Source organism: Chlorocebus sabaeus, chromosome 8 (genome assembly GCF_047675955.1).
Source record: "Chlorocebus sabaeus isolate Y175 chromosome 8, mChlSab1.0.hap1, whole genome shotgun sequence".
Classification (NCBI taxonomy): Eukaryota; Metazoa; Chordata; class Mammalia; order Primates; family Cercopithecidae; genus Chlorocebus; species Chlorocebus sabaeus.
The window spans coordinates 19584253-19711025 of NC_132911.1; the positions used below are offsets into that span (position 1 = coordinate 19584253).

The following is a 126773-nucleotide window of genomic DNA, read 5'->3' on the forward strand; positions in this document are numbered from 1 at the left end:
AGGCTCATTCAAAACATCCTGGACTTATTGAAATAATGGATGTTCTATTACTCGTGGGGTATTTTGCATTTATTTTGATTTTAAAATATTTCATTAACATGTTATTAATCTTGATTACTGAGTTTTTTTGGGCACTCCTGGACATGCGGTAGCCCACTCAAGTGTCCCACTTGTTTTATCCTAATCCCCACCTTCAATCTGGTAAAAGTCTGTGAGATCCCCGTTTCAATTCCATTTCCTCCAATGAGCTTTACCAGAGCTCCCTAAATGAACTAGATCTCTCCCTGTCTTCTACTTCCACAGCACGCTGCTTGGGTCACAGTCTTGGTCTTAACTACTCTGCCCTTTAACAGGTAATTTATGTAGGTCTTACTCTCTTACCAGCCTGAAGCTCCTGTAAAGCAGAATTCACACCTTTTCTTTTCTTCTCTTCTCTTTTTTTGAGATAGAGTCTTGCTCTGTTGCCCAGGCTGGAGTGCAGTGACACAATCTCAGCTCACTGCAACCTCCACCTCCTGGATTCAAATGATTCTCATGCCTCAGCCTCCCAAGTAGATGGGATTACAGGTGAGTATCACCATGCCTAGCTAATTTTTGAATTTTTAGTAGAGACAGGGATTCACCATGTTGTCCAGGCTGGTCTCAAACTCCTGGCCTCATGTGACCCGCCTGTCTTGACCTCCCAATGTGCTGGGATTACAGGAATGAGCCACCGCGCCCAGCCCCACATTTTTCATTTCTATATTCCTTGCTGTATTTAACACAGTGCTCTGCACATGTAATTTTTTAATGACAAATCTTGGCTTGATTAAATGACAACTCTAAGCCCCTTTCCTGGAATCTCACTCAGATGTTATTTACTGTAAAGCAGGACTTAATATAAGTTATTCTATTGCGACTGTGGAGAACTTCACTCCTGAAGCTCTAAGGATACGAGTTTCATTATACAGAGGCCAAGGCATAGTCCACTGAAACCTCCCTGATGATTTCCTAATCTCCTTCAGTGTCTCTTACAAATGGGCCTCCTCGCATTTTCCCTGATTAGATCAATGCGGGTTTCTCCCACAGTGAGGGCTGCCTAAATTCTTTACTCTCCCTGCTATAGAACTAGAACTAGACATTGGGTCAAATGCTCTAAATGTTTTTCATATTTGTGAGTATACTTGACTGTTTTCCATCAATCTACCTCTCACTCTCCAGGCAAAGCTTCTCGAATGGGGGAAGCTGCTGCTCCCCCAGATTGCTGGAGAAGAAAGGGAGTTCCTGATCTTTCTTATAGGCTCACTGAGTTTCTGGTCTGGAGATTCACTATACTTCAGAAATGTCTCTAGAGAAGATAATTCAGGATCCTCAAGACCCAATGGCTCCTGATGATAAAAGCCTTTGGGTCTACCGACATTTTTCCTAAGTAATCAAAGATACGTCTGCATGCATTTACTGGCATACTTTTCCACACTCAAAGCAAGTTGCTATGTGTTAGTATTAAAGCAACTCATAACAGTAAAAACAAATTTCTGCACCAAGAGAATGAATCGGCAGCTGAGAAAGTCAACGTGAAGAGGCCTCAGTAATGTATCTACCCCCTTGAAGGTTAAATATTCCTAAGACTCTAGGAGGAAAGAGGAAAGAAAGTGGGGCCTGTTCTCTCCTCCAGAATGTAAGGTTTTTCCAGGCTACTTTGAGAAGTCTCAATTACTCCAGGCTATAGAAGAATAAAATCGGAGATGAGTTCCCTGAAATCAAGGACACTGCCTTATCTAAGGGTGCTGGGAGCCCAGCAAACTTGCTGGGGACAGTTTGAAGGATCCTCTTAAGCTCTGAAACCAGGTTGCTGCTGCCTACTACAGACCACCCACAGCCAATGTCCTTGTCTGAGTGACACAGCTTCCCAGTGACCACCACCGATCCAGCCACCAAGTATGCAGCCCAACCTATGGAGCTGAGCCCAGAAGTGACTCAAGAAAAACAAGCCACAACCCAGAACTGAAACACAACAGCCTTTTCCCTTAACATCATACTTGCTCTATTCAACCTCCGCCATGGCCAATTCAATAGATTCACAGAAAATATCGCCAGGATGCCTTGGTTCTCAACACCAAGTTTGGAAAGCTGGATTTACACGCTCCAGCTGAGCAAGCCCGATCGGTGATTTTGTTGGGCTCATTCCTCGCTTGGCCTCTTCAAGCATAGATAGGCCCTGCAAAAAGTCTCTAGGAATTGTTTTCTCAATATTCTCAAATCCACTTTTCCTATATCCTATCAATGGGCATGGAGTGAGAGTGATACTGGCATGTGGAATTTCACAAGGCAGGATGTGCCAGCTTCAAGGCTACTGAGCTTTAAGTATATACTTGCTATGGTTTGGATTTGTATCCCCACCTAAATCTCATGTGGAATTGTAATCCCCAAAGTTGGAAGAGGGGTCTGGTGGGAGATGATTGGATCATGGGGGCAGATTTCCCCTTTCCTGTTCTCATGATAGTGAGTGAGTTCTCATGAGATCCGGTTGTTTAAAAGTGTGTAGCACCTCCCCCTTCTCTCTTTTCCTCCTTCTCTGCCGTGTAAGACATGCCTGCTTCACCTTCACCTTCCACCATGATTGTAAGTTTCCTGAGGCCTCCCCAGCCATGCTTCCTGTATAGCCTACAATAGAGTGAGCCAATTCAACCTCTTTCTTTATAAATTACCCAGTCTCAGCCTTTTCTTTATAACAGTGCAAGAATGGACTAATACAACAACACTGAAACATACGTGCCAGCCAGTATTCGCCCTGTCCTGTTCTCGACATGGTGACCTACCAGTATCACTCTTTCCAAGCCCATTTCCACTGCTCCTTCATGTTCTTCTTTGCCTCTTGAGTAAACATGTCAAATCTATCCATTCATATCCCCATGTATTCACTTGCTTATCCAACATTTTCTGAGCACCTTCTGTGTCCAAGCCACTGGCCAGGTGCTATGGGGGTTGGGGGGCTCAGAGATGACTCTCAGAGCAGCGGAGAGCCCTGCTAACTCACCTCCCTCCCCATCTGCTCCCTGCATTGCCAGCATTTTGGAAGCTCAGACCTCCCCATACCCTTAGCCCTAGCCACCATTACCTGGATGAACCAAAATCAAATTCTTCAATAGGGAAAGATTTAGAGATCTTGTCCTCATAGAAAAGGTAAAAGCAATGTTCCTAAAATCAACAGTATGGTGTTTCAATTAGAAAAATAAAAGTTCAGGTTAGTCAAATATTGCTGGGTACCAGGAAATCTGTGCAGGCAGAGAAATTGTCTGTCGGGCCTGTGCCAAGATAATCTTCTGTCCAGTCTTCTGGGAGGTCAGGGCAGGCCAATGCACTGACTCACCAGGGAGGGCTTTCTAAGAAAGAAGTCTGGCCAGGAATCTTCTAGTGGGAAATATGCTGTTTTTCTCGTGCCTGGTCTCGCTGACTCCCTCCTATACCTGTTGAATGAGGGAGTTCATCCTCGTGGTGTTTGAGAGCTCAAGCTGTCCAGCATTGTAGTAAACATCAGGCAAATAGCAGTAAACAGAGCCTCCCTGTCCCAGCTGGGAGGAGCCCAGACATTGATGAGCACAGCGGCGAGCCACAGACACATAGAAAAACAAAAACAAGCACCCGGTACAGTGCTCATGCCTGTAATCCCAGCACTTTGGGGGGCCGAGGCGGGCAGATCACCTGAGGTCAGGAGTTCAAAACCAGCCTGACCAACATGGTGAAACCCCATCTTTACTAAAACTACAAAAAATAGCCAGGCGTGGTGGCAGGAGCCTGTAATCCCAGCTACTCAAGATGGTGAGGCAGGAGAATCTCTTGAACCTGGGAGGCAGAAGTTGCAGTGAGCTGAGATCGCACCATTGCACTCCAGCCTGGGCGACAACAGCAAAACTCTGTCTTAAAAAAACAAATAAACAACAACAACAAAAAAAAGAAAAACAAGCAAACAGAAGCAGGGCTGGCCATAACCTCTGGAAAGAAGAACTCTTGTGGTCAGTAATCTCCTCTTGGGCATGAGCGTGAAAATAAGGACTCTTGAATTTGCTTGCCACATCAGAGGCACATTGTAGGGGGGCTTTTACATGTGTATGTCATCCAGCCTCAGGGCAGCCCCTTGATGATAGATTGTGTTACCCTCATTTTCTCCAGGGGAAAACTGAGGCTCAGAGGTCGTCTTGCCTACGGTGACTATTGGCAGGACTGAGGTTGGTACCCAGGTCGGTCTGACTCCTCTGTGCAGGCTTTCCCAGAAATCAAAGCCTCACGTGACCCTCTCCTCTAAGGCATGGCAGAATCCAGCTGTCTGTTCAGGCAACGGGAAGGAGGCGGTGGCCCACCTGGTGGATTTCAGGGGTGCTGCCACCTGGAAAGTGTCCCTCAAGGCTCACCAGCAGTGCCTGGAACTCAGACCAAAATCACTCTCTTGGGTGTTTAAAATGTAAATATGTTTACCTGTATTCAGTCTCATCCTGTTTATTGTTTGCTTCTCTTCAGTCTACAAAGCATTCAACACTCACCATTCTAAAAATAATAAAACTGGGCTGGGTGCGGTGGCTCATGCCTGTAATCCCAGGACTTTGGGAGGCCGAGGCAGGTGAATCCCCTAAGGTCCGGAGTTGGAGACCAGCCTGTCCAACATAAAGAAACCCTGTCTCACTAAAAATACAAAATTAGCCAGGCATGGTGGTGCATGCCTGTAATCCCAGCTACTCAGGAGGCTGAGGCAAGATAATTGCTTGAACCCGGAAGGCAGAGGTTGCGATGAGTCAAGATGGCGCCATTGCATTCCAGCCTGGACAACAAGAGTGAAACTTTGTTTCAAAATAAATAAATAAAAAAATAATAAAAATAATAATAATAAAACTGGCTAGGCATGATGGCTTATGCCTGTAATCTCAGAACTTTGGGAGGCTGAGGCAGGAGGATTGCTTGAGCCCAGGAGTTCAAGACCAGCCTGAACAACATAGCAAGATCCCATCTCTACAGAAAGTAAATAAATAAATAAATAAATTAGCTGGGCATGGTTTTACTATAGTCCCAGCTACTGGGGAGGCTGAGGTGGAAAGATCGCCTGAGTCCAGGAGTTCGAGGCAGCCGTGAGCTATGGTTGCACCACTGCTCTCCAACCTGGGCAACACAGCAAGACCTTGTCTCTTAAATAATAATAACAATAATAAAACTGAAAACGTTTTCACACCTCTGCCTGCCCCTCTATTTATAACCTTATCTTTAATGTTCCAGCTCTTTGGAAAAGTGGGATCACAGCACCACTGCATTTTCTTATCCCCCTATAACAAGTTCTGGAGTTGCTAAAACAATGTATTCCTAAGGTGACTAGTAGGTGACTCCTATTTGTCATCTGTAATGGTATCTTTCAGTCTTCTGCTTACATGACCTTTCTGTGGCATTCAGTATCTACAGGTCACCACTTCCTTGAACAGTCTTCTTTCCCACCTTCTGACAAACTCATTTGTTCTGATTTATGGCACTCCGATGATTCTCCATCTTCTTTGCCTGCATGCTAGATTGATCTCCAATTTGCAATCCATCCCTTCTTCCGTTCCTCCCTCTCTACCTCCCTCTCAGCCAAAGATCTCTCTTTAGAAACCATCACCGACGGTAGAGGTACGAATCTCTATGCTTTGACACCTCCTTCTGTTCCTCACTCTCCACATTCATTTTTACAAAGTCTTTTTTTTTTTTTTTTTTTTTTGAGATGGAGTCTCACTCTGTCACCCAGGCTGGAGTGCGGTGGCATGATCTCGGCTCACTGCAACCTCCACCTCCAGGGTTCAAGCGATTCTCATGCCTCAGCCTCCCAAGTAGCTGGGACTATAGGAACCTGCCACTATGCTTGGCTAATTTTTGTATTTTTAGTAGAGACGGGGTTTCCCCATGTGAGTCCGGCTGGCCTCGAACTCCTGACCTCAAGTGATTCACCCATCTTGGCCTCCCAAACTGCTGGCATGAGCCACTAAGCTCAGCCACGAAGTCTTACAAATTCTGCGTTTTTAAATTCATCCTGCCGCCTCCATTATCACTGTTCATACCCGCTTTTAGGTCACTTTTAAGGAGAAGGCTCCTAGCTGGTTTTCCTGCGACAGTATTTCCCCAATCTCCACATGGCTGTCAAACAGATCTTTTAGAAGAACAAATACAGCAAATACAGCCACGTTAAGACATAAATGCAGGTCTGTCTGACTTCTCTTTACTTACTGTAAGTTCAGGTCTGAATGCCCCCTGGCTGGTGTGTAAGCCTCTTTTTACAGGAATCCGACTGTGCTTTGCCAGACCTGCCTACAGCTGCCACTGCCATTGTCTGCCCTTAGTACACCTGCCACTCCTCCCTGTCTTTACTGCTTAACTCCCGCTTAGAAGAAGCTACTCTTGTCTACGCTTCAAGGTCTAGCTCAAATGTCACCTCCTCTGACCAGTTTCTCTCTTCTACCCTTACTCCCTTCCCCCAAGATGGCAGAAGGCTGGGTAGGTCGCTTTGTGCCCCCACCTCACTTGAGTCCTCCCACTTCCCAAAGCCCCTCTATTATAAGGAGGTGCTGGGCAGGCAGAGCCAGGTTTTATCCGACTTTGTTTTTCTGGTAGAGTAACTGAAACATCATAGGTGCATAATGAATGATCATGATGACCATGGAAATAAAGGAATGAGTGAGTGAGCTACTGAGTTACAATCATTCTTTCAAGGACTTTCAGAAAGGAGGGAGGGAGAGAGACAGGGGCGCGGATAGAAGGTAGTTTACTGGGTCACCAGCCAGAGTTCAATGAAGGACCAAGTCAGTTTCATTGGACAGAAGCAGGCTGGTGGCTTAGAACCAGAGAGCTGCCTTGAGAACCCCAGGAGAGGTGAGAAGCCCTGGTGAGCAGAACACAGATGAGACAGAGTGAGGGGTGCTTTGGGTTCCGTGTGGCCTGTGCATTCCAAACTGAAAGGGGGAAGAAAATTGACCAGAATACACCACTTCACAATTTTTCCTTGAGCCTCTTTGTAGAGTAACAGTTTTCCACGCTTGTAGAAAACTCCCTATACTTAGAAAGCTAGATGCCTCTGAGAAGAGGAGTCAGATTTCACTAGTGTGATAAGGGCTCCTCCTGGTGGATCTACATAAAATGAGAAAATAATCTCATTATTATTATTGTTACTATTATTATTATTATTATTATTATTATTTTGAGACAGGATCTCACTCTGTCATCCAGGTTGGAGTACAGTGGTGTAATCAGCCTCAACCTCCCAGGCTCAAGCGATCCTCCCACCTCAGCCTCCCGAGTAGCTGGAACTACAGGCACATACCACCACACCTGGCTAATTTTTAAAATATTTTGTAGAGACAGGGTCTCACTACATTGCGCAGGGTGGTCTCAAACTCCTGGGCTAAAGCAATCCTCCAGTCTTGGTCTCTCAAAGTGCTCAGACTACAGACATGAGCCACCGTGCCTGGCCTAAGAATCTTTCCTATTTCTCTTCCTCTTGTCCAGTTATTGAATTTTCTCTATTTTTGTAGCTGTGTTAGTTTTCTCTCACTACCATAACAAATTATGACAAACATAGTGGCCGAAGGCAACACACAATTATGATCTTACTGTTCTGTAGATTAGAAGTCCAAAACCAGTCTTACTGGGCTGAAATCGAGGGGCTGGCAGGGACGTGTTCCTTCTGAAAGCGAGGGCTCTGGGGAGAGCTCGTTTCTTTGCCTTTCCAGCCCCCAGAGGCCACTGCATGCCTTGGCTCATGGCTCCTCTCCTCACCTGCAAAGCCAGCACAACGGCGAATCTTCCTGGCCCTTCTCCAGCAGTCGTGTTGTCCCCTGACCGCGACCTCAGCTGGGGAAGCTTCTCCTCTTTGAAGGATTCGTTTGATTGATTGGACTTGCAGGAACACCTCAAGATCATCTTCTTATCTCAAGATTCTTAACCTGAATCACATCTGCAAACCCCTTTTGCCATATAGGGATCATATTCACAGGTTCTGGGGATTGGGTTGGGGACATTTTTGTTGAATCACCATTCCGCTATCACTGATTGCCACATTCCAAGTGCCAGAGTAAATAATGAATAGTATGTTCCCTCCCTCATGGAGCTCTCACTCTATCAAGGGAAATGGACTTGGAAACAGCCTTGGCATCATGCACCTTATATAAGGCAGAGACACGGTGGGAGCACTGAGGGGGAAATGCTATCTATGTTAGTTCTCTCACTGCTATAAAGAAATATCTGAGGCTGGGCCCAGTGGCTCACACCTGTAATCCCAGCACTTCAGGAGGTTGAGGCAGGTGGATTAATTGAGGTCGGGAGTTCGAGACCAGCCTCACCAACATGGCGAAACCCCATCTCTACTTAAAATACAAAAAGTAGCCGGATGTGGTGGCACACCTCTGTAATCCCAGCTACTCAGGAGGCTGAGGCAGGAGAATCGCTTGAACCTGGGAGGCGGAGGTTGCAGTGAGCAGAGATCATGTCACTGCACTCCAGCCTGAGAAAGAGTGACACTCTGTCTCAAAAAGAAAAAAAAAAAAGGAAAAAGAAATATCCGAGACTGCGTGATTTATAAGAAAATAGGTTTAATTGGCTCATGGTTCTGCAGGCTGGACAGAAAGCATAGTGGCTTCTGCCTTTAAGGAGACCTCAGGAAACACAGTCACGGCAGAAGGCAAAGGCGAGGCAGGCACATCTCCCATGTCCAGAGCAGGGTGAAAGGTCTCGTGAGAACCCACTCACTATGGTGACGAAGGACGATGATGCTAACCACTCCCATGATCCAACCACCTCCCACCAGGACCCACCTCCAACATGGGGGATTACAACTGAACATGAGATTTGGGTGGGAATACAGAGCCAAACCATATCACTAGCTCTGCCTGGAGACCTCAGAGACAGATTCCCAGCGGGGAGGCTTCCTCAGCCCAGAGATGAATTAAGAACAACATTGACGGGATGCTGCTGTGGCTTCAATGTCCCCCGCCAAACTCACGTTGAAACTTCATCCCCAATGTGGCAGTATTGAAAAGTAGGGTCCTTGAAGAGGTGATGGGATCACAAAAGCTCTGCCCTCAGGAGTAGATTAATCCATTCATAGACTAACGGGTTAATGGATCAGTGGGGTATAAAGAGAAACTAAGACCTGAGCTAGCATATTAGTTCACTCAGTCCCTCCACGTGTGACACCCTGCACCACCTCAGGACACTATCTAGTCCCCACCAGCAAGAAGCCTCTCACCAGATGAGGCCCCTTGGATTTCTCAGCCTCCAGAGCAGTCAGAAATAAATTCTTATAAATCACCTACTTTCAGGCATTCTGCTATAAGCAGCAGAAAACAAACGAATACGCGTGCCTCATCTACAACTAGAGCCTACTCCACCCGCCACGTATAGACTGTTTTACTACTTGGCTTCCAGGACGGAGGGAACGGTATGAAAAGAACACAGATGCATAACTACGTACAGAAATGGTTCCCAAGGGGGCTGGGAGCTGTGTCAAATGTAGCTTTAAATGTTTCTAAATGATTTTTATCCTCAGAAAACTTGGTTCAAATGCAATCTTACCTGGATGTACAACAAGTCAAACAAATGAAAATAATGATTACCCTGGGGCTTCGCTGACGGGGTGTGAAGGAGGCTTTGGCTGCTGGAAGTGTGGGGGATCCCAGAGACCCTCTGAGGCAGTGGTTCCCAGTGTTCTGTCTTTGCTTTTCAAGCAGCATAAGCATTCCTTTAAACAAGATTTTAGGTGAACATGTGAAGCAGGGTAACCCCAAACTCTGGCCACCTATCTCCAGGGACAGTCTAGAGCTCTGGGGGCCTGGGTGAGCATCCCCGACCTAGACCAACCAAAGATCTTAACCAGACCCAGAGAGCAGCCACAGCTAGTATGGGCAGGGTGACAGAGAGGACAACCTGTCACCTGCATGCTTCCCCACACTGAGGCTCCGGCACGCATGAGAGAGAGCCCCGAGACACGCTATGCATCATATAACTATCTTGAAACAAAAGAGACGCAGAGAACTTATTCCAGATGTCAATGTTAAAGAGACGTAGAGAACTTATTCCAGATGTCACTGTTAAACAAACTATGGTGGCAGTTTCTGCCCATCAGATTCCCGTACGTAGAGACTAATGAAATTCCCCAACCGGAAACTCTAGAGAAGTTCAAGATCCCCACCATCCCGGAAGGGTGAAAGCTGCACTGGAGTCCTGTTAGGAGCAGGAGGAGCCCTCAGCCCTCGGGGCCCAGGGCTGTGGAGAGGACAGGGTGCCCCGCTGGCTGTTTCACCACAGCACACCCTGGGTTTCCAGGAACAGGCAGGGAGCTAAAGATGATGAAGTTCAGGGCCTCAAAACTACAAGCTATTCCTCAAAGACCAAGCCTCACATGCCTCTGGGTCCAGAGGTGCAAAGGCGGGGCTGTGGTTGAAGGGTTTCTAAGGCAGTCTATCTCTTGCCCACCTCAAAAATCCTACCTGGGCAGGCACCTCTGGGTCTTACACAGTGTGGGGCATCTATCATTCATTGTCAGTGGAGAGTCATGCAGATGCTAGAAATCAAAAGCGTTTTTATTTATTTTTAATTTTTAATTTTTGTGAGGTGGATTTTTGATCTTGTCGCCCAGGCTGGAGTGCAATGGTGTGATCTCGGCTCACGGCAACCTCTGCCTCTCGGGTTCAAGCCATTCTCCTGCCTCAGCCCCCCAAGCAGCTGGGAGTACAGGTGCCTGCCACCATGACTGGCTAATTTTTGAGTATTTTTAGTAGAGAAGGGGTTTCACCATGTCAGTCAGGCTGGTCTTGAACTCCTGACCTCAGGTGATCCACCTGCCTCGGCCTCCCAGAGTGCTGGGATTTCAGGCGTGAGCCACCACGCTCCGCCAAAAGAGTTTATTGACCAGGGCAGGACGATGGATGTAAGAATGCAGGTCAGACTCAAATAACAGCCTTACCTCTTTTACTTAGATATCCAGATGTTCTTTTTAGCAAATTAAATTTTCTAATGTGCTTTTACTTTGTAAAAGTAAAACTACTTTGATATTCTGAGTATAAATGCACTGTGCTACATTTAAATGCATCCAACACACATAATTTTAAAATGTTTTATGAGAAATTCTGAACCTCCAATAGACAACGACCCTTCTCCTACAAACTACAGTTATTCCAAAGGCATTTCACTCTGTCTTCCACATGCAAGAGCTTGTAGCAGGAAAAAAAAAAAGAGAGAGACAAATGAAAAAGAGAGAAAGAAAAAAGAAAAGAGAGAGAAGGAAGGGACGGAGGGAGAGGAGGGGAGGGTAGGAGAGGGGAGGGGAGGGAAGGGGAGGGGAGGGAAGGAGATGGGATGGGGAGGGAGAGGAGGGGAGGGTAGGAGAGGGGAGGGGAGGGGATGGGATGGGAAAGGAGGGAGGGAGGGAGAGGAGGGGAGGGGAGGGGAGAGGAGGGGATGGGATGTGAGGGAGCGAGGGAGGGAGAGAGGGAGGGAGAGAGGGAGGGAAGAGAGGAAAGGAGGGAGGGAAAAGAGGGAAGGAAGGAGGGAGGGAAAAGAGGGAGAGAAGGAGGGAGGGAAAAGAGGAAGGGAAAGAGGGAGGGAGGGAGGGAGGGAGGGAAGGGAGGAAGGAAGATATGTATGTGTATATGTTTATCTATGTCTATGTCTAGACGGGTCAGCACAAATATTGAATTCACATTATATACTGTGACCTGCAACAGATACTGAGGATGCCAACATGGATATGAGACCAGTAATTAGCCTGGAAGAGCACAGAGTATACTGAGGGAGATGGTTTGTTACAATACAACTGCTACGTTAGGTTCTCCTGCTACAGCAGAGGGAAGAGCCCAGTGTTCTGGGGATGCTCTACACCTCCCATCTAAGCTGGGTTTAATAGCTTAGCGGTAAATATCTGTGGTCCATTTGATTGAAGGATTCGAGCTACAACTATAGTAGCCTTTGTAGGAGAAAGAAGCACCATAGGGAGCACCTAAAACCCACAGCAGACACTGATGTTCTCTGTTCTATCATCTCAGACTCCGTCTGAATTCTGCACCAGGATAAGCAGAAAACCAGCAAAATAGTTGTCATCTTCCATGAAGTCTTCCTAGATTTATGCCACATGACTCCCCGTCTGCATCCCCAGAACACTGAGCTCCTCCCTCTGTTCTAGCAGGAGAACATAATGTAGCAGTTGTATTTGAGCTAGATCTTGAAGGACGACCGCAAGCGTTCTGTCTAGTGTAAGGGAAACTCATTTCAGACTGCAGAAACAGTGTGAGCTGGGGTGTGGAGGGTGAGGAGGGATGGCAGCTGGTCCAGGCAAACGACAGAACCAGGGAGAACAGCGGGCACTGCTACTGCATCACCCTCCTTGGCAGCAGCTTGGCCCTGACTGTGGAGGGGCAGGCCAGCTCAGGGGCATCTGAGCCAGTGCTGAACATTCCCTCATCGACCTGGCTACCAAACCTTCTTCTGAAAATGAGAAGTAACTTGTTAACTGTCAGAGCTTTCTCACAAACGAATGGGCTTCGGGAGTAGTAGTGAGGTCCCTGTGAGAGGAGGTATGTAAGCAAAAGTGATAGGATAGGCCTTTTTTTTCCAGGCTGTAACAAAAGGGAGGTTTGGGACTGGAGAAGGTTGGCCTAACAGACCCCCCCTCAGGTTTCTTCCAGAGCTAAGAGGCCATGATTCCCTTTGAAAGCAGAAGTTCCTGCTCTCCTATGGGGAATGGAAAAACATGTCCAGAGAGGTTAAGTGACTTACTCCAGGGTACACAGAAAGTTATCTGAATCATTCTCCAAACATTTCTTTCTTTTTTTTTTTTTTTTTTTTTTTTTTTTGAGACGGAGTCTCGCTCTGTCGCCCAGGCTGGAGGGCAGTGGTGCGATCTCAGCTCACTGCAAGCTCCGCCTCCTGGGTTCACGCCATTCTCCTGCCTCAGCCTCCTAAGTAACTGGGACTACAGATGCCCACCACCACGCCCAGCTAATTTTTTTTTGTATTTTTAGTAAAGACGGGGTTTCACCGTGTTAGCCAGGATGGCCTCGATCTCCTGACCCTGTGATCCACCCCCCTCAGCCTCCCAAAGTGCTGGGATTACAGGCACGAGCCACCGCACCTGGCCCAAACATTTCACTTTCTACAATCTGATCTCAAGTGGACCTTTAGACAGCTGAGAACAGATGCTGGCTCTTGTCTCTCTGCATCCTCTTTACCAACTTTGCAAGCATCAGACAGCAGCTGGACCACACATAGATATGCCTCATGTATGCAGCTTCAGTTCTGCCAAGAGGGCCATGCCCAAATGTGAGAATAATATGTTTATGTGGACCTTGAACAAGACACTGTGAGTTGAGTCCTGACTTCACAACTGCAAGCAGGAGGCTTCCCTCTGCAAGCGGCACTTGTTGTGACTAATTGAGGGGTTTGTAGTGAACATGTCCCTTTGCCTCCTGCAGGTCCTGGCATCCTAAAGCAAACCTTGGATCTGTCAACACCAGTGATACTGAGAAGCAGATATTCTTTTCACTCTGTTCTCCTTCCCAGCATCCATCACGCCTCTGGGCTACAATCCTACCTCCAGAAGTCCCAGCTCAATTCACAAAGATGTTCTGGAAAGGAAGGCAATCTTCCCAAAGTTCTTGAGAGCCTGGGACATGCCATTTGTACAGAACTCTACAGTATGCAACATGGCTTCACAAAGGTCACTCCATTCGGACCCAGGGCTCTGGCACAGGTGTCATCCAAACCTTCTCCTGCACACACGCAGCAAAGCGAGGCCCAGGGGTGACACCCTCTTGAAGTCACGGAGAGAATAAGTGAAGCAGCAAGAAATCGCAGCTCAGTTTTCTGACCCTGAGGCCTGGGTTCTCTTCTGCATACAGCAGATGGCCTGTTGAGCAAGGTTTGGGTATTCCTTGACAAGGGGTGCGCAGGGCTGGGATCCAGGATGAGTTGAAGTGGGCTGAGTACTTTACAGGGCTCGCAGCTCCAGCCAGGATGCAAGCAGGCCACAGGCACAGAAATCAGTCTTTAGAGCTCGCTGGGGTCACACATGGGTGCTGGGCTGAGGTGGTGGCTTGTGGTTGTGAGTGCTGGAGATCACTGTTCAATGCAGGCCAGGTCTCATCCAGGCAGGAGGACCAGGCACTAACTGGCCTGCTCTGCCCTCGATCTGGTGCCTGTGCATCTGCCCAGCAGACACAGCTCAGAGGCCACCAGGGCTGAGCTGTGGCCCCGGGGCCACCCTCTGTGAGGCTGTCAGGAAGACAGAAAGGGCCACAGGGCAGCTACAGGGACAATGAGTGGCTTGCTGGTGAGGGACAGTAGAAGGCCGAAACCAAGAGAATGGACAAGAGCTTACAACCCCCAAAACAGATGGTGCCTTGTAGCAGACAGACACTGAGAACCCACTGCCGGGGCTCTGAAAGGGGAGGAGGCCTGCCAGGATTACCATTGGGTCCCACATGGGCCTCCCTGCTCCCCGTTCATCCTGTGTGACAGCCACACCAGTCTTGCAGACCTGTCTTTCTTCCTTTGGTTTGGGTGCCTTAGGAAACATTTCATAGACCCTGGCCCGAAGGCCACCTGCTTCTAGAATGCAGCCCACCCCATCCTCCCAGCCTCGCTGCCTCCTCCCGAACCAGCTCCTCACTCACTGCCCCACCTCCTGGCCTTTGATCACTGCGGCCCCTCACTCCGAATGACTCCACCTGTCATCCGGTCATTTGATTCCCTCCCATCCTTGAGGACCCACTTTTTGGGACTGCAGTTGTCTATAAAGACCTCCCTGGCCCCTCACTCTGAGCATCACTCTCTCTAATCACTTCAGGTCTTGCCTGGCCCCACCACATACTGTGCTTCTCCTGCACTGCCTGCCTAGGTCCTCCCAGCCTCTAGAGGATGGGCTGGCCATGCCTTGTCTACACCTCCCATGTAAGCTGGGTTTAATAGCTTAGCGGTAAATATCTGTGGTCCATTTGATTGATGGATTCGACGTACAACTATAGTAGCCTTTGTAGCAGAAAGAAGCACCACAGGGAGCACCTAAAACCCACAGCAGACACTGATGTTCTCTGTTCTATCGTCTCAGGCTCCATCTGAATTCTGCACCATGATAGGCAGAAAACCAGCAAAATAGTTGTCTTGCCACTCACTCCACAGGTGCAGTGACCTGCAGACTAGCAGTCATAACTGGCGTATTGTCTGGTTTTCGCAGTTACGAGCACATACTTCCCCTCCTTTGGTCCTTGCAGCAATCCTGGGGAAGGCAGGGCAAATACAGTTACCAAGTCTTACTACACTCCATGAAATAAGATTCAGAGAGGAGAAGACATCTTCCCAGGGCCTCCCAGGGCGGGCAAAATCCAAACCACGTCTTTGATTTTGAAGCCAGACCTCCATCCAGTATGACATGGTTATTCTAGAAAATGAACATGGCAGAACTAATTATTTTTCAGGTGTTTAGTACCCATGACGTGTGTCCAGTGCCCATAATGCCTAATCTCTGACTCTCATGTCTTTTAATGGTCTTCCATGCCCAACATTAAACCTCATTTCAGGTCTGATCAACGAGGAAAAGTTAGGTTTTGTAATGGAATGAAAGTGATGTGGAGGAATTGAATCAACTGTGAGATAACATTTCACACAGGATTTGCAGGGCATAACTGTATTTCATCAACAGAGTTACTCAAGTCATTCATTTGAACGCAGAATTTTTTCTTTAATTCAGTCCTATGCCAAGGAAAGCCCTGCCAGTTTCTGATTCTCAAAGAACGTAGAAGGCACGTTCTCCCTTTCTCTGCAGCCTTTCAGTGATGCTATTTGCAATGCTTCTTTTGTTTCTGAAGAGGCAGACAGAGGCCCAAGCCTGGTGCCACCAGGGAACTGAAGTTTTATCTGACGTGGTGGAAACTTCCCAGGGATCTCCACAGCCCAGCCCAAACTCTGTCTCTCTTTTAGTACTGAGCACTGATCTGAGGAGTCCCATGAGAAAATGTCAATATTCAAAAGTCTTAGAAAACAGGAAGTAAACAGATTTGCCAGTCAGAAGTGAGTAAAACATTCCACTGGTCCACCTAAGGAACTCTGGCTGATTCCAGTTTAGTGTTTCTCTCTCAGGTCCTAATAAAAGGTAAAAGCAGGATATGCAGAATCCTAGAATAGTTGGGCTGGTAAAGACCAACCTCCTTGTTTCATAGATGAGGATGCTACACCCAAATTAGGGAAATGACAGCTAGTGAGTACTCTCAGTGGGATTCCCTCTCCAAGTTCCAATCAACCAAGATTTTCCAAGCTCATGTATTGTGGAAAGTTCTGAGGAGGGCAAGAGAAGTGTGTGGCACAGAGGTACCCTTGACCACACAGTCTGGCCTGGGGAGATACCATTCCTACACCCTGAATAGTAAGAATGACACTGGCAGTGGCTATGGCTATCTGGGCAAGTGACTCTGGGGTCTTTTTTTGTTTTTTGTTTTAGGAGGCAGAGTCTCACTCTGTTGGCCAGGTTGGAGTGCAATAGTACCATCATAGTTCACTGTAGCCTCTAACTCCTGTGCTTAAGTGATCCTCCTGCCTCAGCCTCCTGAGGAACCAGAAGTACAGGCACATGATACCACACAGTATTTGTTATTATTTTTGGTTTTTTCTTTACAGAATCCCATATAGATTTGATTAGTACCAGCCAGATGGTAGGCAATGCTTGTTGCACTGAAGTCAGTCATTACAAAGTTGTCACTTTGAGGTAAATCATTGACACATCCAGTAAGCTACTTTTTAGGATTATCCTGTGGGGGAGGGGGAAGAGACCCTGAAGAAAACAGAATTTTCACCCACTTATTTTGAGAGCTGGGAGAAGTTCAGAGGCAAGACAGAGCGAGAGGCAACCACCCTTGGCTCAGGAAGGCTGGAGTTGGAAAGGAAAACAAGAATGTAGACAAAGGAAAAGCAGGGAAGGGAGAAGAGAAAGCAGAAAATAAACTGTATAAGTCCGTTTTCACACTGCTGTAAAGATATACCAAAGACTGGATGATTCATGAAGAAAAGAGGTTTAATTGATCCAGAGTTCTGCATGGCTGGGAGGGCCTCAGGAAACTTACAGTCATGGCAGAAGACGAAGGTGAAGCAAGGATCCTCTTCACACGGCAGCAGGAGAGAGAAGAGTGAGCGAAGGAGGAAGTTGCCAAACACTTGTAAAACCATCAGGTCTCATGAGAACTCCCTCAAATCATGAGACCAGCATGGGGGAAACGGCCCCCTGATCCAATCACCTCCCACCAGGTTCCTCCCTCAAAACTTGGGGATTCCAATTCAACATAAAATGTGGGTGGGGACACAGAGCCTAACCATATCATAAACTTTACTTAAAATGTGTAAAGGTGTTACTTAAAATGTGTAAGCCAGTGTGTGTAAGGCCCTATTACTTTCTTTAATAGAAAGTAAAGTGCATCAAGTCTCAAGTCTCAGAATTTGGTCCAGGCAGATCCAATCTACCAGTTTGGTGTCTGAGCAATTTAGTGTGGACTCTACTGCCCTCTTCTGGAAATTCTGGGAATTGGTCTTGTGGTTGTTAAGTCAGTCACAAATACTAGAAATCTGAGGCCATTTCATCGTGAAAGTTGAGACAGAATTCGGCAGGTGGCTCAGGAGGAAGGAGAATCAAGGTGGAAGAAGGTGAAGGTAACATAGCACATTTCTTAAAATATGCAGAAAAGTTTCTACAGCCCATTCAAACATTAGTAATAAAATTCACTGTTGCAAAAAAAAAAAAAGAAAGAAAAGCCTTGTATTGAGTTTTGTTCATGAGCAAAAGGTGTTGAAAGATTGATTAGTTAAGGAAAGGCCTCAGACTTTGGAGTCAGACCCACCTGAGTTCAAATCTAGGCTCTGCTGCTTCTTGCGTAAGTGACTATGTGACCTCAAGCTGATTATTTAACCTCTCAGGCTGTTCTCAGCTGTAAAATGGGGACCACAATGCCCACCCCAAGGGGAGGAAGTGAAATGATGCATTTAAGAGAACCAACATGTCATAGACTCCCCTTCAAGAAATTCAGGTAGAGAAAAGTATATAATCCTGATGAGAAAAATGAGGAGAGACCCACGTAAGCGGAGAAGCACTTATTAAGGTCCGGAATAGGCAAAAGTAATTGATGAGGAGAGAAGTCAGAACAGTGGTTACCTCTGGAGGTGGGTGGGTGTTGACAGAGGAGGGATGGAAGGAGCTTTCTGGAGTGCTGGGAGTGCTCTCTATTTTGTTCTGAGTGGTAGTTACACAAACACATACATTTGCCAAGCACACACTTAAAATTTGTGCACTTTACATACACAACCTTTAAAAAGAGGGGAGAGGAGGAGAAAGAAGAAGAAGGAGGAGGAAGAGGAGAAGAAAAAAAAACAAAAAGCCTTTTTTTTTTCTTTTTTTTTTTGAGATGCTGGAGTGCAGTGACACAATCTTGGCTCACTTCAACCTCCGCCTCCTGAGTTCAAGCGATTCTTCTGCCTCAGCCTCCTGAGTAGCTGGGACTACAGGCATCAGCCTCCATGCTCAGCTAATTTTTGTATTTTTAGTGGAGACGGGGTTTCACCATGTTGGCCAGGCCTGTCTCCAACTCCTGATCTCAGGTGATCCACCCACCTCAGCCTCCCAAAGTGCTGGGATTACAGACGTGAGCCACCATGCTCGGCCAAGAGAAAGGCTGAAAACAGTGTTGGGGAGGGGGAAATCCTAGAACTTGAGTCAGGATAGTTATCTCAGCTTTTTAAAATCTGCCCCATCTCTTCTACCTGTTCATTACACGACCTGTATTTGTTCTGAAAATTATGGGAGGAGACATCTACATGCAGATTATGAAGAATTTCCGCTGCCACAGCTATGAGCAGATAGCGTGAAGGCGAACTCACCTGTGATTCAGCCCAGATGAAGGCAAAGCCTGTGAGACGTGAATAAGTGGACATGATTTCCAGAAGAAACCCCTTGGCTCAGGGTGGCAGGGGCTGGAGGCCAGGACGGACTGCGTGGCAGTGGCTGGAGGCCACGAGGGGCTGAGAAGCAGGGGCTGGAGGCCAGGACGGGCTGAGAGGCAGGGGCTGGAGGCCAGGACGGACTGAGAGGCAGGGGCTGGAGGCCAGGACGGACTCAGAGGCAGCGGCTGGAGGCCAGGACGGGCTGAGAGGCAGGGGCTGGAGGCCAGGACGGGCTGAGAGGCAGGGGCTGGAGGCCAGGACGGGCTGAGAGGCAGGGGCTGGAGGCCAGGACGGGCTGAGAGGCAGCGGCTGGAGGCCAGGACGGGCTGAGTGGCAGGGGCTGGAGGCCAGGATGGGCTGAGTGGCAGGGGCTGGAGGCCAGGATGGGCTGAGTGGCAGGGGCTCGAGGCCAGGACGGACTGAGAGGCAGCCAGAGTCGAGTTGAGGGGTGCATAGGTTTTGCTACCATGATTTCTGGAAAGTGTTTCAGGTGTAGGGCGTCAACAAGAGCGGAAATTCCCACATCAGCTCCCACACCTTTGCATACCAAGAGTACTACACATGCCACAAGCAGTTCAGCCAGGGCTCTGCCCCAGCTACTTGCTAAGAAGAGTTGTCATGCCAGATAGAGAAGGAGAACCCTTCACTTCAGCCTCTTCCTGCAAGCATGACAAACACACACAGGCCCACAGGCCCATAGGCCAAACTCTCTTCCACAGTGAAGGAGCTCAAAACCGGCTCCTTCCAATGTCCTTATGAGCAAATTAAAACTCTGAGGAACTTCCCCCCATTTTCCTTCAAATGAGCTGGAAAGATTTGAAGAAAGACTCTTGTAAGCTCTAGTAACTACTGTATGAAAAGATTTAAAAGGAAATAACTTGGGGAAGTAAACAATAGCCCATGAAAGATAGAAATGCTTTTTAGACATTGTTGGAAGGAAAATGTTGGGTGAAAACTGATAAGAACATTAGCAAAAGTAAGCTGTCTGAATACCAAATTACACACAAGGAGATGCCAATAAAAATAGTCAACTTTTACCACAGAATGCAAGACAGAGGAATTGAAGGTGATGTAAGGTATGGGGCTGGGGGAAATAAAGGCAGATTCATGAGAAAAAAGAAAAAGTGTAGGGAAGGACACCTCAGTCCCATCCGCCACGCCCTGAAGTCAGCCAATAGCCCCGTCACCATGCAGGTGGAAGGGTTTATTATGTGGAAAACTTGAAGCAGAGAGGGTACAAAGTGAGGACTCACCATGGAGGCAGGGGAGCGGCACCACACTTCACACCATGAGAGTGACCCGGCTGAGAGTGACCCGGCTGAGAGTCTGCTCCCCACCCCGGGCCCCCATTAGCCACTTTGTTCCAAGAAGGTTGACTCTACCCATCCTCACCACCAGGAGGAAGAGTCTCCACTGGAGGAATTACCAGAAAAGTCCTACAGACGCTGATATTGGGGAGTTCTCCAACGCAAGAGCCAATGCCTACCAGTCACCCTAAGAGCTCACAACCCCAGTCTTGCATGTAGACTTCCAGAAGCTTTACAATGCATGCAAGATATTTGAAGACCGTCTCCGAGTGAAAGAGCTCAAAACAAGCAAAGATTGGAACTGAGGGCTGGGCACGGTGGCTCACGCCTGTAATCCCAGCACTTTGAGAGACCGAGGCGGGTGGGTCATGAAGTCAGGAGTTCAAGACCAGCCTGGCCAACATGGTGAAACCCCATCTGTACCAAAAAAATACAAAAATTAGCCAGGCGTGGTGGCGGGCACTTGTAATCCCAGCTACTCAGGAGGCTGAGGCAGAGAATTGCTTGAATCCAGAGGCAGAGGTTGCGGTGAGCCAAGATCGCACCACTGCACTCCAGCCTGGGCGACAGAGCCAGACTTCATCTCAAAAAAAAAAAAAAAGATTGGAAATGAAGAAACATAAATGCATGGAGAAAAAATAGCTTGACCCACCCTCAGAGAGAGAAAAAATATCTCAACCATAAAATGAGATTAGGAGAACATGAGGAAATTCCGAGAGCTCTTATAAATTAAATTACGATAGCTGAAAAAAAAAATCTGAAGAACAGTTGAATGTAGAATTGAGAAAGTCTCTTAGAAGTGGAATAAAATAAGTTAAAATGATTGAATAGTAGGAAAGGGGAAGATTAATCAATCAATCCAACATCCAACCAATAGGATTTCTGAAAGAAAGCAAAGATGTAGCACAATCAAAGATAATAGTACAATAAAATTACCAGAACAGACAACATGAGTTTCCAGATTGAGAGGGCCCACTGGGTGTGCAGCACAATGAATGAAAAAGACCCCAACAAATACTGATTATTGTGGAATTTCTGAAGACCTGGAATAAGATCCCAGTAGCTAAAAGCAACCTCAGATCTCACTCAAAACATGGAGAATCAAATGGCACAGGGCTTCTCAACAGCAATGCTGAGACCGTGTCCAAAGAACAAGCACTGGAAATATGAGGGGAAATAATATTCAGCTCAGAATTCTGCACCCAGGCAATTATCAATCAAGTAGGACATTTTCACACACATATGATGTCTCAGATTATATGCCGCCCTTGCACCCATCGGAGGAATTATTGGAGGATATACTCCACCAGAAGACGAAAATGCACCAAGAACAAGAAACCAATTTCAGGAAACTGGCGTCCAGTTTAGGAGAACCACACAAGAAAAACCAACCCAAAGCCCATGGAGGTGGCTTTGAGAATGAATCCAAAGGACACAGGGCTGGAAACAAATAAGGCCAATAGATGACCTGCTATGCTCAGAAACGAATAGTCAAGAGGCTTCATAAAACAGTTAGTGGACTTGGGAAGAATGGGTGAGAGCAATCTGGAAAATGAAGTAAACAAAGCAACTCCAGAAACAGCAAAGTAGACATCATCAGCTTCACTAACAACAAAATGTAGAGCAAAGTGGTGAAATCAGACGCCATCCCTGGTTCTGCAGCAAGCATTGCTAATAAGGTCATTATAATGCAAATACTTAAGTGACTAAATAATGAAATAATTAAGTTTGAAGGTTGAAGGACAGGAAAGATACTCAATCTCCACCTATTATTAAAGAAAGACAATAGGTATGACCAAAAAAAAAAAAGGCAAATCAAGAAAGAACCGAGTAAGCAGACTTTGTAGATGTAAAAAAGTAAAAATAATAAAATAGATAAGAGTGTGAAAGTGGAGGACAGGATTCGGGAGTGGGAAAAGATGACAGAAAAGCCTGCTGTTTTCTGTCATATACTTGAGGTATTATTACTTTTTAACGATGTGACTTTAAAACTTAGTAGACAGTTACATTAAGACATGAGATAGTAGCAGAAAGAGAAAGGCTGACAGATAGATGACTAGAACTGAATTGAGAATCCAGAAATAAATGTTTACATTTATAGTCAATTGACTTTCAGAAATGATGCAAGTAAATGCAATGGGGAAAGAATCGTCTTTTCAGTAAGTGGGCAACTGGATATCTATGCATAAAGAATGAAATTGGGTCTCTTCCTCCCACCATATACAAAAACTAATACAAATGGATCAAATATGAAAATGTAAGAGCTAAACCTAAAAACTCTTAGAGGAAAGCATAAGTGTACATCTTCATGACCATGGGGTAGGCAACGGGTTGTTAGATGTCATGCCAGAAGCATAAGCAGTAAGAAAAAATAGACACACGGAGGACTTCATCAAAACTAAAACCATGTGTGCTCCAAAGGACACCATCAAGAAAGCAAAAAGACAACACACAAAATGGGAGAAAATATTTGCAGACCACATATCTGATAAAGAATTTGTATGTAGAATATATATTTTTAAATTCTTACAATTCAATAATAAAAAGATAACTTTTTTTTTTTTTTCAGATGGAGTCTCATTCTGTCACCCAGGCTGAAGTGCAGTGGCACAATCTCAGCTCACTGCAACCTCCGCCTCCCAGGTTCAAGGGATTCTCCCGCCTCAGCCTCCTGAGTAGCAGGGACTGCAGGCACACGCCACCACGCCTGGCTAATATTTCTATTATTAGTAGAGATGGAGTTTCACCCTGTTGGCCAGGCTGGTCTTGAATTCCTGACCTTGTGATCCATCCGCCTCTGCCTTCCAAAGTGCTGGGATTACAGGCGCGAGCCACTGAGCCCGGCCAAGACAACCACTTTTTAAAAAATGGACAAAGGCTCTGAATAGACATTTCCATAAAGAAAATATATACATGGTCAATAAGTACATGAAAAGATGCTCAACATTATTGATCATCAGAAAAATTCAAATCAAAACCACAAGCGACCGTTTCGCACCCCCCAGGATAGGTATAATTAAAAAGACAGACAATAACAAATGTTGGCAAGGATGTGGAGAAATTGGAACTTTCATCCACCGCCTGTGGAAATATAAAATGGTGCAGCTACTTTGGAAAACAGTCTGGCAGTTCCTCAGAGTTTTAACATCAAGTTATCATAGCACCCAACAGTTTTAGTCCTAGGTATATACCCAGGAGAAATGAGAACACGTGCCCACACAAAAACTTGTACATAGATATTTAAAGCACCGTTATTCATAATAGCCCAAAGGTGAACACGACCCAAATGTCCATGAGCTGATGAATGAAATAAGATGAATAAATGAGATGTAATATATTCATATAATGGAACATTATTTAGTAATAAAAAGAAATGAAGTACTGATACATACCACAACACAGATGAACCTTTAAGTTTTTTTATGTTTACTTAATCCCAGGTGTGATAGTATACAGATAAACCTTGAAAACATGCTTAGTGAAACAAGCCAGTCTCAAAAGACCACATATTGTATGATTCCATTTATATCAAGCATCCAGAATAGGCAGATCTATAGAGAGAGAAAGATTAATGGTTACCTGGGACTGGAGGGTGATGTTGAAAGAAAATTCAGGGATAGTTAATGGGCACAGAATTTCTTTCTGGGCTGATGAAAATATAAAATTTATAGCGGTGATGGTTGCACAGTCCTGTGACTATACTTACAGCCACTGAATAGTACACTTCAAATGGATGAATTGTATGGCATGTGAATTGTATCTCAATAAAGCTGTCATCAAAAAATGGCTTTTGGTTGGTGGCAGTGGTTCATTCCTATAATCCCATTACTTTGGGAGGCCAAGATGGAAGAATCTCTTGAGCGCAGGAGTTCAAGACCAGCCTGGGCAACATAGTGAGACCCATCTCATCTGTTTCCTCTTCTGTGGGATAAGATAATTGAATTCACTGATAAAAGAAAGTAGCACTTAAACAGGAATTTTTTTTTTTTTTTTTTTTTTTTTTTTGGCAGAGTCTCGCTCTGTTGCCAAGGCTGGAGTTCAGCGGTGTGATCCTGGCTCCCAGCCACCTCCATCTCCCAGGTTCAAGTGATTCTCCTGCCTCAGCCTCCTGAGTTACTGGTGTGTGCCACCACACGCAGCTGATTCTTTTGTATTTTTAGTAGAGATGGGGTTTCTCCATGTTGGCCAGGCTGGTCTCAAACTCCTGACCTTAGGTGATCTGCCCTCCCCAGCCTCCCAAAGTGTTGGGATTACAGGTGTGAGCCACCACACCTGGCCTTAAGTAGGGTTTTATGGTTGATAAAATATGTTCTTTCTCTATTTCTTATTACCTCATTCATCTTAATTACACTCCTGTTACAACCGGGTCATTGTTATTCTCATGTTACAAATAAGAAAGTTTTCACCGTCACATTGTTTCTATGTGGTGGAGATGCCCCAGAGGGCTTTGCTTTGCAACACTGTAACACTGCTCCCCCACCTGCTCCCTGTCATTCCATGAATATCATGGCAGATCTACTTTGAGCACCAGGCCACCTGCACATTGAGTCACACCTGAACACATAAAACTTCCTGCTTTCCTGTGATGATTTGTTCAGCAACCTGTTGTGACCTGCACCCTGATCAGCTGCCCCTCAGTACACCCTAATTCTACCTAATAGGTATAATTGCTGGCTGGGTGCGGTGGCTCACGCTTGTAATCCCAGCACTTTGGGGGGCCAAGGCGGGTGGATTGCCTGAGCTCAGGCATTTGAGACCAGCCTGGCCAGCATGGTGAAACCCTGTCTCTATTAAAAATACAAAAAAATCAGCCAGGCATGGTGGCACATGCCTTGTAATCCAACTACCCCTTGGGACACTGATGCCGGAGAATTGCTTGAACGTGAGAGGCAGATGTTGCAGTGAGCCGAGATCGTGCCACTGCATCCCAGCCTGGACGACAGAGCAAGACCCTGTCTCAAAAAAAAAAAAAAAAAAAAAGAAAGAAAGAAAGAAAGAATAGAAGAAAAATTGTCAGTTACTGACCTAGGGTCAGTAGTCAAAATAAGCAGAGTACGATCCCCAAAATGCACTCTTCTCCCTTGTGATTTCCAGAGACCACATAATGACTCAATTTGGATGACAAATCCTAAAAGACCTTGACCACGCTCATGCCTCTAACACTGTACTCTTCATTCTCCAGAAGAAGAAAGAAAAAAGGGGAAGAAGAAGCGGGGAGGAGGAGAGGAGGACAAAGGGGAGGAGGAGAAGTCGGGGGAGGAGGAGAGGGAGTGGGAGGGAGAGGAAGAGGAGGGAAAGGGAGGGGGAGAGTGAGTGGGAGGGAGAGGAGGAGGAGAGAAAGGGACGGGGAGGGGGAAGGGAGGGAGAGGAAGAGGAGGGAAAGGGAGGGGGAAGGGAGGGAGAGGAAGAGGAGGGAAAGGGAGGGGAAGGGGGAGGGAGAGGAAGAGGAGGGACAGAGGGGGGAGGAGAGGAGAGGGGAGGAGGAAGGACAGGGAGGGGGAGGAGAGGGGAGGAGGAGGAAGAAGATAAGGAGAGGACAACAAGGAGGGCAAGGAGGAGTGGAGGGGAACACAACACACTTTACTTCTAATAATTTCTTGATAGTAACAAATGGAAACCTGACATGACGTTTGTGTTTCTGGGGTGATGCTGGCTCTCAGCTTTGTGTGACCGCTCAGCTTTGTCTTTGGTTCCTCGTTCAGGTCCTGCTCCTGGGCTCACAGAAGGCCATCCCAAAATGGGCCAGTGGCTGATGGAGCCCCAGAAAGCCAGAGCTATAGAAGTGGATGCCAAAGCCCAGAGACGTGAAATGACTTGTCCCAGGTCACACAGCTAGTTAATGTCATAACTAGGCTAGGCCGTCAGGATTAGGTCTGTTTATTCCTCATCTGATCCTCCCTCAACCACCTTGTGACTTGACCATTTCTCTCTTCAGCCCCTCCCAGCAACAGCAGAGAGCACTGTGTACCAAAGGCACCATGCTCCAATCCTGCCTTGCTGCAGAGAACGTTATCCTGTCCCATACACGAAATTGTAGCGGTGAGCTCAGCAGAACTGAATTGTGTACCGCAGCAGCTGTGGGGTGTCAAAGCCTGCAGAGAATCGGCCACACATCCAGGGAAGGTGTGTGGAAGGGCTGCACCACCCTTTCTTCAAATAAGCCTCAGAGGACTGACTCCTACAACCATTACAGAGCTGCCTCCAGAAATATGGAGCTATGTTACTAGTAAATTTATTTTAAGGCTGGGCAACAAAGCAAAACCCTGTCTCTACAAAAAATAATAATAATTTAAAAAATAAATAAATAAACTGGGTGTGATGGCATGCGCCTGTAGTCCCAGCTAGTCTCAGAAGGCTGAGGTGGGAGATTGTTTGAGCCCAGGAGGTGGAGGCTGCAGTGAGCCATGACTGCACCATTGCACCCCAGTCTGGGTGACAGAGCGAGACCCTGTCTCTAAAATTTTTTTAAAAAATGATTCTAGGTAGCTTAGGCTTTATCTTGGAAAAATCAATTCCATACATAAGACAACACAGTGGGCGGGGGGGAAATATTTCCTAATATTCACCCTAGAGGTAGCCCTCTAGTGATTTTAGAGTTCTTCCGGTGGTGTTCTGAGACTGTGGACATCACAACTGGGCCTTCTTAAAGGTGTAGGCTACTTTAATAATATCCCCTTGAATTTGGTTCGTTCCCCGTAAGAACTTTCCTGTCACTTGCCACACTGCTGTTTCTGCCATCCATTCATCATCCCGTGCGCTCTCTGCATTTCTGCTTAATTTAAGGTGCTGTAGCTGCCACTGTAGTGTGGAGCTGCCATACTTCTCCTGCTTTTGCACTTGGGAAAGGATGTGTCTTCTGATTTGTTTCTAATGCTCTGATAAACTCCAACGTTTTCCTAGCTTATTGAGCACCATGGCTCATCAGTTGCACTGTCTTCTTTGCTACATGGTAGTTGGTGGCAGAAAGCCCATCTTTCTGTAAAGACTTTTATAGTCTCTGCACCTCCTCCCTCTCACGAGGGAAAAATGCATCTCTTCAACTGTCCCACAGTGGAGTGGAGTACCATTCTATGATACTTTCATAGAAAACTTCTGGTGGCTCATCCTTGCTGGGTGGCATTTTCATTGTTAGAAGAAATTCATCTGACCTGTGAATATGGGAAATTGACCATGCATTCTCTTCTTTACATTAGTGGCCTTCTTTATAAGGCCACTAATAAAGGCTAATTCCATCTCCTATTTTTGTGGAATTCTCCTTTTCATACTCTTCCATATAAGGGCTACATTTATGATCTTTAACGTACCTCTGGTCTATAATTTTAAAAAGTATCCTGACTTACTTTATAGTGTTAGGTGTTGACTGTTTTTTGTTTTTGTTTTTTTTGTTTTTTGTTTTGTTTTGTTTTGTTTTTGAGACAGGATCCCTCTCTGTTGCCCAGGCTGGAATGCAGTCACACCATCATGGCCCAGTGTAGCCTCCACCTCCCAGGCTCAAGTGATTCCCCTGCCTCAGCCCTTTGAGAAGCTGAGACTACAGGAACACACCATTATGCCTGGCTAATTTTTCAATTTTTTGTAGAGAAGGAGTTTCACCATGCTGCCCAGGCTGGTCTCGAACTCCTGGGTTCAAGTGATCCTCTTGCCTCGGCCTCCCAAAGTGCTGGGATTACGGGCATGAGCCACTGTGCCCGGCCTGGTGTTTACCCTTGTCAAGAATTGTTTTAAAAGTCTCAAATTGTATCCACTGGCTTCCCTTCATCCACATCTTTGCATATTGTTCAAACAATGTTAGCTGGCAAGCCAGGAATCAGTTTCTCTGAAAAAAAAATTGTTCCCATTGTTTAAATGCATTCATTTCTATAACAAGCCCAGTCTTTATTATAAACCCTGCCCCAGGTGAATGTCACAGTCAGCAGGCTGTCATTGCCAGAGCTCCGCATCCCGCCCCACCCCACTCCCACCTGTGTAAGGCATCCCAATAGTCCTTCACTCACTCTGCATGTGTACTTACAGTTTATATATTTTGACAAACAATTTTCTAATTTCACCTTTGGGCTCCTTCAAAATCTGAGAAAGATGTCATCCTGACCGAAGATGATTATAATGCATCTGGTTTTGGAAATCAGGTGAGTCTAGTTAATGCTAGCCCCCTAAAAACATGTCTGTAAGTCAGGTATCTACCGTGTGCATGATAAAGATTCATTGAGAGGTTCAGCTTGAATGTGCTCTGGTGATTCAGGGTTTGTATTGGAGCCAGCAGACTCCTACGGAGCAGTGCAAAAATCAGAGCCAGGTGTCATTCCAGATAAAGTCTGAAAACCCCAATCTGATATCCAGGCATCCCAAAGCCTGTCTCTGTGGGTCTCTCCATCCTGCTTCTACCTCTATCTCTGCCATTATTTCCCACCCAGCCTGTGAACATCCCACCTCGTTGTACTTGAACACAGAATGTATACTAACTTGCAGCATTAATCATTTTTTATACTGTCATGCCCTGTTTGTCCAAATAGATGGGGAGTTACTTCGGTGAGTGCCATGTCTCCCACCTCTTTGAAATCCCATCACCCAATCAGTGTTTCAAAAAGGTAGCAAAGTGTGATCATATTTATAGTATTTGCTGTATTTGCCCACGTACTCTTGTGCTATAAAACGACATCTGGTTTATCAGGTCTGAATTAGGCAATAATGTATTTATTAGCAAGTATGAACAATGTCTCATTACACTCCTCCTATTAGGAAATCTACAGTTGGGAGGTATTTCAAGGCAGTTTCTTTTTACTTCTTCCCATGAAATGATGGGTCTAATCAATTATTTTTTCTGTCTGTCTTCTACTTTTGTTTCTAAGAGTCTAAGAAGTTCAGAAAACGTAGGAACACACAGGGAGGTCAGGAGAATGTCGATAACTCCAACAGAAGAGAAATGGGCTCCTCCTCTGTCCCAATGATAATGAAAATAGAAGATGCTTTTCACTGAGGGTAAAGCCCTTTTAGCAGCTGTAGATTTAGCCACAGAAAAATCGCTCACTTTATTAAAGAAAAATGCAAAAAAAAAAAAAAAAAAAAAAAACCTCTTCAAGCTGGCACTTGTCAGCAGGACAATGCTGAGAACATTTTCTCAACTCAGCTGGGATACCCCAGGAAGGAACATATTGAGGAACAGAGGGTAACACTCTTCCAATCTGTTGGGACTACGCCAGAGAAAATCAGGCAACAGATAAACGAGGCTTGTCAGTCACCCCACTGGTTTCAGGGGCACATTGCTCACTACCGCCTCCACGCAATGAGTCACCCCTTGCAGAACCCGTCACAGCTCAGGTTTAATCAACCTCACAGCAGCGGGAAGGTGCATCACTCTGTCTTGCCATCAAAGTTGGGCCACTGCAGCACCAAGGCGTAGAGGGAGAGCTACAGGTTACATAGGTGAGAAGAGTATCGGGGACAGTGTCCATGGGAGGGGAGGAAAGAAGATTCCCAGGAAGAGGTATGTGAAGCCCACTGAGCCGTGCGCTCAGCCATAGTGATCTGGTCCCAGGGAAAGAGGTGGTCACTGAGGCGTCATGAATTCAGGGAGCACTTTCTGCAGCTACTCCTCATGGTCAGGCTCATCATCACTGTCCTCCCCCAGGGGAAATTCCTTCGTGGGCTTCTGGGTTGCGTACGTTCGGGTCTCCATGGGGCAGTCCTGACTCAGAATAGCCTGCAGAGAGAGGCAAGAAAAGAAGCCACTGCACATCTTTTTTTTTTTTTTTTCCCCCACCAGTCTCCCCATTCTGTTCTCCCACTAGTTCATCCAAGTCTGGCATTGCTAAGTACCCAAGAAACATGCACAAGACCCCCTGCCTGTGCATGCACCAGCCTCCCGAGGTACCCAATATATCAACCCTTGTCAGGACAAATATCTCATACGCTTTTAACTGAATCTAATGGTGGTAGTGGAAGTTACAGCAGGAAGACAAACGGAATCAACACCGTTCCCTATCACACCTTCCTGTCTTCTTTTGTTCCCTTGAGCAGCCTCTGTCGCCATCCCAAACCCATCAGGCCCTCAGGATGTCTGCGCTGCAGTAAGAGGAAAGTGCTTTATTAAAGAAAATCCTGTGGTGTGGATCTCTTCCCTGGGATTTTTGTACTTTTAAAAAGGTGACCTGCTGACCAACATGGAGAAACTCCATCTCTACTAAAAATACAAAAAATTAGCCAGACATGGTGGTACATGCCTGTAATCCCAGCTACTTGGGAGGCCAAGGCAGGAGAATTGCTTGAACCTGGGAGGCGGTGGTTGTGGTGAGCCAAGATCACGCCATTACACTCTGGCCTGGGCAACAAGAGTGAAACTCCGTCTCAAAAAAAAAAAAAAAAAAAAAAAAAAGACCTGATAAGGATAACTGTGCACTAGACTGAGAGGATGAATGGATGTGCCAATGGAATTCTGCCCACTTATGAGGGAGATAACTTGGTAATTCACATCTTGCTAGTAACTAGCAAGTTTGGAACAGTAACTACAGGATGTCTTTGATGGTCTTCTGCCCCCATTTCCCTTCTCTACTGAAGACCCTTCCTGATAGCCCCAGAAGGAGAGGAAGTGGTGACTTAGAGAAGGGAAATTAAGGAAGTGCACAAAAGAAATACGAAGATGAAAGGGGATTGGGAAACATGGCAAAGCAGAGAGAATATCAATAGAGCATTAGAGGGAGGAAATAACAGCCCAGGATGAAAGGGAATGAGAGGGATGATGGAAAGAAACAGAAGTGAATTTTTTTTTTTTTTTCCCAGCAGTCGGCGCTCCTTACAAGCTTCTCTTCCTTGGCTGGGGGGCTCCGCAGGTAGTAGCAGAGTGGAGCATAGACGATGTTGACGACCCCAGTGATGACCATGAGCCAGGGGAAACCGATGGCCTGTACAATGGCACCCCCGGTGGATGGACCTGGGAGGGATACATCAAAGTCACAAGTGTCTATGGAGCCTCCATATGGAGCATCCTCCACGTAAAATGCTATGCTAGGGGCAGTGGGTGACCCAGAGGATGTCTCAGGGTCACAGATCTCCAGAACCCTAGGAGGATAGCTTCCTGGCTGCACTTGCAGCTGGAAAACAGTAGATAGGGGAAAGTGAGACACCAGGTCTTGCCAACATACCTATAGCAAAGCCCATGCAAAAAGCCACATCAGCGATGGCGTAGACACTCCCATACACCGAGGTGTGGCGTAGATCCACCAGGTGCCCCATGATGGGCATCATAGAGGAATCCACCATGCCTGTGGCCAGAGCAAACAGGACACAGTCAGCACCACCCATAGTCAGTACCATCCCTCCTGTACCTCCATTTAGTCCACTCTCTTTGCCTGTTGTCTTCTGCCTCGGACCAACACCTATTCCAGGTGGGAATTACGAGCTCATCTCTCTACACCCCTGCCAGCTGCCCTCCTCTTCCTTCTGCCTCTCCACCTACCTCCTCTGATGAGAAAAGGGGGAGGAAAGGCAACAGACCCAAAGCCAACATTCAGGGGCTTCTCGTTTTCTTCAAGGGTACTTCTTACCTATGGCAAGGCCAAGCCCTGCATTGGGGCCAATGAGACCAAAAATATTGTGAGCCAGAGGAACCTGCAAGAGGAAGGAGGAGGAGTCATCAGGACTCCAGAGGGGTCAGGTGGGAGCAAGGTTCAAAGAGTTTTCACATGAAATGCATTTATTCAGAGTGCACTATTGGCCGCATACATCATCCTCCTGCACTCTCATACTTCCTCACTGAAAAGAATCCATACCTCCTTTTTAAGGATGTGAAAACTTGACCAGTGCCATTGTGTTTATTGCTCTATCCAAAGTTACAGATCTAATGAACGGCAAGATCAAGTTTGGACCTCAGACTTGACTCCACTGTGCTCTAATGAGGGTCTTCCTCTGTCGCATGGATACCTTCTCCCCTACCTCTACCCCCTCCACCTAAACATACGCTCCTGGCCTCATTCTTCATGGAATAAAGTTGCCTCTGTTTTCCATTATGGACATCACCAAAATGTTTTATTTAGACTTCTAACTTGGTAACTGTTGGAGAAAGAAGACAGAGAAGAGACCCCAAAAACCAGTTAGCTGTAAGTTAGAGAGGGCGGGTGGTGTGGCTTGAGTGCCATGTCAGAAAGCTTGTGAGACTCATTCCTGTTGCCCTCCCAATCCCCCAACAAAAACCCTTTCTTCCCTCTTTTGCAGGTTCCTCCTCTCCCTTTCTGGGCACCTGTCATTCAAACCTGCTACCCCAGGACACTCACCCCTCAAGGGTTTAGCATACTATTTAGATGTTACTGGCTGATAGCAATTTTTTGGGTTCATGCCTCAAGAAATGTTTATAATTTATCGATAGTACTGGCTGAGATTCACTATGGACTCACCACGTGCCAGACACTGTGGTTTATGTGGATTACCTCGACAACCCTGTGGACACTATCAGAACCCTCTCTACACAGATGAGGATGCTGAGCACACAGAGATGAGGCAACCTGCTCAAAGTCACATGCATAGAAAGTGGCAAACCTGCCATGGAACCCGGATCCCATGCTCCTGCTCAGGACCTCCAGCTAGTCTTGAGCACAGTGTACAGTGCCTTGTAGCCCTGTTCTTCTCCCCCTCAAGCCTAGGAGATTTGTGTGTTTCTCATCCCCACTGGGGAGAGGAGGAAATGAAGGCTTTGAGAGTTTGAGGGGGACTCTTGGAAATGGAAAAGTCCTTCTTTCTTTCTTCTTCCATCAAGCCTCTGGTGCCAGAGACTGGAGCATAGGTGATGGTTCCCTGGGGACTTATGAGGATCTCTCAGGGTGGGATGAGTAAATGAAGTCACAAAATGCACCATTTTGCCATTCCCAGAAGTGGACACCAACGTGTATCACTTCATATGCCCACACATACAGCCTCAGACCTCTGGCTCCAGCTGCCCTACAGCCCTCTCCCTCTCCTTTCCCACTTCCTCTCAATGGAAAGCCACTGCAGCTGGTGGTATCTCCCCCAGGGCTAAATTCCTGCCTACTCAGAAACACTCTTTCTGACAGTCCTTGCCAAGCCAACTCTGCTCATTTTAAAGGAAAGTAGTCTTTAAATGTCTGGGTCTCTCTCTCTCTCTCTCTTTCTCTTCCCTTCCCCTCTCCCAGGTCTTCTTATACTTACACAGAGCAAGCTGGTACCTACTGCCAGCATCCCGATTAGGGAACACAGCCACCTGGAAGAAAAGGGCCATCATCAAACACCGACAGGGGAGAGCTCCCCTCCACCTGTACCCCATCACCACCATGCTGACCTGTTCCACCAGCCCTAATCCCAGCAACCCCTTAGGACCTGAGGACAGCACCCCACATGACCAGTTTGTACCCAAGTGAGCTCTCTCCCTGCCCTTTCCTTGTCCCGCGCTGGCTCCACACCTTTTTCTATAGGCAGAGGAGGTGCCATGGGACACAGTCTTCCTTCCCTTACAGGAGGAATCAGCTGACTCAGAAGGCACTTGGTCCTTGGAAAGAGCCCTCAAACTTAACTCTTGCTGTTGCCCAGTTCAGACCGCCTCCTAACTGTCCATATTTTATTTGGTCCTTGAGGTCCGTCTCAAAAACCACAGAAAGTACCAAACTTCTTTCTTTCTCTGATGTCCTATGGCAGTGCTTCTAAAATCTTGGTGCTGAACTCCAAAGATAAAATTAAAGCTGTCCTTATTGTGGTGGAGGGACAGAATCTAGACTCATACCTCTTGGCCCCCAACCTTCCTCCTCAGTGGCCTCTGGGGTGCCTCTGTAGAACTCCATAGGGTTCCATGGAACATAATTTGAAAACTACTTTCCCAAAGTACTGCATTTTTAATAGCTGTTCTCTGATGTGGTTATTTTATCTCTTCAACTGGACAGCAAATGGATGGAAAGTAAGGGGTGCCCCTCATGTATCCACTGCCTCTTCCATACCAATCAGCTCAGAGCTCAGGACTATCCATTCTCCATACCACCCTCACCACCCACCACCCACCCACCCTCCCGGTAGGAAGTTTTTATCAGTGTGTACTTGTCCTAAACCTTCAACCATGGGGAAGCTGTTCATCATTCCAAGACCAGGGACAGGCGCTCTCCCATCTTACATTTCTATTGTTTGTCCCAGATCTCCAGGCTACATACCGACCCATCTTGTTGGCCAACACACCAAAGAGGTTGGTGCCAATGAGGTAGGACACGCTGGCAGGCAAGAAAGCTAGACCTGTGGAAGGACACAGATCCTTACCTTATTACATGCCCAGTTTATTCTAAAATGCCTTGTCTCCTATGACACAGTGAAGTCCAACCCTGTAACCTTCCAAGATCCCCAAACCACTTTGTTTTATGATTTGGGGATCTTTGTGCAAACCCACAGTAGTTGCCATAGGACTCCCACACCTCTCCTTTCTTCAGGAGCAGGGTTTTGTGTAGCCTCAATCCTTTTTTTTTTTTTTTTTTTTTTTTTTTTGAGACAGGGTCTCACTCTCTCACCCAGGCTGGAGTGCAGTGGTATAATCTCAGCCCACTGTAGCCTCGACCTCCTGGGCTCAAGGGATCCTCCCAGCTCAGCCTCCCAAGTGGCTGGGACTACAGGTGAACACCATCACACTTTTTTTGTTGTACAGATGGAATCTCATCATGTTTCCCAGGCTGGTCGTGAACTCCTGCCTGCCTCGGCCTCCCAAAGTGCTGGGATTAGAGATGTGAGCCACCGCACCTGGCCTAGCTTCAGTACACTTAATGTGCTTCCAGCTCCCCACTTAGATTCCTAATGAATGGCCCTGATGAGCCATTCTCAGGTATAAAATACCCTTGATTATCAGCATGAGAGTGTGAGCTTCAGAGGTGGCATGTTTGGGTGCCACATACCCATACATAATTCCTGGGAAGTTAATTTCTGCCTTGCTATTCACCTGCCCTTCTATTGCTCTGAGAGGGATCTTGGATTAATTACTAAACCTTTCCGAGCCTTGGTTTCCATATCTGGAAAAAGTAAAGCTACAATTATATCATACCAGGTTACAGTGTGGAGCAAATTAGGTAATGAGTGTAAAAATATTTTATAAATTGAAGTCCTGACCACATGGCTTTTTGTGACAGTAGAGGGAAGTGTTCTGGAAACATGGGCTTTGGAGACACACAAAGCTCCAAATTTTGCATTCAAATCATGGCTTGACAACTTGTTAGCTCTGTGACCTTGGACAATTTACTCACCCTCTCTGAGTCTCATCCATCCATTCATTCATTCATTTTAACAAACTTTTACCATGTGTCAGGTACTCTGGGGTCTGGGAATACAGCAGTGAATAAGACAAACAAAATTCTACCTCTCAGCTAGCTTATACTCCAAGGGAGGGAGACATACAATAAACAAGTAAACAAATATACATGAAAGAGAATTTTGAAAAGTGTTATGTGCAGGAAATTGAATGTGGTGATAGGGCAGAGCGACTCAGAAGGGCTACCTGGGTTTTCAGGGTTGGGGAAGGCTTCTCCGGGGAAGTGACATTCCAGCTGAGACCTTAATAACCAAAAGAGAGCATTGCAAGCAGAAAATAAAAAGCACCCAATGCAAATTAAAAGGTCTTAAAGAAATCATTTAGTTCGCTCTATAAGTAGAAAGGATATCTCTGTGGCTGAAACATAAGAGGAAAGTGGAGGGTGACAAAATGAAGGTCCTAGAAATGAATCTGGAATTTATTCCAAGAGCAATGGAAGCTTTGGAAGGAAATGACATAATTGGATTTATATTTTCTAAAGTCCCTTAGAAGAATGGGTTCATGGGACAAGAGTGGAAGGCAGACTATTTGCTGAATCTAAGAGAAAAGTGATCGTGCGTCAGATTAGAAGTCATGGAGGAGAGAAGTGAATAAAATGGGAGGTTTCAGAGGTAGAGTTGGTGACATTTTCTGTTGGATTGGGTACAGATGTAGCTGGAGTGATGAGAGGAAGTGAGAAATCAGGGATAACCTAGGTTTTTATGTTAATCAATTGGGTAGCTGGAGATAGGGAAGACTGGTGGAAAAGCAAGAGCATGGGGGGAACATGAGAGGTTTGAAGTGACTGTTAGATATCCAAGCGGAGCTGTAGGCAGTAAGACATACAAATCTAGAGCTCCAAGGAGAGAGAAATTTGAGACATTGGTTTACACATGGTTCTTAAAGTCAAGCGAATGGATGGGATTGCCTATGAAAGAATAAATAAAGAATAGAGATCCAAGGACTGGGCCTTGGGGGACTCCTATCTTTAAACGTTAGCACAGAAGGCAGAGATAGCACAGGTGATGAGGAGTAGCCAATGAAGTAGGTGAGGGGAGATGGAATGGATAAGAGGAGTCTGGCCTTTGATCAGGGCTGGGATGCTCCAACCATAATTAGAGAGAAGGCTGTGAAGGCGTGAAGTACCTCCTAGATACTAATGCTGCAGACTTTCACTTCCTCTCCCAAGTATTAGAGCAAGTTGTATCTCCAAAGGGGATCTAAGGAAGCTCTACATTGCATCCTTAGGCACCAAGGCTATGAACCCAGGGAGTCTTGCCCCTGGTTTCCCTCCCAATTTAGGTATACAGCTCTCAACATGGGCAGTTACATGGGACCCGTTCTCCACCACCCTTGCCAGGGCCCCAAGTTTGTAAATGGCTAGGAGGATTGCTCTGCCATTGTGTAAGATGCTCTCCTCCCCCAATTTCTACCCAGCTTACCCACCCCATGCAATACAATCTCTAAGCCTTGGCTCCTTGACCAGGGCCTTAGAACTGATGACCCAGTACTTTAATAACTGGAACTGGGCCTGCAACAACATAATAGATCAGGATGAAAGAGAATTGAGTGTATATGTAGGGATGGCCCAAATGCATTCAATGTGTAGCGGCAACTGCTTTGTTAACAGAAGAAAGCAGAAAAATAACTTTTAGAGGAAACCTCATTGTGAGCACACCTCACCAGTTCATACCTATCCTAAGTCCAAAAAAAAAAAAGGTAGCTTACTAACTTAAATATTTTAAAGTATGGGGCTATTCTGTTTTTAAAAAGATGATTTAACATTAACCACTGGAAATTCCCTTAACCCAGCAGATTTCCTAACAGGGGATTTAAATCTTAATTACCATACAAAGGTCCGACCAGACCTAGGAGGTACTCCCTTCAGGATAGGAGGATAGATGGTTCCTCCTGGGCGATTGAGGGGAAAAACCATAACAAGTATTCAGTAATTGATAAGGAAACTCTTGGGCGATTGAGAGAAAAAACCATAATGGGTATTCAGTAATTGATAAGGAAACTCTTGTAGAAGTAGTTAGGAAAATTGCCTAATAATTGGTCTGCTCAAAGGTTCTAGCTGTTTGCACTCAGCCACGCCTTAAAGTACTTAAAAAACCAGCAAGTCTATCTTTTTCTCCTCACTTTCCTTCTTGTAGGAAAAAGGCACATAGGATAAACAGGATCCATCTCTCATATTTCATACCCAAAAGGACTTCATCCAGGGCAACCAAAAGTTTAAGATCGATAATTAGGGCATATTCCTACAAAGGAAAAGAAGGACAAAGGCCCTAGTGGGCAAAAACTATCTTAATCCTGACTCAAAAGGTTACCTACACCCTCTCTGAAATGAATTTATATAAGACCTGTTGTTTATGGGAATGCATCTTGATGGGGAACTGGGTTGCCCAGCCCAGCGCTAGAACTCATCTCTGAGCGCAAAGCCAATGTTGGGCACGCTGGTAAAGGACCACTAGAATCTGGCAACCCAGACCCCCTTCTTTGTGTTCAAGAAACGTTTGAAAACAGGTGCAGGACTGCTACATGGGTGAGAGTAACTAATCCGACAAGCAGAGGTCCATGGGTGGTTACGAACCCTGGAAAGGAACAAGCATTAGGACCACAGAGGATGCTCCAGGACTAATGCTTATTGGAAAATGACTAGGGGTGCTGGCATCCCTTTGTTCTTTTCTCAGATGGGAAACATTTCCCCCCAAGGCAAAAACGCCCCTAAGATGTATTCTGGATAGATCTAATGTTACTGCAAGATCAGACACTAACCCCAAATGAGAGAAGCACTACCATAATTGCAGCCCGAGAGTTTGGCAATCTCTGGTATCTCAGTCAGGTCAATGATAGGATGACAACAGAGGAATGAGAACCATTCCCCACAGGCCAGCAGGCAGTTCCCAGTGTAGACCCTCATTGGGACGCAGAATCAGAACATGAAGATTGGTGCCGCAGACATTTGCTAACTTGCGTGCTAGAAGGACTAAGTAAAACTAGGAAGAAGCCTATAAATTGATCAGTGATGCCCACTATAACACAGGGAAAGGAAGAAAATCCTACTGCCTTTCCGGAGAGACTAAGGGAGGCATTGAGGAAGCATACCTCTCTGTCACCTGACTCTATTGAAGGCCAACTAATCTTAAAGAAAAACTTTATCACTCAGTCAGCTGCAGACATTAGAAACAAACTTCAAAAGTCCACCTTAGACCTGGAGCAAAACTTAGAAACCCTATTGAACTTGACAACCTTGGTTTTTTATAATACAGATCAGGAGGAGCAGGCGGAACAGGACAAACGGGATAAAAAGAAGGCCACCGCTTTAGTCATGGCCCTCAGGCAAGCAGACTTTGGAGGTTCTGGAAAAGGGAAAAGCTGGGCAAATCGAATGCCTAATAGGGCTTGCTTCCAGTGCAGTCTACAAGGACACTTTAAAAAAGATTGTCCGAACAGAAATAAGCCACACCCTCGTCCATGCCTCTTATGTCAAGGTAATCACTGGAAGGCCCACTGCCCCAGGGGACAAAGGTCCTCTGAGTCAGAAGCCACTAACCAGGTGATCCAGCAGCAGGACTGAGGGTGCCCAGGGCAAGCGCCAGCCCATGCCATCACCCTCACAGAGCCCCGGGTATGTTGACCATTGAGGGCCAGGAGGTTAACTGTCTGCTGGACACTGGTGAAGCCTTCTTAGTCTTACTTTCCTGTCCCGGACAACTGTCCTTCAGATCTGTCAGTATCCAAGAGGTCCTAGGACAGGCCGTCACTAGCTACTTGTCTCAGCCACTGAGGAGTGACTGGGGAACTTTACTCTTTTCACATGCCTTTCTAATTATGCCTGAAAGCCCCACTCCCTTGTTAGGGAGAGACATTCTAGCACAAGCAGGGGCCATTATACACATGAACATAGGAGAAGGAACACACGTTTGTTGTCCCCTGCTTGAGGAAGGAATTAATCCTGAAGTCTGGGCAACAGGACAATATGGACGAGTGAAGAATGCTAAAGTTAAACTAAAGGATTCTGCCTCCTTTCCCTACCAAAGGCAGTACCTCCTTAGACCTGAGTCCCAACAAGGACTCCAAAAGATTATTAAGGACCTAAAAGTCCAAGGCCTAGTAAAACCATGCAATAGTCCCTGCAATACTCCAATCTTAGGAGTACAGAAACCCAATGGACAGTGGAGGTTAGTGCAAGATCTCAGGATTATCAATGAGGCTGTTGTCCCTCTATACCCAGCTGTGCCTAACCCTTATACTCTGCTTTCCCGAATACCAGAGGAAGCAGAGTGGTTAACAGTCCTGGACCTTAAGGAAGCCTTTTTCTACATCCCTGTACATCCTGACTCTCAATTCTTGTTTGCCTTTGAAGACCCTCCATACCCATACTTGCCTGGTAAGCCCATTTAATACCACCCTCACTGGGCTCCAAGAAACCCTGGTCAAAATCCTACTAACTATTGGATATGCCTCCCCCTGCACTTTAGGCCATACATTTCAATTCCTGTATCTTTAACCTCCTTGTTAAGTTTGTCTCTTCTAGAATCGAAGCTGTGAAACTACAAATGGTTCTTCAAATGAAGCCCCAGATGCAGTCCGTGACTAAGATCTACCGCGGACCCCTGGACCGGCCTGCTAGCCCATGCTCCGATGCTGATGACATCAAAAGCATCCCTCCTAAGGAAATCTCAACTGCATGACCCCAGTACGCCCCAATTCAGCAGGAAGCAGTTAGAGCAGTCGTTGGTCAACCTCCCCAACAGCACTTGGGTTTTTCCGTTCAGAGAGGGGAGACTGAGAGACAGGACTTGCTAGATTTCCTAGGCTGGCTAAGAATTTCTAGCTGGGGAAAGTGACTGCAGCCACCTTTAAACACGGGGCTTGTAACTCAGCTCACACCCGACCAATCAGATAGTAAAGAGAGCTCACTAAAATACCAATTAGGCTAAAAGCAGGAGATAAAGAAATAATGAAATCATCTATCACCTGAGAGTACAAGGGGAGGGACAATGATCGGGATACAAACCCAGGCATTCCAGCTATCAGTGGCAACCCCCTTTGGGTCCCCTCCCATTATACGGGAGCTCTGTTTTCACTCTATGAAGTCTTACAACTGCAAAAAAAAAAAAAAAAAAAAAAAAAAAAAAAAGAAAAAAAAAAAAAGAAAAAAAAAAAAAGAAAAGAAAAAGAAAAAAAGAAAGAAAGAAAAGAAAAAAAAGAAAAGAAAAAGAAAAAAAGAAAGAAAGAAAAGAAAAAAAGAGAAATCTCTGAAATACGGGGATAATCATAATTTTTACTGGCCACAACAGACAGGCCAGTTGTGAGGTTTAAATGAAATAGTGCATATCAAGCATTTTGCATAGTGCCTGTTGCAGAGTAAGGGCCCTAAAAGCACTGGTCTTGATTATTATCATCATAACTGGTGAGTGACAGTGTTAGGGCTTGAGTCCAGGCCTTCGCACTCTAACTCCAGGTGTTTCCACTACGCCATATCCCCAGTGTGGTAGCACAGATGGCTCCGGTATAAGGGACTGCTTGAGATCAGCAGAGTGAGTTTCTCTGGATCTCACCAGCCCTTTTAATCCTTCTCTGTACCTAGAAAAAACAATGCAGCCTAACAAAAAATAGCATGGCAATTACAATTAAATTAAAAGTCAACAATCGACCAGTTATTGGCTGACAACTTGTTTGCTTTTAATATTCTCTTCTATGGAGTAGAAGTAAGCACACCTTAGTGTATTTGTGTAGGCTATCTGGACAGGTGGCAATCTGTTACAAACTGTACCCGTTCGTTTATATTTAATTGCTTAAAAAAATTAAAACTACTCAATTGTTTATCTAGTATGTGGAAGTAAGCACCTCTAGGAAGCCTACAGCCTCCTGGGTACAGCTCCTTGACATCATTTTAAATGGTGTGAAATTTCCTGAGTTAGATTTTTCTCAATCCATGTTGCTTGTTCTTTAGGATCTGATTATAGTTTACATTTTAGCAGTATTTTGTGCAAAATAGGTGCTCCAGAATGTCTATCTATGGATACACATCTGTTTTTAACAGTGAATCTTTAAGGGATGAGGGATTACACATTTTGTGACTACCAAAATGGTTTAAACTAAAATAATTATTAAAATTGTACAAATAATTTTTTATTTATTGACAGTATCCTGTATTCCACACACTGGGCTAATCCATTTAGGATCCCAGATCAAAATGACCCTAAAAAATATCTACATTTTTATAAATTAAAAAACTGGCGTTTATCTTAGTCTGTTTTATTTTTGCTGCTGTAACGTATTACCACAGATTGGGTAATTCGTAAAGAAAAAAGATGTATTTGGATCACAGTGCTGGAAGCTGGGAAGTGCCAGGGCATGGCACCAGCATCTGCTTGGCCATCTGGTGAAGGACCTCTTGTTGGGTCATCATATGGCCGAAGGGTATCACATGGAGAAAGGGCATTTGAGAGAGAAAGGAAAAGGGGGCCAAACTCCCCCCTTTTGTAACTAACCCACTCCTGTGATAATTGTTTTTTATCTACTCATAAAGGTGGTGCCCCTAGGGCTTCATTGCCTACTAACGGTTCCACCTCTCAACACTGTTGCATTGGGGATTAAGTTTTCAACACACAAATTTTGGAGGACATAGCATTCTACCCCTGGCCTCCAAAATTCGTGTCCTTCTCACAATGCAAAATGCATTCGTTCCATCCCAATAGTTTAAGAAGTCTTAAGTGGTTCCAGTATAAACTCAAAAGTCCGAAATCTAGAGTCTTGTCTAAATTAGATATGGGTGAGATTCAAGGTATGATTAATCCTGAGGCAAATTCCCTCCAGCTGTGAGCCTGTGAAATCAAAACAAATTATACTTGGCCCTTTGTATTTGCAGGTTTCACATCCTTGGATTCAACCAACCTCAGATCAGAAATGTTGAGGAAAAAAAATAAAAATAAAAATACAACGATAAGAATAATACAAACAAGAAAAAATACAGTATACCAACTATTTACATGGCATGATAGAGATGATTATAGTACATGGAAGGATGTGTGTAGATTATATGCAAATACGATGCCATTTTATGTAAGGGACTTGAACATCCTTGGAGTTTGGTAGCCATTAGGAGTCCTGGAACCAATCTCTTATGGATACCAAGGGATAATTTATCTACTTTCAAAAACAATGGTGGGACAAGGATAGAACAGACATTCCCATTTCAAAAGCAAGCAATGGGGAAGAATAAAGGGGGAACAGGTCCCATCAAAGTCCAAAACCCAAAATGGAAAACAATATTAAGTCTTAAAGCTGAAGAATAATCGCCTTTGACTCCATGTCCAAAATCCTGGGCACACTGGAGTGGAGGTTGGACCCCCAAGGCATCAGGCAGCCCCACCCCTGTGGTCTTTCTGGGCTCAGTCCACCCAGCAGCCATCATGGGTTGGAGTCTTATGCTTGCAGGCCACCAGGCTGGTGCCCCTACAGTTCTGTGATCTTGGAAGTGGCTGTCCATGACATCTTTTGAAATTTAGGTGGAAGAAGTCATGCACCCATAGCTCTTGCATTCTGTGCAAGGGCAAAATTTGTGCCACACAGACACCACCAAGGCTTACCACTTGCACCCTTCAGAGTGGGAGGCCAGGCCACTTCTGGGCCCACTTGAGCCATGGCTGGCACAGTTGAGGGGCACTGCACTGAAACGCAGAGAGCAGAGTCCCAAGGTGGTCCTGGGCAGTGAGCCCATGGAGGATGCCCCAGGCTTATTCCCAAACCATTCTGCCCTCCTAGATCTCTGTACCAGTAATGGGAGGCACAGTTCCAAAGATCTCTAAAATGCCTTTGAGGTCTTTCTCCCACAGTCTTAATAAACGGTGCCTGGATCCCTTTTATCCATACTGATTGCTTTAGGTTGCTTGGCCACACTCTTGGTGTGCTCTCCTAAAGATGCCTTTTCCTTCTTTCCAAGGCCAGGCAGCAAATTTTCCAAGTCTTTCTGTTTTGCTTCTCTTTTAATCATAAATTTCACCTTTAAGTCATTTATTTGCTCTCACATGTCACTATATATGCAGTTAAAACAGCCACACACAGCCTGAAGCTTTGCTGCTTAGATATTTCTTCTGCCAGATATCCTAGTTTATTGCCTCTAAGTTCTTCATTCCATAAAGTCCTAAGCTATGGATACAAGTCCCCCAAGTTTTTTCTAACTGTATAACTGTATAACAAGGATGGCCTTTACTCTAGTGTCCAATACCTTGTTCCTCATTTCTATCTGAGACCTTGTCAGAACGACCTTTACTGTCCATATTTCTATCAACTTTCTGGTCACAACCTCTTAACCAATGTCTAAAAAGATTCAATCTTTCTCTGTAGCTCTCCTCTTCTTCTGAGCCCTCACCAGAATCACCCTTAATGCCTTAACCACAGCAATACAGGCTCTTTCTAGCCTGCTCCTCCAAATTATTGTGGCCTCTACCAATTTCCCTGTTCCAAAGCTGCTTCCATATTTTCAAGTATTTGTTACAGCAGCAGCCCTGTTTCTCAGTACCCATTTTCTGTCTTAGTTCATTTTATGCCTCTATAATATAACAGAACACCAGAGTGTGTGATTTATAAAGAAAAGAGATTTATTTGGCTCAGGGTTCTGGAGGCTGAGATGTTCAAGGGCAAGCCTCCAGTGTCTATTTGGCCACCTGGGGAGTGCCTGGTTGCTGGATCACAACATGGCTAAAGGGGATCACATGTAGAGACAGCACCCACAAGAGAGAGGTGAAGGGTACTGAACTTACCTTTTATTATAACAAACTCAATCCCATGATAATGGTCTTCACCCCTTCATGAGGGTGCTCCCATGACCTCATCATCTCTCAAAGGTCCCACCTCTCAAGACTGTTGCACTGGGGATTCAGTTTCCAACATATAAATTTTGGGGGACACATTCAGACCACATCAGAGGTCAAAGAGGTTAAATAACTTATCCAAGGTCACAGTCAGGAAGTGGCGTGGTCAGGATTCAAACACGGGTGGATCTGGGCTATTTCCTCCCCTTGGTGAAGCTACCTAGCATACCGTGGGCCACACAGCAAGCACTCAGAGGCAGACTACACATTACTTTCAAAAGCATGAACTCCTTTGTTCCTCCCAACACCCTCGAGGGGTGCTCTTCATGTACAGCAGCAATTTTCTAGGTGTGATCACTGACCAGGTACATCAGCATCACCTGGAAACTTACTAGGGATGAAAACTTGTTTTGACTGAATTGCTCACTGTCTCCCAGCGATCAGAGTTTTAACAAGCTCTCTAGGTGATTCTGATGTAGTTGTTGGATAACCTTTGATGTCAGACTTTACAGACCATGTAGCATTGAGGAAGCTGTAAAAGATGGTGGTAACTGAGTGACTGGTAACTGAGTAATTGGTAACTGGCAACTGAGGCTGGTGCTAGGCTGCTGGGGAGGAGCTACTCTGTGTTGCGGCTGCTCACCGGTATCGAGAACCTGAGAGGCCAGAGCCTCAGGGCAGGGGATGCATTATCTGCATTGAACACCGACTAACTCAATTAATCGTCATGGTCAAAAGCACTTGCAACCCACAAAAATTCAATTTGGCACTAAGAGTGCAGCTGGGAGTCTTGCTTAGAATTGTCCCCCCCAAAATTAGATTTAGTGCTTTTTATTGCATGCTGAACTATATCAGGTTCTTATCAGCTTCCCTTCTGGCCCCGTAAGCCTCTCCTCCTGGCAGTGATGGAGCAATTTGCACGTAGCCTTCCCCATCCTCTTTCCTCAGGGTTCCTGGGAAGGGCTAGAGCCTGCTCCCCAAGCTCCTCTCTAAGTCTCTGCATGAACGAAGGAAGCTGGAACCCTCTCTCCTGGGCCCATAGGTTTTCGTAAGTGAGGGCTACATAAGCACCTTTATACAGGTAAAAAAATGAATAAATAAATAACCAAACGATAGTCTTGAGGATGAGGAGCTGAAGGGAGAAAAATATGGATGGTAATGGTGCACACGAATATTGTACATGGAACAAAGCATTTTCACCTCGTATGTCATTTATTCATCCTATTTCCCTTGAACTAGATAGTATTTTGATGCTCATTTTAGCAATGAGAAAAGTGATGCTCAGAGAGTTTAAAGTCTTTGCACAAGTTTTCATAGAAAATCAAAGGAGCTGAAACCAAAACCTGAATCTTTGGACTGGAAATCATTAATCATTCTACTACAGAACTAGGTATTTGACCTCTCCATAGCCCCTTTCATCCTCTCCCACCCTCCCCTTTCTCAGACTGCTTCTTTGAGGGACTGCACACCCACTTGGGCTTGATTCATGGGTGTGGACATGGGAGGTCATTCTACAAAGGAAGCACATTGTCCCCATGTAACACTGAGCAAAACGACTCATGGCACCCACCTCCTCCTGCCAGGCCCTGAGTGGGGGCTGAGGGCACTTACCCAGCTGCCACTTGGGGGAGCACATGGTCTGCATCATCCAGATGGGCAGTGTGGGCTCCAGGATGGCCACTCCCATGTTGGCAAAGCAGATGGACCCTGGGGAGACTGTTCTGTGAGCAACCGTGGCTGCCTGAAGCCCAGACACTCCCCGCCCAATGGGAGGTCATCGCCAGCTTACCTGCAGCCACCAGGATGTAAGGGTCTTTGAGAAGCATAAAGAGTGGAGTCCCCTTGGCACTCTGAGAACATGGATGACAAAAAATGTCCATTTGTACAGTGCATACATCTCTCCTATTTTCACAGAATCTGAGAAGATGCAATTAGGGGCTTAGAGACCATCTACAGCAGCTCCTTAACTGCAGAGAACAGGAATCCCAGCGCAGGGAGAGAAAGTGACTTGTTTGATACCACAGAGGGACCTGGAGGCAGGGCCCCTCCTGTGCCCAAGGTAGGCACTGTAGTAGTCAGAGATAGAGAAGCAATATATTCCAGCTGTGATTCCTGCCTTCACGTGACCATCAACAAGGTCAGAGTGAATTGGTAGCAAGGTCACGGTTGGACAATAGGTGTCTGGACTCCTGGTTTCCAGCAGATCTCCCTGGTACTAATGTTTGTCCTGGGAGAACCACAGGCAGAGCACCGAATCCCAAAAGCAAGCACAGAAGCCATAACTCAGAAAGCCTCTCAAGCTTTCTGAATTCGTTCTGATCATTTTAAGCCACACTGGACTAAGGTAGAAGCAGAGTTAAAATGCAGCCTAAACATGCAGGACCCACTCTCATCATGACACGCTCTCATCTAAACTTGGTCACCCCACCCTCCTTCCATGCATCCCAGCAGTCCCTCAGCCATCGTTATTGTCTTTGCCTGAACTACACGTCCTTCACTTCTCCACAGTTCCAAGTTCTACCCACTCTTTAAAGTCAAGCTTAAGTGACTCCTTCTTTTCCAGAGTGCTCCCTGACTCAGTAGCTGGGGCTTCTCTCTCTTTCAAACATCCTGAACACTATGTCCTAATTCTTCGTGGTGTTTACTACATTCTGTCTTGTAATAAATTTGATCATTTTGGTATGATAACCGTCTCTGCACACACACAATAGTGGATTGAGAAATTTAGAGATTCTAAAACTAAAAACATCATTCTCTCACCCCATTATTATTCAAACTAAAGAAACTGATGTAAATCATTAAAATATATATTTAAAAGTCCAATAAACCCTTTGACCCAACATTCCCACTTCTAGGAATTGACTCTAAAGATTAATGCTAACATTATAAAAATGCACACATGTAAATTACAGCAATATTTGTAACTACAAAATACTGAAAACTACCTAAACACAGGAGATGGAATAAAATATGGTGCACACACAATTGTGTACCATTGTGTACACATACACAATTGTGTGTGTGTGTGTGTGTATCACACAGGTGTAAAATAATGAGGAAAGATTCTATGAATTAGTAGAGTAATTTTCAGGACATATTATTGAGAAAAAAAGGAGAATGCAAAAAATAATACACAGTGTGCTGCCTTTCATGTAAGAGAAAAGGGAAAAATAAGAAAACACATAAACTATTTATTATGAGGAAAAAACACAAAGACACAGTAAAGACAACCCAGAAGGCATTAAGGCATTGGTTACCTACGCGTGGTAGCGGTGGGGGAGGGGAAGGGTTAGAAAGACTGGAGGGATTGACGATTTCTGACTATACCTTTTTGAATAATTTTGACTTTTAGGTGGTAATGTTTTATATATTCAAAAAATAAAACTATTTCAGTGTTTTGGGATGAATTGAGCCCCACCTTGGTCAAATTAGTATGTTGAAGTCCTAACCCCTAATATGACTGTGTTTGGAGACAGCACCTTTAGGGAGGTAATTAAGGTTAAATGAGGTCATAAGAGTGGGAGCTCAACCTGAAAAACTGTTGTCCTTATCAAAAGAGGAAGGGACATCAGGGCTCTCTTTCTCTGTGCATACACACTGAGTAAAGGTCATGTGAAGACACCTGAGAAGGTGGCTGTCTGCAAGCCACGAAGAGAGGCCTCACCAGAAACCAACCCTCAATAGTACCTTGACCGTGGACGTTCAACCTCCAGAGTCATGAGAAAATAAATATGTGTTGTTTAAGTTACCCAATCTGTAGTATTTTGTTCTGGCAGCTAGAACAGGTTAATATAATTAGCCAGAATGGAGAAAAAAAAACTAAAACTAAATGCCAAAAAAAAAAAAAAAAAAAGACACCCACAAATGGATGCAAATGAATTTCAAATGCATTATGCATTATATAATCACACTAAAGGTGGAAAAAAGAACCAAAGCAAGTACGGTAATTTCTAGATGTAGTATTTGGCTATATTCACTAAGTCTAAGGGAGAAAGATCTGAAAAAATCTTGAATATTTCTTGGTAGGTTTGTTTTTTGTAATAGCATGGGTAAGTATACAATTATACAAATAGGTAATTGTTTTTATCTATTTGTATAATAGGTATTTACCTATTTGTATAATAGGGGGAGACAAATTTCTTACTTTGAAAGAAGGAGAATACTTGTATGGAGTGGGGCAAGCAGGGAAAAATCCCGCGGAGTTGGGCTGGAAGTGGAGGTCTCAGTACGAGCTCGTGTGTGTGTATTAGCTCTGTCATTAAGATGGCAGGGAAACAAAGTGACCCCAATGGCAAAGAGCACATCGAGTGCCCATAGTTTGGTTTCTTCTTTTTCTTTTTTTTCTTTTTTTTTGAGACAGAGTCTTGCTCTGTCACCCAGGCTGGAGTGCAGTGGCGTGATCTTGGCTCACTGCAAGCTCCTCCTCCCGGGTTCTCACCATTCTCCTGCCTCAGCCTCCCGAGTAGCAGGGACCACAGGCACCCACCACCACGCCTGGCTCATTTTAAAAATATTTTTAGTAGAGATGGTGTTTCACTGTGTTAGCCAGGATGGTCTCGATCTCCCGACCTCATGATCTGCCTGCCTCGGCCTCCCAAAGTGCTGGGATTACAGGTGTGAGCCGCTGTGCCTGGCCCCATAGTTTGGTTTCTAAACGCCATCCATACTAATAAGAACCTGGACTCCTTGGCAAAATGATTTCAGGGCTGAGGCAGGGAAAGTACAAGATGAACGTAGGACGTATTTTTGTATCAAAAAGTAAAACATTACTCAAAAAACAATGAAGTTATGTTAAAATGACACAGCAACCAGTTAATGGGCTTTGACTTGTCAAATCTAAGACAATTTGAGTCTCAAAACAATTAAGGACTGGAGGCCAGGAGTTCAAAGCCAGTCTGGGCAACACAGGGAGACTCCATCTCTATAAAAAGTTAAGAATAAGCTGGGTGTGGTGGCATGCTTGTGTAGTCTCAGCTACTCAAGAGGCTGAGGCAAGAGGGTCACTTGAACCCAAGAGTTGGAGGCTATAGTGAGCCATGATCACACCTCTACACTCCAGCCTCAGTCACAGAAAGAGGCCCTGTCTCCAAAAAAAAATTAAATAAGTAAATAAATAAGGAGAGTGATGAGCTACAAAAATAGGACTCCATGATTCTACACTGATAATAATCAGATAAATTATTTTTTGAAGGTTTTTCTGAACATAATCACATGTACATAAAATTATCATATACCTATTTAGGTATTAATATTTATAAATATATATGTATAAAGGCAATAAGAAAGGAATGTCTATTCTTTTTATGTTTTTTAGAGGTTTTTTTGGAGACAGAGTCTTACTTTGTCACCCAGGCTGGAGTGCAGTGGCTTACTGCAACCTCCGCCTCCCAGGTTCAAGGGATTCTCCTGCCTTAGCCTCCTGAGTAGCTGGGATTACAGGTGCGCAACACCATGCCCAGTTAATTTTTTTTTTTTTGTACTTTTAGTAGAGACAGAGTTTTGCCATGTTGGCCAGGCTGGTCTCAAACTCCTGGTCTCAAGTGATCCGCCTGCCTTGGAGGAATGGCTAGTCCTTACAGCAAAGTGCCAACCGATGATTTGGACGAATTGGTAACCTAGAAAAACCAGTATTTTGTAAACGTTATAGTAAAGGCTAGGTCAGTCAAGAATCATCAATGGATAACAAATATAGGCAGAAAGGAAATTTAAGGAGGAGTAGGAGACTTGTCTCCCACAAGTTATTTATTAGTTACAAGGTGAAGAAGTAATAACTACACAAGACACCCAGACGACACCTTGACCCAGTGATCAAAATGGACATCACCACTGAGAGGTGATGGGCATTAAATACCTCCAGACATGACCCTCAGAAGGCCACGGTATCATGAAGAAACATCAGACAAACCAAAATTAGGAATGCCCTATAGATAACTATAGTCTTCACAAATGTCAGTGTCATGAAAGATAAAGGCTGAGAACTTTTCCAGATTAAAAGAGGCTAGAGAGGTGTGATGCACAAATGTCTTATGCAGTCCTGGACTGGACCGTGAACTAGAGAAAAAAAAACTTCCATGGAAGACATTATCGGGATAATTGACACAATCAGAGTAGGCACTGTAAATCAGACTAAAGTATTATATCGATGTTAAATTTCCTGAATTTGATAGCTCTATTGTCATTACATAAGGAAATAATCCTATTCTTAGGGAAGATGCTCTAAAGTATCCAGGGGTAACGGAATGATACAATCAATCTACTGTCAACTGGCTTAAAAAATTAGTAATAATAATAATGTATATTTGTTAGAAAGAGAGAGAATGGGCCAGGTGCAGTGGTTCATGCCTATAATCTCAGCCCTTTGGGAGACCGAGGCGGGTGGATCACTTGAGGTCAGGAATTCAAGACCAGCCTAGCCAACATGGTGAAATCCCGTCTCTACTAAAAATACAAAAATTAGCTGGGTGTGGTGGCGCATGCTTGTAATCCCAGCTACTTGGGAGGCTGAGGCAGGAGAATCACTTGAACCCAGGAGGTGGAGGTTGCAGTGGGCCCAGATTGTGCCACTGTACTACAGCCTGGGTGACACAGCAAGACTCTGTCTCAGAAAAGTAGATATTTGTGGGTACCTCACTTTCCTGGAATCTCAAGCTGGATTTACTTGCTGAATAATTCACCATGGCTGCACAGCTAATAATAAACAACGGCTGAATCACCTGGATGAGTGTCCCTATGCCTTGGCCAGGGCTGGAGGGGTGCCTATTCCAGGCCTGGGAAGCATATTCCAGGCCTGGGAACCTGTGCAGAGGGTATTTGGTGCTCCTTGCCCTGAGAAGTCCTGGATGGGTGGTGGTTATGACCTCCCTCCCATGGACCCAGACACCCTACTCCTAAAGCCAGTTTGAAAAGAGCAGCAGCATCTCAGCAGACTGCGGGAGGCTCCTAGTCTCTCTGGGGGAATTGGCACTCTAAAAGTATTGATTATGTCATAGTTTCTAATTCTTTCAGATGTTTCTCTGTTTACCCTCGATTTCATCATCTGTAGAGTGAGGCTAAAAATTGTAGTTATTTCATGGAATGTATAAGATGCAGCATAGATGGCGCACGAAGCAGAGCTCCTGGTGCATGAAAAGCCCTGAAGAATGATGAGGTGTGTCACGACTTCTGGAATACCTTGACGAATTGTGGAATGCAAAGTCAAGGCCTTTAGATCAAACTTTTTTACACTTGATGCACTTTCTTACTTTTTTTCCTTCGTGGTGGGATATGGATGTTCCAGAGCCATTTTTGGCTTAGAGTCAAACAAGTACCAACTCTGATACTTATTAACTGTGACAGAATGACAGGGATGTTCACAGAGGATATCTTTTATTGGAGAAGAGGCTGTCTAGGTAGCTCCCACAGCCTTCATCTCTGAGATGATGTTACAGCTCCAGATACTCAGTCCCCAATGTCATTATCTCCTAGCTATAATTTTATGTGTGTGTGTGTGTATATCTATGGAAATCTCCAGATATACATGAATATATATGTATACATACTCTATATGTGTGTGGAGTATATATACACTCCATATATATGTGGAGTGTGTATACATATAAATATACTCCATATCTATATTCATATATATCTGAAGATCTCCATATATAATATATATAACATATATAATATACACATATATATTATATATTATATGTATATGTTATAAAAGCCTTGTGAAGAATCAAAGAAGCCATACATATATATTCTGTATGGCTTCTTTGATTCTTCACAAGGCTTTTCAACCATCTTTGTCCAAAATCAAGCCAAATACCTCACTATTCCCCACACTACGCGAAATGTAGCCCTATCCTAGAATCCAAACACAGTTCTCACCTTCCCTGACTCTATGCCTCTTTACTTTTCTTCTGATGACTTGACAGGCATGCCTGGGTTTTTGCATTCAGCCATCCTGCATATCTGTTAGCAATGGAGCTTTGTGTCTGCTTACCTCAGGAGAGACTTTGGAAGGCTGTAGGATGCAAAGCTGGAGTGCTAAGAAAGAAAGAAGGCGAGACAGTTCAGCGTGTCTACTGAATAGCCGGGGGTTCCAATAGCAGCGGTAGTGCTACCACCCTATTATGTACAAATTTAACTCCCCGAGTTTCTTCTCCCTTTTCTACAATGGGGCTGTCCTTGATTCATCAAAACATGTCCACACCACCCATTCTTAGTCAAGACGGACACCACAACATAACACATTCCCAACCTGACCTGGGCTGTGTCCTGCTGGAGGCTCTGATGGTGACTTACCTCCATCCAGTAGTGCCAGGAAGGCCAGGATGAGGAAAGGTGCAGACTTCCCAACAAACTCATACATTACACTTCCAAAGGGAGCTCCCACTGGAGAGGCAAAGCACATACAGATTCCAGGGGTGAGGGTGAGTCCTATCCAGTGAGAACTGTCCACATTTACCCCGTGAGCATTTGCAGAAGGGCTGCTAGGGGCTAAGCTCCACCAGAGGCTCTGGGAATTCAGAGATGGAGACATGATCCCTCTCTCCAACAAGCCCACTTTCTAGTGGATGAAATGTATGTGTGTGGGAGTGTGTGTGGGTGTGTGTGTGTAGGGAGGGACCCAAATAATTAAAGCATGGTGAAAGTTTGACAGAAAATGTTGCATACAATGAATGCACAGTCGATGTCTCAGGAAGTCCAGGCAGCCACGAGGGCTTTGCCAAGTGCAAAGTATCTGGAGGGGAAGAAGCTTGTGTGAAGAACACAGAGGTGTCAGAAAAGAGTGTGTAGTTAGAGAAAGAAAAGAGAAAGTGGGTGTTAGGAGAGTATGAATATTTGAGAGGAGAAAAGTAGAGCCTTGAATATGCAGGAACCTTGTATACACAGATGAGTCATCTACTTGGCTTTGCAGCCTGTGAAGAAACATCAGGAGAGAAATACCACCTACTCTGGGCTCAGGAAGATTCTTCAGGTGGCATCTTGGTGGAAGGAGGGAGTACACAAGAAGGGGGCTGCTGCCAAATTCTAACCCAGAAGTGACAAGGAGCCAGGAGTGGCTGTTGAGGATCTAACAAGCTTGTTCATTTGGGAGTTCACTTGGGACATGATAAAGGACCTCAAGATGCACAGGTTTTAGATTGAGCATTTGGTTTGATGGATACTAACAAATAACAGGGATTCTGTTTCCTGTGCTTCCCATGGGGCTAGAGGGTGGGGCGTAGGCCAGGGAAGAGATTTCAGGTGTTTTCTTTTCGATGCGCTTGTGAGCTCCTAGAAGGCAGGAACTATGCCTGGGGCTTCCCACCCTACAGTTCTGGCACTGTACTTGGCATGTAATAAGTGAAAGTATGTAAGTTATCAGTAAAGTAGTATGAGGGACAAGTCTCAAAGAAAGGGTAATTTTATCATTTGGAGCTTGGGTTTCCAAGGCCAGAAAATTGGAGTCTGTATCCCGGCTCCGGCGTTTCCTGGCTGTGTGATCTTGGATGTTTATTTCGCCATTCTTATTTTCATCTCTATGATGGGGAAAATCAATCCTCCTTTTATTCCTGGTGGTGAGGAATAAAAGAGATTATGCCCGTAACGGATTTAGCAGAGCATCTGGCAACAGCCATGCTCTGGTGGTGTGTGCATGGGAACCGAGACGAGGCAGTGGCCTGTAATGCGGGGAGGCTCACTTCCTCCAACAGGCTGAGCTTCCAGACCTTTCCCTGACCCTCATGTGTTTCCCAGCTTCTTAAGGAGAAGGAACTTTTACATTTTCTCAGTGATATTTCTGAAGGAGTTGAAATAGGATGAGGCCAACGAGGGAAGGAAAATACTCGTCTTCCACACCTCGGGAACACCTGCTTCCTGGAATCCCACCCTCCCGAACCCAGAGCTCCAGCTGGTGCCACTTACCCAGCAGCCCCAGGGCCAGGCCCCCTAGAGCAATTCCCATGGCTCGTCCTCTCTCATGGTCATCGGTGTAGACACTGGCCAGCATCCCAAGACCTGTGCAGAGAGTGGCAGATGCAACTGACCCCCAGGGGCTTCTATCCACCTCTCAGAGCCCTTGGTCCCACCCTGTTATCTCTTCAGTGACAATCTTAGCTAGAGTTTTGGTTTGAGGGGTTTTACAAAACTTAACCCATAGTATTTTCCAAGTACTGCCCTCCCTAGGCCCCCAGGCCCCCACATTGTCCACTCTTGTTCAGAATATTATTGAAAGTGCAAGGCCTCTGGGAAGGATAACACAGAAAATCCATTGTCTGATTATACCATGTTTCATAGCATTTTCTTATTTCCGAGCACGTTTCCCTAAACGAGTGATTACAGAGCAGGTCAGGGAAAGGAAAACCTAGGCACACAGAGACCATTCTATTTAACAGGGATGCCCAGGAAAGAGCGGAAAAGCACTGGGGACCTGGAAAAGAGTGTAGGCTAGTGCTGTACGGCAGCTGGACTCTCAGGCCTTCACAGTCATGGGTAAAATGGCATAAAATACCAACTTCATAGGATTGCATTAGATATTGTATTCACCAGTACTGTGAAAACTGTGCTGGTATTACCGGTAGTATTAACATGATTACTCCTATAAAGTACTAAGAGGGGGACAGACAAAGGACCATTGAGTGTCACTAAATAAAAGCCTGCCCTTCTTCATGGTTTTACTGGAGGCTTGTTCTGACCTGAGCTAGCTGCATCTGAATATTAGCAGAGGAAGTTACGTCAGGCTCAGGGATCTATGGACCCTGTCAGAAATTCTATAATTCCTTTTTTTTTTTTTTTTTTTTTTTTTGAGTAAGGGTCTAGCTGTCACCCAGGCTGAAGTGCAGAGGCACAATCATGGCTCACTGCAGCCTTGACCACCCAGGCTCAAGCCATCCTCCCACTTTAGCCTCCCAAGTAGCTGGGACCACAGGTGCACACCACCATGCCTGGCTAACTTATTCTCTTTTTTTTAAATAGAGATAGGGCTCTTACTATGTTGCCCAGGTTGCCTAGGTTTGTCTCAAACCCCTAGAATCAAGCTATCCTCCTGCCTTGGCCTCCCAAAGTGCAGCAGTTATAGGTGTGAACCACTGTGCCCAGCCCAATTCCCTTATTTCTGAATCACAATTTCTACCTATCCAGATGATATTTTCCTTAATTTCTCCATATAAATATAGGATCTGAGGTAGTAAGAGATGTGTGTGTGTGTGTGAGTATGTGTGTGTGTGTGCATGCGTGCATGTGTGTGTGCATGATGAAGTTGCCAGTGTTACCTGCAACAGATGAAAATGAAGATCCAATGCCTTGAAGGGTTCGGGCCACAAAGAGTAGAGTGTAGGTCCCAGAGAAAGCAAACACTGGGCAAAGAGAATAGCAAGATAACTGCATTAGCAAATTGCCTTTGCTTCCCTGGCTGCCAGAGAACATGCCCATGATACTGCAGATATGAGTCATGACGCATATGTTTTTAATAAAGCATGATGACTGTTCCCTGTTTTTTGAGTTGTCTTTTCAATCTCCTACTCCTCCATCAGAACCACTTTTTAAATGCAAGAAAACTGAGAAACCACAGAAGTATAAACCAAGTCACCACACAGCAGATGGAAGGCTGAGTCTCTACATCTCTTGCCAAGAACCCAACATTCTGTCCACTGAGTGAGGGATGTCCATGAAGCTCAGTGTCCTGGGCTGGAAACTGGTCCTTAGACCATACTCCTGGATTCTCCATGTGCAACACCCAGATCCGGTCTTTACTATTGCTGGGTCCTACAGGGTCATCTGGAGTACAGTGACAGTACGGGGGTGCTTCGAGGATTATGGGAATTGGGTAGAAAATAATATATTGTGATACAATCAGATCCTTCTTTTTATCTTATATTGAATGATATTTTAACCAGACAAAATCAGCATTTATTAAATTATACTGAATACACAGCTCTTCTAGACTCTGTAGCAAATGCAAAATAAAAATAACGTCTAGTTATTGCCCTTGCAGAGGGTCAGTCTGTTGAGGATGAACACCCATGAAACTGAGAACCAACAGGAATATGTTACCAAAGCTAAATCAGAGGGTGCTGCTGGTCAGGGTAGTCAAGTCCAGACATGTCTCACCTCCAATTCCAGAATAATGTCTCCTAGAGTAAGAATAATCTCCTCAAAGTGTCCGAATCAGAATAATTGTAATCCCTTTGCCCATTCATTACAGATGTCTTTGGTTGTCTTTTTAATCTTCTCCCATTAACTTCCCGACAGACATGATCACACTGAACTTCTCCTTGTTTCCCAAAGATGTACATTCTTGGTGTCTCTCCTTCCCTGGCCACTAGCATCTTTTCTCGGGCTTTGTTATCTCCAATCTTTTCTGTCTACCCTTCCAATGTCCTTTGAGAACAGAGTGGCCCACTTATCTTGGTCTGCCCAGAACTTCCTTGTTTTTAAAACTGAAACTCAAAATACCACCACAAAAACAGAAAGTCTGACATCCTGGGAAGCCCCTCGCTATAGTGTGGATATGGGTTGTTTGTCCTCACCAAATCTCATGTTGAAATTCGATCCCCAGTGTTGGAGACGGGGCCCTGTGGAAAGTGTTTGGGTTATGCGGGCGGATCCCTCATGAATAGTTTAATGTCCTTCATTAGGTGGTGAGTGAGTTCTCATTCTACAGTTCTCTCAAGAGCTTGTGGTTTAAAAAAGGCAGGCACCTCCCTCTCCTCTCTTTTGCTTCCTCTCTCATCTCTGCACAGCCAGCTCCCCTTCACCTTCCACCATGAGTGGAAGCTTCCCGAGGCCCACACCAGAAGCAGATGCTGGCGCCATGTTTCCTGTAGAGCCTGCAGAACCATGAGCCCACAGACCTCTTGCTAATATAAATGACCCAGCCTCAGGTATTCCTTTACAGCAATGCTAAATGGACTAAGACACCCCTCAATTCCAGGCAAACCAGGAGAGTTGGTCATTCTATTTAGGAAGACCAAAGCAGTTTTTTTTTCACTTTGGACCCTTTACATGGGCCACCATTTCACTCCTGATTACATTTGGCATGGCTCCTAGTTGGCGGATGGAGAGGTTAAGGGTAGTAATGGTCATCAACATTCTCTTTTAAGTATTTTTTTGAAACATTGGACAATGCTACAAGGATACCCTAAACATCAAAAGTATTTTCTTTTGGTTAGAATTAGGCCAACTCCATATAGTCACACAGCTATCCTATGGAAATAATAATTATTTAACATATACAGTTTGGTATAAGTTAAATAATAATTATTTAACATACATAGTTTACTTTAAAAGTAAAGCTTTTAAAACATGAGTTCTTGGCAGAGAATCAGGCAAGCATATCCTGCTAAAACGTCTTAGATCCGCTAGCACACCGCATTGTCTTACTTCTCAGTGCGTGTCTCACGTCTCCCCAGGCAACCATCATACACTTCTGATACCTGGAATCATGTCTTTTCATTCTTTACGTGACTATAATCCTCTGGGCATTATACATGCACCGCATAAAACTGTATGGAATAAATCTTGAGCCTCATTTGATGAAATAGGGCATCTTATTTTTAAATTTGCTGCCTAGCATAGGCTGAGCTTCTAGAAGTTCCATGAACAGTGCTAACTTGAATTTCTGCATTTTCTTCAAGTCCACTAAAATTTCACCAACAAGATGCAGTTCTCAGAGAGAACCTCACACCTCAAGTTCTTGCACTTTGCAGCCTTCCAGCCCAGAATGCAACAAATTCTTGTTAAAATTGGGTTGATAGGAATCAAGTCCTATGCTGGGAAAGAAGAGAAGCTGAGGAAGAGGAAGAGAGAAAGTAGATAAGAAACGGAAAGGTAATAAAAACTCGAGGGAGAAGGAGGTATGTTGTTGGAGAGCAGAGGATCAGCAGGGCCATCGGGAACGAAGGCTGGATCCATAGGCTGCCTTAACCTGCAAACGCTAACCCCTTTTCATTCCTTCTTCCTTTACTTCTCAGCATCAATTTCCAGACTTGCTTTTCGCACGTACTGTGTTTATTCCATCTCCATTTTATTAGAAACATTTAGCTGATCCTGGATAGACTGTTTGTCTTTCTCTTTCTTATTTCTTTAGAAAATTTGCTTTTCTAAGCTTAACCTTTAAAGCCCTTAACTGAAAAGGAGTAGGCTTTTTGGAATTTTCCAGATGTTATTGTCCAATTTCTGTTTTTTTTGTTAGTTGCCCTTTACCATGGCATATCGAAATAATACCATTGCTTCTTGTAGATGGAAAGTTTGTATTAAACTTGCTCGAGGGATTACTGATACATACATAACACACACACACACACACACACACACACCCCATAGCATACATATTCAAACAGCTTTCATTACGTCCAGCTGAAGTGAATAAAATATCTGTTCTTGTATAGCAGAATAGACCAATTCCAACTAGACTGAATTGTCACTACGGTTATAGTCCACATACCAAAAAGAGCAGAGCATTTAAATCAATATCGCAGTCTGCTTAGTCAGATGCCTAATTACTTTCTAGGCTACCCTGCTATCTACACCACATTCACTTGATAAAATCAAAGGTAATCAGTGAAGGGAAGAAAAGAGGAACAAAATTACTTACTAACTGTGGAGAGAAACATGATAACAAAGCCAGCAAACATGGGGATGTGATATCCAATCCTAAAAGGGAATTGAAAAAAAAAGATACAATTCCAATAAGCACTCATATATTTGGACTACATTTTTAAATGTAAGTGGGAGCAGAAATGCAGCTATTTGGGTGTATGGTAAAACAGGCCTCTGAATGTAGCGTGGAGATGAAACAGTGGATGAGTACGAGCAAATAAACAAACATGCAAATATGACCATATGTTAGGGCCAAAATTCTCATTTCCAGAAAGGATAGCCTAGGTAGAGTATATAGGTAGAGTGTATATCTCCTGAAAATATCAGAATAATCCTAAATACAGCTCATGGGAAGCCAGTGCTCTAGATTACAACAGGACTGTCCCGTTCATACCCTTTTCCCATTCCAGCCACGCTCCAGGTCACTGATACAACATCACAGCACACTGCTGTTCATCGTTCTCTTCTTGGTACTCAATACTCAATATATCACTAAGAAAATCTGATCCCATGACATTTCATCAGTAACAAGTTATTCTTTGCATAACGAGCTTTCCAAATAGCTGACTCCCCTGGGGAACCAGACAAGTGAGTATTTCTTCTTTTTCCCTTCCAACCCCCTTTGTATACTTTTCTAGTCCTCCTACTCCTGTGTACCCTGCAGGGCCCTACACCCAGTGAGATACCTGTTGGTGAGAGGGCCCACGAAAGGGTTGACCAGAAGTTGCATCACAGCCTTTGAAGCAAACAGAACCCCAACCCGGGTATTCTCTTCCTCCAAGAATTCTGTGCCTTGCAAGCAGTTGTTTTTAGGAGCTGAGATGGCTTCAGTGGCCGGAGGTGGGATGCTGCTGGCGGTGTCATTCGTCCATGCTATGCCACTGGGCACGCTTTCTTCAACAGCCATGGTGGTGTTGTCGAAGAAGGAGAAGACGGTGGAAAAGGGAGGAGAGGCGAGGGCATGTGGGGAACTTCCGGCAGGGCCGAGGTGCAGAGAAGAGTTGACTTCTTTGAATTCCATGTCATATAGGAAGGTGGGCACAATTGGTACTGAAAGTCAGAGGACAGGTTATGGGGGCTAAGGACAGATGTCATCTTACCACTGAAAGCCAAGGGGCTAAGGACAGATGTCAATTCTACTGAAAGTCAAGGAAGACAGGTGATGGGAACTAAGGGCAAATGTCATCTTGCCACTACTAGGTTCAGGGGCACTATGACGAGGTTCAGCCTTATGCCCAAGGCTGGTGTCTGGAGTGGCATGGTTTAAAACCTACTAAAAGACTGTGCCTACCCAAGTTATCCTGTTAGCTAAAGTAGCTAAATTCTGACCTTATATAATTAGTTCTCATTCTTCATGGTTTCCACATTGGCTAACTCTTCTACTCACTTAGATTGACATGGAACCCTCCAAACCAACACACACTGAGCTACCACAACATTTCGCAGACATGTCCAGCTCTCACACAGACCTGGCCAGAGGAGGGGACGGTAGGAGGCAGGGCAGGCTGGTCAGAGGAGCCTCAGCTCTGGGACCCCTGGACAGGGCTTGAATCCCAACTCTGGCACCTGTTAGTGGAAAGGCCTTGGGCAAGTCACTTAACACTTCTGAACTTCTTTTTCTCTTTTACAAAGAAAATAGGATTTACCGTGATGTTTAAGATTTAAGATTATAATTGTGTGTGTGTGTGTGTGTGTGTGTGTGTGTGTGTGTGTGTTTCCCCTGGGAGCAATGATTCAGTATTCACGAATTCAGTGTTTGCAGTGACTTTACAGAGCATAACTATAACTACAGAACTATGAATAATGAGAAGTGATTGTATTGGATTAACAACTTGTCTCAGAAAGATCCTTATTTAAAAACATATATTTTGGCCAGGCGCGGTGGCTCACGCCTGTAATCCCAGCACTTTAGGAGGCCGAGGCGGGTGGATCACGAGGTCAGGAGATCGAGACCATCCTGGCTAACACGGTGAAACCCCGTCTCTACTAAAAATACAAAACAAAAAATGAACTGGGCGTGGTGGCGGGCGCCTGTAGTCCAGCTACTCGGGAGGCTGAGCCAGGAGAATGGCGTGAGCCCAGGAGGCGGAGCTTGCAGTGAGCCAAGATCGCACCATTGCACTCCAGCCTGGGTAACAGAGCGAGACTCCGTCTCAAAATAAAATAAAATAAAATAAAAACCATATATTTTACCCGAGAGGAGAAACCTTTTAGTACCCATTTATACATGGGTATAACTTAATGTAATGATTAGGAGAGTAACAACTAAAAAAAAGCAGGATTCCAAAGGAAAGAACCACATGGAAGGTAAGGTCTTGATAAGAAATCGGATATCCAAATAAAATATGCTATTTTTATAGAGCAGAGGCCGGAAAGGCACCGCTGTGAGAAGATGCTGACTGCCCCAGAGGCACCTGGAGTCATTAGCCCCTTGAGGAGGCAGTCTGGGGAGGAAGAAAAGCACAGCCAGTTCTGGCTCCAGGCCATCCTCTTCTCCAGTCAGGCCCTCTCTGGACCTCCTTCTTTTTGAACCTCCTGAGTCTTTTAGCTATGTTTGACAAGTTTCATACTCCATTTTCTGTAGGTTTTTTTTTTTCCCCCATACCCAACAACCTCTGTGTGTTTTTGAGCATAAAAAGGAAAATTCTCAGATGGATTCGCTGTTGAACTCAAGCAGGGTGTACGCTGCCTGCTGGGGCCCAAAGCAAATTAACGCTCAGCACAAAGACCCCCAAACGTACCCACCACAGTAAGCAGCATGTTGTCCAGGAGCAGAGCGACGAATACCACCACCAGTACCAGCTGCCGGGATGCTCTCCCCTCCTTCAGCAACCGCTGGGGAGCGGCCAGAACAGTCCGGAGCATGGCGAGGGCAGCGCTGGGGCAGTCCTCCCCTGCAGGCTCTTAGGGAAGGCCCTGTGACAGCTACAGGTCTCCTGCAGCCTTTACAGAAGAGGGGAGGGAGTCTGCCCGGATGAATGAAACTCACTATTGAAACGAAAAGTGCAAAGGGTTGCAAGTAGTAGTATGATATTTGGAAACATCTCCACGTCTGTATCACTGTTCACTTCTTACATATCTCAATAACCCTACCTGGTTCCCAGAATGCCTTCCAAGTAAGCATTGCTTACTAAATTGCTTACTAAATTCAAGGGAAATTAATGCCTAGATATAAATCCAGAAAAAAAATAGATGCTCTACAGATCACTTAACCCTGTGTTTTTCAAACATCTGACATTTATTTGCCTATCACATTGATGGTTTATGTCATATCTGAGGACTACCTGTACTATCATTTACTTCATCTTTTCCTCTAAATCCACTCTTTTAAAATACTGAGATACTGCCAGGTATGGTGGCATGTGCCTGGAGTCTCAATTACTTGGGAGGCTGAGGTAGGAGGATATCTTGAGCCCAGGAGTTTGAGTCCAGCCTGGACAACATAGCAAGACCCCTATCTCTCAAAAAAATTTTAAAACCAACATCGATATTGACATCATGTTTCAAAAAGTAATTTTATGTGGCATGCAAAAAAAAAAAAAGTATGGTCTATATTCTAGGTGCCACCCCAAAATATTTCACGTGGCACAGTGTCACTTGGGCTGCCCCCTGAGAAACACTGGTGTAGACCAACCTTCATCTCATAGACAAGAAACCTGAGCCCCTGGAGGTTAGGAGACTTGTTTGGGGTTGCACAATTAGTGTCAAACAGGGATGAAACCCCAGGCTTTTCAACTCGCAGGCTTATCCTCTCCCATTTTCCCTTGCTCTGTGGTTCTAGAAGCACTCTCATGCTTTTGTTTGAGCACAAACCCCTGCTCAGAAAGATGCCTTCGTCTGTGAAAGTAAAATACTGACTTTCCTGATTAGTTTTCTATTTAGGATTTCATATCATTAGTCAGCATTAAGTCACAGTACCTTGTCAAACTTCAAGTAAAAAGAATTTCTGGGAAGAATTTTGTTTTCTTTGATGTGGTTTCTGTTGTGGTATCAACAATACCAGTCATTTAAATTTTAAAATAGATTACCATCATGAAATCTATCGGGCCCTAAAAATTGTATACTCTTTGACTTAGTAACTCCAAGGAAGCCGTCCTAAAAAAAAGATCAGAGAGATCAGAGATGTAGTCAAAGACTTATACTCAAAATGACCCATTGCAGAATGATTTTTGTTACTGAAGAAAAGTCAAACACGTTAATGGTGGATTATTAAGCAGCTCTTAAAAATTATATTTTCAAATAATTTTAGTGACGTAGAAAATACTATTACTATAATGTTAAGTAAAAAAGGGAAATTAAACAGTATTTTCAGCTTGATCTCTAATGTCTAAAAATAAATATATGGGCACGTTTTTGAGAGAGTGGAAGGATACTCAAATGCCAGTTATTTATAATCAACGACTTCAGTCATCTTCTGTGTGTTTCTAAATATTCAACAATGAGCTACTTTCATAATTAAGGAAGTAAATAATTTTCAATGATTATCACTGGAATTCAATAGTCAGCCTCAGATGTTGGGAGTATCCCAAGCACTGAGCTACTCTGTTCTAAGCCCAGGGCTGGAAGAACCCTCTCACTACTACAGATTAATGTGACCAAGGTCCTAAGTGAACCAAACTCGCAGTTAAGTTTTAACCAGTAAATGCATGCAATTACTTAAGATCCTTCATTTCTCTGTATAAATGAGGTATTTCTGAATACAAATTGACTTACCATATGTATGGATAAGAATAAAAGACAAGCCAGAGAAAACTAAAAGACATAGCGAATGAAGAAAGTACTACAAAGAGAGAGAAACACACACACCAAAATCCCAAAGCAAAAACAAACAAAACCAGGAATTTGCCAACAAGTCAATAGTAAACTTTACTTAACAGTCAAAATCCTCTGAGAGGGACATGAATCACAAGGAAAGATTAAATTTGTCTGGAGAGAGAAAAATCTTACCTTGGAGCCCATCTTGGTGTGAGGCGCTCAGTGAGGTATTGGCAGCTGTTAGCAAGACAGCAGGGACACTGTTCTCTGAACGTGGATGTGCTGATGGATTTATTGCCTCCTGTTATCTGAGGATGCTGTGTATGTGTGCGTGTGTGTGCCCTTTGTCCACAAAGATTTAATTGCAACCTCCAACAGGGTTCATTCAGACCCTTAGCTCCCTGCGTCAAAGGCAGGAAGGCAGGGCTGGAGAGGATAAAGAGAGGGGAGATATTATCCTAAGCAAAGAGGCACTGGACTGCACTGCTTTGCATCTGTGCTTATCTACCATCGAACTCTTTAACTCTTGCCTGGGTCTGAATACAAATTGGAAGCCAAGATGGAACCAGCGTGCAGTTCCCATTCCTTGCTACTTGTACCAGAGTTAGCTTCCCGAAAAGAAACAATGCATATTGTTCTCAAGCCATAGAACCCCAACATCTACGGCGTTGGTAAAGACTTAGATTGCGCACTGTGTCTTCACATCGCAATACTGGCTCAGTGCCTGATACATGGTAGCATCCAATAAATATTTCTTGCATAAATGACTGGACAGCTAACTACAGGAGAAAGTGCCGTTCATTGTGGGATCTTGAGAGGCTCTATTGATCTATATTATTCTGACATTAAACCATGGGTGGCTCAAAGAACATAAAAAATTTATGAAAAAGCAAATACAATTTATGAGCAAGAGCAGTGCAGAGGTTTCCTATTGTGGAACTGGTGGGCCCCTCCTAATTGTGGGAATTCACTAGGGAACTTTCGATTTGACGCTAAAAAAAGGACAGGGTTTTTTTATTTTTATTTATTTATTTATTTATTTATTTATTTATTTTTTGAGCCAAAGTCTCGCTCTGTAACTCAGGCTGGAGTGCAGTGGCATGAACTTGGCTCACTATCGCCTCCACCACCTAGGTTCAAGCAACCCTGTAATCTCAGCCTCCTGAGTAGCTGGGATTACAGGTGCATGCCAACACACTCAGCAAATTTTTGTATTTTTAGTACAGACAGGGTTTCACCATGTTGGCCAGGGTGGTCTCGAACTCCTGATCTCAAGTGATCCTCCTGCCTTGGCCTCTCAAAGTGCTAGGATTACAGATGTGAGCCACAGCGCCCGGCCTACATGGAAAGAGTTTTAAAATGTAAACCTAGAGAGAGAAATAGGAAGCAGAAGCAAAGACATCAGTGGAGTGTATTCATTCCTATAGTTTGCTGCTATAACAAATTACTACAAACTGGTGGCTTTAAAACAGCATGTATTTAGTATATGGCAGTCCTGGAGGTCAGAAGTCCAAAATATGTCATACTGGGTTAAAATGAAGGTGTCGACGGGGCTGCATTCCTTCTGGAGATTCTGGGGGGAGCGTTGTTTCCTTGCTTTTCCAGCTTCCAGAGGCCTCCTGCACTTCTTGGCTCCTGGCCACGTTTACCTTCAAAGCTAGTAGCAATGCATGTTCAACTCTCCCTCTGACTCTGAGCCTTCCACCTCCCTCTTTCATTCTAAGGACTCACAGGATGACCCTGGGCCCACCCAGACAGACATTCCAAGATCACCTCCCCATCTCAAGATCCTTAATCAAGTCTGCAAAGTCCCTTTTACCATGTAAGGCAACATACTCACAGCTTCCAGGACTAGGAGATGGTCATCTCTGGTGTGCCACTGTCCCACTCCCTACAGGGAGCATGGCATACAGTCCCCCACTTACATGCAGGGCCTGTGGCCTAAGCCTCTAGGGAATGAGGGGGTTAGGGCCAAAAGATGGAGGAGTTGTATTAATAAAGATATTTGCAAGACTCTGGGCATAAGGCAGCATCCTTTATGGAGTCCAGGTGACAATTCTGCCACCATGCCCTCCACCCTAAGTACGTGTAGGAACTCTGAGGGTTGACAGCCTCCAGCGTAGTACAGCTGTGTCCAATAGAGGGCGCTAGAGGCAGAGGGCTTGGGTAGAGCAGCCTCACAGGGATGTACTGAGACGCCACCTAAGTGGGGATGCCTCCCAAAAATTGGGAAATCAAGGTTTTGGCAAACTGAGGGCCTGGGAAAGCAGGTATAGACTAACAATCACCATATGTTGGGCAATAATAAGAATAAGGGCAACAATAACAGTAGCTATCATTTATGGATTACCTACATTTGGCCATGTTTCTAATACATACTCATACATTATATGGATAATACGTATTAGTTCAAATATATATGTTTTTTCAATTTATTGTAACCATGCTAGTATTCACAGGCTGGCCAAGTCTGGGGTCTCCTCACAAATGCCCATCACTATTAATAATCAATGTGTTGTCTATTAAAAATGAATGAGCACTCATCTTCCTCCCATTAATCATATAACGTAAAAAATAAATAAATAAGCTGTGAGTACGGTGGAGTGGAAATTCACATACACTGTTAGTAGCTAGGCAACTACCGTTCTTTTAGAAAGCAGCGTGGTTTTCCATCTTTTGTCTTTGAAGTTATAAAATGTGTGTTGCTTTTGATCCAGTAATTTCACTTCTTAGGAATCTATCTAAAAAGGTATGCTAAAATATGGGGGAAGGGAGGGAAATCACAGGTACAAAATTTTTATCATAGGATTTAGAGAAAAACTAGAAATATCTCAAATGTCCAACTGTAAAATTTATTTCAGTGCATGAGCTTGAAGGACTGTCATGTTGCCCTTAAAACAGATTTTAAAAGAGTTATAATGAAGACTATATATCAAGTTGGAAAAAATTACATATATATACATAATTTATATTTATAGATTACATATATAACACGTAATTTATATTCTATAATATGTTATACATAATATATGTCATTTATATGTGTATACACACAGATATTGCAACCGAAAGTAAAAAAGTAGAATATAAAACTTTATGTAAATTGGAGCTGGGTGTGGTGGCTCATGCCTGTAATCCCACCACTTTGGGAGGCTGAGGCAGATGGATTACTTGAGGTAAGGAGTTCAAGACCAGCCTGGCCAACATGACAAAACCTTGTCTCTACTAAAAATACAAAAGTTTAGCCAGGCGTGGTGGCACATACCTGTAGTCCCAACTACTTGAGGGACTGAGGCACAAGAATCACTTGAACCCGGGAGGCAGAGGTTGCGGTAAACCAAGATCGCACCACTGCACTCCAGCTTGGGCGATAGAGGGAGACTCTGTCTCAAAAAAAAAAAGAAAACTTTATGTAAATTCACAGTAGCATGATGCACAACAGCTAAAAGATGAAAGCAACCCACATGTCCCTCAATGGATGAATAAAGGAAATTCTGATCCTTGCTATAACATGGATGAATCTTGAGGACATTATACTAAGTGAAATAAGTCAGTCACCACAGGACAAGTACTATGTAATTCCATTTATATTAGGTAAGTTTTATAGTCAATTTCAAAGAAATAGAAAATACGATGGTGGTTTCCAGGGTCTGAGGGAAGAGGGAAATGGGAAGTGATTGTTTAATGGGTATACAGTTTCAGTTTTGCAAGACGATTACTTCTGGAGGTTGGTCAGTTGCACAATAAGGCGGGTATACTCAACACTACTAAACCATACACTTAAAAATGGTTAAAACGGCAAATTTTATGTCATGTATATTTTGCCACAATTAAAAACGTAAAAGCAATACTTTATGTACATTGTGATTATATAAGTGGTTAGGCCCAATGGCAAAATTATGGAAGATTTTTAATTTATTATTTAAATAATAGTGAACAAAACTTACAAATGAAGCATTGCCAGTAAAAAGTAACACTTCAGTCTATACTGGTGGACTCTGAGCCCTTGCAAATAAATAATAATTTCTAGCCAGAGCATCCTGTTGAGAACCCTCTGAGACTGAAACTGAAGTTCGAGGCTCTTTGATAGCTGCTCTGTTATCTTCCCAGTTAAAGTGGTTGGCATACAACATCCTCAGACAGACGGCTTTTTCTCTGGGCCAAATAATATCTATAACCCAATTACATGTACCTGGGGCTGTGGTTGACATGGCCTGCTGGAGGAGACGGTCCTGTGACTCAGAGCTGGAGGGCGCTTTTGTTTCTCATTGCTTCCTGTTTCCTGTGCTGTTCAAATATTTAACAATCAGTTCCAACTTCTTCCATTCAGCACATGTCATTGTCCCAGCTCCAGCCTCGGACTGGAGGCTGACTTTGGTTCAGAAGTCACAGGCTTCTGAAAACAAAGCCTAAGAGAAGTCAGGGTGGATACTTTACGGCCATGATATACAGGGCACTCTGGACCCTGTAGGAGTGGATATGTGTCCATAAAGACCGGGAATTGCTATGTCTGTAAAGCAAGGAAAGTGCTGGTTTCAGATCCAAGGGAAAAGGAGGTTCTAAAAAAGTAAAATCAACAACAACTGGAACCCCAGTGAACAGTTCTATTGTAGGGACAGTGGTAGCAAACTCAGTAATAAATAAGTGATAGGGAAATTCAGTTAGGAAAATTCAGGACCTACCCCCAACCCACCACCAAAACTGGCATCCCTTCACAACATCAAAAATATTTGGAAAATGAAACAATAAAAAATAACAATACAGGCTGGGGGTGGTGCCTGACATCTGTAATCCTAGTGCTTTGGGAAGCCAAAGCAGCAGGACTGTTTGAGCTCAGGAGGTCGAGGCTGCAGTGAGCCATGATTGCGCCACTGCACTCCTGGGTGACAGAGCGAGATCCATGTCTCAAAACAACAACAACAAAATCCAATCAACCAACAAACAAAACAAAACAAAACAAAAAAACCAATATAACCATAAAAAATAACACAAGTAAAAAACCAGTAAAGTACAATAACTACTTCCATAGCATTTACCTTGTGTCAGGTATTAACAGTAATCCAGAGATGATTTAAAGTATACAGGAGGATGTGCATAGGTTATGTGCAAATACCACACCATTTTATATCAGAGACTTGAGCTTTCATGGATTTTGGTTTCTGCAGGAGGTCCTGGAACCAATCCCCCATGGATACTGAGAGATGATTATATATCATTTCAAAAACCCCCTCTAACTATCCAGTGTCAGCCTGGCCACTTTCCCCAATTGTCAGGGTGGATTAACTCTGCCTAGTTTGACTCAAACCTGCTTTGCATGGAAAATGCAGTCACAGTTACATTGACTGGCCAGAACTTCTGCCTCCTTCCCTTTGTTTCATCTTAGAACTATGCAGGAGATGGTTAAGAAGCAGACTGGCCAGATCCAGAATCAGAGATATCAAGTTCTATGAGACGTAGGAGACGTTGCCCTGGATTACGGTTATCTGTCTCTGGAGCCTAAACTTTAAGGGCAGGGGTTTTATCCTACCCATCTCGGTATTCCACCCAGCACCAGGCATCTGGCCCAATAGAGGTGATCAATAACTACTGATGGTTTTTGTTGGTAATGATGAGGTGGAGTCATTCTCGCCTCTCTGAGTATCGCTTAAGACTGGCAAGGTGTTGGAAGCTTTGAAGTAGACATGCACCTCCCAGAGCCCCCGGCGCTTCAGAATGGGAATAAGGACATTCCAGCTTTTACTTGGAATTCAGCTCTCAGACCCACCCAACCTTGACTGTGTGAGCAGAATTCCACAGGCAGAGCTGATGGGTTTAAAACCCACCATAGATTCTTGAGATCTTAGCCTTGGCAATGGCTCCTTGTTAAGTTTAATTTATATGAAAGATATAGAAAAATCTACCATCCCCAAAATCATTGTGGGTGACCAGGGAGTCTGTGGAAATATCTATAATATCAATGGAGCAGGAAGAGCCAGTGTTAATGTCTCTTAGAGAGAAACGGCATGTTTTCTACAAATATCTTGTTTCAGTCCTGGGTCTGCCATTCACTTAGCTGGGAGACTTTCGACCAACTGCCTGATTGCTCGGTACTTCCATTTGCTGACTTAGAGCATTCTTGTGAAGATTCAAAAAAATAAATGAACAATAAACACTTAGAAGAGTGCCTGGTTTACGCTATGCACTCACTTATCAGAAAAACAGTAAACTACTAACTCTGCTCTCACTGAACTCCTCTTTATGTTGAGGGAATTTCTAAACACTAAGTTCCCTAAAACAAATTCCTCTTCTAAGTGCAGCATTCACCGTGAAATGCTTCAGAATTCTTATCTCATGCTGACCATGAGAATGCAGAAACCTTACTCAAGACTTACTTCCACCCAATTTTGTTCGTCAAATCCAAATCCTTCCCAAGTTAGGTCTAACTGAAAAAATTCACCTCCCCTCCCCAGCCCCCTGTGGAGAACCACCTGACCTAAGCCACTCCTCTTTGACCCTTCTCTTACCAGGTAGACAACGCAGCATGCTCTTCCATACTGTTTTGGATGAAAAATAATGTGTGTTCATCTTATCTCTACATTTCAGCCTTTAGCTGCTTTGAAATAATGTATTACATAGTAATGTCGCCTTTGCTTTAAAGATGTAACCCAAACCCAGAGGCACAGAGCTAGTTAGGCGCAAACCTGAGGCTGCTCCTGCAACTCTCAGTCCAATGTACTCACCACTGAGAGCAGAAACATGTCCTGTGGTCCTTCTGCAGTTCTGCAGTTTTCAGCATCACGTTGAGTTTATGAGCAGTGCTCACTTGGTATGTACTTGTTGATAGAAAATGTCATTCAAGTGCTTTGACTTCTCTAATGAACACATCATAAATAAGCCGGGAATTAAGGCCCTTTCTGGCAATGGTCAGATTCAGACTTTGAGACAGTACTGCCACATTGCCATGACAACTGGTGGAAATGATCCTAATGAGAATATGGCCCTAGAATTTTTCCGGATACTGTCCGATGTTATCAGTCCAGTTGGTCCCCAGGTCATCCTTGACACAGAAAAGAGGCTTCGGGCAGATGTCAGGTCAGAGCCCGGGCCTTAGATTTTTTATTTCAGAGGATCAGACACCTGCAACCACCTTAGAAATAATTTGATCTTCCAAAGTTCCCTTAGATGGGGTTAGAATAGACCGTCTATAATTACTCTGCATCAGAAAGGACCTCCCAGACTTACCCAGATTTGTACACAAGCAACAGGGCCAGAACTAGGTGACTTCAGAGGCCAGGGAGTGAAAAAGGAATGGTCTGTGGTCTAGAAAGCTTAGATGGCTGGTATCTCACTTCCAGAACTTAGGAAAATCACTTTACTTCCCTAAGATTCAGTTTCCTCATCTGTAAATTAGGGAGTTAAGTCTAGTTGAGTGCTAAGATCTATTCTAGGTTTTATAATCATTCTGGTCTTAGAGGTAAAACAATGAGTTCTCATCTAATGTTGACTCTGTCATCTGTTACTAACCCCTTTGACTTGATTTTTATCAGGCTTCTGTAATATAGAACTTTTTTTCTTTTTTTGAGACAGAATCTCACTCTGTCAGCCAGGCTGGAGTGCAGTGGTGCAATCTGGGCTCACTGCAAGCTCCGCCTCCTGGGTTCACACCATTCTCCTGCCTCAGCCTCCCGAGGAGCTGGGACTACAGGCGCCCGCCACCACGCCCGGCTAATTTTTTGTAGAGTCAGGGTTCCACCGCATTAGCCAGGATGGTCTCTATATCCTGACCTCGTGATCTGCCCGCCTCAGCCTCCCAAAGTGCTGGGATTACAGGCGTGAGCCACCACGCCCGACCTGTAATATAGAACTTTTAACTTACAGGATTGCATGCTTATTTTACCACCAGCCATAAAACCTGCTCCCTGTTAAAGTGAAAATTACACCATTTTAAACAGAATCACCTTATTATTTCTCATTGTACTTTTGATTCAAAAGCATAATGAATGTTCATGCCAAAATGTGACAAATTAAAAAGGAAAGCAAAACATCTCATAATTCAGAGTAGTCACTGTTAATATCAGTATCTATTCCTTTACAATATGTTCCAAGTGTATGTGTACACAAATAGATAATACAAATCATATTGTGTATGCCACTTCATATAGAATGCTTTACTCAGTACTGTATTATGAAAATTTTCCCACACTTAAACTATTTTTTTGTCTATCTTAATGTCTGAATACTTTTTCCATCACATCAAAGTATCTGATTCCTTTTTGTTGGAACACTTGTGATGTGAAAAGGTTATCATGATCTGGCAACAAAAGAGGGTCTTCGACAAAGGACATTTGGAGTTTCAAGGACAAATATCCCCATTTCAGACAGCCAGACAACAGGAAAGCAGCACTCGGTAAGAGACCTTCCATCCATCAGCTACTTCTTGGTTTTTATGTTTAAACATTTGCATCACTCTCCTAAGTAGCCATCGTTCTGATCATAGGGGTACCTCTGTTCTCCCCTGTCTATTCTACAACACATCTGTGACCCCAGTGACAAGGAAAGTAATATGGGATATGGAAGAGAACCAGAGATCTCAGTTTTAGGAGGTCAATGTATAGTTTCCCGCCTATATATCTCACTCTGCATCTGATGGTCAGAATTTAAAAATAACCAACATGGCCAGGCGCGAAGGCTCACGTCTATATTCCCAGCACTTTGGGAGGCCGAGGTGGGTGGATCACCTAAGATCAGCATGTGGAGACCAACCTGGACAACAGGGAGAAACCCTATCTCTACTAAAAACACAAAATTAGCTGTGTGTGGTGGTGGGCACCTGCCATCCCAGCTACTCAGGAGTCTGAGGCATGAGAATCGCTTGAACCTGGTAGGCGGAGGTTGCAGTGAGCCGAGATCATGCTACTGCACTCCAGCCTGGGTGACAGAGCACGACTCTGACTCAAAAAAAAAAAAAAAAAGCCAACAACAAAGTATATAAAAAATGAATTAGCTTCCTCTACCATATTATGCTGAAAATTTTGTATTGATGATTTTATGTTGTCATATGCCTTGTTACATAGAAACACCTGGGTCTATTTATTTAATCTGTTGTGGTTTGTCTTCATAATATTTTCCTTGATTAGAATTTTCCAGCAAATAAAGAGAGATACACATTATATGGGGAAATTTCAGTCACTGGCATGAGATTTTCTTACCCCCTCTTCTCTATTTTTCTTCCCCAATAATCATTTGTGATAAGAGAATAAGAGTTTGCATTTCTGTCTAAGGTGTTGACTTCTGGAAGCTTCTTTTTAAATTCTTGAGAAGCAGGCATGACATGAAATCTTCCCAACTCACAGATGGAGATTCAAAGACAGAAGGAATTGAGGATTGGCCCAAGGTTGCACTGTGCGTAAGGAGACAGTCAGCAATGAAACTGGGCTGGTGATTCTGAGTCTCATGTTTTGACCACATTCCCTACTCCTGGGGAATTCCTGGGATTTTTGCGTTCCTTGGGAGTAAAACAAGGATATGATTTCAGCAAATAACAGGAGGACAATAGCTAGTATACAATATCAGTATGGTGACTCCTCCTTGGGGCGAGGGGGGAACCCTGCATACGGAAGAATAAGATCGGAGGACAATCGTTCATTTTTTCAGAAAAGAGCAACACACTTTCATTTATCTAATAGATATTTACTAAGCACTATGTGCAAGTTACCTTGCTAGGTACTTGAGATAGAAGACAAGAAAATAGGATATGGTCCCTGCTTAATACAAACTAGTCAACTAGTCCAGGAGACATGTCATTTCGCTTTTAGAAAAGAGCCTGACACGGCCGGGCGCAGTGGCTCACGCCTGTAATCCCAACACTTTGGGAGGCCGAGGTGGGCGGATCACGAGGTCAGGAGTTCAAGACCAGCCTGGCCAACATGGTGAAACCCCATTTCTACTAAAAGTACAAAAATTAGCCGGGCGGTGGCAGGCTTCTGTAATCCCAGCTACTCGGGAGGGTGAGGCAGGAGAATCGCTTGAACCCAGGAGGGAGAGGTGGCAGTGAGCCGAGATCGTGCCACTGTACTCCAGCCTGAGCAACAAAAGCAAGATTCTGTCTCAAAAAGAAAAGATAAAAGAAAAGAAAAAAGAAAAAAAGAGCCTGACACATATTACTTAACACATAGTCTATTAATCAATAAATCAAGCAAGTAATAATAATGTTAGCTAAAACATATCTAGCCCTGCTATTTGCCAAATACTTTGCATTCTTTATCTCTTTTAATACAACAGTTTTATGAAGATAATATTATTATTCTCATTTTATAAACTAGAAAGACGAGACCTAGAGAGAATAAATTTTGTTCAAAGTCATAGAACTAATGAATCAGGACTTAAACTAAGTTTGTCTGACTTCAGAGTCCATAGCCCAAGCCCCTGATAAAAGAAAATCTTTAGGTGAATCAAATGTAAAGGCGCTTAATTGAGCAAAGAATGACTTGCGAATCAGGCAGCCCACAGAATCACGGCAGATTCAGACAGACTCCAGGGATGCGTCATAGAACCAATTTATAGATAAAAAAGGGAAGTGATGCCGGGCGCGGGGGCTCACGCCTGTAATCCCAGCACTTTGGGAGGCCGAGGCAGGCGGATCACGAGGTCAGGAGATCGAGACCATCCTGGCTCACACAGTGAAACCCCGTCTCCACTAAAAATTCAAGAAATTATCTGGGCGTGGTGGCGGTGCCTGTGGTCCCAGCTACTCAGGAGGCCGAGGCAGGAGAATGGCGAGAACCCGGGAGGCGGAGCTTGCCGTGAGCCGAGATCGCGCCACTGCACTCCAGCCTGGGCAGCAGAGCAAGACTCCCTCTCAAAATAAATAAATAAATAAATAAATAAAGGAAGTGACCTACAGAAATCAGAAGTGAGGTGCAGAAAGAGCTGGATTGGTTACAGCTGGGTGTTTGCCTTATTTGAACAGATTTTGAACACTCAGCAGTGTATGAGCAGCTGAAGTACCAACTGCTGCGATCGACCAAGACTCAGCTACTGTTACAGGCGCAAACTCCTAAGTTAGGTTTTCCATTTTGTCTTCCTATTAAGTTAGGTTGCAGTTTATCCACAAGGACTCAAATACGGAAGTACAGAGTCCTTCTCAGGCCATATTTAGTTTGTTTTAGCATCTCTTACCCTTAATATTGTGCAGGCCCGCCCACCTCCAGGTGATACTCTCTCTGTGTGAGTATATGTGACTTTTGGATATTTAATACACATTTTAGAAGAGAAAAAGATTTTTCTTTCCAAATTGCAGCATCAATGATTGACATCGCTGCAGAATTTTCTGCTTTTTACCAATGTACGAACGTGTTTTACACTATTGCAACTGGTCTATATCCGTGCTCAAGTTTCACTCAATATTATTTTGCATAAATAGTTCCATATCCTTAAATCCCACCAGCTATATATCATATTCATGTCAGTATCTGTTAAATATACATTACTGGTGCAGTTTACTATTACGGGATATTTAGGTCACTATTTCATTTTCACTGTGATGAATAGCATTGGTATAACAAGGTATACACATTTATTCCTTTGGTTAATAATCCCATCATTGAGATTACCGAATCAAATTATTGGATCAAACTGTGTGAACAAGTTTATGATCCCTAACCTATACCAGGTTTATTTCCAGAAGGCCTGGCCAATTTCCAAAGCCATCAGAAATGAGCTGGTGCAACGCTTAGCCCCGAATCCTGCCAACACTTAAAAAAATCATTTGGTCAGTTTTCTTAATTTAACAGATATAGTAGAACCTCGTGGTCATTTTAGTTTGGATTTCTTCATTACTAGAGAAACTAGAAATTTTCTATATTTTCCTAAATGTATTTTTCTATGCATATAACACTTTATTTATCCTTCGTCTTTCTTACATATTAAGGGGATAATTAAAAAAAAACAAAAACAAGGAAAAGTGTTTATATAATGTTGCTGTAAATAATTCTAAGAAACTCTCAATTTCAGTTGACTAACAGTTTTGGGTTACCTGCACTTTGCACAGGTACCATCATAAGATCCAAATAATTACACAATGTTTAAAAATGTAGTTGTCTGAGAAGTTAGAGATGGTGTCAAGTAATACCAACTATCTGACACAACTATTTGGCAATTTGATTAAACACTTGTGATTCCATAAAAGGCAATACCACTCTCCCAATTTGTCAGTGATGGTTACTTGATTGTTTTCTTTAAGAGTTTCAGGCTCCTTTGACAATCTGATAGAAGTCTGTGGGTTATTTCCACGGAAAATGTCCATATGCACACATTTTGCACGAGGTTTCACAGACTTCCAAGGGTCCCAAGTTAATAACCTCTGTTTTATAGCAATCTTGGACTTATTTCTATCATTTTTTTTTTCATTCGAAATGTTTCTTGTAGCTGCACTGTGCTCTACATCCCCCTTGCCAATCCCCCATTCCATATCTAAGGTTACAGAGCAGAAAAGTGAAGGAGAAAGATATATAAATGGTCACTCTTTAATGGTATCACTATTGCGACGAGTTCTGTGACAGAGCTGAGGCCAGAGTGCTATGTAGGAAAGCCATCACCTGGTTTGAGTCCGTGTTGCTCTCCCAGACAGTCACAATAGCTTCCTAACTGGTCTCTCAATTTTTCTCTTGTCTTCTGCACCAGCTCATATTTTGCCCAGTAGAACAACATGTCTCTTTAAAGCCTAATCAGATAATATTCCTCCTGCATAAAATTCTACAATCACTCTAAGAATATAATTCAAACTGCTATCCGCATAGCCTCCAGAGCTCTACATGACTTGGCCCTGCCCTCTCTCCTGCTGCTTTCTGCTTAGCTGTGTCCATTCTAGCCCCACTTTCCTTCTTCTGCCTCAGGACCTTTGCACTTGCAAAATCCTCTGCCTGCGCCACATGTCTCCTGGAGCGTCCCATGATCTGCTGCTTTCTCTCTCCATTCAGATCTCAGATGACTGAGAAGTGCATTCCCTGATCACATCATCTAAAATCTTATCTTCATCTTGATCACTCTTTTCTCCTTATCCTGTTTTATTATTTTTCATCAAAGCAGGCACTTTATTTACATGTTTGTTTTCTGACTTTTCTTCCTCCAATAGGTGGCATGAGGACAGATACTTTGTTTATTTACAAATATATCTCTAGGACTTAGAGCAGCACCCCATATACATGTGTATTTTCTCAACAGATGTTTGTTAAATAAATGTTGGGGTTACCACTCTACTTATACACATTAGACCACAATTAATTTCTATTACCAGAGTAAAAAGTTTAAAAAAGGTTTTTTTAAAGTAAAAGCCATGAACTACTCCTAAAATAATAAGATAAAAATTGTAATAACTAACGGTCTGATATTCATATATGAAATTTACCTACCACTGTGAAAAATTGACATGAGAAGACTAGATTTGTGATTTTTATTTTAAAAAGTTGCCATGCGTTGTATTTGAAAAAATTAGTACAAATGCATGTTAAAGGAGTGAAACTACATAGAAAGATTATTAAATTAAAAATAAAATTTCTCCTGCCGTTTACATATTAATCTACTTTACATGGCATTTTGCAATTGCTTTTTTATTTTAAACCTAATAATGTGTCTTGGGCTTTAAAAAAAAAAATCTCAACATTTGAGGCTCCGCTGAATTCTTTTCAAAAGTTTGAGAAATACCTTTGACTTAATAGGGTATAACTTATGAATGGACATTTAGATTGTTTCTAGGTTTATGCTATTACAAAAATGTTTTGTTGAATATCTGTGTGTATGTATACATAAATGTATATGTCTGTAGATCACATATAATAATATATACCATATAGTGTATGATGTAATGTATTATATATAATGGAAAATATTTGTCACATATACTGAGTGGATAGATATAGATATATCTACAAAGAGAGAGAAAGATAAGTTCCTAGTAACAAAATATTTGAATGAGATAGCACCAAATTGTTCTTGTAAATATCATACCAATTGTGCTCTTATCAGTACAGTATTACAATTCCTGTTTAATTTTACTCGTGCCAACTTTGGACATTAAACTTAAAAATTATAATCGGCTGGGTGCAGTGGCTAACATTTTGGGAGGTCGAGACGGCTAGATCACTTGATGTCAGGAGTTCGCGACCAGCCTGGCCAACATGATAGAACCCCGTCTCTACTAAAAACAAAAATTAGCAGGGCGTGGTGGCGGACACCTGTAATCTTAGCTACTTGGGAGACTGAAGCAGGAGAATCGCTTGAACCAGGGAGGTGGAAGTTGCATTAAACCGAGACTACGCCACTGTACTACATCCTGGGCGGCAGAATGAGAATTCCTCTCAAAATAATAATAATAGTCATCATCATCATCATCCATTCCGTTGCTCCGGTTTCCAGCCTGGACTGTCATCCTACACTAGTCCCACCCCTTAGACAGCTTCCACATCTGTTCCCGTTTTTCACACCGCTACGCACATCCTATAACAAGCCAATATATGTTTGTTGAATGGATACATGCGTGAACGAATTGGTAGGGAGTAAAGTGAACTAAATGATGCCACGTGTGTTAATAATCACTGAAACATGTTTTCCATTGCTTCTGTTTTTCAAAGCGGTTTTCACAGCTTGAATTCTCTCCATTCAGCGTCATGAAAGCCCATTCGAAACGGACATCAGCTGACGTTTGCCTGCACGCATTTGCTTTCCTCCCCTCCCGCTTGTCCGGCCTCTCTTTTGGCTGGTTTTCCTTTTTCCTGCAATCTGCCCTGTTTCGCTTCCCTTCCCTCTGCGCCCGCGCCCGCCTCCCAGCACGCTGGTCAGCTCCTCTTGCCTGCAAGCCAGCCTGGCCCCGGCGGCGCTAAGTCACGAGGCTGGGGGCGGCCGGCGGCGAAGGGGGCGGGGTGAGGCCGGGGCGCCGCAGCGCGCATGGGCGGAGCCGGGGGCGCGGGCCGCTGTGGTATATCCGCGCGTGCGCGGCGTCGCTGCTGGGCCAGTCGGGAAGGAGGAGACAAGATGGCGCTGCGGGCGATGCGGGGGATTGTCAACGGGGCCGCACCCGAGCTACCCGTGCCCACCGGTGGGCCGGCGGTGGGAGCTCGGGAGCAGGCGCTGGCCGTCAGTCGGAACTACCTCTCCCAGCCTCGCCTCAGTGAGTATCAGAGAGCAAGACGTCTCCGCTCTTTGCTCCCTAGCCTAGCCCTTTGCTCCCACTCACCTGCTTAGCCAGCGGGTAGGGTGCAGGATATATTTTTCCCTCCCGCGTCTCCCCTCCGACCCTGACCCACTTGTCTCTTTAGAAGGAGATTTGCCTGTACCTAATATTTCCGGGAGGTGGGCTGAGGGCAAGAGCACCAGCAGGAACTTTTTCCTGGGGTTGGTGGGCTCCTGGCTATTGCCCTACACCCTTACCCCCTCCCCTCCCCAGCTTCCCTAGTGGGGAACATTCTCAGGCGCTTGCTTCCCGTCCCCGAGGGCCACTTCTTGTCACTCCGATCTTAATCTTCCCCTGACTTCATTTGGATATCTAGGGGGTCGAGGGAACGCCCCTTCTTCTCCCCTTCCCCTGATAAGTACCTCAGTGGGGTTTTCAGCTACTGCGGAGGGCAGACGGTAGAGCCATCGCTGGCGTAGTCAGGCCTTTCGTGGATGGAGGTCAGGCCAGTTAGCCAGAGGGAGATGTGGCTTGGTGTTCGGTGGAGGGGCTGCTCCACAGAAGGACACCTAGATATCAGAGAACGCTAGAGCTGAAAAGTACCTTGCAGGTCATCCAGTCCAACCCTATCATTTTACAGGTGAGAAGCCTAAGGTTCTGGAAGGGGTAGAATTTGCCATGCTTCAGACACTTATTGGCAGAGCAGGGACTAAAAATCCAGGTTCTTAAATTCCCGCTGGGCCTTTTTCTACCCTTGCCTCTTCATTTACTGACCAGTTAACCGAACTCGGTTGAGTGCAAGGTTCTTTGGGGAAGCCAAGTGGCTTTGCCCATAGATGGTGTGTGTGCATAGGCTTGTTTAAGTGTTGTGATTATTTGAATAAAAAGGCCTTAATGAACTAGGTTTAAGTGGATAGCTCAGCAATTCCGAAAGAAATGGTTCTTGATTACTAGGGAATGCAGTTGTGTAGCATCTAACTTCACAGCGTTCTTGGGAACTGGCAATGAGCCAGTTCCCAGTTTTCAAAAAAGTCTCGAAATAGACTTTTTTAAAAACTGGGAAAAGCACATGATGTTTCCCCGGGTGGTGAGGCTGCATTTTCACTGGTTAATTGCCAGAGTGCCTGTCTGTAGGTGGCCGATTGGTTAAAAAGGATTTCAGATGAAGGGTGTTAGCCTGGGCTATCTGAAGCCTGACTAATCCACATCCTGATCTGTCACTGGGTCATGTGATGGCACTGCAGTGTGAAGAAAAAGGAAAACATTTGATTCGGTGGATTGCTGAGATGTGCCTTCTACCCTGGGAATTGTTCGAATTAGAAAATGTATGTTGGGGCTTATCTGAACTGAAGTAGCTACTTCAGGAAATCGGCAGATGTTGCATTCTTATGCAAACCTTGGCAATAAATTTATACCTATGAATTACAGATTCTCTGTTATTAATTACGTTTGTATGCATTGCTTTTCTTTGGGCAGAACAGATAGACATTAGTGGTGCCTCCCAGAAGAGGTTATAAAGGTGTAGTAGTCAGTTTCCATATAATTAATCATTTCAGAGAATATCAACTGAAATAATGTTGTTTAAAGATACTCCATGATTAAGATTGTAAACCTTTAAGAGAGATGAATGTGATTTCTCCATAGTTCGTACGTACTTAGCCAGTTGCTGAAGAATTTTTCCAGACGTTATTCTTGACAAAACTGTTGTAGCATAGGGCTTCACACTGAACTGTTAGAGGTCAGGGATCCTTTTTATCCCCACTGCCTAGCACAGTGCCTGACATATAGCATGTGTCTTGTAATTGTGTAACTTGTATTTAAACTCCTTGCTCAAATAATTCAGTGGATAGATTGTGAACATGGGCGGAATCAGAGCAAGGAGTTGAAATGCCTGGTTGAGTTTCACTTGTATATCCTGTTATTCTAAAAAGCAATAATGATATCGTACTTAGGCTAACAACTAACAGCATTTGAATATCTTCTTCTTTTGCCATATTTTTCATTCTACGCAAACGTTTTAATTGCTTTTGAGTAAATACTGATTAACATCTTAATGTTTGTGGTTTTGTTTTGTTTTGTTTTTTTTGACGGAGTCTCACTCTGTTGTCCAGGCTGGAGTGGAGAGTGGCGCGATCTCGGCTCGCTGCAACCTCTGCCTCCCGGGTTCGAGCAATTCTCCTGCCTCAGCCTTCCGAGTAACTGGGACTACAGGCTCATGCCGCCATGCCCGGCTAAATTTTTGTATTTTAGTAGAGACTAGGTTTCACTGTGTTGCCCAGGCTGGTCACGAACTCCTGAGCTCAGGCAGTCTGTCCCGCTAGGCCTCACAAAGTGCTGGGATTACAGGCATGAGCCACCACGCCCAGCCAACCTCTTAATTTTTGTAAATTGATTGATGATATAATTTAAGGGGATATGTAATTATAGTTATTGTGTGTGTCTGTGTGTGTGTGTGTCTGTGTGTGTGTGTATGTTGAGACAGAATCTCACTCTGTTGCTTAGGCTGGAGTGCAGTGGTGTGAGCTCAGGTCACTGCAACCTCCACCTCCCAGGCTCAAGCGATCCTCCCACCTCAGCCTCTTGAGTAGCTGGGACTACAGATGGACACCACTACCTCCAGCTAATTTTTTTTAATTTTTGTTTTTTATTTTTGGTAGAGATGGGGTTTCCCCGTGTTGCCCAGGCTGGTCTCCAACTCCTGAGCTCAAGAGATCCGCCCGCTTTGGCCTCTCAAAGTGCTGGGATTACAGGTGTGAGCTACTGTGCCCGGCCTAAAGCTTCACACTGAACCTTTAGAAGTCAGAGATTCTTTTTGTGTCCCCACTGCCTAGCACAGTGCCTGACAAATAGAATGTGCCTTGTAATTGTGTAAGTTGTATTTAAACTCAAAAAGTTGTGGTTTTTGAATGAAGAAATGGAGTAATGTTGACAGCTCCACCGTACAAATTAGATCCTTTTTAAAAATAGCTTCCAGATTATAGGACTTTTAACAAGAAATGGAAAACATATTCAGGCTTGAAATTAGGAAATTATCTTGAGCATTTTAGTTGAATTTCTGAAGTCACAAGGAATGAAAACTTGATTTTCTCTTAAAAGGAAAGGTTAACAACATATGTAGAGCTTTTGAATGCTATATATTTTTAATTCGGTCGTCTCCATTTTTCTTGAGACCCGAAATCAACAGACCTTAAGTTTCTTATAAGGCAGAGCTAGCCCTGCAAAAAGTCAAAATAGGAATCTTCTCCTTGCTTTTTTTCTAGAACCTCTTCTTTAGGTGCCCACTGCTCATGGTGTGGATCTTTACTCTTCTTTTACAAGAGAGGATGATTGCTCTGGGTTTTTGTTTTGCTAATAAGGTGGAGGCTAAAAGACTAGGACACTTATTATGCAATGGCTGTCAACTTTTTTTCTGAGTGTTTCATAATCATTAAATGGTGTTAGTAGTGTTGAACAGTCTCCTATCCTGCAGGAGGAAGAGGATGTCGTCTGACGAAATACGTGCTCCTTAAAACCTGTGTAGATTTTGGGTTTTAAGTGTTACTTCATAAATACTTGTTGTGTGCCTGATACGATAGTTCAGAATCAAAGCCAAGACATTTTGGTTGTAAAATATGTTAAGAATGTAATGTATCTTCTGTGTTGTCAGAAGTTCTGATTATCCCCCGTACACCCACCTACGGACTCAAATTCTTGTTCATTTGGAGAGGAGTGGTCAATATTTTGGTAAATAGAAATATTTAGGTAATTTGCAAATCGGTTTTTGTCTTTTTTGAAGGGCAACTTGATGTCTTTGACAGCCATACTCTAAACTGGTATCTCTGTTTTGGGCTGTTAATGGTAATGGTGAGGAAGGCTGGATAAATACTGTCGAGAGATAAAAGTTAGTGTTTGTTATCATTCTGCTTGGTTTTCTCTCAGATAGTTTTAGTACCATAGAACAGAGCTGTAGTTTTATATAAATTGTCTTTTAGTTCCCACTTGTAGTCCAAGTGCTAGAAGCTGTATGATCTCCATACTTTTTAATTGTACTGGAGACTAAGGCCAGAAATAATATAAGGGTCATAGAGTACCAATCCTAAGATTAAAGAAAAACAAAACAGTTAGAAGCCTGGCTCCCCCATTTAAAAACAAACTTATCAGGGCCTTAGTTTCCTTAGGGTGCATCAGCCTTGCCTATTGTGTTAGCCATTTTCTGTTCCTTTTAACAGAAAACCTGAAACTGGATGATTTATAAAGAAAAGGAATTTATTTCTTAAAGTTCTGGAGTCTGGGAAGTCCAAAGTGGAGGGGCCGCATCTGGTGAGAGCCTTCTTTCTGGTGGGACTTGAAAGAGTCCCAAGGTGGTTCAGGACATCACATGGTGATGGGGCTGAGAATGCGGAGGCACTAGCTCAGGTCTCTCTCCCTTTTGTGAAGCCACCAGTTCCCTTCACAGGATAACTCATTAACCCATGAATGGTTTCATCCATTCATGAGAGCAGAGTCCTCATGACCCAGTCCCCTCTTAGAGGCCTAACCTGTCAATACTGCCACATCGGGGATGAAGTTTCAGCTTGTTTTGGAGTTTCCGAGGGGACATTCACACCCTAGCACCCACCTCGTTGTGTTCTGTGAAGGTGAAATCAGATAGCTTATCTGAAGATGCTCTGTAAAAGCATGAAACTCTTTCCAACTATAAAGCTGGGTCACATTTTTATCTTATTTGGATTATAACATGTCTTAGCTTCGTTTTTATATGTCAGTTGAATTTAAACCAAGCATGTTTAACCTCTGGTTTGTTTCGAAGTGTCTCCTCATCGCCTCATGTTTTTCATGATTTTCAATGCAGGAAAACGGCTGAATCACCTCCACCAGATTCTCCGTTCTCTACTTAAACTCTTCCAGTAGCTACGACTCCATTGGAAAAAGATTGTTTTGCGATTGTGACAAAGCGTAGACACAGGGAAATATTCCCTGATGCGAACAGTAAAAACCTGTTTTTCATAGCTAAAATTGCAGGCTTGCGAAACTGTTTTGGGTGATATTGCTTCATAATTCTTAGAAGATACCATGCCACAAAAAATGGACTGGTTCAGTTTTAGAATTTGGGCTGTAGTAGAATCAAAGAATAAGTGGCCCTGGAGCTAGAGTGTGCACGTTCAGAGCCTTGGGCTGGTTGCTTGTGTCCTTGGGCAAGACACAATAATTTCTTTTTTTTTTTTTTTTTTTTTTTTTGAGACGGAGTCTCGCTCTGTCGCCCAGGCTGGAGTGCTGTGGCCGGATCTCAGCTCACTGCAAGCTCCGCCTCCCTGGTTCCCGCCATTCTCCTGCCTCAGCCTCCCGAGTAGCTGGGACTACAGGCGCCCGCCACCTCGCCCGGCTAGTTTTTTGTATTTTTTAGTGGAGACGGGGTTTCACCGTGTTAGCCAGGATGGTCTCGATCTCCTGACCTCGTGATCCGCCCGTCTCGGCCTCCCAAAGTGCTGGGATTACAGGCTTGAGCCACCGCGCCCGGCCAATAATTTCTCTGAGAATAATTTTTCTCTTCTGAAACTTAGAATAATGATAGCTAACTCATATGTCTGTTATGGAGATTAAATGAGAATTCCTGAAAAGTGCTTACTAAATGTATATTGGTGTTATCAGTTAACCTGCAAGGTTACTTATTGGCTCTTTGAAAGGCTGGATACATTGTTGCAAATTTAGAGACTTTTGAGGAAGTAGAATCTTGCCTTCTGTAGTAGAAGTCAACTTGATTCACTGTTTCCAGGAAAAGCTATGACTGGTGTTTCTTTTTCTTGGTCATACTTTTGCTCGTGACTGGCAAAATTTCATGGTTTGGAATGAGCTTGAATTTTAAACATGAGATTCTGAAGCTTTATTGTTGTAGAAATTAGACGTATACAGGAGATACAGTCTTGTCGGAAAAAAGAGAATTTTAAGAACCTGATGTATTTTACTGGTATTTCATTTTATTCAAAACAGTTTATCATAAATTTCAACACCATATCCCCTCCCCAACCCCAGCTTTTTGGTAAAGGTTTTGGAAAGGTCTACGTTTCTGCGTTTCTGAAAACTGGTTTCAAGAAAACATATTTCTAATGTAGCTCACTTTCCATTTCCACTTGGCAATTTTAGAAAGTCATTGAAAAACAATGTTGGAAGTCTTTTTAAAATGAGAACAATGAAGAAATCTTTTGGGGGTTGGAATTATGTTTTTTAAGAGTATTCGATCATTTTAAAAGAGTGGGGATAGTTTTCATAAAAGTGGCAGAAAATGTGGCAAATGGGGTCTTTCTAGTAATTTAGGGGAATGATTAATCCTTTCACATGACCATCCCTCCAAGTAGCTTGCTTTTTATCTAAAGTGAAAAACAAAAACCAAAAAAACACTTCAGTTGGGGGCCTCTATTGAGACAGTTACAGTACAATTACTGATATAGTCAAGCAAATATGTGATGTCTGGATTTAAACGTCCGGTTAGCAGGAAAGTTGGAAGCCCTGACAGCGCTGTCTGCTCCGTCCCAGCATTTGTAGCAGGGCTCTGGCTTCCCAGCCTGAGGCTGAAGGAATTGTAATTTTAAATTCCAAAGCCCCTCGAGTGGACAGACTGGTTAGTAAATGGTTTCCTCATTCTTGGGAGTCCACATCTCTGCCAGGAATCTCTGTGCAAACTCATTATAAGACCTCAAAAGAAATCTAGCAAGTGAAAAATTCCCAGTTGCTAGACAGCTTCTTATTAATTATTTTAGGCCTTATACTAAATTTTCTTCAAAACTTTGGTTCATGTATTTTTTTCAGTTGTTCTGCTTATGAAATGTAGTGAATTTTGTAGGTGTCCTGTAGAATTACTGTCCCCTGCGTGTTCTTATACCTGATCCCCCTTTCACTTGCCGTGCAGGTGTGATAGGTGAGGGCTTTGGGTAGGACCTGCTGGGGTAGAGTAGCAGTTTATTCTTAGGGCGCACTTTGCAGTGGAAAACAACAGTTTCTAACCTAGCAGAAAGGTTTGACTTTTTTTTAAAAGGATACTTTTCTTATCTTGTTTGACCCCTGGCCTTTCTTTCCGTTGCCTACTCCCTCCTTCAAAAGCTCTTTTCCCTTAGTTTTTATGACACCATTTAATTATGGCTTTTTACCTTGCAGGCTATATACAATTTCTCCGATTTCCTTTGTGACTTTGGTCACTTCTGCTTAACATTAAGAATTCCCTTTCCTCATCTACTTAGCTAAATGCCACCTCCTCTATAACGTTTTTACTTTTCTCCCTGAGATGAGAACTATTCCCCTGTTTCTACTGTGCTCCCACAAACCCTCCGCAGGCCGTAGTGAGGGCCCTTATCACATCCCATTCTAACTCTACCCCCTCTACCCCCTCGCACAAGACCAAACTTTCAAAGGCAAGCAGAGTCTGCCCCTCTGTGTCTTGTTTTTGTATGCTGGGTGCTTAGAACAATGACTTACTCTTTCTAAGGATTCCAAATATTTTTGGTTGGATGACAGTGAGTTATGAAAAGTTCTATAGGCACAGCCATTTTTGTAAATGCATTGAAAAATTTTGTAACTATTTGAGTGTTGCGTATTGTAATAGATATGATAACGTAGAAAGGATTTTTGGTAATGCCAGAGAGCTAATTTAAGCTTTTGTGCTGTTTGACTAAAGCTGACTCTTCTGTATTTCTTTCCAGCATACAAGACAGTATCGGGAGTCAATGGTCCGCTAGTGATCTTAGATCATGTTAAGGTAATACCACTCTCTGTTATGGACTATTTATGTAGTTAAAAATGTGGCATTAGATCCTATTTAGTACACTTTAAATTTTTGTTATGATTTTTAAGCCATGCTTTAGACTGAGTGTCGGTCAGGCTAAAGCCCAGATACCCTGATACCCTTGGCTATCAGATACCCTGGGCTAAGCTTTTTACCTGAGCTGTTTGAGCAAAGTATCATCCAAGAAAATAATTTCTATAGTATGTTTTCTAGAACAGTAATTGTACATTGGTTACTGGGGTGGGTCAAGGAGAGGCATACAATTACTAGTTTGTTGAGAGAGGTTAATGATGTATTTGTGTTTGGCATGTGACCCCTCTGGAAGCAGAAGATACATCAAGAAACATTTCTTAAAGGGCAAAGTGCGTTGCCTCTTGTGCTTTATCACTAAGGTAATATCTTTGTGTGTGATAAGGCACTTGTAGAAACTAATCTCAAGATGAAACCTAGTGACTTTACCTCCTGACTGCAGTTTGATATGTGCTGAAGATTGATTCAAAGCCATAATCAAACTTAAGTTGTACAAGATTTAGGCAGGTACCCATTAACGTTTTGTGAAAGAATACAGCCTACGTTTTGTTTTTTGAGGACAATGTTAGGAAGCTTGGTTTGTTTCTTTATATTTTAATTGTTTTCTATATTCTTTGTTAAATAAACTTTTGGACTCATTTTTAAAATACAAATTTTTTAATATTACTAAGTATATTATTGAAACAGCTCAAAAAATATTTGGGCTTAATAGTGTTAAGTGCTGAGCCCAGTACAGAAAATAAAATGGTGAACAACAAGAATGGGGTCTCCCCTAGTTGAGCATAGTATAGTGGAGATGCGGATATAGTATCCGTGTCTACTTGGTACGTGCTGTGAAGAGTCAGTTAGGGTGCTGTGAAAGATTATACTGGGAAGGACTTAGAAACCGTCTCTGAGGAAGTAATTTTAAGAGACCTGAAAAAGCTTCATTGAATGTTACATTGGGGTATAGTTATAGGTGAGGGAAGACTGGTAAATAAATTTTATGTAGTTGTAGAAAAATCTATTTAGACCGTGAGATTTATAGTGATTTGTTTTGATTTTAGATTTTGACTTTTGTTTTTAACATAAAATGTACAGGATCAAGGAACAGATAGTCTCAGGCAAATTGTATTAGAATAGAAGAAGATGAAGCACTGCTGCCAACTGATTTTATGAAGTTAGCATATCTTTGACTCCAAACCAGGAAAAGGGTAGTATTAGAAAAGAAAAATAGCTGTTCTCACTTATAAACACAGATGCCAAAATTCTTAATACATTCATGTTAGATATTAGCAAAAATACCTATGTAAAATATCAGCAAAAGTAGATAATTTGATGTTAGAAAATCTAACAGTGTAATTCAACACATTCATGGAATAAACTAGAAAAAGCTTCTATTCTTCTCAATAAATACAGAAAAAAAATTTGATGAAATTACTCATTTGTTAAAAGCCTCTTTCAAAATAAGGAATGTAACAAACTTTTAACCTCTTAGTGAGTATCTACCATAACCTGCAGCAAATCATGCGCTTAGAAGATTCTAGAAACGTTCCCATTAAAATCAGTGAAAGGAAAACAACCGTTTCCTCTCTACTGCTGTTCTCAGTATGTACTTCACTTCTGACACCAGATATGTGTGTTTTTTCCTATAACAATTCAGTTCTTTGGCAAACACCTATTGGATGCCCTGCAATTAAATCAGTTCTGACACTCACTGCAAAGAGTTGGTGTGTACCCCACAGGTTAAGGCCTTAGTCCCACAAGACTGCAGTCCATTTCAGATGCCAATCAAAAGTAGTGGCTCCCCGGGTTACCCACAGCTTCTGTCCAACTTGGCTACAGATTGAAGATTCCCTTCTGAAGTTTGGTAATTCCCTAAAATAGGTTTCAGAACTCAGGAAAACCATTTACTTACTATTACTGATTTAGGGTATGTTAATATATTAATATTACTATTACTGAATATGAGTATATTAAAGGATACAAATGAAATAGCCAGCTGAAGAGATTATCGTAGAGTGAGGTCCTGAAGAGTCCCAAGCACAGAAGCTTCTGTCCCCGAGGGGCTGGGGTGGACCACCTTCCTGGCACGTGGATGCATTCTTGCTGCCCAACCCAGAAACTCTACAAACACCCTCAGGATTTTTTTTGAAGACCTAAGCGTGACTGGTCAAGTCCTTAGCAGCGATGATTAGTCAATTTCCAGTACCACTACTCTATCAGGAAGTCAGGGGATGGGGCTGAAATTTCCAGTCCTCACTCAGCATCACTTTCCATCTTTCTGCTGAAAACTTACCCAGTGTTATGGGGAAAAGAAATTAGGGTACAAAGGGAGAAGGGAAAAGGAACCGCCGTCATCCTTTCTTCATAATCTGATTAATGAATCAGAAAACCCAAGTCATTCAGTGGCAGACAATTAGAAACAATGGTAGAAAACAAGGTACTCGATACAGGATCAGTTTACAAAAATTTTTAGTGTTCTGTATGCCAGAGTAACTATTTACAGAAAACTATAAAACATTGTGAAAGACCATAAAAGAAGACCTGAGATAAGTGAAGATTCCATGTTCATGAAGGAAAAGACTCAATTCTCCCCAATTAACACAATCAGAGAAGAGTAATTAAAAATGAGGATTGGGTTCAGGAATAAGCAGATGTAACAGTGGAACAAAACTAAGAGCCCTGAAATCAACTCTTCGCACACGAGAATTCAACTTGGTAAGTTCGACATTACAAGGCCATGGGGGACACTGTGCTGCTCAGAATATGGTTAGGGCAATTGGTTTCCCATATAAAAATGAGAAACATAAAATTAGTTACCAAAAATAAATCCAGATGGATTAAAGATCTAAATATAGAAAACAAAACGTAAGTCTAATAGAAGACAATACAGAAGACCATTTTTATGACTTCAGGCTGTTTTCCAAACAAGACAGAAAAGGCAAAAATTCGTAAAGGACCACAGTATGTTTTATTACGTAAAAAGTGTTAAAATTTTTGTATGACAAGATACCATAAGCAAAGTGAAAAGACAGAAAGGAAACTAAGAGAAGATATTTGCATAAGGATTAATATGGAGAATCTATAAAACTTCTATAAATGAATAAGAAGGATTTACTTGATAAGTGAGGAAAGGATATTAACAAGCAATTCATAGGAAGTGAAGTCCAAATTATCAGTAATATGAATGAATAGTTGACAATGATAAGCATGGAAAGTTCCTCAGTACTGGTAGAAGTCAGGAAAATGCAAACTAAAAAGATGCCATTTTTATTAAAATGGCAAAAATTACTTTTAAAAGCGTAGATTAGGCCGGGCGCGGTGGCTCAAGCCTGTAATCCCAGCACTTTGGGAGGCCGAGATGGGCGGATCACGAGGTCAGGAGATCGAGACCATCCTGGCTAACACGGTGAGACCCCGTCTCTACTAAAAAATACAAAAAAAAAACTAGCTGGGCAAGGTGGCGGGCGCCTGTAGTCCCAGCTACATGGGAGGCTGAGGCAGGAGAATGGCGTAAACCTGGGAGGCGGAGCTTGCAGTGAGCTGAGATCCAGCCACTGCACTCCAGCCCGGGCAACAGAGCAAGACTCCGTCTCAAAAAAAAAAAAAAAGCGGCCGGGCGCGGTGGCTCAAGCCTGTAATCCCAGCACTTTGGGAGGCCGAGGCGGGCGGATCACGAGGTCAGGAGATCGAGACCATCCTGGCTAACACGGTGAAACCCCGTCTCTACTAAAACTACAAAAAAACTAGCCGGGCGAGGTGGCGGGCGCCTGTAGTCCCAGCTACTCAGGAGGCTGAGGCAGGAGAATGGCATGAACCCGGGAGGCGGAGCTTGCAGTGAGCTGAGATCCGGCCACTGCACTCCAGCCTGGGCGACAGAGCGAGACTCCGTCTCAAAAAAAAAAAAAAAAAAAAAAAAAAGCGTAGATTGGCAAAGATGGAAAGGATACTTTTTTATACTGCTAGGGAGATTGTAAATTAATAAGGTTCCTTTACAGAGTTAGTTTGGCAGAAAATGGTCATGGCTTGTATGTGGCCCACTAAATGGCTTTGGGAAATTCTGGCTTGTATGAGGAGCCACATGCGAGAATGCTCATTGTAACATTTTTGTGCTCGTGTAAATTTGGAACAACCCAGAACTCCCCTGGTAGAAGAACTGCTGAATAAAATGTAGTGTAGTTATCTGATTTAACTGTACATCCTCTGTTTTAATATTAATTCTAAGGTGTCCATATCTCCAAAGGGTCTTACAACCAATGGCACATCATAGTTTAATTGGCAGTTTTTTTTTTTCACATCACACAGAATAATGATGCATCTTTCAATAAATTATGTTGATAAAATAAGTATTAACGTGACAGAATGTCATGTTAATATCAGGTCAGGTGGAAAACATTGCAGAATGATAAGTACATTGCCATTTATGTAAATCACAAAACTACATTTTTTTGGAGACATGTCTTTATAAAGAGTAAAAATGGGTTAGAGGAATATGTATCTTGTTAGGAGAACTAGATTGAGGATGAGACTTAAGCATTATCTTATTATAATAGTAATTATTATTTAGTAACTTTTTTTTTTTTTTTTTTTTTTTGAGACAGAGTCTTGCTCTGTCAGCCCGGCTGGAGTGCAGTGGCGTTATCTTGGCTCACTGCAACCTCCGTCTCCCCAGCTCAAGCAGTTCTGCCCCAGACTCCTGAGTAGCAGGGATTACAGGCATGTACCACCATGCCTGGCTAATTTTTGATTTTTAGTAGAGACAAGGTTTAACCATGTTGGCCAGGCCGGTCCCCAACTCCTGACTTCGGATAATATGCCCATCTTGGCCTCCCAAAGTGCTGGGATTACAGGCGTGAGCCACCGAGCCTAGCCTATTTAGTAACATTTTATTCTTCCCCTATCAAGCACACCTGAAGCACACAGTTGTTTATACACACAGCCTAGAAAGCAATCATCAGTTCTAGGTGGTGGGAACATGTTTATCTGTACCTTTCTGTAGCCTCAAAACTATAAAACATGCATGCAGAGGAAAAGCAATACATTTAATTGCCATGTTTTCAAGGATTTAAGACCCTTCTTCTGTACCTTATGCTTTGTTTGCTAATATACGTGTTAGTGATGTGTGTTGTAAGGACTTAAACTACCTGAGGATATTGAAAGCTCTCAGCCTAAACCTGTATCTGTGGAGAGTAGGGGGTTGCACATTCAGACATACCATGGTAGAGACAGAGCATGTGTAGTAATTTGGAGGGCTTTTAAAATGTGGGTTATTGATCCTTTATTTTTCTTCTCTTTAGTTTCCCAGGTATGCTGAAATCGTCCATTTGACCTTACCAGATGGCACGAAGAGAAGTGGGCAAGTTCTGGAAGTTAGTGGTTCCAAGGCAGTAGTTCAGGTAAGTTTCACCTGGCCAGCTGAACTGTTGCTTAGCTGCCAACACATAGGGAACACTACTTGTTTCTTTCTGTGATGATCATTGTGTAAGTGTTTTTAGAGTCTTTAGAGATTGGTTACTGGCTGCAGGGAAAAATAATTATCATTGTGTGTTTTCTTGCTCAGTGTCAGCCACCTACCTCCACTTAGTCCGACAGCAACACTAGTAAAATGGCTTTTTTTAAATGGATAAAATTAGTCATGTAGAAGGAGAGAGATGAAAAGCAGAATTCAGTGATGATGTGATGAAACCAAAAAAGTATCTGAGTCTCTTCCTTTAAATTGTCTCATACAGTTCCTAGTTTTTAATGTTACCTCACTATGGGTAATGGCAGTTTTCTCAATAACATGTTCCCCTTAAAAATAGTCTAAAGCAGGGATTGGCAAGATTTCTGTCAAGGGCCAGAGAGTAAAGCTTTTAGGCTTTGTGGGGCCAACTAAATTCTCTTACGTATTCTTCCTTTTTCTTTTTTTTTTTGTTTTGAAACAACCCTTTAAAAATACATATATTAAAAAATTTTTTAAAAAAACAAAACATGCTTAGCTTGTTTATCAGACTTGGCCTGTAGCATGAACCCTTGATCTAAAGGTTGACAATTTGATTTATTATATGTCTTTGCTCATTATATCAAAAGTAGTATACATTCGTGTATTTTATTTTATCAGGGCTGTTTAACAGATGAATAAAATGTAAATGCCCATGATCTAAATTACTTTTACCCTTCTAATTCTTTTTCCTGATAGGTATTTGAAGGGACTTCAGGTATAGATGCTAAGAAAACGTCCTGTGAGTTTACTGGGGATATTCTCCGAACACCAGTGTCTGAGGATATGCTTGGTAAATGGATATTATTCATTCTAAGCTGAGATCTGTTTCCTTTTAAACATATTTCCATAAGGTCTTTTAAAAATTATGAACGTTTGAAAGTCAGCATCTACTTTGTCCTGTCTTGTTACTGATTTCTAGGTCGGGTATTCAATGGATCGGGAAAACCCATTGACAGAGGTCCTGTTGTACTGGCTGAAGACTTCCTTGATATCATGGGTAGGGACAGTAGATGGATTTCTGTGTTTGGGATAAAATAGCCTCTCTCTGTCTTGTACCTTTGCCAGATAGAGAGTGGTGTTTGTGATATCATTTAAAGTAGATAAGCAACATACTCCATAGGTTATAAATTATTTTATTATTTAATTATATTTTCTTAGAAATTATCTTAAAGTTTTATGTATTAATATTTTAAGATACTGTGAAATATCTAGGATGTGTCCGAAATGTATATGGTAAAACCATGAATTTGAAATTAGGACTTCTCGGCAGGGTGCGGTGGCTCACGCCTGTAATCCCAGCACTTTGGGAGGCTGAGGCGGGCGGATCATGGGGTCAGGAGATGGAGACCATTCTGGCTAACATGGTGAAACCCCATCTCTACCAAAAATACCAAAAAAAAAAAAAAAATTAGCTGGGCATGGTGGCAGGCGCCTGTAGTCCCAGCTGCTTGGGAGGCTGAGGCAGGAGAATGGCGTGAACCCCAGAGGCAGAGCTTGCACTGAGCTGAGTGAGCCACTGCACTCCAGCCTGGGCGACAGAGCAAGACTCCATCTCAAAAAAAAAAAAAAAAAAAAAAGACATTAGGACTTCTCTCTTATTTGCTATACCTTTATTTTACTTTAGGAACTTGAATTCTATTACCCTATGTTTTGTGAGTCTACAAAAGAGTAAAGGAAAAAATTATTTCAAGTTTCATATTTGAAAACTAACTGATTTTTTTTTTTGTAATAGAGAGATGCTTTATGTAGTTCTGGTCTTCTGGTGCTTTTTCTTTTAATTTGATATGGTTTCTAATTTCATTCATGAATATTGTGCCAACATGTTAAAATTTTCATTTCTGGAAATACATTAGGTCAGCCAATCAACCCTCAATGTCGAATCTACCCAGAGGAAATGATTCAGACCGGCATTTCAGCCATCGATGGAATGAACAGTATTGCCAGGGGGCAGAAAATTCCTATCTTTTCTGCTGCTGGGCTACCACACAATGAGGTGAGGACTGGGATCGGTTTGCTATGAAATTTAGCAGACAAGAATTTCTAAATGCTCCACTGTTCCTGAGAAACCAAGTAAAGGGTTTTCAAAATAAATACTCAGTGTTATTGTTTGTATAATCCAGTTACCTTAAATCTTTATTTATGCACATGTCTTCTTGCTTACTCTTGCATATCTTTGCAAAAAGTACAAAATAGTTTCGTTGAATAAATCCCCTAAAATATCCTGGTTTCATTTATGATTCAATTCCAAAAAGTTTACAGTAAAAGTTATTTTGTTGTAGAAATGTTATTTTAGATTTCAACTGAATTTTTCTACTTTGCTCATCAGATTGCAGCTCAGATCTGTCGCCAGGCTGGTTTGGTAAAGAAATCCAAAGATGTAGTAGACTACAGTGAGGAAAATTTTGCAATTGTATTTGCTGCTATGGGTGTAAGTAGATTTTTTTGTTTTAGTATGATATATAAAATTTTGCTTGTGTTATGAGAACAATGTAGTAAGCTGTACATATATAGTTGAGTTTTTCTTTAGGTAAAGAATTTGCAGTCTGGCATTTTGGCCAAACTAAGGACTAAAATTTGGCATTTGACTCATTTGAAATTTAAAAATAATGTTGTTTGTGCCCCGAACCGGCTCTTTGTTCTATTGGCTTTTGTGAAAACTTTTGGGGTACTTGAGTTTTTAAAAGAAGGAACAGTTCAAATCTGTAGCTTGGCTTTCATCAGAAATAAATGTTAAGGATTTTTCTTCTCCCAGCACTGATGAAGTTTTTGTTATTTAGGTAAACATGGAAACTGCCCGGTTCTTCAAATCTGACTTTGAAGAAAATGGCTCAATGGACAATGTCTGCCTCTTTTTGAACTTGGCGAATGACCCAACGTAAGTAAACAGAGCTATTTCTTTCTGTGGCCCAGACTCGGGATCAAAAATGTTTCTTAAGGTTGGGGAGGTAAAATGTGGTAATAACAGCATTTGGACCTAGCGGTGAGGTAACCCTGTATTTAAAGTCCAGCCCTGCTTCCTGATAATTATCTGGCATTGGGCAAATTACTTAGGTTCTGAAACTCGTAAAATGTGGCAACTAATACTTGTCTCATGGAGTTGTTTTGCATATTAAATGAGATCATACTTAATAAATTACCTAATACATAATCAACTCTCTGTAAATGATTTTTTCCTCTTACCTGAAAAATCTGGCCTTCATTTCTTCCCTGTCTCTCTCCCTCCTGCCCCCCCTGCCCCACCCCAGTGTTGAGAAACCGTACAACTGAGAAATTTGGGACATTTATAAATAACTGTTAATACCTTACTTAAGAATTTGTAAAGCAACAATTGCTTTGCTCTCCTGAATTTATTTAAAACTTTAAAAGGGGAACTGTACTGTTGTTTCCAGAATCATTTCTTTTTGTCTTTTCTTTTTGGTCTTTTGGTTTGAGTGGCCTAAGACTTACTAAGTTCCCTTTCAGCATTGAGCGAATTATCACTCCTCGCCTGGCTCTAACCACAGCTGAATTTCTGGCGTACCAATGTGAGAAACACGTACTGGTTATCCTCACAGACATGAGTTCTTATGCTGAAGCACTTCGAGAGGTATCTTGTTCATGTTTTTCCCTCCGTTAAACAAAATTGGTTAATTTTCAGGGTTAACTTGTCGCTTTGCAAGTTTTCATTATTCTTCAATTATGGTTTTTTAATTCCACTGTTCACATATTAGTAGAATGGCTTAATAAATCAGAAAGGAAAATACTTCCTTTTTGTCAACTTGGTAGAAGTGATTAGAGGATAAGATTTAAATGGTTAGCCTGTGTATCATACTGTCACTGTCTCCATGGATTAAGAAATGATTGTAAAATGGAGTAAATAATTCAAGCTGTTTACTCAGTTACTCTCCCAGGAAGTTCTGTTTCTGTCCAGACTATTAATTTTTAACCCTTTTTATAATTCCATTTTTAATGAAGTTAATATATTATAAAGACCATACTCTGACAGTACTCTCTTCAGCACTTTTTTCTTCAGAAAACCTAATGTTTAGGAACAGTATTAAGATTCTAGCAGGCTGGGCATGCACGGTAGCTCATTCTTGTAATCCCTGCACTTTGGGAAGCCAAGGCAGAAGTGTCACTTGGGATCAGGAGTTCACGACCAGCCTGGGTAACATAGCAAGACCCTATCTCCACAAAATATTAAGAAATTGGCCGGGCATAGTGGCACACACGCTTGTGATCCCAGTTGCTCAGGAGGCTAAGGTGGGAGGATAGCTTGAGTCCAGGAATTCAACGCTGCGGTGAGCTCTGATTGTGCCACTGTACTCCAGCCTGGGCAACAGAATGAGACCTGTCTCTCAAGAAAGAGATTTTGACAGTTACCCCTAGAAGTTTTGGGGTATTTTTTCGAATACAAGTTACTGAAATTTTGAGTAAGTTACTCTTTTAAGCACATAAAAAGACTTCTGAAGAGACAGGCTGTATCAATACCTCACTTCTTAAAATTCCCTCAGTACTGTCACCATATCTTACTCTGCTATATTGCTGTTTCAGACTAACTCTAGTCAAGGACTAACTTTTCTCCCCCATCCATCACAGACCAATACGTTTGTAAAATACAATAAAGATGAGTTATTAGAAGAGTGAAGTTTTAAATAGATATATAATTTACAAATGCAAATTTTAAAATTACTGGATTCAACAGGCATAAAATTATTCTGCCAGATTGCCCTGAAAGTTTCTAAGTGCTTATCTTGCTTTCTCTGTGATCATTGCGCATTGATAACAGCTAGTCTGCAGACCGCACTGTGAGGAGCACTGCTGTAGCACGCTCCTTGGAAGATGCCAGAGTAGCACTTAGAAGTTGCATTTCATAATGCTTTAGGGTTCTAGTTGATTGTAGGTTAACATGCACGCCTGTAGTCTAGTATCCATGTCTCTAAGGGAAAGATTGTTTATCACCATTCTTATTTTGTGCAGTGGAATGGACTCCTGACTTTGTGACCCTCAGAAATTGTTTAATTTTTCTGACCCTTGATTCCAACTGTAAATTGGAGGTAACGCCTTCCTCATAGGGTTGCTGTGAGGATTAAATTAAATAATGTTGTAAAGCGCAGCAGATGATTCCTGGTATACATTTCCTTCCCTTCTGACCTTTTTGGGATTAGGTTAGATAAATATGGCTAGTTCCACCACGTGGAATAAATCTTGTGAACCAGCAATCTTTTCTGTTTTAAAATTAACTTCCTTTGATTTATAAAATTGCAAACAGATTTTCTTCTAGCAAACTATTTGAAAACTTACATTATGGCAGTATGATTTTAGCAAAAACCTTGTGGTCCCCCATTGTCAACATTTTTGTTACAGAATACTTTGAATTCGTGTTGCCGGGAGATTTTTCTAAATCATTCTTAAGGACAGTATTTAAAATGAACATGATGGGATTTTCAACTTTGTACTTTGGCATGTTCAAACAAACATGTTCTAACCAAGCTCGTTATAATCTGGTATGTGATATTCTTCTCCTTGACCTGCTGTCAGGTTTCAGCAGCCAGGGAAGAGGTTCCTGGTCGACGAGGCTTCCCAGGTTACATGTATACAGATTTAGCCACAATATATGAACGCGCTGGGCGAGTGGAAGGGAGAAACGGCTCGATTACTCAAATCCCTATTCTTACCATGCCTAATGATGGTAAGTTTTGGTATTTGGATTATAACACACCTAATCTTTTTAAGGAGAGAGAAGACCCATCTTTCTTTTCGAGTTGAAATTATTTTGAGAACACATCCCCTAAGAGTTTATCTTGGTTATTTGTGGCTAAATAAAACGTTTTTCATTTGAAAGTTACCCATAGTTACTATCCTTTTGTGGAGGAAAAGCAATTTTCTTCATAATTTAAGTTTTTAACTTTCATTTATTAGGTACTATTGAGTGTCTGCTATTTGCAGGACACTGTTCTAAATGTAAAGAATATTTGAAAAGAATTTATGATCTCTACTTACTGTAAGTTACTCAGTCTAACTGGGGATGCTTTTTATGTGTGTGCCCCGGTAATTTAAGATGGCCATGTTAAGTGCCACATGAGGAGTACAGGTAGTAAGCTCCACAAGACTTAGAGACAGATTTTTTAACCAAGGGCTGGTTAAAAATGACTTTCCAATGCCTGTCTGCATGTGTGCTCAGGGTGGCTCCTGGGGTACAACTGTTTAGAATTCCTCTCCTGTATTGCCTTTTTGTCCTTATTTCAGTTTTTCAACAACACTTTTACAAATTACGGTAAGTTATTACTGTAATTGAGCACTGTTCTGAGTGCTTTATAAATATTCACTCATTGCTCCTCATAGCAACTTTGAGGCAGATGCTGTTTGAGGCATAGGGAGGTAAAATGATTTGTTGAGGTTAGCAAGTGATAGCTTTAGGACCCAGTTTGAGTTCATAATTCACACTGTTACTCTGTACTGCCTCTGACGTGAAAATGATTTGTTCCAGGGGAGTAGCTACAAAATGATGGAATTTAACAGATTTGGAAATGTGTTGCTTTGTGTGACCTTTTTGGTGCAGCCTGGCTAGTGTTTACTTCTCTGTGTTACATGCCAACATTTTGCATGGTGAAATGTTGTGTATCCATCTGACATAGCTTATGAACTAAGAATGTTCTCAGTATACATCAGGTTGGCAAATTTCTGTAAGGGAACTTCGGGTTTAAAATGAAACTTTACCTATATTGAGAGGGGAGAGCACTTACCTAGGGGAGAGAGAGTCTTTTATGAATGCAGCCAGTTTACCTCATAGAGCCAACACGCATCTAACTGCTGCAACCAAACTCAACTGGCCAGTATAGTTGCCATTAGCCACATTTAGCTATTTAAGTTCAAGTTAACTAAAATTAAATAATTGAAATTAAGTTTTTCAGTTTTGTTAGCCATGTTTCAAGTGTTAGATAGCCACATTAGGCCAATGGCTACCGTACTGCACAGCACAGACACAGAACATTTGCAGCATCACAGAAAATGACTCTAATAACACTCTTCTAAGTAATGTTATAGGTAGTACAGATGGACTTCTTGTGGGTTTGGTTCTGGGAGATGGCCACTGTAAAACTCATAACCTAAATATGCCATGCTTAACTTCGACTGTCTTCCTCCGGTAGATATCACTCACCCAATCCCGGACTTGACTGGCTACATTACAGAGGGGCAGATCTATGTGGACAGACAGCTACACAACAGACAGGTACTGGACGCGAGTAGTGCTCTGAAACTTGCAGGCTCGCTCATCCATTACTCTTTAGTGACTTGGATTTTGCTTTTGGGAATTGCTTTGCTTAGGAAGTATCAACTTGAATTGTTTTTAATGTGGCTATAAAATTGTCATTTCTGTTATCTTAAATTCTGGTGTGGGCAGAGCACCAGAATTAAGAATTGTCACTTTTCTTTATTGTGTCTTAAAATGGAGTCACTTGTCTCCAACAACTTTTTTGGGAATTCTGTTCCTTAATGGTATCATCTACCAATCTTGTTATTAATAGAGAAAAATGACTTTTCCATGCTTCTCTAGTAGATGCTGCTTCTAAAATCAGCTTTTAGGAATTACTGTTAATCTTTTTATTTTGTATATAATTTTTTGAGTCAGTTCAGAAGACCATTTTGACTCAATAATGTGGTAGTACTTACCAAACAGATGGTGAAAGTTTAGTTTTTTAAAATAGTCTTGTACAGTGTTGTAGATGAGACTTTGTTGGATTTGATTCTTGAAAGAAATACTGCGCTGTAAAGTGTTTCTTGCTACCTTTTCTTCCCAGGAAGAGACAGTAGAATTCGTCTAGGAGACAAATGCAGCAGTTTTCTGTGATGTCAGATGTAATAATGAATTTCAAATGCTTTTTGTAAAACTTGAGTGTTGTACTTAAATATAGTATTTTTTCCCCTCTCATTCTACCCAAGATTTATCCACCTATCAATGTGCTGCCCTCACTATCAAGGTTAATGAAGTCTGCTATTGGAGAAGGGATGACCAGGAAGGATCATGCCGATGTATCTAACCAGCTGGTACGTACATTCTTCTAAGAACGGTGTTTGAAAAAAATGAATGCCTTTCTGCTGTCTTGCACCTCTTGTCTTTCACCCTTACCACTTTTCCCCATCCACATGGAATTTCAGTGTAGACTTGGTATGAAATACATAATCATTCATTAGAACCACAGCAGCCTTTTCTCCTAAGGATAGATGCTGATGATCAAGATTAGCTTGAAACTCATGTCTAATGCTATCATGTTTCCAAATAAAAAGCCAAGCAATGAGGTTGTTTAAATTTTTTATTAGCGATTTTAGTGTTAATTATAGAGTATTCCTGAAAGGCTGCTCTCACCTGTTTCTTGCTCAACATATTAAGCCATCACCAGAACACTAAAGTGTACAGTTTTATGTAGTCTCTGAAATCCTTGATTTTTATAGTCATATAAGATTGTACACTAACACAAATAAATAAAAATACTATGACCATAAAGTAGAAGTGGTAAACTTAGTGATATCACAGATTTTTTTTTTTACTAGAACTTCAAGATGGATTTCTCCATGGTTTAACTATGAGTTCTGATTTTCAAGTGGTCTATAAATTTTGAGCTCATTAACGTTGAAGAAGTGTGTTTTTTGTAGAGATTTAGGAGTGTCTGTGTATTGTATGCCTGAAAACTCCTTTCTGAGTGAGAATATAGTCCTTCTGGTACTTTCTTATGAATTTTATGTGAACTGATTTTGTAAATTCCTTCTATGGGCTCTTGTGAGGAAAACTGGAGCAGTACATTCCTATATCCCAGATGACTGAACATTCTGAGAGCCTCTCTCTGCTGATGGGAGCCTTTCTTTTCTTTAGTATGCGTGCTATGCTATTGGGAAGGATGTACAAGCCATGAAAGCTGTCGTTGGAGAAGAAGCCCTTACCTCAGATGATCTTCTCTACTTGGAATTTCTGCAGAAGTTTGAGAGGAACTTTATTGCTCAGGGTAAGATCACTGTTGTCTTACAAACGTAAAACGCCTTGTATGTAATTTTGAAAACTGCTTTCCAAGCCTGAGGGAATTCTCATTGGTTTCTATACAGTTATTTCTGTGGTTAGAGAAGAGGCTCTGTCACCTGCCTGCCTTAACCCTCTGGCTTCTCCTCTGCCTTCTAAATACCTTGGGAAGATCTTGACTTGATTTTCCAGTTACTTAGCTACCATCTCACTGTTTTCCTTCTTCCATCGCCCTTCTGAATCCTCCTTCCCAGGCCCTCTGCTGTGCAGCTTCGTTGCCAGTTCTCCTTGCTGCTGACTTCTTAGCAATGATCTGCTTTGACATTTGGGGCTTGGGACTTTCCTGATTCATCCATATTCATCTCTTTTTCTCATTTCTTACCTTCCTGCCTCTTAATTGTTAATAATCGGAAAAGCTCCGTTACCTGTTGTTTCTGCTTTCCCTCCCAGTGCCTACTTTTCACTCTGCTGTGGCTCTACAGTGTATGGGCCTTTACCCGCTGTCCGGACCTCTGATTCCACACCTCCAGCCACCTTAGGAACACCACTGTTGTTTATGCCACCATCCCCTGAGGCTCAGTGTACTCGGACCAGTTTTTTTTCTTTTTCCAAGTGACCTGCCTAGCAGTGCCCTTTCAATTTTTATCTACCTCTGGTATAATCATTGTTCCAGTTAACCCAAGCTCAGTAACTGGGCATTATTCTTAACCTTCTTTGCTTATTCTCCCGTGATCAATTATTTACTAATTTGTGTTGTTTTCCTTTGAAATATCTCACCCTATTCGGTTTTTATTTCCATTATAATACCTTAGTCCTGTATTTCTTAAACTGTAATATGCTTTTGAATCAGCTGGAAATCTTGTTAAAATGCAGATTCAGATGGAGCAGACCTTGGTGGGGACAGAGATTTTTCATTTCTGTGAATTCCTGGGTGATGTTGAAGCTGCTGGTCTCTGACCACTCTTGAGTCCAAAGGCCCTAGTCCGAACCTTTGTCCCATCACCCTTGGCCATTGGTGCCAACATTTTCACCAGTCTCCTTGACTCCCTGTGTGCCATTGCCAGGGTAAATATATTACTAATTTTATTGGTTGTCCCTCTACTAAAAAAACCTGTAATGGTTTTTATGATGTAGCATAGGCAGGATTTTCAAGCTGTTTTGCTTGGTCTCTCCCATCACCCCTACTAATGCTAGTGATACTCTCTTAACATCAGTGGTGGTCACAACAGGTGTGTTTACTTTGGAATAAATGCATCAGGCTGTACACTTAGGATGTGCACCTTTCCAGTTATATGATACATTATTATTTAAATCCCCAAAGTATTCATGATTATTGGAATGTTTTTAATGCAGAACCTGAATATCTTAAACAAAATAAAGTTTTCATCTAGAGAGAAGAACCCAGACCTCCAGCCTTGGAATCAAAGAATAAGATTTATGTGTGGGGATAAGGATGATTCTGCCACCAAAAATAATTTTAACAACTTGGAAAACCACTGACCTTCAGCTAGTGATGCTCTGGAGAGGGTTGCGTGTATTCAGGTGCTTGACTGGCATTTATGGCCTTCTGAGCATCTGTGTTAGTTGCCTTCAAATTCAGCCTTTTCTCCTTGTGTGAACCTTCTGTGCTAGGGAGACTTTTCTCACTAATCTCTGGACAAAACATTGATTCTAGTTTCTATTCCTCAAGTATGCTACCCAGTTGTCAAATCTCAGATCTATCTCCCATCCTCTCCCGCAAGACTGTTCCCTGTCTCAGCCCAGCCGCCTCTTCCGCTTCTCTGGTTCCTTATGATACCGTCTGTGTTCTCTTTTCCTCACTCCTTCTCATTTAGTCTTGGGAGTCCCAACTTTTTTTCCAATATATATTTAATACACTGCTAGTCATGTAACAATACATACTGAATAACACTGCTAAGCTGGAAGTCATTTGCATTTATTAATTCAATCTCAATTTTTTAAGGTCCTTACGAAAATCGCACTGTCTTTGAGACTTTGGACATTGGCTGGCAGCTGCTCCGAATCTTCCCCAAAGAAATGCTGAAGAGAATCCCTCAGAGCACCCTCAGCGAATTTTACCCTCGAGACTCTGCGAAGCATTAGCTGCTGCTTCTGCACTGCTCCACACTCTTGTGAAATACTGGTTCTATTTTCTTTATTCTTTTTGCGCTCCCCAATCCCCACCTTTGTGTTGGAGTTTACTGTGTTACCCTGTAATTAAAAACAAAGAATAGGTAACATATTGTGCCAGTGTTGCAACGTTTTAAACTGCTAACAGACCTTAAAATATCCCATTCAGAAAACCTGGGTCCTCAGTGCTATGTTTAAAGTAGCTGCAGGGATGGAGTGGCGTTTTCTTATTGCTGTATGTATTGTACATAGTGGAGTAGTTAGTTACCTGATAACGGTCTCATTATTTGGGTCTCTTAGACCTTACCTCTCAACTCCCTCAAGAGTACCAGTCTCTGAAGTTATAATGCTTTGGTCTCTACATTAGGGGCAAGATCCGGTCTAAAAGAAGTCTCCTTTGAGAAGGGCCAAGAGGCTCTTTCCTGAGTGTGTGCTTTCGGTTTGTTGGTGTGCCTGTGTTGCTGGGCTGTGCTGATGCTCGAAGCAGATGGTTTTGACTGTCTACTTGCTCTTTCCTGTATAATGAATAGATGAGTGAAAGCAGTTTTCTTTTTCTCTTTAGTACATATGTATTGGGATTCCTGTGTCTTACAGCTCTCCCTCTCCAAATAATACACAGAATCCTGCAACTTTTGCACAGCTGGTGTCTGTCAGGTAGCAGTGAGGCCCCTTGTCTTGGTGATCCTTACTGGGTTTCCAAGCAGAGGAGTCACGTGATTAAAATCGCTAATAGAGTTGTTGTTTGGGGTACAAGATAAGAAGAAAGAAAAACCTACAGCCTTTCTACCTTTTGACATACTAACAGTGGTTTCAGTTTCTAAAGTGTTTACCAGATGCCGAAGGCAAGGTGGGGAGCAAACGCACTTATGTTTACGGATATTTTAAACTCTGTTAGAGAGCAGCCTTTGAAAATCCCCAATTTTGTTCTGCTTTTTGACCTCTCTCTACCTTTTCAGGGTAATCTTTGTGGCACAAACGATAGCATTTCCAAGCTTTAGAGTTCTCTGAATTCCTGCGCCTTCCTGAACGTGAGCCCTGAGCGATCTTCTATGCAGTTCTGCCATGTGTCCTGTTTGGTCTCTCTGTGTTCTTTGTTACTTGTGCAATAGCAACTTCCCTACTCCGTGCATTCCATCTTTCATGTTGTGTAAAGTTCTTCACTTTTTTCTTTGAGGGGGTGGGGGTGGGGGGAGTCAGCATGATTATATTTTAATGTAGAAAATGTGACATCTGGATATAAAATGAAATAAATGTTAAATTAAATGGAAGTTAACTAAAGTGACTGTGTATCTTCTAACGAGGAAAGCAGCAAGCAAATGTGTAATCACACATCTCTTCAATTCACAGCTCTGAGCATCATAACCAGGATTGGGAACCAGCCCTTGTGTTGTAGGAACAAGGCTTCCAGACTGCCCTTGCCGCTCTTTTCAGTACCATCCCTTACAGCGTGCTGTACTTTGATCCAGGGCTGAGTGTTCCTACAGGTGCTCCCCAGCATTCCTCATTTCAGACCTTGTCAGGACCTGTAGAGCCCATCTGCTGTGAGCAAAAGAGGGTACTAAATAGTGAAACACAACTTGAAGCAAGCCAAAACCTGTTTCACATAAAATCTCACACGGATGTCCAGTGTATGAAGAAACCTGGTGAAAGCACAGGGCATGCTGTCATGGAGCCTCTCATTTCTCCCCACTCCAGTTCAAGGCAGCTTTCAGGAGATGTAGAGGAAAAAGCTTAATCATAAGAAGAACTCGGTAGACCTGAGTTCTCTTTCTGATTCTACTAGTACTATATGGCCTTGCTTAGTTATTCAACAAATTCGAGTCTGCTTGTCTGCTTGTATGCCTTTTAGGGTTATTGTAAGGATTGGAGATTTTTGTGTGTAAAACGGTAGGACAGTGCCTGGTCCGTAGCAGGCCACTGTTATTAGTAAACCTTTTTTAAGATAAATTTGCCTTATTACTCTTACATAATACTTAGGATTTGTTGGTTATGTAGCACTCTTATTAGTTTGTAACTTATTTTTTAGTGAAAGCATTTTCTTAAGGAGCCTTTTTATACCGGAGTAAGACCTAATGAAAAGACCTGTTAGGAAGCCAAGTGTCCTCAAAGGTCAGACTAAGTGACTCATTCAGCATTTATCCTTGCAGTTGACTGCCACTTCGTTGTGTAAGAGTTCATGTAAGTGAAAAAATGTTTTCAGACTAATGTCATAAATACCTCGCTAAGATGTTTTATTTTTACCAAGTGTGGGGGTACAAATCGTCTGAGGTCAACAGAGCATCCTGTGCTCTTGAAATTTTCTGTTACTCTCGTAAGGGAAAGTTAGCTTAATTCAGTATTAGGAGCCAACAGAAAATAGTTCCCCAGACTACATTTAAAATAGCACTTAGAGACTACAACAAGAAAAACTTGGCAAGGCAGTTCTTGAGGGAAAATTAGCCTTTGTGGGGCAACTTAAGTAGAAGGAAGTGAGTTTTCTTAAATGAAACAGTCATGTTCCTTACTCAGCTACCAACTGTAGTTTTATTTCGAGCCATTTTTCCAGTTTGGGGTTGAACACCTGCCTCACACTCAGGCAAACCATGTGGTGTCCCCAGCTGCCCCCTCCTCCATCTGAAGCCCTGCAGTGGTAACAAGGAGCGGGTGACTGATGTTTGGAAACAATGAGAAATCGCTTCCAGTCACTAATGGGTCACAGAGCTTTGCATCCTGAGCTAGTGGCCAAACTCGTCCAGAAAACTTAGTAAATGTTTTTCAGACACGTGTGAAGGCGAGGAATTGTGGGAGCCTCCCTGAACAGTCTGCCGCATTTCTACTTAAGGGAAAAGCAAAGCATCTGACCGTGGCTCGCCCTGAGGCTGAGGCACACGTGAACAATGCCTCGGTCTCCTTTGTAGGAGCCTGAGGGTCCCTAACCTAGAATCAAGCCCATGGCTGTTTGCTGTGGTTAGCAGCTACAAGTCGTGCACATGTGATATGCCACTGTTCTCTAAAGAATTTCATCTCCAAACTACTAGAGCATTTTCTAAATCTAATAAATTACAGCATTCCAGGTAACAGTGGTCACATAGCCCTTTATCTGCAGATGCAACTAGAAAATGGCTTGTCCAGGGTCACAAGGGAATGGCAGAACATGAGCTGGAACCTGGGTCTTTAAACCTGGGCTAGTGCTCTTCCCAAACACGATGTTAACATCCAACGGCCACTCCACGCATCAAAATGGCGTTCACAAATGTCATTCTTGCCAGAAACCAGGATTTTGTATTGTGGCTAAAGTTCCGTATCCTGGTGGACAGAATGGTAGCGTGAACGTAAACCAAAGGCCCTGACTCTCTGGACCTAAGAACTTCAGGGCCCACACTAAAAAGTTAAGCTTTTAGGGGAAGGTAAGATGGGAATGTGTGTACAGACAGTAGCCTCCAAATGCATCTAAGCAGTCATATTCTTCATTTCCACAAGAGGGCAGCAGCCCCTGAATGGTGTCACAATGGCTAAACACTGAGTTCCAGAAACAGACACTTTCGGCTCAGGGACTGGCAATCAACAGTTCGCTGAATCAAACAGTCCTTTTTTTTGGAGCTGCATGTTAGTCTGGGGAGTATAAGGGAACATGCTCTGATAAAAGATAAACTGAAATCGGTGTAAGGAGCCCTGTACTGTGGAATCGGGAGGTCGGGGTAGAGAGATGGCAGGGAAGATCTGGTCCAGCCCTTTCCTGATAACTGAAGGACTTTCTGCCCATCTGAAGCAGTGAGATGCAGCTTCTAGTGAAGGTGGGACAGTGTCAGGAGGCAGTCCACTCAGGGGTGGGTATCTCTGGTAGTTGGAATTGGAATAATATTCCTAAACCAAGAAACTTGCCTCCCTCTAACTTCAGGGAGGGATATCCTTGGGCTGTCCCCTAGGGCTCTCGCAGGTGTTGACCCTCTACCATTGTGAAGTTAGCTGGCCACTTCTAAGTCTTCAGTCTAAATGTTTCTAGTTCCCTTAACCATCCCTCCCTTTATGAGTAAGGGAGTTACTCATCTCTCTGGTAACTGAACAGGTTTAGAAGTCAGATGTAGCCTCCTGACATAGTACTTTTGTTCTTGAGTCTGTGCTGTCCATAGAAAATCTCCAAAATCTAGAAGCTCAGCTCTTGGAAATCAAGGCCTCTCCCAAACGGGAAGCTGGAGCTGGAGGCGAGCACTGACCATGGGCCTTGGGACCAACTCACAGAGGCCGGGACTCTCATTCAAGCTTAGGTTGCTGGAAACCTCAATATGCTCTGACCTAAGACATTCTATTCTCTGGTTCTACTATACTTTTCCGCAGGATCTACTATTCAGTAGCACTCAAGTGTGGCCGTAGCACTAAGGAAACTCCATTAGTGGTTTACCAACTAGACGTTCATTGTTCATATAAAACTTGGAAAGTACAGGTAAGCATGAAGAAGAGAGTTCCATAATCCTATGACTTTGAGGATATTTAACATTTTATCCTATAGAACCTTTCAACAATCATGACTTTACCAACTGCAGCTTTGCCTTTCTGTCTTGTTAAGCCAAAGCCCACGGCATTTCTGGCTGCTTTCTCCTTATATATACCGTGTATATATAAGATAATGGGAATCGTGTCAAGAAGATATGGGCTTAAGGTGTAAACTTTCAGTGCATGCGATTACAGAACAGCCATGTGGTTTAATCTGAGGGGTCCACTGAAAGACAAAAGTAATTTCAAAATAACAACGTTCTATTGAATTCCTTAGATTACGTGTGCCATGAGGGGAATTGTGGTCCTTTAGCAGTACTTCTCAAAAGCCCCTTTCTTCTTTTTTTTTTTTTTTAAATGTCTCACTTTGTCACCTAGGCTGGAGTGCAGTGGTGTGATCTTGACTCACTGCAGCCTGCAACCTCTGCCTCCTGGGCTCAAGCAATTCTGCTGCCTCAGCCTCCTGAGTAGCTGGGATTACAGATGCATGCCACCACAGCTGGCTAATTTTTGTATTTTTAGTACAGATGAGGTTTCACCATTTTGGCCAGGCTGGTCTCGAACTCCTGACCTCAAGTGATCCACCCGCCTTGGCCTCCCAAAGTGTTGGGATTACAGGCATGAGCCACTGCACCTGGCCAAAAGCCCCTTGCTTCTCATGGGTCTACTGCTGTTTCCTTCAGCCACTTTGGTTTTCAGGGAGGGTTCAGGAAACCATCCTCCATTGTGCTTCTTTCTGGCCTTTGCTACCCCTGTTTCCCATCATGAGACCCCAGGAACTGAAGTGGTGAGGATGAATCCTGTGGGACGATGAGGAATGAGACCAGGCTGAAGTGTGAGACTCGGCAGAAGCCCTCCTCCATCTCCACCAGAGGCAGGGGCGGAGTAAGGGCTGAAAGGTTTGAAGGTTTGTATGCACATTCTTGTGTTATCCAAAGAGGGGAGGAGACAGAGTGAGTGAGTGAGTTACTAGTGTCTGTGTGTGTGTGTGTGTGTGTGTGTATTTAACAGCTTTACTGCAATATAATTCACATACCATCCACTTCACCCATTGAAAGTGCCATGCAATGATTTTTAGTCACAGAAGTCACCGAGTGTGCAACTATCACAATCAATGTTATAACGTTTCCATATTCTCTCCCCACCCCCAAAAGACTGTACTCATTAGAAGCTACTCTCCATTTCTCCCCAACCCTACCACTGATCTTTCTGTGTCTGGATTTGCCTGTTCCAGATTTTGTGTGTGTGTGTGTGTGTGTGTGATGGAGTCTGACTCTGTCGCCCAGGCTGGAGTGCAGTGGCATGATCTCAGCTGACTACAACCTCTGCCTCCCGAGTTCAAGCGATTCTCATGTCTCAGCCTCTCGAGTATCTGGGATTATAGGCATGCGCCACCATGCCTGGCTAATTTTTGTGTTTTTAGTAGAGATGGGGTTTCACCATGTTGGCCAGGCTGGTGTTGAACTCCTGACCTCAAGTGATCCGCCTGCCTCGACCTCCCAAAGTGCTGGAATTACAGGCGTGAGCCACCGGCCCGGCCTGTTCTGGATATTTCTTGTAAATGGAATCATACAGTGCTTCTTTCAGTTAGCACAGTGCTTCCCAGTTTCATCCAGGTCACGACACATAATCAGGCTTCATTTCTTGTTATTACCAAATAATATTTCATTAGATGAATATACTACTTTGTGTGTATCCATTCACTGGTGGACAGACATTTGAGTTGTTTCTGCTTTTGGGCCATTAATGCTGCTGTCAACATTCATGTATAAGTGTTTGTATGGATGTATGTTTCATTCCTCTTGAGTATATCCCTAGGAGTGGAATGGCTGGGTCATATGATAGCTCCATGTTTAACCGTTTGAAGAACTACCAAACGACTGACCAAAGTGGCTCCACCATTTTATATTTTGATTGGCAGTGTGCGGGGGCGGGGTTTTTATAATGCCCAATCATCAGGTTTGTTCAGGAAGGACATAACTTCTAGCTTATTTACTGAGCTTTTAAAGATACACTTAATGTTGTTTCTTAAGAAAAACCAGGTCTTTATTTACTATGAGACTCCAAGTGCTTTAATATAGTTGAAACTAAAGAAACATAAATTTTACATTCTGCCTCTTAATTGCATGCGAAACTGCACTTATTAAGTATTCAGTTTAATGACTATATAACACTTTATCATAAATATACTCTTATTTTCTCTGTTGTTTAACATTTAGCATATTTTCAACTTTTGCTTACACTGTGATGGATTTGTTGGTACATAAATATTCATCTGTGTTGTGGGGTATTTAAGAGACTTCCAAAAGTATAGGACAAGAATATGAACACTGCTAAAGCTCGTGAGTTATATTGGCTCCACTGCTCTAAAGATGTATGACAGCCTTTGGTCTCACCATGATTTCATTGCAGCCTCTCTAGCACTGGGTGTTCATTCTTGTTAAAACACTAAAACCAAAAACGCCTTAATTTTAAGAAAATTTTCTTTTAGAGTAACATACATAGAAAACTGCACAGATCATTACTGTGATAGTTTGACGCATTTCCACAAAATAGACACACCTGTGTAACAAGACCCAAGTTACTAGACAGGACATTTCCAGCCTCTCAGAGGTCCCCATCCCGTCCCCTTTCAGTGACTAACTGTCTCCCCTTTCTCTCCAGAAACCACTATCCTGACTTGTAATAGGGGGAAAAAATCCTTGCTAATTTAATACATTAAAAACTATACTGTATTAAAGTAAACCAAGTTATCACAGAATTCCAACATTTTTAAGCCATCTGTATTTCTTGTGGAAATCCAGGGCCTAGCCATGTACTTTGCAAAGCTAGGTTTCTTCCTTTTAAGGTCCCCAAATGGGTGGAGGACAGGGAGCCCACGTGATTTCTACCATCCAGGAAATCTAAATCTGGCCTGCGGCCAGTGTGCTGTGGCTGTGCCCAGGATCCCTCTTGGGCAGCACATGGGACCTCTTTCTAGCAACATTCTGTAGGTAATGATGGGCTTTTTCCTGTCCCTCCTCTATCACCAAATCAAACTCCAGGGGGCGCCAATCCAAGACACAAAGCCAGTAGCAGAGCTTTTACACGATGGATGGACTGTTTCACTCAAGGCAGGACACTGCTGAACTCACCGCTCCGCTCCTAATCAATTTTTCTGAGGTGGTAAGCTCCCTTTCTAGAACAGGATAGAATAAATACCTTAGGGGGCCATGGCTCTTTCCCCTACAGACCTGTGCAGAAGTCTGGAATGGGAAGCTCTGGCTTCCCAGCTTAAGGACAAGAGGATCTTTTTCTTAGATCACACCTGGCACTTTTCCCCAGCTCTGCCTCATGGACTCTGTTCCCTGGTCTTCCCCTGGCTTTGAAAAATACAAATACCAACATACAGGAAGTGACATTAACACAAATTCAAGCAATTGGAGCTCTCTGGGGAGGTATTTAGTACTCTGCTGCTGCCATGTAAAAAGAAGGAATAAGGAATAGAGTTTTCCTCAAGAGCCCAGGAGAGATGCCAAGTGCATGGCTGTTGTCAGCACAAACCCCCATGCCCACCTCAACCCACTGCCCTCTAATATTGAAGATAGGGCAGGGGGAACATTACCGCCCGCTACCTGAGGTTCCGGGAGGCCAAGTAACTGACCCGGATTTAGTGGAACAACTGGGATTGGAACTCGAGGATGCTGAAATCTAGTGGAGATTCCTTCTGTCACTCTGTTCCTGCTGTGCAGAAAGGTCCTCGGATTGTGGTCGCCTAACATGGAAAATCATGGGCTTTGGAGAACAGTAGATCCAAGATGAATTCTATGTTCTACTGTTACATTATGAGAATTAAAGTTGTTTACTATCTCTGACCCTATTTATCATATAAATGGGGACAATGGACTGTTAAAGATTAAATGAAAACACTACAAAATAGCTACCAGAATATCTGGGTTTGAATCCTGGCTTTGCCTTTTTCTAAATTAATTGCATAACAAATGGCAGAAGCGTCATACAGTAGGAATGAAAGATGAGAGGTCCTCTAGGTGAGTGGGGAACTGTTTAATCTCATGGCCTCCATTTCTACATCTCTAATAATATACCTTAAAAAAAAAAAAAAAAACGCTTAGGGGCCAGGTGCAGTGGCTCACACCTATAATCCCAGCACTCTGGGAGGCCAAGGCGGGAGAATGACTTGAGGCCAGGAGTTTGAGACCAGCCTGGGCAACATAACACAACCCTGTCTCTACAAAAATAAAAATGAAAATTAGTCAAGCCTGGTAGCATGTATCTGTGGTTCTAGCTACTCAGAAGGCTGAGGCAGGAGGATCTTTTGAGCCTAGCAGTTCAAGGCAGCAGTGAGCTATGATCATGCCACTGCACTCTAGCGTTGGCAACAGAGCTAGACCCTGTCTCTGAAAGAAAAGGGAAAACAAGCTTTATATTTTTATGATAAAATGAATTCACAGTTTTGAGAGATTTAAGGCCCATTCCTCAATGACTATGTCATTTAGCCTTAATTTCCTTACCTGTAAAGCAATCTGAGCAGGGATTATCTCTATCACCGGGTGATTGTAGACATCCAAAGTAAGTGCTCATTTTGGCAGCAATATGCTAAAATTGGAACGATACAGAGAAGATTAGCATGGCCCCTGCACAAGGATGACATGTTTTTAAAATTTTTTTTAAAGAAGAAAGAAAAAAAAAAATCAAAAGTAGATGCAAACTATTTTATGATCTCATGATCTCATGATCTCAAAACAAAGGGAAAAGAGTAAGATTCCTTGTCTCCTAGAAGAATTAGTGATCTTAAGTTGCCATGAGTGTCTAGAGGAAGCTAATGTTTTATTGTGTCTCTTATGTGGCTGATGAGAGACATTCTATTTTATTAATGATGGTACTAAAGCCAGAGATGTTCAGTAACTTGCCCAAGTTAACATAGGTAGTGTGTGACCAGCCTGGCTTTAACTCATGGCTTCTTCTCCAAAGACCATGGTTTTTTGTTTGTTTTGTCTTTGTATTGTAGGGTAAGAAGGTTATGACCAGACCCTTAAGTGTTATCAGAGGAATAAGGTCAATGGCTATAAAAGTGGGTATGCAAAATTTCTTAGTGGGATGGCTAACCTTAGGGCTCCCAGAATTGTATTCCTAAGTAAAACTATTTCAGGAAAGACAGGCTTGGGACTGGCACCCTTTTCATAAGAGCAAAATAAAATACCAAACTCTACTGACCTTGTACTATCTTCTCTCCACGTCAACCACCACGACTCCCAACCATATGAAAAGAGAGGCCCCCAGAGAGCTGCCCTGAGGGCGGTCGGCATGGCAGCTGGAAGGTCTGATGCACCCACTAACCCAGAGGACCTCTCATTTCTGCTATGTGACACCCACCGACGAGAAGGTCTCAGAGGGCGGGGATGGGTAGTTACTAGAGAGTTCTTATAGCCTGAGGACAAGACAAGATCCTTGTGGCTCCTGAGGGACCCAGGAAGGCACAAGGAGCAGGTGTCAGCTTCAGAAGCCTTTCCCCTGCAGGTCCCCGAGTCTTGGTGGCACAGCCCTGTCCCGTCAAGGAGCAGGGGCCCTTCCCCAAGGAGAAGCTCCAGGGAAGGCAGCCCTGGGCATCACCCCCAGGCAGCAGCTGCTCATGCCCGAGAGAGGGAGCCCACCTTCCCCAGCTCTGGCTGCGCCCTTAGACCCCAAGGCCCAGCCACCACAGCTCAGTTTGGTCATTGATGATGCCTAGAGATTGTGTCACCAGTCCTTCCAGAGCAATAATTAATTCTCAGCTTAGTGCCCAACAAAAGGAGAGCGGGCTTGAATCCTAATTCCTAGAAAGGTGATTGACCACGTCATGGCATCCCTAGGAAGTGCTAATTTTTTAATAGATTTCAGGAAAGGACCAGATATGTCCTTCTCAAGCTGTTCTCCCTTCTTCTCTTCCTCTTTCTCCCCCTCCCACTTCCTTTTTCCAAATCCGAACACTCGGGTGCTCAGAATGACAGAGACAGCTGTGCTGCCCTTTGGGTTGGCTGGGGCAGCCTGGTTTTCTTTTGCTATTTGGAGGACATAGGGGAGGAAGGCATATTGTAATCAAGCAGCAACAGCTTCTACTCTAGAGATTTTTAGACCCAGAGAGAACTGACTGTCCCCTCCTCTTTTTTTCTTTTTTTTGAGACAGAGTGTCACTCTGTTGCCCAGACCCAGGCTGGAGGGCAGTGGCACGATCTTGACTCACTGCGACCTCTCCCTCCCGGGTTCAAGGGATTCTTCTGCCTCAGCCTCCTGAGTAGCTGGGATTACAGGCGTGCGCCATTACGCCCGGCTAATTTTTACATTTTTAGTAGAGACGGGACTTCACCATGTTAGCCAGGCTGGTCTTGAACCCCTGACCTCAAGTGATCTGCCCACCTCAGCCTCCCAAAGTGCTGGAATTACAGGCGTGAGCCGCCGCGCCCGGCCTGACTCTTTTCTGAAGCCTGCCCTGGGATTGACCTGGCCCTGAACAGAAAGACGCCCAGCAGCAGCAGCACCATCGTGGACCCCAGCGTAAAGCCCTCGTAAGTTTCAGGTCTGTGTCAGTTGGTATATGTGCGGAAACTTAGAGTGGCCATAGGCGCAGGCATCCATGTGCCTGAAGAGGCAGCAGTACTTTTAATCCTGTTACAGAAGTAAAATTAAAAGAAAAAACACACACACAAAATCTTGCAACTCTCGCTGCATTTCCATTATTTACCATCAGGTGTCAGTAGACTATACCGGAAGAGGGAGCTTTAAGAGCCGGGGTGCTCAAGTCGGTCCCTGGGGAGGCAGCTCCTCCTCCGTATTCCTGCGGATCTCTTAGTGGGAGTCATCCTAAGCATCTCCTTTCCCCGTGCCCGCTGCCCTCATTCCACCCCTGGTCTCGTTTGTCCTTGTATTCCCAGCAATTCTACACTGTAAGGTGCCTTCTGTGTTCTCTGCAGGGCATCCCTTCCTGACTCGGGCTAGCAATGGCCAGAATTCATGCATTTACTGTGTGCCAGCTTGCCCTAATCATCTGATTTACTTATCAGAACGGCTCTCTGACATAGGCACAACTAGTTAGGCAGATTGACAGATCAGGAAGGGGCCTGGAGAGATGAAGGGCAGCTTGGTGGGATACACGCATGTGGACTTTACCAGGGCGGTTTCCCCAGAGGCAGAGCCATGAGGTGGAGGCGTGAGGCCACTCGCTCTCCAAATCGTGCTAGATCACTGGGCTCTAAGTCAGCTCGCAGGACAAGTTTTTGTTTTTGTTTTTGTTTTTTTGAAACGGAGTCTCCCTCTGTCGCTCAGGCTGGAGTGCAGTGGTGTGATCTCGGCTCACCACAAGCTCCGCCTCCCGGGTTCAAGCCATTCTTCTGCCTCAGCCTCCCGAGTAGCTGGGACTACAGGCGCCCGCAACCTCGCCCGGCTAATTTTTTTTTTTTTTTTTTTTTTTTTTTTTTTTGGTATTTTAGTAGAGACGGCGTTTCACCGTGTTAGCCAGGATGGTCTCAATCTTCTGACCTTGTGATCCGCCCGTCTTGGCCTCCCAAAGTGCTGGGAATACAGGCGTGAGCCACCGCGCCTGGCCAGGACAACTCTTAATAGTTTCTGCTACCTCATGGCAAAGTGCAAGGACTGACCTAATTCTTCCCAGCACATTGCACAGGCAGAAGAAAGCAATTATGCAGGGAGGGCAGCCTCCTTCCTGCCCCAGAGGCCCTGGCCCCAAGCACACCAGTTTTTGTTCTTGTATTTGTTTTTGTTTTGTCTTTTCCCAAATAAGTCATACTGGAAAGCTCTCTTGCCCTAGCTTTAGGAGAGCAAGTATTAGGAGGGTGCTACTTCTTTGGTCAAAATCCAGCCGGGTGTGGTGGCTCACTCCTGTAATCCCAGCACTTTGGGAGGCTGAGGCGGGTGGATCACTTGAGAGGTCAGGAGTTCAAGACCAGCCTGGCCAACATGATGAAACCGCGTCTCTCTTAAAAATACAAAAATTAGCTGGACATGGTGGTATGCACCTGTAATCCCAGCTACTTGGGAGGCTGAGGCACAAGAATCACTTGAACCCGGGAGACAGAGGTTGCAGTGAGCTAAGATCAGACCACTGCACTTCAGCCTTGGTGACAGAGCAAGACTCTGTCTTCAGAACAAACAAATCCTACTCTACTCTTAAGTCCAGGTTGAGTAGTGTCCCCTGCCAAAAACTATATATTTAAATCCTAGCCCCCAATACCCAGAATGTGACCTTATTTGGAAATAGGGTCATTGTAGATACTAGTTAAGATGAGGTCACACTGAAGTAGGGTGGACCTCTAATCCAATATGACTGGTGTCCTTATGTAAAAACGGACATGTGAAGACAGAGGCCTTGTGTGAAGATTGGAGTGATGCAGCTACAAGCCAAGGAATGCTGAAGGTTGTCAGCAAACCATGGAATCTGGGAGAGCTGCAGGAAATACATTCTCCCTCACAGCCTGCGGGAGGAACCAACCTTGCTGACACCTTGATTTTCAGACTTCCAGAACTGTGAGAGAATACATTTCAGTTGTTGAAACCACCTGGCCTGTGGTTCTTAGTTACAGCAGCCCACCCAAGCAAAGGAATATAGTTCCTATTCCAATGCCTCCTCTTCAGAGCCATGGGATCTTCCCTGTGGCAGGTCGGGACTGATGTCCCAGAGGGACCCAGGAAGGCACAAGGAGCAGGCACCAGCCTTTCCCTCCTGGGAAAGGACAGGCACAGCTCTATCCCTTCCCAGGAGAAGCTCTGGAGAAGGCAGCCCTGGGCATCACCCCCAGGTGGTAGCTTTGCATGCCCAAGTCCACCTTCCCCAGCTCTGGCTGGTCCTGTAGACCCCAGGCTCCAGGTGCCAGTGCTGGGAGTTTGTTCAGAGCCTTCACTCAGCGAACGTTGAATTTCAGGCTGTCTTGCTCAGCCTAGGAGCTGTTCAGGTTGGCCTTGTTTTATCTCAGCCAAGACAGATCTGCCCCACTAGGGCCCTAAAAGAGGCAGGTAGCCCAAGACATAACGTGGTCACGGCTGAGAAGGGGCAGATAAAGGATCTGGAGGAAGAAAGAAAGAAGCCATCCCTTCTTGAGCAAGGTCGGAGCACAGGAGGCCAGGATGGGGCTACCTGGTGTTTTTCTCTCACCTGACCTTACCCATTTTTGCGGGAGGCGGGTGCCAGGACTTAACCTTTTCTAGAGGCACCTTGGGTCCTAGTGAGGAAAGAGTATGTTGAATATTATTGACAGGTGTTTTACATACAGTTTCTCATGCCCCCCCTGTAACGACTGATTCCTGTTTCACAGATGAGAAAACTGAGGTTTGGGTTAGATAACTTAACCAAAGCCCGATGGCGCGCTGTGTCTCACCGCCAGTCTCAATAGCTGCTCCTGCTCCTGCTCCGTCTGGTTCCCAAGCCCCAGCTTTCAGAGCAGAATCCTCTTGTCAGTGGTGTTGGTTTTGACTTCTCTTGTGGAGAAGCTCTGGGGTTTAAGGTGGAGCCTCATGGGTGACCCTAGAGCAGCCAGCTGGGACCCTCAGCCACAGGGGAGCCTGGCGCTAAGCATCCTTATCACCAAGGTCACTGCTGATTGTTATCAAAACCACCAAATGTCCCATCCTCCTCCTGCGACCTGCCCGACAGCCTGGGGCTCCTGTAAGTGAGCTGCTGTTAAACAAAGGGCTGCTCATGCCACCCTCCCCCCACCCAGGGCCCAGTGGGGACAGCAGGTATCTAAGCAAATGGGAGCGGGACCGCAGCTGCCACCCAGCACATTAAACACAGTGTTTTCTTAATTCCCCCTCCCTGCTAAGTGCTGATTACCGGGTCTGCCTGGGGCCTGATCCTCCAGCCACCTGACTTCAGCCAGTGGGGCACCCAGAGAACGAGAGCAGCTGGCGGGTCGCACTTCAGGCAGGGCAGCAGATGCAAGACACTGATTATTCTGGGAGGGCTGCACCCAGGGGCCGGCATTTGCACTTCAAAGGGGGATGGGCCCCTGTGCCCCACTCTTGGGACCTGGGTCTATTCTGGGGAAAATCATGTTGCTTTGAGTGAGTTACCCACCCGGGCCCCACCCCCTTCTTAACAGAGTGCGGTTTAAACAACCTCTCGGAGTTCACGGGCACTCGCTAGACACTCCCTGGGATCCTCCCCCGTCTGGCAGCCCTCCTTTTCATGGCGTTTGCTCCTATCTGGACGGAGCAGGAAGGACTTGGGCGTTTAGCAAGCCCCAGGAATCTGTCCTCCCAATGCCCCTTTTTATGGATTGAATTGTGTCCCCCCAAAAACATGTTGATGTCCTAACTCCCAGGATTTCAGAATGTGACCTTATTTGGAAATAGGGTCATTGCAGATGTAATTAGTTAAGAGGAGGTGGCTCTTAATCCAATAGGACTGGTGTCCTTATAAGAAGAGAGACCTAGAGGGGGAAATACCACACAGAGACACAGAGACAGGGAAGAGACAGCCGTGTAGACAGAGGCGAAGATGGGAGTGATGTGGCTACAAGCCGGGCAACACCTGGGGCCACCAGAAGCTGGAAGAGGCGAGGAAGAAATCTCCCCTGGAGCCTTCTGGGGGAACGGAGCCCTGGACCAAGCACCTCAAACTTGGACTCTCAGCCTCTGGAACTGGGAGAGGATTAATTTCTGTTGTTTTAAGCCACGTGGCCTGTGTAACTCATTATGGCAGCCCTAGGAAACTGACAGAGCCCTGAACTTCGTGGCAGAGTGTCACAAGGATCTCGCTATGGTGTGATCCCACCCTGAAGCATGGCTGCGATAACCAGCCCTAGAGCTCCCACCCCTCACCCACTCCCCATTTCCCTCCTCCACCCCCTCCCCTTGTAATTAAGCCCTGAAGTGATTAAGGAGTAACCAGTGCCCTGAGACCCCATCCCGAAATGGACAGATTGGACTAGATGCAAAGACCACTCCTTCTTTCCCCAAAGGGCAGGCGTTGCTGGCTTCCCTTCCTCTCAGGGCCTCTGAGAGAAAGCAGGGCCCGTCACTGTGCCTGCCCTTCCAGGGACACAAAGCAGGGGGAACCCCACCTCATGCTAAGCCTGCTCCCAGCTTCCCCTACCCCCAGGGTGCTGGGGGTCTTCACGGCCTCCGTGTAGCAGCACGTCCTGCTGTGGCAGGAAAAGCCCTCAGCTGTCTCCGACACCTCCCCCATGGTCGCAGTCTTTTCTCTTTTCTCTCTGTTGAGTACAGTAGCCTGGAAACAGCCACTTTCTCTGTCATTTACTGCCTAGAATGGCGGCCTTGTGAGGCAGCCCAAGTCCTTTCCAGGTCACCATGACCCTGTGGGTAGGAGGAGCTGGGCTCCTGGAGGTCAAGGGGTTTGCTCAAGGCTAATTGGGAGAACTGGCCACGGAGCTCCTAGGAAGTCTGACTCCCCGTCCACAGCCCTTCCTGCCCTCGTACTGAGCGTCTGCCGGGGGCCAATGGGTGCTGGGCTGGCTTCTGGGGCCGATGTATTGAAGGGTAAGATAGGGCCACCTGTCAGGGGTCACCTACAGCTGAGCTGGCTCTCAGTAAGGAGCCTGGTTCTTGGGCAACCCACAGAACAACCACAAGGAGCCACCTCCGCCCTAGCTCTCTTCCCTGGCCAGCCCAGACTCTGGCTGGACCCCGAAGCACATTGGAGGCACTCAGCCAAGATTCCTTCTCCCGGAGAGTTGGCTTCCTGGCGGCCGGTGTCCGCAAATCTCTACACTTGGCTGTGGGGCAGGAGGAGGCACGTGAATGTAGCCCGTGCTGCAGCTTGACCGGGGATGTGCGGTTTGATTTTGATGCCATCCATGGAGGGCTTGGGGGGTGGGGACTGGTGAGGGACTCTGCCACATCCATTAGGCTTTGGTTTGTGGGGCAGGGTTCAGAGGCGGGGGGCGCGGCAATGATGAACGCAGAGAAGAGGGGAGAGAAAGGAGGGCGCGGGGGGACTCGAGGGTGACCCCGATTCCCCTCCATGGGGAGGCTTTCATTCCCCAGCTGTCGAGAGTCCAGAGCTGTGTCCCTCTTTGAGGCTTGCCCTCGGCTGGAGAGAGCGTCCAGGCCCAGGCACACACCCATCCTAGTTTGGGGAGGGGCCCAGGCACTGGCTGGGGTCTGGGGTTGGGGTAAGGGTGGGGACGTCAAGGCCTAGCCCTCCCACCCCACCCCAGGTGAGGAGCAGCTGGGCCCTCCATTGTGACTGCCCCGTGGTGAACTCGCCTCTCTACCCATCCTTCTGGCTTCTTTTCCCCCAGGTCTTCCCCAAGGAGTAGCCAGAAAAGCTTCCCTCAGACAGGTCTGCGTGCTGCGTCCTCATTCGCATCACAGGCACCTCCGTGAGGTTAGCAAGTGCCCTGGTGCTGGTGGGGGTGGGGATGACAAGAAAGAATGGAAGGAAGGCAGCACCTTCCATATGCAGACACCCTGCAGCCCCTCCCACCCACATACACACACACACACACACTCTCTCACGCCTGCTCTCATGTATACATGCACATACACACAAATGCATACATACCCATATACATATACACACACAGATATGCACATATACACACACCCACATGCACACTCACACCCCCATGTATACACACATACACACACATACACATACATACACATATACATATATACACACACATATGCACGTATGTACACATACACACACCTACCCCCATTTATACACACACACAAATACATACACACATACACATATACATATATATACACACAGGTATGCACATATATATACATACACCATACACATGCACCTACCCATTTATACAAACACACAAATACGCACATACACATATGCGTATATACACACAGATATGCACATATATACACATACATACGTACACCATATGCACACACCTACCCCCATTTATACACACACATACACATATACCTATACAGATATATACACACATACACACAGATACGCACATACATATGCATACATATATACACATACACTCACACCTACCCCCATGTATGCACACACATACACATATACATATATATACACACAGATATACATATACACACACACACCTACCACCCCACACACATACATACCCATATACATATGTACACACACATACAGATATGCACACACATACACATATACATATACACATATATACACAGATATGCACATAAAACACATGAACATACACCTACCCCCATGTATACACACACATGCAAATACACATATACATATATATACACACAGATATACACATACCTACATATACACACATGACCTATCACCCTACACTCATATCCATATCTGTATACATATGTACACATACATACACACACTCACACCTACCCCATGTATACACACAAAATACATATACACATACACATATACATATATACACACACGTGCACATACATACACACAACCCACCCCATATACACACAATTTACATAAATATATATACATGCATACACATATATATACATAGACTCACACCCACACATACATGCACTTACATATACACACACATATACATGTGGACATATACATGCATGCACACATACACATATACCCCATATATACACATGCACACATATACATAGACTCACACATGCACAGCTATATATATGCATACACGAACACATACATACCCACATACATACACAAACACACATAAAAACACATGCATGCACACACACAAACACCTCTGAAAAACACATGCATACACACACACAGATACCTTTGAAGTCCTAAGTTTAAAAGACATCTAGAAACTAGAGAAAAGGAACAGTGTGTGTGTGTGGTGTGTGTGTCTACAGAAAAAGCACATTTGCTTAATAGGCTTTTTCCTTTTCTGATGTAGCTGTACCCTTTGGGAATCTATAAGTAGGGAAATTCCCGATCAAACTATAATATTGTAAGACAGCAGCAGGAAATCGGGCCTGAGCGCGTTCACTGCTCTTGGGCTCAGGAAGCAGGGGAAGGCAGGCGGTAACCGGATTGGGTGGCGGGAGCGGGACTTTGAGTGGGGGACTTGCCTTTGGCTTTCTGCAGCCAAAGTCTTGGATGATGCCAGCTCTCCCTGGAGCTGGCCCATTGGCAGGGCTGTGTCCTCTCCCACTTTCTAAGTATAGTCTTGGAGGCCCAGCCAGATGAAGGCTGGAGCCAGAATTTCCCTGGAAAGTATTTGCTTCACAGGGGAGGGGCCTGGGAAGCTGGTGAAGGAGGCAGGTGAGGTTGACAGTGGGCAACTGCGCTCAGGCAACTCCTTTCCTCTTTCCAAGGGGTGGGAGGGTCCCAGGCAACCTTCCTGGCCCCCAGCATGGCAGCAATCCAGGCGGGCAGAGCAGGCCAAGCACCTCCCAGCTCAGACGGGTGTTTTTCAGGGGCCAGAAGAAACGGTGGCCTGGGAGAGCTGGGCCACTCTGATTCGTAGCGTGGGAGGACAGCAGGGTGACCCTCACCACCACTGTGTCTCTTGTCCACTGCTGTAGCAAGGCTGGGAGGAGGAGGCAGTCTGGCAGCAGACCAAGAGCATGTGCCTTGGCCACAGTGGCAGGCCTGGGGCTGCGACTATCCACTGTGCACAGTACGATTTGCCTTGAAGGTGTAGAACGCAGGGCTGCTGTGAGGGTTAAATGCAAGTGACAGGACTGAGAAGTCAGCCAGCACCCAGCCCAGTCAATGCCAGGGACTCCAGGGCACTTCCTTTGTATTTGGCATGGATAATACCCACCACCCCCAGCCTGCTTTGCTGAGCCCCTGGAGTCTCTGCCCGGAAGAGCCAGTCAAGCAAAGGGAACCCTGGACCTTGAAACCCACAGGCTATGTGTGCGTGGCCCCCGCAACCCAAGAAGGGACCATCTGAGTGACGGGCCATGGCAGGCAAATCGTCCTGTTATTTTTGATGTAAGAAATTTAATTCGCTTCACATGTCACTGATTACAACTGCTGTCGTGAGCCTATTTACCTCTCAATTAGCTGTAATTGAGGCAGTGGGGGGCAAGGGGCAAAAGGAGAATGCAGGGGGGTGGGGACTGCACGTGTGCATGCTTGTGTGTGTGTGTGCATGTGTGTGCATACGTATACACTCAGGCTGGCACTATGTGGCAGAGCTGAAAGAGGAGGGTGAGGGAAAGAGGGGCCAACGGTGGTGAATACCCCGTCTCTACTAAAAATACAAAAATTAGCCAGGCGTGGTGGCGCACACCCGTAATCCCAGCTACTCAGGAGGCTGAGGTGGGAGAATCGCTTGAGCCCTGGAGGCAGAGGTTGCAGTGAGCAACCTGAACACGAGAGATCGTGCCACTGAACTCCAGCCTGGGCGACAGAGTGAGACCCTGTCTCAAAAAAAGAAAAAAAAAAAAACAAAGATGGTGAATAAGGATTCCAACCAGCTCCCTTTTGGTTAGTGTCACAGTCACAGGCTGGCCCGGCCCAGCCCTGCTTCCCCACACCCCCTAGCAAATCTGTCCTTGTTCCTTTCTTTCCCCGGCTGCGCCTCTGTACCGGGGCATACCCCCATAAGGCAGCCTTCTGGCGTTGAAAGCTGGAGAGAAAAGGTTGCAGGGTGCTGGGGAGACAACTCATCAGAATAAAATCAGTTGTTTCCCACAGGGTAGAGCTTCGCCAGGCCAAGGGAACCTGGGGCACCACTGTAGCCCAACATGGCCTGAAGCAGGGACGCTTTGTTAACAAATACTAATAAGTGTCATGTCATTAAATTATGGTAGTCATAATAAACAGTAGCAATACTTTAACTTGTATTGAGTATTATCTCATGTAATTGTCAAAACAACCCTGGGAAGCCCAGAGAGTTTAAGCAATTTATTTATTTTATTATTATTATTATTATTATTATTATTATTATTATTTTGAGACAGAGTCTCACTCTGTCACCCAGGCTGGAGTGCAGTGGCGCAATCTCAGCTCACTGTAACCTCTGCCTCCCAGAGTAGCTGGAATTACAGGTGCGTGCCACCGCACCCAGCTAATTTTTGTATTTTTAGTAGAGACGGGGTTCTCAACATGTTGATCAGGCCGCTCTCGAACTCCTGACCACAAGTGATCCACCCGCCTCGGCCTCCCAAAGTGGTGGGATTGCAGGCATGAGTCACTGAGCCCAGCCTAAGTAACTTACTTATTTTTTGAGACAGGCGCCTCTTGCCAAGGCTGGAGTGCAGTGGCGCCATCACAGCTCACTGCAGCCTCAAGCTCCCAGGCTCAAGTGATTCTCCCACCCCAGCCTCCTGAGTAGCTGTCACTGCAGACGTGTACCACGGCGCCCAGCTAATTTTTGTAATCTTCCTGTCTCAGCCCCCCAAAGTGCTGGGATTACAGGATTACAGGAGTTACTTAGGCCACCATGCCTGGCCTAAGCAACCTTATCTAACGTCACACAGCTCAACAGCAGAGGAGTTTGAACACGAATGTGGTCAGCTGATTCTCCAGATGAAGGACTTAACCTCTGTAGGTGCCGCCTATTTGGGAGCGTCTCAGGTAGAACACAGGACTGGGCAGCAGAGTGGGGTCTTTTCATTAAGATTGTGACGGACAAGAGGAATCCCTCATTGTTGATGGAGCTAATGGTGATGATAGATGTGATGATTTAGGGAACGCGCTCTGGCCCCTCCCATCAGATTCAAGTTTGCAAAGGTGGGTGTTGGAACCCCACGAAATGAAAAGACCTGAAAGCCAGCTAAGAGGGCTGGAGGTGATTCTGAGGTCAGTGAAGAGCCACTCAAGCTTTTGGGCAGGGCAGGGTTATGATGGCAGCAGCACTGGAGGCGTAAGCCGGAGTGTTGTGTGTGAATGGATTTAATGTGCCAGAGTGCAGGCAAAGAAACTAGCAGGGTTATTAGAGCTGTCAAGGAGACCAGGTCTGTCATCCACCAGCTGTGTGACCTTTAGAAATCCCTCTTGTCTTTCTGGGTCTCCCTTTTGTATGTCTATAAAATTGAGGTGGTGAGACTTAAAAGATGTCTAAGGTCTAAGATGACTTGGACGTTTTACAATCCTTTGGATGACCTCAGATGAGCTAATAGATGTAGAAAGAAAAGAGGGTGATGGGGAGGGCTGTAAGGAGTGGATAGAGCCTGCAGGATCTACGATCTGATTGGACAGAGAGGATGATGGAGAGGCAGGAGTCAACAATGGCTCCAAACTGCAGTGAGAGACGGTAGGATAGAGATACCCAGAGGGAAAGTCTGGATTATACCGTAGGCAGAATAAATTTGTGCTCGGAGCCCCAGTAAACACATCCCTCCCACCAAAACAAACAAAAAATATTTAGATAAGTTGGTGGGGCATGGTGGCTCCTGCCTGTAATCCTAGCACTTTGGGAGGCCGAGGCAGGAGAATTGCCTGAGGCCAGGAGTTTGAGAGCAGCCTGGGCAACACAGTGAGACCTCATCTCCACAAAAAAAATTTAAAAAATTAGCTGGGTTTGGTGGCTAGTAGCTACTTGGGAGGCTGAGGCAGGAGGATCACCTGAGTCCAAGAGTTGAAAGCTGCAGTGAGCTACGATTATGCCAGTGCACTCCAGCCTTGGTGACAGAGACTGTCCCAGATGATAGATAGATAGATAGATAGATAGATAGATAGATAGATAAAGTGAATTAAAGCCGAACATTTTTAAATTAAGTTACCTAGAAACTATTTTAATTTCTGCATCTCTATGAGAATTGTGCCATTTCACAAAATTTTGTCTTTAATATCATATGTGAAAAGAACAATGTTTAATGCTTAAGGCTTTTCAAAGGTCTTTATTGGCAGGTGGTGGGAGGGGTTTGTTTTAGCTGGAGAGGAACGTAGAGATGTCCAGGGGGTGGCAACAAGAAAAGCTGAGGTTAGGGAAGAAAAGTTCAAGTCCCCTGGTAAGATAAGAAGGTACCTGCTGAGGGCTGGCCATGGCGGCTCACGCCTGTACCCAGCACTTGAAAGGCCAAGGCAGGTGGATCTCTTGAGCTCAAGAATTCGAGACCAGCCTGGGCAACATAGCGAGACCTCGTTTCTACAAGAAATACAAAAATTAGCTAGCCATGCTGGTGTGCGCCTGCTACTCAAGAGGCTGAGGCAGAAGAATTGCTTGAGCCCTGGAGGAGGTGGAGTCTGCAGTGAACTGTGATCGCACCACTGTGCTTCAGCCTGGGTTACAGAGTGAGACCCTATCTTGTGTGCCTGTGTGCTCATACACACACACAGACACAGAAACACACAGACACACATATTTATCTATTGAGACTCCCAGAGAAGAGATCTCTTTTCTCTTTTTTGAGATGGAGTCTCCCTCTCTCTCCCAGGCTACGGTGCAGTGGCACAATCTCGGCTCACTGCAACCTCTGCCTCCCGTGTTCAAGCAATTCTTCTGCCTCAGCCTCCTGAGTAGCTGGGACTACAGGCACCTGCCACCACAACTGGCTAACTTTTGTGTTTTTAGTAGAGATGGGGCCAGGCTGGTCTTGAACTCCTGACCTCGTGATCTGCCCGCCTTAGCCTCCCAAAGTGCTGGGATTACAGGTATGAGCCACTGCGCCCAGCTGAGAAGAGATTTCTAAGAGAAAGAATTTGGCCCAGAGGGTGAGAAATCCAAGTTAGAAAAGGACAGAATGGGCTGTCAAGATAGTGACATAAGGTGATATTTGTAGTTCTCCAACTTTCCTTTCACAGTACCAGTTTCCCCACTTCACTCACTCCGCTCCAGTTATAGCACCTCCAGTTTCTCCACAGACAGCTTATATCACCCTCTTTATTTCCTTTGTAGCACTTATTATAATGGAAAATTATTTATTCGTTTTCTTCCAAAGTGTAAACTTAATCAGGGGAAGGGACCTTGACTGCTTTGTTCACCTCTGTATTTCTGGCATCTAGAACAGGGCTGGCAAAAAGTAGGAGCTCAATAAATATTTATTGAAGGAATACATGCATGCATGCATGAAATTGTGATATTTCAGGCCTTGTGGCACCTGGGTTGGGGAGATATTTGGGGACAGCCTGACCTTCCTTAAATAACTCAGAAAACACCTGCTGCTGTGAATGCCTGGGGAGGATCACCGACTGCCTCCTTCTCACAGGCTCAATTGTGCACTGAGTCCGTCTGGGGCTGGATAAAAATATTCTGAGACTGTGCATTCTGTACGGTGGAGGCTGAGGA

At 44.1% G+C, this 126773-nt stretch overlaps 2 protein-coding genes and 1 pseudogene across 4 annotated transcripts; 2 read left to right on the forward strand and 1 right to left on the reverse strand.

Annotated features, from left to right (window-relative positions):
- Positions 1 to 28929: 28929 nt before the first annotated feature.
- Positions 28930 to 64107, reverse strand: SLC18A1 (solute carrier family 18 member A1). Of its 3 annotated transcripts, none has more exons than XM_007961810.3 (16): positions 63852 to 64107; positions 61646 to 61892; positions 59591 to 59954; positions 58900 to 58958; positions 55577 to 55660; positions 54231 to 54323; positions 52626 to 52715; positions 52324 to 52367; positions 46126 to 46186; positions 45948 to 46043; positions 34397 to 34475; positions 33411 to 33462; positions 31796 to 31859; positions 31394 to 31513; positions 31049 to 31182; positions 28930 to 29955 (listed from the first exon to the last, which is right to left on the reverse strand). In XM_007961810.3, exons 2-16 carry the CDS (start codon positions 61767 to 61769, stop codon positions 29842 to 29844), a joined length of 1578 nt encoding a protein of 525 aa, XP_007960001.1. In that variant the 5' UTR covers positions 61770 to 61892; positions 63852 to 64107; the 3' UTR covers positions 28930 to 29841. The 3 variants fall into 3 exon arrangements, with proteins under 3 accessions (XP_007960001.1, XP_007960002.1, XP_007960003.1); XM_007961811.3 differs by lacking the exon at positions 63852 to 64107 and adding an exon at positions 62823 to 63829; XM_007961812.3 differs by lacking the exons at positions 61646 to 61892; positions 63852 to 64107 and adding an exon at positions 60374 to 61617.
- A 14496-nt stretch (positions 64108 to 78603) lies between these two features.
- On the forward strand, positions 78604 to 103278 carry ATP6V1B2 (ATPase H+ transporting V1 subunit B2). The gene is made up of 14 exons (XM_007961814.3): positions 78604 to 78801; positions 86472 to 86527; positions 91864 to 91962; positions 92745 to 92838; positions 92968 to 93045; positions 93902 to 94041; positions 94375 to 94476; positions 94826 to 94923; positions 95511 to 95634; positions 97569 to 97719; positions 99179 to 99261; positions 99972 to 100076; positions 100900 to 101029; positions 103004 to 103278. Exons 1-14 carry the CDS (start codon positions 78666 to 78668, stop codon positions 103141 to 103143), a joined length of 1536 nt encoding a protein of 511 aa, XP_007960005.2. The 5' UTR covers positions 78604 to 78665; the 3' UTR covers positions 103144 to 103278.
- Positions 103279 to 112214: 8936 nt separating this feature from the next.
- On the forward strand, positions 112215 to 112308 carry LOC119618940 (U6 spliceosomal RNA; annotated as a pseudogene).
- The last annotated feature ends 14465 nt before the right edge of the window (positions 112309 to 126773 follow it).

Coding starts and splice junctions, on each gene's coding strand:
- SLC18A1 (XM_007961810.3), bottom strand. CDS start 61,769: ATGCTCCGGACTGTTCTGGCCGCTCCCCAGCGGTTGCTGAAGGAGGGG. Junction 55,661..58,899: donor CATGTTTCTCTCCACAGTTA/GTAAGTAATTTT, acceptor CTCTTTGCCCAG/TGTTTGCTTTCTCTGGGACC. Junction 31,514..31,795: donor AGGGCTTGGCCTTGCCATAG/GTAAGAAGTACC, acceptor CTCTGGCCACAG/GCATGGTGGATTCCTCTATG.
- ATP6V1B2 (XM_007961814.3), top strand. CDS start 78,666: ATGGCGCTGCGGGCGATGCGGGGGATTGTCAACGGGGCCGCACCCGAG. Junction 78,802..86,471: donor CCTCTCCCAGCCTCGCCTCA/GTGAGTATCAGA, acceptor ATTTCTTTCCAG/CATACAAGACAGTATCGGGA. Junction 95,635..97,568: donor ATGCTGAAGCACTTCGAGAG/GTATCTTGTTCA, acceptor ACCTGCTGTCAG/GTTTCAGCAGCCAGGGAAGA.